At 37.1% G+C, this 114812-nt stretch overlaps 2 protein-coding genes across 2 annotated transcripts; one reads left to right on the top strand and one right to left on the bottom strand.

Annotated features, from left to right (window-relative positions):
* Window positions 1-31576: 31576 nt before the first annotated feature.
* FAM98B (family with sequence similarity 98 member B) lies at window positions 31577-40864 on the top strand. Its single transcript, XM_070931349.1, has 8 exons — window positions 31577-31649; window positions 33309-33457; window positions 34739-34873; window positions 35694-35884; window positions 36760-36840; window positions 37164-37280; window positions 38602-38769; window positions 39183-40864. The coding sequence occupies exons 1-8, from the start codon at window positions 31612-31614 to the stop codon at window positions 39510-39512; spliced, it is 1209 nt and encodes a 402-aa protein (XP_070787450.1). The 5' UTR covers window positions 31577-31611; the 3' UTR covers window positions 39513-40864.
* Window positions 40865-48541: 7677 nt separating this feature from the next.
* On the bottom strand, window positions 48542-92791 carry RASGRP1 (RAS guanyl releasing protein 1). Its single transcript, XM_070931348.1, has 16 exons — window positions 92698-92791; window positions 77166-77271; window positions 75031-75090; window positions 71855-71986; window positions 70805-70958; window positions 67153-67326; window positions 66357-66473; window positions 65124-65399; window positions 62351-62431; window positions 60909-61013; window positions 59532-59641; window positions 58664-58808; window positions 54552-54588; window positions 53469-53615; window positions 50737-51107; window positions 48542-48673 (listed from the first exon to the last, which is right to left on the bottom strand). Exons 1-16 carry the CDS (start codon window positions 92768-92770, stop codon window positions 48542-48544), a joined length of 2220 nt encoding a protein of 739 aa, XP_070787449.1. The 5' UTR covers window positions 92771-92791.
* Between the last annotated feature and the right edge of the window lie 22021 nt (window positions 92792-114812).

Below are 114812 nucleotides of genomic sequence, written 5' to 3'. Positions count from 1 at the left end.
AAATGAGATATTTAGAATTTAGGACTAAAGCAAAATCCTTTCTTAGAATAACCATTAGATTTTAATTTAACAATCTACTGACTCCTATTTAATGAATTTATTTAATAGTGTTTAATAATACATTTTCAGTGGATGTTTATCCGTATATTGGATACATTTCTTGTTCCTGTTTTTTATTTTCATCCTGTTTTGTCCAGAAAAGTATGATGAAAAGCTGTATTTTATAAAACATCAATTCAGACGCTTTTTAATAGATAAAGTTGCCTATTTTGATAAATCTCTGAATGATATTTTTAGGCCTGGAAAAGTTCTTCCTAGGTTATTTTACATGAAAATAGCTCTGTTACTCGGGCACCACCTGCTGGACAGATATGATTTAGAAATTGTGACGAGTCATACAGCCTTTCAAGCATTAATTTAGTATAATCTTCCACCAGGTAGGCAAAAGTATACCAGGATCTGCTCATAAACATGCAGGTAATATGCAGCAGATCAGCAAGAATTTATGGTTTCAAAAAAAGAAAAGGACTACGGGAGATATGATAGCAGTGTTCCAATATCTCAGGGGCTGCCACAAAGAAGAGGGAGTCAAGCTATTCTCCAAAGCACTTGAGGACAGTACAAGAAGCAATGGGTGGAAACTAATCAAGCAACCTAGAACTAAGGAGAAATTTCCTGACAGTTAAAACATTTAATCAGTGGAACAGCTTGCCTGTAGAAGTTGTGAATGCTCCAACACTGGAAGTTCTTAAGAAGATATTGGATAACCATTTGTCTGAAGTGTAGGGTTTCCTGCCTAAGCAGGGGGTTGGACTAGAAGACCTCCAAGGTTCCTTCCAATTCTGTTACTCTGTTAATTCAACAATCGTGACAAAACTCTCCCTCCCTGCTAAATTAGGATATTGAAAGAAAGAAACTGTAACAAGAGTGGGAGGGAGCGAAACAGTAGCTTTATGAGTCATACAGTTTGCTTGCAAGCTCCAGCTGGTTTACTTGGAAGACCTTGGGGGTTCTAGAGAAATGAAATAAGTAATATAATGTAATGTACCTACTCACAAACCAGACCGTGTGTGTATAGAAGTTATTTTCTGGCATTTGGCTCTATGGCGCAGGCAATTTCTCCTATTTAGCATTTGCAATTTCATTCTTTCTAATTCAATGTAAACGTCATTTCTGAAAGGATAATAAACGCGTAATTGCAGATTTATCAAGTAGTAATACAGTTGTAATGCTTTCATGCAAAATCCATGTGCTTTAAGAAAAATAGTTATAGACTAACCTTAAAAAGTTAAGATTGTTTTTCTCTGGAAAAGTTCTCTAAGACTAAATATATTCTTTAATTGACTTTATTCCCATTTTTCCAAAAATCAGATCTGTGTTGATGGAGAAGAGTTTGGGAAGAAACTAGGAAGCCTTTTTGGAGAATGTTCCCCAAAGAATAGCTTTGAACACCCACAATATTTCATATCATTTAAAAATAAGTAGCTCAGAACATTATATTCTTTGACATGGATCACAGAAAGCTTGTCCTATTTCTCCTTTAAAGCCAAGGATGACTTTTCATACACCTCCAGCTTGTAAAGGTTTAATGTCTGAATCAATGTTTCTGCAAAGTTGGCAGCTGGAATATGAGGTAAAAACAACTGACAAACATCTCAAATGTCCTTCCCTAATCCAATGTCCTACAAAGACTTATGCTCGTAAATCCTATACATCTGGAGAAGGTCGAACCTGGAGAAAGCTACCATTAAAACAAGGATAAAACCATTCTTAACCAGCTTGGTTCCTAGCTCATCTTTATCCACCATAGCAATTTCAGAAGATGCGTGTATGTTGAGATAGTTCACTCTTTTTTTGTTCCTTCTCAATTTTTATACTCGTATTTTGCTTCTGCACAAGAAAATTTTAACTCATTTGAGTCGCGCATAATGTTTCTATTCATTCATTCTACATGAAACTACAATTCACAAATTTCACTTAAGTATTGTGATTACTACAAGTGGGTGGTTAAAATATCCATATGCATTTTAGTGCCACTAAATGCCACTTAAATAGCATTGGCACTAAATGCCATTTAAATCGCATTAAATGACATTTTGCCCCAAAGATGCTTAATTTCAATAATTGTCATTAGTTATGAGAATAGAAAAAGATCCAGTGGAAGAACTTTATTTTGGGAGCTGCAATGTAACCTATATATAAAGTTTTCCTCTTTTATTTGTGGATTTTATTTTGGTTAATGCAATTTGTTTTTCACTTCTCAGAAAGTCCCTCACTTGCTGATTATTTCCATTTAAAAATTGCTATATCTTTATACTAAACAATGTAGGTTTTAGTTTCAATTTCATGCCATATATGTACCAGTATTTCTTTTATGTATAAAAAATATAACTGACTATCCTTGAGTACAAAATGTAAATATATATGAGTTTTAACTGTTTTGTTACTACAGTACACCTGTTGGAAGTTGACATACTGGATAATAACATAAAACAGTTTTAAATGTTTTCTGCAATTATCTGAATAAAACTATCAGGACATTAAACAGAGTGAAGTCATGGTTATTGCATTTAATTTGAGGGACTATTCTGAGTAGGGTATCAGGAAAATACTGCAGAAAATTGTTAGCATTATGTAGCATTTCCATTAAATTAGCAAGATGAGTCTGTTATCTTCTGCAAGGCCTTGTATGATGCTTGTAGAACAAGTGCTGTGCTCACTTATATAGCAGGAACACAATGCTATAATTCATAAATCCAAACCATGATGAAAATCTGAAGCCATCATATAAAGACAGTTATATAAAGCCAAGCAAATAAAATACAGATTTTTTTTAAAGCTAAAGCCAGCCAGTGACAAACAAATTTGAAACTTCTGGAGAAATAAAAACATTCTAACTTGGTGATAAAAAGATAAGCAAATAAGTTCTTCATGGAGCAAGAATGTACTGCTAAAACTAATTCTCTAACAGTCCACGCTTAAGAATGACATAGCACATAGAGAAGGGCTTTGAAAATGACTTCTGTAGACAAATAGATGAAGTGAATAAATTCTGTTCCATTGGTACTGAGGTTCAGTGCATAAAAAGTACTGTAGTTCAAAGCTGATAACTCACATTTGTCTTGGAAATGAATGGGAAACTAGGTAGAATACATTTATATCTGCAAACTTCTATCTTGAGTTGTTATAGAGTTGTTTCAAAATAGACATAGAAGAGGGAAGAGGATCCAATGTAGAAGAAATCAGATTTAACTCTGAATGTAAAGGCATCAAGTTTATCTGATATGAAGTGTGGAAGAAGTTTGTCCATCTTTTAAAGCACAAGAACACCTTTGAAACATGAAGTGAAGCACCCCTGAATAAAATTATCTTTGCCTGCAGCAAAAGGATATCAGAAAGCTCACCAGATATTCTTTGGTAGCATACTCCAAAGGGTAGAAGAACCACCAAGAAAACCTTCATACAGTTCCCATTAACCATTCCTCTGATGGTAGTCAAAGGGAGAAAGAGCTTAAAGCCCAGATAAGCCTGGAAGAGAGACAAGGACAAACGGGTTTGCTACATGTTCTCACAGATTTCAACCTTTGCACTGATAATGGTGATGCTTCTCAAAGTCTACAATAAAATATTTTTGTTCTCTGCAGAACGCTGCAGTTCTTTGTCAAAAACCCTTATTGATTTAGGAGCTCTGCTGAGTTCAACTGGACTTACATCTCAGGAGACAGAAATGTGCAGAAAAGTTTTTCAGTTCTTTTAGTTTATTTCCAATAAAAGAATGGGATGCAGGTCAAAAGGCCCAAGGAAGAGATGTCTTTTCTGTGGATGAGTCACAGGAAAAGCTGAAAAAGAGCAGCATGAAGTTCAAGGATTTTTTTAATGCTGCCCTCTGGGGTCTGCGTGTTAATTGAGTAAGTCGTTTCAAAGCCACAGAGGCCATGCTTATCGGGAGAGGTTGCCAAATATTCAGCTTTCAGTTAACGTTTAAAAGCATAAAAAGCATGCGTTAGCAAACAACTGCAGCCATCGATTGATTGATTGATTGTTTGATTGATTGATTGATTGATTGATTGATTGATTAAGACTGCCTTTCTGCGGATGAAAGTATTATGTGTCTCAAGCATACAAAACGTAGTTTTTGGAAATTACATGTGTCTTTCAAGCATTTACAGTTCTTATATTAATGTATGAAAATTAATGTAATTAATCATGAAATGCACATTCCATTGAAATGTAAATTTCTTTGAAAAGAAATTAAAAGCTGTACTGGGGGAACAGCTGGCCTTTTTGAATCTGAAGACAGCCTGGCCTTCAAGAGAATCACCCGACCCTTGAAGGCCAATAAAAGGGGGGGGAAGGGCTTCTCAAGTTTGGGGTAGGAAGAGTTTTGGAGTTCTGTTGATGAGAAAGTTGGCTAGAATCCTGGATGAGAAGGTGGCCTCAGGTAAGGTGAAAACAATTTAGTACAATAAGTACAAGAGCACACCCAAAATTAGGAAACCTAATGACTCAGGATCCGTATTCAAAGAACAATCTCTATTCCTCAAAGAACTAATGCTTGATTCTCACCTAGGTTTTATATCTCATCCTAACTCATTTCACAAAACATCCCCAGAAGTTCATTTGGGGCTGCTCAATGAAACAAGTGAACAATCTTATTAAGCCATGTCCATTTCTTAAGAGGTGGCCCAGTCTCCAGAATTGGGTACCCAAATTGATGGTTAGACTTATCCTAATTCTATTCTATACTCTGCATCAAAGAAGAGGTAAAACTGTTAACTGTTAACATATTGTGTTGCTATAACAACAAAATGACACCGTTGGCTGTAGCCAGAAAAAGCCTCCTTTATTTATACAGTGCCATGTATTAACTGGTGTAGTTTTGCATGTTTCACATTTATTAATCTACTTATTTATTAATCAAATTTGTATAGATGCCCATGGTGGCACACAATAATTAGATAAAAACCACAAATACAAAAACATAAAATCTTGAAATCTGCTTTAAGAAATAAATAGCCTCTGTGTGTGTGTGTGTGTGTGTGTGTGTGTGTGTGTGTGTGTGTACACATACAAACAAAGCCTAGGTCAGGGGTGTCAAACCAGATGCGTCATGCACTGGCCATGCCCACTCCTATTTTAGTGAAGGGGCGAAGTCATGATATGTCACGTGATGACAACTTAACTACGTGAGTTTGACACCCCTAGGTGAAGAGAAGATGCTGAGCTAAAATAACTGGGAAGAGGCAGTCTCTCTGACAACCCAGTCCCATGCTATGAAGGACTTTTCAGATTAAATCCAACAATTTGAATTGGACCCAGAAGTAAACTGGCAACCAATGCAGCTCATAGAACAGAGGTGTAACTTGCACTATTCTAGGAGCACACATAACTGGCCATGCTACTGCATTCCATGCCAACTGAAGCTTCCAGATATTGTTCAATGTCCCATGTGCAGTGTATTGCTGTAGTCCAATCTGGAGGCCAGTAGGTTATGAGTGAATGTAAACTGGGCCTGCTGATCCAAGAAAGAGGGCCACCTGTGCATAAGATGGAGCTATAGAAAGGTCCTCCTAGCAACTGCTACCTGCTCATCAAACAGGAGTTCTGAGTCTAGGAGGATCCCCAGATTGGACACTGGATCTTTTTTTTTAGGGCAGTGTAATCCCATCAAACACCAAAGATGCATTCTCCTAGAACCAGTGGGCCTCAAAATCCAGAGCCACTCAGTCCTGCCAGGTTTTAATTGAATCCTGTTGTTCACCATCCAGACTCTCACAGCCTCCAGCCATTGTGAAAAGACGTACATAGCATTTGTTGCAATGTCTTAGGCTGCAAGATTTTAAAGACCATTATTTTCACAAGTGGATACAAATATTGTTTCTCCCATATAAATTATGCACATTCTGAATCAGCAATGACTCGTATTCCTATAATTAATTCAAGAGTTGTAATGGCAAAACCGGTTAATGTTGCCTAGTAATTTTCATTTTATTTGAACATTTCTGGTTCATGTGCATTCCCAGCAATGACAGGAATGGATTGATTTGATGGATACTTTGCCAATCTTTTAGCATGCATATTGATATTTCCTAGTCAACACTGTGGGAATAAATACAGCAAATACTGTAAAGTGCTTGCTAAAAAAAAAATTTAAGGAATAAATGTTCTTTCCAGTCCTAATTCTAATTTTTAGGTGAATTTATATTTAACATTTTAATCTACTAAATTTTGAAAACTCATTAACGGTAAGTTTTCTTTTTTTTCCTTCTCCTTTGTGCTCATAGTCTCTTTGTTTGTTTTAAAAGGGGGAAATGCTTTTGTATATTTTGAGATCAATTAACTGCATTAGCAATAACCTGTATCCTGAGGGTAATGGGAAATATGACAGCATGAGATATGACAGTTTGGTTCCTCTGCCAACAGCAAAAATGCCTGACTAAGACTGTGGTGAAATAGCGCTCACCAATTTGCCGTGTAAGTCTAATGTTCTCTTTCCATAATGACTACAGTTGGGTGCTTGCTTTCAATTAATCTAAGCCTTTGTTCCTCAACCAAGGCTATATTTCTACTCTTACCTATAGAACTTCTTTTATTTGGGGGGGGGGGGTCAGTGGTGGGATTCAATTTTTTTTACTACCAGTTCTGTGGGGGTGGCTTGGTGGGCATGATGTAGCTTGGTGGGCAGTGGCTTGGTGGGCGTGGCAGTGGAAGGATACTGCAAAATCTCCATTCCCTCCCCACCCCTGTGGGAAGGATATTACAAAATCTACATTCCCACCCCACTCTCGGGCCAGCCAGAGGTGGTATTTGCCGGTTCTCCGAGCTACTCAAAATTTCCACTACCAGTTCTCCAGAACCTGTCAGAACCTGCTAAATAGCACCTATGGGAGGGGATCCTAATAATGTTTCAAATGGAACATATATACTTTATTGAAATGGATGGCCTGATTACTTGGAGGAGCTAATGACAAATCTGGAACCAGTGTTTCTCAACTTGAGGTCTTCCATATAGTGTTGGGAATTCAGCAACCATGATTCTCATCCACTGAGCCTTGTTATCTGGAAATATGGGTACTACAATTGACGGGTTGTCACCTCAGAGAAGGCTGCCTATCAGTTTTGATGGGGGTGAACATTTACTACAAAATATCCTCATATTTATGATAGTTGCAGTGTCCCATGGTCATGTGATCACCTTTTGCGAACTTCTGACAAGCAAAGCCAACGGGGAAGCCAGATTTTCACTTAATAACGATGTTACTAACTTAACAACTGCAGTGATTCATTTAACCCCCAGGGATACGACTGATCCCGGACCTCCGGACCTTCCGCCGGGCCCTGAAGACTTTTTTATTTCAGCAAGCTGGGCTGGGTTAAAAATCTTTTAATTGGGGAATTTTATGGGTAAGGGGTTTTAAATTGGGGAAGCCAAAGATAAATTTAATTTCATTTTTATAGTATTTAAATGTTTGTATTGTGTGTTTTTTAATTTTGGCTATTCACCACCCCGAGTCCTTCGGGAGAGGGGGCGGTATAAAAATTTAATAAATAAATAAATAAATAAATAAATAAATAAATAACAAATATGGCAAGAAATGTTGTAAAATAGGGCAAAACGTTCTTAACAAATGTCTCACTTAGCAAGAGAAATTTTGGTCTCAATTATTTTGGTCGTAAGTCGAGGACAACTTACATTTTTTGAATTCCAAATGCTATCAGTCAGTATTCAAGGACGGTGTTAACTGCAGTTTAACTCTTCAGGAATAGAATCTCTGTTTACTGGCTTTACTATTCCCATTCATTTATTTTACAAGTTCTTCTAGCGGTACTTATTGCATTCACAGTTTTCGCCTCCTATTCCTTGAAAGAGAATAGCTTGTTGCATTATTTTTTCCTTGTCTCTGAAACATCTCCAAGTTAATGTAATACAATAAATTAATAAAAAACCACTGAGTGCTAAAACAAGAAGTATATGGAAACTTTCTTTTCCCTAGTGTTGTGACCCCGGCCCCGGAGGCTGATTTATCTTCGCATGCTGAGTCGGAGGATGATATGGAGGAGGAGGAAGCTGTCACGAGCTATGTGCCAGAGGGGCCATCTTCACTGGTGAGTCAGCAAGAACTGACAGTTGATGACGTGCCTCTGGACCCCAGCCAAAGTGAGGAGGAAACAGAGGCCAGTAACGAGGAGGGGGAGCCCTTATTGGATGCAAGAGAGAGATGTAGGAGACATCGTAGAGAACAGCTATTGGCACGTTCCAAGAGGTGTGGTCAGGAAATGTAGGGCCACACCCTACAAAGTATTAAAGGGGTGTGACTGGGCTGGAAAGGCGTGGTGAACAATTTGTTGGCATTTTGGATGTAGTGGATTTACAACTGTTAGTCTGGAGTTTTTTGACAACAGTCTGCATTCCTGCAGTAGCCTGCTGGCCATCTGCCAAGACCTTTGGCACATTGCTCGATAACTATTGGACTGATAAACGCTTTGGAAGAGAACTATTTATTAAAGGGCCAGCTTCAGTCTATCTAGTCTACGTTTGTTACTGCCGGGCTATTTGAGCCTCTGCAAGGCCACTCATGGGAGGGGACAGAACCCCTTGCTTTTCCATTTAACTTCCTTCTTTCCTAGATTGTTTATATAATATTTCAATAAGACTGGAAAACCGTTTCTGAAACCATAGACTGTGGCCAATGAGATAAGATTTATTAACTATATAAATTTAGCAGCTCTATTTATTTTATCAAGTTTTTAATTTTATATTACATATACATATCAATGTGTCATATGTATACGTAATCAGTGTGACATCTGGGTGCCATACATTTCAGTACAGATAGAATAATATTATTGATCATAGTTATCACATTCATCCAGCTTATATATTTCTAGCAGTAATACACATATCAAATTATAATCTTTCATTATTTCATATTGTTTAAATATACATAATACTACTGCTGTTCAGTTTCTAAATCTCCCTCTTATCATTGCACTTGTCTTATTTTATAAAAATGTGTCTACTAATATTCCCCCTTTCTCTTATTTCTGTCGTTATTCTAACTTTTATTCATGACACCATTATATTAAAAGAAGTTCCCTTTGTGTTACAATACTATCCTTCATTATTTCATTGTTCAATATTTAAATATACAATTCTAATACCAATCACAATATTATTTAAACATGCAAATTAATTCTATTCATATTCTTTACATTCTTCCAATCTATATGATTTCACTATTAATACACCTGTTTATATTAAAATATGTTCTTTCATCACTTTATTACTCATTATTTCCCTTTATTATTCCACTGCAAATCATAATATTATTTAAACAAACTCAAAATTCCCATATTTAATCTCTAATTTTCCCATTTTTAATACTTAGTTCTTATTCATATTTCCCATATTTCACTCTTCAAATCTATTTATATTAAAATACTATCCTTCATCGGTTCATTATTCAATGTTTCAATATACTATTCTAACGCCAATTACGATATTATTTATTTATTTATTTTTATTTTTATTTAATTTGTATACCGCCCTTCTCCCAAAAGGGACTCAGGGCAGTGAACAGCCAAAATTAAAATACATACAATACAAAAGTTAAGATAATTAAAAGAGATTAAATCAATCGGCATCCCAATTTAAAACCCCAAGTCTATAAAATTTAAAAATCCCATTAAAAACCATTTAGGCTAGGCCAGCTTGCTGGAATAAATAAGTCTTCAGGGCCTTACAGAAGTTCCGGAGGTCCAGAATCAGTCGTATTCCAGGAGGCAGCTCATTCCACAGGGCGGGTGCCTCCACAGAGAAGGCTCTCCCCTTGGGGGCCGCCAGCCGACATTGCTTGACCGACGGCACCCTGAGGAGGCCCTCTCTGTGAGAGCATATTGGCCGGTGGGAGGTTGTTGGTTGTCAGTAGCAGCAGACGGTATTTAAATTTAAACAGGCGGTATTTGTATTTAAACATACAAAATACAGTAACTCTATTTATATTCTTTGCTTTCATCCAATCTATGTAATTCTAGTATTAATCACATGTTTATATTAAAATATGTTCTTTTTGTTACTTAATTGCTCAATGTTTACCAGTCACAATGTTATTTAAATTTAGTAATTCCATCATTCAATCTCTGATTTTCCCATTTTATTATTACTTTTGTTTCATCATGTAAAGATATATACAAGTAATCCCTCAATCTCTTATTTGAACACATTCCTATCTCTGTTCTAATTTCTCCTCTTGCCACCATTATTAAAAAAGGAAAGAAAAAAAGGGGGGGTTCTTTCTTCTTTTTCCTATCCACCTTCTATCCATCATCTCTTGCCCGCATCAATTCTTTAATTCTTATTCTTTTTTTAATTTGCCTCCCATATTCTTCTCTTAAATCTTTATCTCTGTCTGTATTTGTGTCTATATCCTGCCTAGTCAATCTACGTGTTTCTCCCATCCCTACCCTCTTCCACTGTCTAGCTTTGAAATTATCAGCCTAGACCCGTCTCCCTTCCCCAAGTGTCTTCCTGCTCCTCCCGTTGTCTTTTCAGCAGATCTATTTATTAGTAAACAACTCCTGTGGAAGTTCAAGACAGTATACCAGTGATGGATTGCTCCTGGTTCTGTCCGGTTCTTTAGAACCGGTAGTAAAAGCAGTGGGAGGCTCTGCCCACCGGCCCGGATGTCATAATTGAAGATCTGCGCATGCGCAGAAGTGCATACATGCACTCCCATTGCGAACCAGTAGTAAATGTAAATAGAACCCACTCCTGCAGTATACATAGGAATTCTAATTTTTATTTGAACAACAGCCCTGTAACAGAGGTCAGGCAGATATATAATTGGTCCATGATCACCCAGGGAACTTTCATTACAAACAGATTCAAACTTACATTTTTGCTAACATGTTTGGCAACTACTCCAAAAGGCAATTTACTCTCGAAGAGAATAAGTAGGTGGATCTATGATTCAGATGTCAAACATGTCTCAAAACCCATTTCCATGTTGACAAATACTGCTGGTGCTTACTCAATGGTGAGTAGTCAACATGTTTCCAGAGCACAGCTATATTTACCAAATGGAAATACATGTATCTCATCTTGATCTCATTCAGTTGTCTATGGCATCTAATTATAACAATAAATAATATAAAAACAAAATCATAAAATGTCACATAAGTAACATACCCTAGAAAAACAGAATACTTTACTTTACTTTACTTTACTTTACTTTACTTTACTTTACCTTACCTTACCTTACCTTACCTTACCTTACCTTACCTTACCTTACTTTACTTTACTTTATTGTTATTGCACATGGTACAACAAAATTAAATGCCGTCTTCAGTGTACATTATAACTATAAAAATAAAAACACAAACATGCATCCTTTACATTCTATATAATTGAAATTGAAAACCCAATATTGCACTATACCATAGAATTCAATATGGTTATTGGCCTAGGATAGAAGCTGTTTTTCAGCCTATTTGTCCTTGTTTTTATTATCCTGTACCCTCTGCCAGATAGTAATAGTTCAAAAAAAGTATGAGATGGGCACCCACATCTTTAAGAATGTTTTGAACTTTTTTAAGGCAGTGGGAGCTATAAAGCTTTTCCAAAGAGGGGAGAGGGCAGCCAATGATCCTCTGGGCAATGACGTTGACCCTCTGGAGTGCTGTCCTATCTGCCACTGTGCAATTGGCAAACCATACACAGATGCAGTGAGTTAAAATACTCTCTATGGTGCAGTGGTAGAAGGCCACCAGCAGTTTTTCATTAAGTTGTTGTTTCCTGAGAACAAGGCTCACAAACATGAAACTTCATTACTATACATTCTCTACATCAGGGGTGTCCAACCATGAAACTTACAAATGAAACTTCTGAGGGAGCAACTTCATGAATCTCAGTCTGAGCATGAGCAGACTTTTGAGATAAATTGGGGGGCCTTCCTGCATATTGGATTATTTCAGTATATTGATGTCATGATTGGAAAAATATAAACTATGGTAGAAACTTCAGGTCTTTCTAGAAATATACACAGGTTAGGCATACATGGTGAGAATGGTTTATAGGTGTCTATATTTAATTATCTGAAAAGTGCTGGTAAAATCTGTGTATTTCTATGACATACAAACTGCTTTGCACTTTTGAGAATTTGTGGATGGAATCTTCAATGTATATGTACTTAATCCCATCTGAAACTCATATCCTCTTTAGGTTTGTTCACATATAAACAACCTTTTGAAGACAGACATATTGATAATTTATACAAACTTCAGCATGTTTTTTGTGTACTATTTTATTTTTATACTTAGTACTCTTTTTTTCATTGTTTATTCATAATTATGAAGTCCCAGTTTGTGGTTCGTTTATTTTTCTATCTTATAAATTGCTACATTTTTATTCAGGGACTTCAATTTTAATCTTAAACACAGAACTGGGCCTAGGACTTTTTCTCCCAAATATAACAAATTCATGCACTACAAAAGCTGAACTGAGAAACTTTGTTCAAGCACATAAACCTTTATTGGGACCATTTTTTCTTCTTATAGAAAGGCATTTCTTTGTAATAAAAGTACTTCAATCTCATTCCCAAGATAGTTTACCAAAAGAATAATTAAACATAAAAGGCAAAAATACAGTAAACTCAAACCATGCAGTCCTAGAACCAGCATAAAACAGTGGGACTTTTCCTGGCATAAAGACAATACTAAAGTAAAAACAAAACAAAACAGGTGAATATGAGCATGATTACAACTGGAGAAAACACCACCAAGATGATTTGCTTATCAAATTTAGACGGTAAAGCAGTTGCATTTGGCAGGACTTGGAAACCCTAATTAGCACAATTGTACTAATGCTTCTGGGTTACCATTCTCCCCAAGGTCCATTTGACCTGACTCTGCTATGCTTTAGAAGAGTTTTTAAAATGTGGCTTTTCAAAGATCCAGAAGTTTGTGGCTTAACGTGTTTGATGCTAATTATTAGGAAGGGCTATCCTCACCTCTTTGTCTCACTATAACATTTGGACTGAGTTGCCTCTTACTCCTCTGGAACAGGGGTGGGTTGTTGCCACCGGTTTGCCCCACGTGCGCACACCTTCCACACATGCACCCGGCCTTCTGCACGCTAGCTGTGCACTCGCTGTGCACGTGTGCACCTTCCATGCATGCACCTGGCCTCGAAATGTGACTAAATAGGACAGCATTACTTCCAGGTGGGTGGGCAGTTGCCGCTATCAATTTGCCCAAACCAGTCCAAACCGGCTGAATACTACCTCTGCTCTGGAATGCACTCCCTCCCTCCTAGGAATCTACCTCCTTACTACGGTACATTCCATCACAGATATTGAATAATTGGTAGTTAAACAAGATCTGCTTGTACTTATTTGATTGGTCATTACTAGAAGATAGCTCTGGGGAATATTACTCTGCCTAATCCTTCAAATTTGAAGGGGAAATTTTTTTTTCAAAATGCCCAGGACCATGCAAGTAAGCCCCTATTTGTAACTACTTAAATCACCCATGTCTTTCCCCGGGATCGTGTAACTACCCTCTGCAGCTTCCACAAGAAACTGGAAAATGAGGCATTAGTTTAAAACAGGGGTGTCCAATCTTAGCAACTTCAAGGTTTGTAGACTACAACTCCCAGAATTTCCCAGCCAGTCTGGCTGGAAAATTCTGAGACTTGAAGTCCACAGGTTTTAAAAGTTGCCAAAGTTGGAAACCCCTGCTTTAAAGAATTGCACGTAGGTGCTGTGTTCATGCCTAGTGTGTTATCAGCTGTTCAGATTTAAGTCTAATGTAAGCTCTACATAGCACTACAACATTCCAAACTAAAGAGGTCACTGAGGGTCTCAAGTCTCAGTTTTAATTCCCAATTTGTATAACATCTACCAGAGACAGGTGGAGAAGTTTTTTTAAGTTGAGTTCTCATGAACAAGCAAATGACTCCTCCTTTCCCTTCCTTTTCTCTTTCTCGAGATTTATTGCCTAGAATGAAGTTAGGGAGCCAAAGACCACTTATCAGATCATAGTTAGACCCAAACAGACCCAAATCCCTCTTAATATAAAGAACATTTAGCATTGTTTGCTAAAGCCCCTGGGCTCTTAATAAGAAAGGCCTAGTAAGTTATGATGCTCAGCAATCCATGCTCCAGACATTTAATATGACAATGATTTAGCCCATCACAAATCTGAAAAATAATGTGCCTTTCTCCTATTTGTCCATTGGTGAGCTAATAGATAACAAGAAAGGGAATTGAAATGGAGAAGAAAGGGGGAAAGATTTGAAGCTACTAGGAGATAGATACAGGTAGTCCTCAACGTACAACAGTTCATTTAGTGACCATTCAAAATCGCAATGGCACTGAAAAATGTGACTTATGGCTGTTTTTCACAGATTCAACCTCTGCAGCATCCCCATAATCATGTGATCAAAATTCAGAGGCTTGGCAACTGGTTCATATTTTATGAGCACTGCTGCCTCCCAAGGTCATGTGATCTCCTTTTGCAATCTTCTGACAAGCTAAATCAATAGGGAAACCAGATTCACTTAACAACCAGGTTACTAACTTATAAGTTGTGACATTTGTTAAGGTCGTAAAATGGGACAAAACTCACTAAACACATGTCTCACTTAACAACAGAAATTTTGGGGTCAAATGTGGTCATAAGTTGAGGACTACCTGTATGAAAACTTTTGGAATGGGCCACAAGTCCCAAGTTTCACAGACCCATGCTGCAACCATCATAATTAGTTGAAGAACGTTTTCCAATTCTGAAATAACAATCCTATTCCAAATCTAGATTCCAGCATGTTTCACTGGAACATGTGGGTGTTCTCGTTGCAGGGAAATGAATGACCACAGTTTGAGTTTTATGTTAAAGGAAACTGCAAAGGTTAGAAGGAAATCCTGATGAGTATTTCTTGCTATATAAAAAGCCTCTTGATTCATCCCCACTGAGAATTTATTTTAGCACATAATGATTCTCAATACATCATCCGAATTCAATGGAATTTAGCTTGTTCTTAATGTCCCAAAAGGAAATGTCACTCGCTATGATTAAAAAAAAAAAAAAATCTGTATCTACGAAGAATCCAGCCATTGGAATTCCATTTAGTTTGGCAGAGAAAAACATTCTCAAGTTGCACAATGTTGTACAACTTTTCTCTTCCCCTCCCCACTCCCAGCCCCAGTGGACTGCCTGGCCTGCAAACATAAATATGTGAGAATGTTCTCTTGTAGAAAATCCTTTTCATTAGGAATTTCAATGCGGCCTATCAAAGTAACATACTGCTCAGTTTATTATTTCTATCTCATCTGTCTCCTAGACATTTAACACAGTTGTCCTGGGCAGAGGAAAATGATCAGACTGCTACTGGGTCATAACTTGTAAAACAAAATCAAAATTATGTTATAGTGATGCTTATTATAAGAGTGCTTTTCCTCCCACGATATTTTTTTTCTTAGTAATGATACTACTCAGTTTCTACAGGGAGAACAAAATTAAAACTAGCAGTATCCTATAGCGAGGATGGTCACAGCTCAGTGTCAAGCATGTGCTTTGTATAAGGAGAACATTTTGTTTCACTCGTCATGAAAAATTCCTGCTTAAAACATTTGAGGAAGTGCTATCAATCATTGAAGGCAGCAGAATAACAGAGTTGGAAGAGACTTTGGAGGTCTTCTAGTCCAACCCTCTGCTCAGACAGGAAACCCTAATAATTTTTACCATGTGACATATCCTTGCCAGCATCATTTCTAACTTCTATGTTTCCAAGAAGTTGCTAAGTTTTCTGGGAGATGCAAGTATCGGAAGGTTAAGTTAGAGAGTTAACATTATTAACAGAGTTAGAGGGCTTCTAGTTCAATCCCATGCTCGAGCAGGAAATTCTATATCATTTCAGACAAATGGGTGTTCAATCTCTTCTTGAAAACTTCCAGTGTTGGAACTTCTGGAGGCAAGCTGTTCCACTGGTTAATTGTTCTAACTGTCAGGAAATTTCTCCTTAGTTCTAGGTTGCTTCTCTCCTTGATTAGTTTTCATCCATTGCTTCTTCTGTCTTCAAGTGCTTTGAAGAAAAGTTTGATCCCCCTTTTTTTTGTGGCAGGCCCTTAGATATTGGAACCCTGCTATCATGTCACCCCCTAGTCCTTTTTTTCATTAAATGAGACATACCTAATTCTGGCAATCATACTTCTTCTGTTTTCGCCTCCAGTCCCCCAATCATCTTTGTTGCTCTTCTCTGCACTCTTTCTAGAGTCTCAACATCTTTTTTACAGTGTGGCGACCAAAACTGGATGCAGAATTCCAAATGTGTTCTTACCAAGGCATTATAAAGTGGTATTAACACTTCACGTGTTAATTCCACTGGATTCAACAGACCAATGGTTTGACTCAGTAACTTCTTCTGTTCTGGTTAGCTAATTTCTTCCTGAATACATACAAATATTTACAGCTGTACTATGCAACAACTTTCTCCAAACTGGATACCATCTAGATGAGTCAGGATTGCAACACTCAGAATTCCCTGTAGATTGAGGAAAGCTAGTGCTCAAACAAGCTCATCACATGCGCCAGAACCCCAGATAGAGGGAGTTTCCTCTCTCACAATTCAGATGAACAACCTTCACTGCGAATAGAATAGAATAGAATAGAATAGAATAGAATAGAATAGAATAGAATAGAATAGAATAGAATAGAATAGAATAGAATAGAATAGAATAGTTCTTTATTAGCCAAGTGTGATTGGACACACAATGAATTTGTCTTTGGTGCATATGTTCTCAGTCAGTGGTGAAATCTAAAATTTGTTACTACCGGTTCTGTTGGGGTGGCTTGGTGGTGGGGGTAAAGTGACTGGGTGGGCGTGGCCAATTTTTTTTTTTAACTTTTAAAACGATTTTTTCTACAACCTCTTCAGCGAAGAGGTTGTAAAAAAATGCTTTCAAAAGGCTCTGACGATCCCAGCTGAGTTGCCTGATCGGCAGACGCTTTTTTTCTTTTAAATGCCTCTGACCATCAGGCAACTCAGTTTGGATCGTCAGAGGTTTTTTCAAAGAAAAAAAGCCTCTGCCGATCAGGCAACGCAGCTTGGATCATCAGAGGCATTTAAAAGAAAAAAAGGGTTTTTTTCTTTTAAATGCCTCTGACGATCCAAGCTGAGTTGCCTGATCAGCAGAGGCTTTTTTTCTTTTAAAAGACTTTGACGATCCCAGCTGAGCTGCCCGATCATCAGAGGCTTTTTTTTTTACTTTTAAAAGCATTTTTTCGGCCAAATAGGTTGTCGAAAAAATGCTTTTAAAAGTAAAAAAAAAGCCTCTGATGATTGTGCGGCTCAGCTGGGCATGGGGGGGCAGGGATTTTTGCTACCGGTTCTCCGAACCACCCGTCTCCATCGCTACCAGATCAGGCGATCCAGTCCAAACCGGGAGCATTTTACCCCTGCTCTCAGTGTACATAAAAGACAAGATACATTCATCAAGAATCATAAGGTACAACACTTAATGATAATCATAGGGTACAAATAAGCAATCAAATCATACTAGGAAACAATATCAATATAAATTGTAAGGATACAAGCAACAAAGTTACAGTCATGCAGTCATAAGTGGCAGGAGATGGGTGATAGGAACAATGAGAAGACTAATAGTAATAGTAATGCAGACTTAGTGAATAGTTTAACAGTGTTGAGGAAATTACTTGTTTAGCAGAGTGATGGCGTTCGGGAAAAAACTGTTCTTGTGTCTAGTTGTTTTGGTGTGCAGTGTTCTATAGTGTCGTTTTGAGGGTAGGAATTGAAACAATTTATGTCCAGGATGCAAGGGGTCTATAAATATTTTCACAGCCCTCTTTTTGAATTGTGCAGTATCTCAATAGGAAAACTTGTAGCTGTATCAAGGACTACCTGTATGAGACACAGCTATAAGTTTTCCTATTCTTAAGAAATTATGGACTTATGACTACAATTGAGCTCAAAATTTTCTTTGCTATGCAAGACAATTGTTAAGTGAATTTTGTCCCATTTTATTATCTTTCTTGTCAGAGTTGTTAAGTGAATCACTGCAGTTGTTAAGTTAACAACATGATTGTGAAATGAATGTCTTCCCCATTGACTTTGCTTGTCAGAAGATTGCAAAAGGTGATCACATGACTTTGAGACACGGCAACCTTCATAAATGCATGTCAGGCATCCAAATTTTGATCATGTGACCATGCAGAGGGTGCAACGGTTGTAAGTATGAAAAACGGTCATAACTCACTTTTTTCAGTGCCATTGTAACTTCAAATGGTTACTAAACAAATGGTTGTAAACTGAGGTTTACCTGCATTGCAACATATTAAGTCTCCTAAGAGTCCTGATTTGAATTGTAATCCAAAAGAACTTTAGGAAGGACAGCGGCTCAAGACTATCTATCCCTGCACTGAACAGAATGACGAAAAGAATGCTAATCTCCATGGAAAATTTAGTATCAAAACCAAAATAAACACAATACATTATATGACTTATGGAGTCTATGGAGAGTCTCAGCCATCCAGGTCATGGTTGTCCCACAGGTGCTTTTTCAAGAGGCAACTGGACTTTCTTGTTTTTCTTTGAAGATGTTTCGCTTCTCATCCAAGAAGCTTCTTCAACTCTGACTGGATGGTGGGAAATGGAAGGATTTATATTCCTTGTAGACAGCTGGTCATTTGTATTCTTTTAGAGAGTTGTTAAGGCCACCTGGAGCTTTATCACTGTGACCCTGAAGCCACTTGGAGGTTTGTGCCTGTGACCCTGAGGACACAGACAAACTCTACAATTCTCTAAAAGAATACAAATGATCAGCTGTCTGCAAGGAATATAAATCATTCCATTCCCTACCATCCAGTCAGAGCTGAAGAAGCTTTCTTGGATGAGAAACGAAATGTCTTCAAAGAAAAACAAGAAAGTCCAGTTGCCTCTTGAAAAAGCACCTTTGGAACAATACATTATTATATAACAATAATATGAGTAATATTTAACGTGCCATATAATGACCATAATAATAAACCCAAATAAAATAAAATAAGAGCAAAACCATCGGAACGTTATAGGAGAGGTTTATGAGTGCCCATGCTGAAACATTTTCTTTTGTATCTAATTTTTATTTAAGAATTTTTTTCCCAACAATAAAAACAATACAAATTTTAAGTTAAAGATAAAAGAAATAGAGAAAAGTAATTGAAAAGTGATAAAGAAATAAAAAGGAGATAGAAAAGGAGAAAAAAACTAAAGAATAATAAAGAACTGACTTCCAATCTACTTAACAAGAGTTATAAGTAGACATATAGTTTACTCTCTCACTCAAAATTTCCTTCTTTCCATGATCTACCCTTTTGAATCATCACATCCATAAATCATCAAATCTATAAATCATCAGTTCATTTTTTTTTCCTTTTTTCAGCAATAAGTCCTTAAGGAGGTTCCAGTCAGTAATAAGGCTGATAATTGGGCAATTAAGAAGAGAAGGATGGAATACCTGAGCAAAGGCTTTGACAGGTGAGCATAGGGAGGTATCTCTTTGAAAGCAGCCTCACGCTTTACCTCTCCTCTATCATCATCATCATCTTTTAAAGACCCCATAATTCCTTGCAGGGTAGAGTCTGGGCAACTGAATGGAGCTAGCAGAGTGTTTAATGGCCAGATGCCTTTCCTATCGCCAATGCGGAGTTTTATTCAGCAGATATATTCTCACAGAGAGAGAAATATCTGCCTCTACCTAGAATCGAACTCACAGCCTCCTGATTGTAAGGTGAGAGCTCCATCACACCACTCCGCTTTACCTCTCCTCTATGCAAATACCAAAACTACCACTTTCCTTCCCAACAGCAAATGATGGCCTTATGATAATCACTGATCTACAGAGGACTGAACAATTTTCAAAGAATTGTTTGACTAAATTTACCATTCTTTCCACACACCTCAAATCAGCTTTGAGATCAAGTCTCTCCATCATCTGTTGCTTTCCTCAGTTTGCAACATCCCACAATTTATAAGAAACCACAATTTATTGGTTCGATTTCGATTTATTTATTGGTTTGATTTATATGCCGCCCTTCTCCGAAGACTCAGGGCGGCTTACAATGTGCTCAGCAATAGCCTTCATCCTTTTGTATATTTATACAAAGTCAGCTTATTGCCCCCACAACTGGGTCCTCAATTTACCTACCTTAGAAAGGATGGAAGGCTGAGTCAACCTTGAGCCTTGGCGAGATTCGAACCCTGCAGTAATTGCAGGCAGCTGGTCTTAATAACCAGCTTAATAACAGGGTGCCTTAAACCCCTGTACTACCAAGGCTTTTGTATATACCTGCTTAGTAGGGCTTTCGCCCCCCTCCCAAAGCGGTGTTCTTTTTTATACAAAGTCAGCTTATTGCCTCCACAAACTGGGTCTTCATTTCACCTACCTCGAAAGGATGGAAGGCTGAGTCAACCTTGAGCCTGGTGAGATTTGAACTTGCAGTAATTGCAGGCAGCTGGTGTTACTTAACAGTGCTTTAGTCTGCTGTGCCACAAAGGCTCTTCAATGGATATTATATGGAGGTTTCCTTAAGAAATGTCAATATAAACATGCGATGTTTGGCCCCAAGAATGAATGTAAATCCTCTGAAGCAATTTCAGATTGTGGTTTTGAAAATTCTTGTTGACAATTCCTTAAAACATCAAGTCTCATCTTACCAAGGAATTTGTTGACATCACAGATGGGAATTCCAAAAACAATAACAGCAACACACTCCCGCCACCCCCACCAAATAAAGGCTGCAATCCACTTTGCAGGAAATTACAAAGCATGTGTCCCGAGTCAAGCCCCACTGGAAAGGGTGTTTCACATATCTTGCTTCAAACAAAAATATTTTCTTAGCAAAATAGTTTTAAATTTATATCAGTGCTTTTTAAAATTCCCTTTCTCAGGGATCCTCCCCAAGATTTATTTCTCTGGCAAGCAAGCCTTGCAAATCTGCCACAGATACCCACTGTGTTGCAAAGTATGCTGGGTGGACCAGAATGAATTTATATGGATGTAAGGTAGTCCTCGACTTACAACAGTTCATTTAATGACCATTCAAAGTTACAATGGCACTGAAAAAAGTGATTTAGAACTATTTTTCACATATATGACCATTGCAGGATCCCCATGATCACGTGATCAAAATTCAGATGCTTGGCAACTGACTCGTATTTATGACGGTTGCAGTGTCCTGGGATCATGTGATCACCTTTTGTGACCTTCTGACAAGCAAAGTCAATGGGGAAGCCAGCTTCATTAAACAACCATCTTACTTACTTAACAACTGCAGTGATTCACTTAACAACTGTGGCAAGAAAGGTCATAAAATGGGGCAAAACTCCCTTAACAAATGTTAGCAACAGAAATTTTGGGCTCAATTATGGTCGTAAATCGAGGACTACCTGGAGATGTGATGGTGTGCTGCATCACTGATATTGTGTGCCTGCACATTTCTGCTCAAGCTTCCTTTAGCTGATGGAAATGGCTTATTGGAACAAAATCTGTTCTCTGGTGCTTGGAGTTACTGAAAGTGATGAAACAATTTGGATACATGAAGGATTTAAAAGAGACTGATGAATATGACTTGGAATTCACTTTCAAACTTTATGACCACAGAGAAAACAAAAACATCATGCTTTTCCATTACCACCGTAGAACAATTTTGCACAGATGGAACTTTTTTTTTTCCAGAAAGCCAACAGCAGTTTTCCCCACTTCCAGATCTGTTGTTTTCAATTCCTAGAATCCTTAGAAATGGCTGCTTAGAAATTCAGAGCTGAAGTCCATATATCTGAAAGTTGCCCAATTTGGGAATCACTAGATGAGAGATTTTGACTCGGAATATGGCAATTCAATTTTAGATTTATTGTTCAACATTTTTCAGAGTTGAAATCCCTTGTCCCAGTTTCAATATCATGATTTGTAAAGTCCAGCCAGCTTGTTTACATGTGATTTACAATCTGTACAGCAGCAGAATGTCTATCTATTTGGCAGGCTGAGACCTGTCAATTCTTGTCATTCCTAATTTATAAAAGGTTTTCAAGATACTGATTAGGATAAAGACACATGTCTGCAAAACGTTATGGTGCCACCATTTCTAAAAAAGATGATGCTGGAACTAATTGCATTATATAATTTCCAGCTGGTCCTGACTAGTCCACGCTTTAGCCAAGATGCTCATGAAAAAACTGCCCTAGGAATTCTGGCTGAAGCAGTTTGCTTAAGTCTATTTCAATCTCAATTCAAGCTTGGTCAGAGGTCAGAGGCACATTTGGTTGACTCAGTGCAGGTTTCCATTATGATTTAAGTGTGACAAGAATTGTAGGCAGTCAGCCATCTTACTCTTTGATAGCCAAAATTAGGAGTTCTGGTAACAGCTTTTCAGACTAACAACATTTATTAAAAGGCATACGCTTCCACGAGCTACAACCTCACTTCTTCAGATGCATAGCCCATATGAGTAAAAGGTATGCATATTTAAGATTAGGAAATCATCAGAAGCTGGGACATGATAATGCACTTCTTTAAAGCAGTTGTTTCTTCTTTGGGAGAGGTTGCAGAAGATAGTATTAAGAATATTTTGATTGATAAACTATATTAGGGACCAGGAAAAATTTCAAACTCTTCTTCAAGAAATCTCATGAGTGGGTAAGGAATCCTCCATCTTAAATTTGATGCCAGTGACCCTGCCAAAAGCTTATGTGTGTTGATGTCAGATTTATTTTGTCGTCTGGAGGAGGACTTTCTCACAAATGGAGCCATTGACAAAAGCAGCAGTTTCGAATTACAATTATATTTTTCCCTGGAGATGCTGGCATCTGAACTAGCTTCATTAAAAACACCATGAAGTTAGTTTTGTCTTAAGGTGATTCACTGCAGATATAATATTTCATTCTCCAGAAAAGCTGTTTAATATTTCAGTGTCAAAATAATCTCATATTACTCGAGGCTCGGGTAAGTTGCAGTTCTACTTGTCCCTCTCTTGAATTATCCCACGTTGAATTGTTCCTTGATATGTTGTCCCTTGACGAATTGGCCTGTGGCAAATTGGCCAGGGTGAGTTGTCCAATTCTGTCTGCCAGTATAGTGACCTCGTCAAAAGAGAACATGAACAAGCAACGTGAAAACTCAGAAATTCCTCACAATGTATGGAGTTCAACACCCAGAGATTATACACCAGGCAGAAAGAGGACAGGCAGGGTCTGGTGAGTGTCAAAGCCACTATCCTGGACAAACTCAGAGCATTCAGAAGTATTTCAATAAGATGGCACCAAAGATGAACTGCTGAGAGAAATGCCTGAGGCATCAGTAGACATGATGATCAAGTAGAGGAAATGCCACAGCAAGACAAGACTCTACAGGGAAGGTACCATTCACAGATAACTGAGATGGCTAACATTAGAAATCCTACAAGTGGCTAAAAAGAACTGTATTAAAAGAAGCACTGAGGCACTAATCATAGCAGTAAAAGAATAGGCACTAAGCAACAAATCCATAGACGCAAGGCTCTACCACACTAGATAGGATCTGAGATGCTGACTATGTAGAGAGGCCTCATTAACAGTCCACCACACAGTGGTAGGGTTTGAGATGCAGACGGGAACAGCATACACTGAAAAGCCCAACCAAGTAGCTGGCATTGTTTATAGGAACATCTGCACAATGTACCCTCCCAAGTTCAAATGGGAAATTCCACAGAATGTCATGGAGAATATAATATGGTTTAAGATCATGTGGGGCTTCCAGATCCAGGCACACAGGCAAATCCTGACCAATAAACCAATCATTGTGGAAGAAGATAAGGACCAGAAAAAAGCAATAGTGATGGATAATGGTGCCAAGTGACAGCAACATCAAGAAAGAATATGAGAAGCTGGAGAAATACCAGGGCCTGAAGGAGTAACTAGAGAGGGCATACAAAAGTCCCAGTAGTGGTAGGACCATTCAGGCCTATGGTTTCTAAGATGGGAGAGTGGCTCCAATATGTTTCAGGAACAACATCAGAGCTCTCTGTCCCTAGGGCCACATAGGAATGAATTTTGTAATACTTGCACATACCTAGAAGCCATATTAAGCCAACAGTCCAAAAGACTGAAATGCTAGGAATGGCAAAGCTACTGGGCCAAACCTTCAAACTCCAGGCTTCTGGTAGAGGATCCAGGTTTGAGGAAGATACCTACTGCACTTAAGAGTGAGAAGGGAACTTTTGTTACATTTATATAGTTACATAATTATTGCCATTCTTTTTGCCTCAAATAGTTTCAGGATAACTAGAGCATTCCTCTGAGCCAATGGTGATATGTGGGCCAGGTATGGGACTCTATGTCCTGATGAATGAAAGATAACTCCCAAGTAGTTAAACCATTGACTCCCTCCAGGGTTAGGGTTAATTAACAGGTCAGTTATGAATGTTAAGTGTTTTTTCAAAGATTGGGGGAGGGGTAATTTATCATCTTTTTCCCTCCTTTAACATTCCTACTACAGATAGTGACATAATAACCATATTGTCAGCATACAGGAAAACTGAAAGGTGTCTACTGGTTAGTTTTGGATGGTGAAAGTTATTTTTATGGAGGTATTATGTAACTCAATTTATGTAAATGTTAGCAGTAACAGAGCAAGAATACATCCTTGCTTTACTTCCTCTACTGTAATGATTGACTAAGTTAACAGTCCTTGGGGATCACATCTTACCTTCAAGTTGCTATTAGTGTACAGTTTATGTATTAATAAAAGTAATTGTTTTTCTACATTGGTAGATTGCAGATTCTTCCACAATACTTTTCTTGATATGGAATCAAGGGCAGATTTGAATCCTACAAATGCTGCACAAAGACACCTTGCAAGACAATTCTGCTGCTACTATTGCTAGTTTGAAACCCAGCAGAATTTTGTTTACAGTCATTTTTATTTCTGTGTGCTACCTACTTTTTCCCTGTGTTTTTTTTTAAAAATAACTCTGGCAGTGCATTGTTTTACATGTACTGTGCAATGTGCATTGTTGGACTTTATATCCACATATAATGAACTAGATCTGGGGGAAAAAAGCCCCACTGAATTAGATTTGGATAGTGCCATAAGTTTATTTTTGGCAGTTCCTAGTTGGTGAGTAATTGCATGCTCATTAGCTACATCCATTAAATCAGTAATAACTGCATACTAAGAGAAGAGTCAGCAGGAAGAATTAGTTTCTCAATGAGTAACTAATGAATAAGGAGTCCACCACAGTGATCTTCCTCCATCTTAAATAAGAGTTGCTTAGTTCATATCTTACTCTACACATGAATAACTACATATCATTCAGTCTAAGCCATATGTTCACAGGGATAAAACTTGCCTGTCTGTTTTTCACTATAAATGCAGAAAATGGTCCAGCCAAGTCTTAGTTTTCACAGAACTTTTAAACATAGCCATAGTGGTTGGATAATTCAGTGGGCTGAAATGCAGACCTCTAGAAGTTGCCCAAATTTGGGAAAACATTGTTTTTAAAACACTTGTATAAATCTGTGTTTTACTGTAAAACGAGATGTTTTTAATATAAAAAAAAACTAAATAGATAAATGGAGAGCATTATTACTTTTTGGTTTTGCCAGCTGCAATTCTTGTGATGATGAGAACTAGGGAAAAAGTGATTATTCATGGGAATTGTTGCCCTTGTTCTCAGCAAGGGATAGCATTTAGTCAATCTTGTCTGGAGATCAGAAGCCAAGCAAAGTTGAGTCAAGTTAACATGCAAGTCCTTAAGGGTAGCAATTCGGACTGGAATTTCTGTCAGTGAGCAATGCAGTCATAAAGTCATGTGACCACATTGCTTAGTGATGGCCATTCTGGCAGTCTCCAGTCGCCGTTGTTAAGCAAACCATCAAGAGCCATTAAGCAATTTCATGTGATCATGATTTCTGACTTCCTGCTACCTTCTCATTAACTTTGCTTGTACAAAACTAACAGGGAAGGCTAGAAATCATAGGGATGCTGCAATAGTTGTAAATCTGGGCTACTTATGTGACCACAGGAGGACTTCAAGGACAGCATTGTATTCAGCGCTGTCTTTGAACGGTTGCTGAATGAGTGATTGTTAAGTGAAGATTATCTGTAGGGAATTGGCAGAAAACTCTAGAGCTGTAAGCTATTCAGAAAAGTAAAAAAAAAACATCCCAGAGGAAAGCAATGTAAATCACTTCTACACAGTTGCTAAGAAACTGCAAGGTTGTGTTAGCAGAAATCTATATTGATATGGAGATGTTTTTACTTTTTAACCTAGGTTCAAACCTAAAGCAAAACAAGGCCACTGCAATTCATTTGTCCCTCTCTTGAGTTAGCCTGCATTGAATTGTCCCATGACAAATTGTCCCACGAGAAGTTGACCACAGTGAGTCTGCTGGGGCAAGTAGGCCGGGGAGAGACAGCCAGGTGAGTTGGTCGGAATTAGTACTAAGCTGGCAGGAATAACCAACACCCTAGAAGACAAGCTCAGGATCCAAAAAGATCCTTGACAGACTTGAACAATGGGCCCTGCATCCAATTTTGGTCATATTACAAAAAAGATATTGAATCTTTGGAAAAAGTGCAAAGAAGAGCAACAAAAATGATTAAAGGTCTGGTGACTAAAACATATGAAGAACGGTTGAAGGATTTGGGTTTGACTAGTCTAGAGAAAAGAAGGACTGGGGGGACATGATAGCAGTATTCCAATATTTAAGAGGCTGCCACAAAGAGGAGGGGGTCAACTTGTTTTCCAAAGAACCAGAGGACAGGAAAAGAAATAATGGTAATGGATGGAAATTAATCAAGGAGAGAAGCAACCTGGAATGAAGAAAAAACTTCCTAACAATGAGAACAATTAACCAGTGGAACAGCTTGCCTTCAGATGTTGTAGTTGCTTCATCACTGGAGGTTTTTAAGAGACTGGACAGTCACTTGTCTGAAATGGTATAGGGTCTCCTGCTTGAGGAGGGGATAGGGTTAGAAGACGTCCAAGTCCCTTTCAGCTTTATTCTGTTGGACTGAAGTTGTCCTAGTCCCACCGGCAGGTAACTGATTACTGGCAGGGCATACATTTTCATGGTGTAGAAGAACCATTGAACTGGTTCTTCAGAACCTGTCTTATACTTTGGTGGTACTTGGCTGTTGCTGACTCCTTGCCTTCTCACTGTGATGCCCATGTGTCTGTGGGATACAGAGGTACATGTGTGTGTATGTCATGTATGCCATAACTATATGGGTTTCAACTGGAATTTTACATTAATCCAGATGACAGAAGAGTTTTATTTGCTGCAGTTTTTAACCAAAGTAAAGAATATTTTATTGATTTGATGCAAGTCACTCACAGACCCACCAGAAAATTGCAGCCTACCACTTTTCTACAATAGCCATCAAAGTCTATTATATATGCATACCTGATACAATTTTGAATCCAATCACTCAGCCTGATACCTGTTGATACAAGTTACAGAAACAAAAAGGAAATGTGTTTGAGTGAGAATATGCTTGAAATATATCATTCCTTTGCTGTTCACCTAATTTGTTTCCTAATGCCGGTCCATCAGCTTGCCACTGGCCTTAAAGTGAGACTCTGGCCAAGACATCTCCCAGAACAGATTGGTTGAAAAATTCTCTTTTTATAACATAGGCAATGATTTGAAGGCTTGTTTCAAGATGGAATGTGGAAGAAGGGCTTCTTAATCATTTTCTTATAACATCTTTCCCTATCTGGTGTTCTTCAAATGTAATGGACTACAGCCTCCATTATCCCTTTCTTCAGGTCAGTGGGACAGTCTAGTTTAAAACATTTCAACTTACCATATTTTTCGGACCATAAGTCACTCCAGACTATAAAACACACCTAGCTTTTGGGAGGAAAACAAGAAAAAAAAATCTGCCTCTGCCTCCCAGCAATTTGCCTCCTTGCAGCAAACAGCAAACAGCCTGGTCAGCTTCAGCATAGCCTGATTTAGCACGAGCAGCTGATTGGTGGTTGAATCGGCCTCCCGGAACACCGCCTATCAGCTGTTCCAGGTTGCGGGGATCGCCACCGCCCATCACTGCCACCACCTATCGCCATCTCCGCATGCCCCATTTTCGGCCTCCATGCATCCCGTTTTCGGCCTCTGCACGCTCCATTTTCGGCCCATGATAAATCAGGCTGTGCTAAAGCTGACCAGGCTGTTTGCTGTTTGTTGCAAGGAGGCAAATTGCTGGGAGGCAGAGGCTGAAGGGTGGGGGCTGGCGGGTAGGCGGGGCTGGTGCACTCTATAAGACACACAGACATTTTCACCCACTTTTTTTTGCGGGGGGGGAAGAGTGCCTTATACATTGAAAAATACAGTAATTCATTAGGAAGGTTGGCCCATTGGGGATATTGTTGCTGGGTTTTTCCCTCCTCCTGTTAAAAATAATTCTATACTGAATGTTTACCTACACAAGAATAAAGATACAGGCATTCCTTTATTTTATTCTTAGTAAAGATAAAAATTTAGGGAAAGTTTAGAAAAATCTTTTAAAATTGATTTTAATCAGAATATTAAAAATAATATACTTATTTAGAGATAAATTAATAATTAAAATTGTTTTTTTTATGTTTTTAGTTTCCATCTAAAGTTATGATTTTCTCCAGTGGTAACATTTTTATCTTAATACAAAAAATATTTTGATCTGGATAAATATTCAGAACCAGTCATTTTATCATCTCTTTCATTCAGTAATATAGTAAACATATTAATTACTTTACACATATTAACATATAAAATATTGTAAATAATGGAAAACAACTCCCATTTGCAGAATAGAAAGGTAATGCTCTATTGCTCTGCCCTGCATTCCAAAAACTATTAAACTAATCAAAGTTCAGAAGCAAAACATATCTATTAATCAATCTTGTGACAAGCCATTTTCTTGTGATAATTCAGTAGATAACACAATATAACACCAAATACTGTTTGTAACAGTACCTTTTACAGTTTGTAAGGTACATATACAGTACCTTAGCTTTTCACTGTAACCTGAAATTTGTCATAGCATCTTTTAAAGTCACTCGAATAATGTCTCTTCATGTGTATTAAAATCTTGCTTATATATAAAAAGTTCTTATATATACGGATACTCAGTGAGAGTACCCAGTGTATTCAGTGGATAGATAACTGGAGTTAATTTCTACACAAAAATGTACAGTATTATTAGCTTTCACAGAATGTAGAAAAGAACTTCCAAAAACTTGGAACTATTTTTCCAAGATTATATAATATAGTAACCACAGGTAAAATTGTTGAAATTTAAGTACATTTTAAAATAATTGAATTTGAAGCCCTCAGGTTTCAACCTTGCAGTTTCAATGCTGTTACAACCACTCCAGAAACATCAGCTTCTATTTGAACTCAAAATATCATTTTGACAGAGCTTGGAATGCTTTCAGAATAGTGTTTTGATCACTGTTGATCAAACATCACAGCATGATGTTTGAAAGCATCTGAAAGGCTCCCTCCCCGCAATTTTTTTTACTAATATAGAAATGTGAAATAGAATTATATGAGTGTTGAAGTGTCTAGTTGTTGCTCTGTTTTGGTTTCAAGTTACCCTGCAAGAGAACACAGTTCTGGAGAGAAATACAAAGAACATGTTCATGTGACGATAAAATAATATTCCTAGTTTATCCTTTTATGAAAAGCTTTCAATTCTTGATGCTAAGGAATGGATTCCGTATTTGTTATCTATTTTTGAAATGTCTTTGTATTGTAAAAATACAATGAAGCAGTATGTTTCTATTTAGTCTAGATTACATATTAAATTTAAGGATTAATTTAATCCATATTGATGCTTCTTGTTATTTTTGTTTTGTTTTTGGTGCCTTTAAGCCAGCCACTACAGTTGTTGTGGCAAGATTTTTGGAAGTGGTTTCCCATTGCCTCTTTCCTAAGGCTGAGACAGTGACCGGCTCAAGGCATTGTGTCTAAGGCATGAGTAGAACTCATGGTTTCCAGTTCATAGGCTTGTGCCTTAACCAAGTCTCCAAACTGTTGTTTGGTTTATTTTAATTCCTATAACGTATAGTGCTTTTTATATTGTTTAATCAGTAGTGTGTTTTGTAGTGGCTGGTTTTCTTAAAATTCAACAATAAACATTTTGATTTCTTCTTACTGTTGAAATGTACTTTAATTATAAATTCAAGTAAATTCAACAGTAAGAAGAAATGTCTATGGAGATTCTCACTCAATCCAGGTCATGGTTGTCCCAAAGGTGCTTTTTCAAGAGGCAACTGGACCTTCTGGTTTTTCTTTGAAGACGTTTCTCTTCTCATCCAAGAAGCTTCTTCAGCTCTGACTGGATGGTAAAATGAAATCCTTCCCCACCATCCAGTCAGAGCTGAAGAAGCTTCTTGGATGAGAAGCGAAAGGTCTTCAAAGAAAAACCAGAAAGTCCAGTTGCCTCTTGAAAAAAACACCTTTGGGACAGTAAGAAGAAATCAAAATGTTTATTGTGCCCAGGGGCTTCCCATCTCTGTTTTTGGTTCTCTTCTTCCCATGATGTCACACAGAAGAGTTTCACACGATGGTTTACAATAGATAGGGGCAAACCATTGTCAGTTCAGTTCATCTCAATTTTGAGCTCAAAGCGGATTTACTGATCTCAGTCTCCTAGCATAAGACACGAGGCTACAGATCCGAGGGCAGCGTTATCGTTACGATTTTTCTTCCTCACCCAGGATTTATCAACTCATCCTGGCTGAGATTCTCACGTAGGTTGGGTTCGTATTGGTAAACAGCCTTCGCGTCGCCCTGCAATCCGAAAGCTGAAAAGCCAAACGAGCCGAGGGGCCGCCTGAATCTTTCCAGCCTCCCGGAAAGCGAGACGAAGCCGCTGGCCGCCGAGATTGAAGAAGTGAACCAACGCAGCCCGGTCCGAAGATGCAGGTCGCCTTTTCGAACGAGCAACAAAGACGCGGATCCGCAACCGCGTCGCTCGGACTTCGCCAGAGTCACTTTCAAGCCCCACCGGCGGCCGGACGGAGAATTGAAACCCGCCGAAGTGAAGGCTGGCTGGGAGACCTCGAAAAAGGTTCCCTTGATTGTTGTCATGGCTTGAGTAAAGGGCGCGAAGCGAGTAAGACGGCACGTCCTTTCACACGATCCTCTCGTCTATGGACTCGGGTGGAAAGCGAAAAGTTCGGGGGAAAAGCTCCTTCTAGCGAAATTCACCAGAGGCGGATTTCCAACAAGGCGAGTTAGATGCTCCGTGGAGCATTAACCCACGAGCGAGCTTTTTTTTTTTGAGAAAAGCCGGAGCAAAAGACCGGCTTCCAACAATTTCATGCGTGTTCAAGTGAGACCGGAGGGAAGGGAGTTCAAGGCGCCAAGGAAACACAGCAACACTCGAGGAGAGAGACAGAGACAAACACAGACACCCGACGGCGGCCCTCCGGTACCCACGGAGTGGTGAACAAAGTACCGGAACCAAAAGGTCTGGCCCACGGAGCTCGACGAGCTCGTTTGAATGCAACACCGGGCTTTTTGTACCGGGAGGCGGGACTGAGAGCGCTGCAGTCGCGGGAATGAAGGCGGCGCTGGCGGCATAAGAGCCCAACATGGAGTGCGTGATTCTGGATGCGCTCGAGGCTTTAGGGTGAGATGAGATGGAGGAGGGTCGCCCACGGGGGTGGGGTTCTCGCTTGGACGCCGATGGCGCATTCAATCCGGCGGCTAGATAAAAGGAGCTCTCTTGGAGGTGCAGAAAGGAAGGCTCGATCGGGCTGGTTGAAAAGTCCTCGCCTCCCTCCAGATCTGCCGCTCATCGCCTCGGTTCTCCCACCGGAGAATCCAAGTGCCTCGCCGTGATTCATTTTAAAAGCCACGGGGAGGGGAGAGAGAGAGAGAGAGAGAGATTGTTCCCGCAGTTTTGTTGGGAGGCGTTTTTGTTGTGCGCGTGCCCAAGTAGATGAAAACATCTCTCCCCGCTTCTGCGAATCAAAGACTGGTGGAGAAATGTTTTCAAAATTCGTTGTCGTGATGAAGGTTCTTCTTTTATGTTCTGGGTTCAGTCAGTCCGTCCTCTTCATGGATGCCCAGAGCTTTAATTTTTCTGTAGTTGCTGCTACAGGCTTGCTTGATTGCTAATGTGTGTGTGTGTGTGTATATATATATATATATATGGCCTCCGAATATGCCAATGTGTCTGTTCAAATGCAATCTTTGCATTTTGCAAATATTTAAATTGCTAACAATTGCTAGAGAGAAGCGGATATTTTAAAAGAATTATCACCTGTGTGCTAGAGTCTTGGGGGAAATTATTTTTAAAAGTAGTATGTATTTTTTTTTCACAAAGATTTTATTTTAAAACATAAAAACATCATCATTCCCAAATAATTACAGACAGTGTATCGATCAGTTAGCATCCTTTTGTGCTCCCTCTTATCTTCAAAATATCACTATACATCCAAAGCTTATTTTCATAAGAAATATTCCACTAAAAGTAGTATGTATTTTTTTACTTATTGGTTGATGGTCAGTTGACAGTCTGATCCTAAGGAAGTATACATGGAAATACGGCAGGTTGGATCCAGTTCAATAACTTCCAAATAATGTGCATTGTAACACATCATAAGAGATCCAGTTTGGAGTAGTGGTTAGGCACTATGCTAGAAACTGGGAGACTGCAAGTCCAGTCCTCTTTTAGGCATAAAGCCAGATGGTGACCTTGGGCCAGTCACACTGTCAGCCCTAGGAAGGAGGCAGTGGCAAACCAATTTCAAGAATCTTGCCAAGAAAACTGCCTGGACTAATCCAGCTAGTCACCAGAGGTCAATATTTGAGTGAACATACAGATAAATAAAAATGAATAAATATACCACAACCATATTTTAGACTTTGCTGATTTTGAAAAAGTTAAGTTGAATTGGATTTCATTAGTACTTGGATGGGAAATTCCAGCCCTGTAGACTGTAAAAAAAAATATCCTAGCAGCTGGTCTATATATGGACTTGTCTGAACCTTGGCCTACAAGGTCCCTTTCAGCTCTATTCTGATTGATTGATTGATTGATTGATTGATTGATTGATTGGTCTTCAGGGTTTAAGTCAAGAGAGACCAATTTTTCATAGGCATTAGGATGTGAAACCACATCTTCAAGTTTCTTGTATTTATATCATTCTCTTATGAGAAGTTGTAATAAGACAAAATAAACCTGCTATTGATTCCAAGAGTTGAATATGCATCTCTCTCTCTCCCTCCCCCCTCTGTGTGTGTGTGTGTTTGATATATATATTTTGAATTTTATATTTTCTAGATACAAAGGCCCTCTTCTGGATGAAGATGCTCTTAATAAAGCAGCAGAATGTGGGCTGGCTTCCCAAGATTTCTGTGAGCTTTGTGTTTGGCTAAGTTCCAGAATACAGCCATTGTGTAACCTGGAAGAAAGCATCTCCTCAACAGCTGGTATTTCTTACCTGATTTTTATTTGAGACTGTTGGAAATACATGTATGGGAAATAAAGAGTCATAAATTGAAATTAAGCCATTGTAATGTCATTACACTCACTTCCATGTTTTAAAATAACTGCAATGCAATGCATGTTTGACATTCAGCTTTACCTTTAACATGACACTGAATTGTTGAGCAACCCACTTGTTCTTGCAAACAAAATAATGATGGCTTCCTTGTGCAAATCTAGGAGTACTTTTTTATTGTTGCATTTACCTTCTACTGATTTGTGGATTAGTTAGCAACTTTAATTGGTCACATATGTAAATTAGTAGTAAACCAGGAACCCATAATCAACAATTCATTCCTATTTTTATAGCTTACTTTAGTTGCAACCAATATGTCAACTGCAAACCAGTTCCCAACTGATTTCATGAACTAAAAACAAATCATGGTTTATTCCACTAATATGTTACTTTATTCATTCATTATATTTAGCTCAAAGAAATATCAATATGATTTAATATATAATGTGAATCCAATTAATGAGATACCAAGTAGAGAGATGATGGCCTTTGTTGCTAACATCTGTAGATATTTTTTGTTAGTTCAGTTTTTTAACATTTCAAGTACACAGAGGAAAGGATTGCCAGTTGATTATTTCCTTGTTGTTCTAAAGACTAAAACTAAGCAGCAATATGGTTGAGTAATTTCCTCCAAATGCTTATCAGTTCCAAAATAGGTGATGCCTGTCACTGGAACTCTCTGTTATGCAAATACAATTTATAACTATTTACATGTTGATTATTATTGATATTCTCTAGAAATGCCCTTGTGTGATTCTAATTTTTTAGCTCTTTTTATGGTTTATAATTTGTGACTAGTTCTAGTTCTTTTCTCAATATTCTTAGAACTGTTCCATGAGTTTAAATTACAGGATATTCTCTTTGTTGTCATGAAAGACAAATATATTTATTTGTGTAGAGTACAATCCAGTATAAACATGATTGCATAAGATTAATATTATTTACGTATTTTTTGTAGATTTACTTTTTTAGAGGATGAAGGTTTAAAGCATATTAATAGGATACACATAAACATACACAAGTTGTACTTTAATATGTTCCATCGCAAATAAAGCAAATAATTCATTACTATGAAAAGGACATAGTTGCAGAATGACGCTTGCTCAAAGCCCTTAAAAGACTACTGATTCTGGACTTTTTTTTATACGTGTGCCTAAAGATAACGAAGTTGAACATGTCTAATTCTCTCTTAACTTGACTTTTTTTTTAGGTGGTGACGATGTTGAAAGTTTACAACTAGAAATGAGTGGCTTTTTAAAAGAACTGGCTTGTCCATATTCCACACTTGTGTCTGGAGAAATTAAAGATCGGTTAAAAAAGAAAGAAGATTGTCTTAAAGTCTTGTGTAAGTTAGTAAGTTCCTTGCTGCAATATTATATCTGCTTGCTTTGTTTCCTGAATTTTTCCAGAAAAGAAAGAACTAGTTTTTCTGAAAGTTGCTTCATGGAAGATTTGACACCAAGTGTACAGAATAAAGAGACATAAGGCAGGAGATAGAATTTTTGTTTACTTTTTAATTGTCTTATATAGCTGCAATCTCAACATGACTCTGAGCAACTCACATTATTAAAAAAGTAAATAATTTTTTAAAATATTTCAATACCCAGCAGTTGAGAAAACAGTAGTGATTAGTATACTTAGGACACAGCCACTTTATACTCTTGTAGGTCTAGATCCAAGCCAAGAACCAACAGGTATGGGGCCAATCTGATCTTGGGGGGTGGGGGTAGGTACTATGCCAGAAAAGGTTTGTCTTCTGAGTCCTGCCAGCTACCCTTCCCTAGGTAATGAGATCTGGAACATACCCATCATGGGTATGTCTGCCTACTATGTTATTAGTATTTGATTAGTAGTATGTTCATTCCTATTGCTAAATTCCGCTAAGCAAGAACAGTCTGATTCATGATAACCAAGTGATGGTGGATGAGAGTATTGGTATTAATCCATTAACATTTTTTCTATAAATAATGGTTGGTCTATTATAAAATATACTTTTAATCTAGTTTTTATTTGTTTCAAGCCTTAATTTTTATTTTAATTACTTTTATATTGATATCCCACTCATTATTATTATTATTATTATTATTATTATTATTATTATTATTATTATTATTGCTGAAACACAAACACCAAGTTAACATAACTCTTTCTTCCTCATTTTATAGTATTTTTAAGCACAGAACTTCAGGCTTTGCAGATACTACAGTTTAAACAATGTAAAGGTTCTCATTTGGCAAAGAATGATGAAGTTCATCAGGAAATCCAGATGATCTGTGATGTTTTAGGGGTACCAAAATCATCAGCATCTTCTGAGTTATATTCTCTCCCTGTCTCATTAAACAATATAGAGTCAAAGGTATAGTATATTTTGTACATTTGAATGCCTTATAATTAGCTTCAATCTATTGTGAAGAAAATACAAAACAATAGTCAAGGAACCACCAAAGAGGAAACCAAAGTCCCACTAAAATGGCAAGACAAGTTACGGTATATAAACAGGCAGCAAACTACACATAGACACACACACACACACACAGAGATGATGTTACATAGTTAGGCAGTGAAATCTCTCTAAGGAAACAGTCAAGCTTGGAGAGAACCAAGAACTTTACAATTCAGCCCATATTTATTTATTCATTTAATTTCTATGCTTCCCATCATGCCACAATATATGTATAAAAACAATCTTGTAATGGAATTAAAGTCATTGAATACAAATCTATAAAACTAGAAAAAGAGGAATGTTGTGGTCTGCCACCCAGGCGGGGGTCAGGCGCGTAACTTTTGGAAAGGTATTTCACAATGATCCCACAGCTAAAAAGGCTTTTGGGCAATTTACCTCACTTCATTTGGTAGAGGAACCCAAAGAGGATATATAAGGGAGGTGGCATTTAACATGCAACAAAGAAAATATAGAGTTCTTTGGGTGAGCCAGTTACTTATTACTCCATATAATTTCTTCATAATTGGGAAATGGTGGAAGATTGTATTTACCCTCTCTGAGAAATTATTTATTTCTCCATCCTTGTAAAAAGGGGAGAGAAATAGGTAAAAGGCATCTTGTCTGCATTTGAAAAGACTGTATTGGCTGCAGTACGTTCGCTTGAAATCATTGCATCCAATTTCTGATGATGGATATTTTATGCTTTAATATAATTAGATATTATATTATTATATTATTATTTTTTGGAAGTCATGAAGGTAAAGAGATGTCTTTTCTACTTTTTTCAGCTTAAGGATGTTTTGTCAAAAGTTCCAAAAGCATACCTGGAGAAACCTCTGCTAAAAACTCCTTTGAATACAAAGCAAATGGTAACATCTTTTTAAAAAATTTGCACATGTAGTGGGGCATACAAATTAATTATTGGATATATTATATGCTGTAGGGTTTGTCTGTGTTTATTTGAATATAGCAATTTATGTTTATTGATGTTGGATTTGACTGATTGTATCATCGAGTCAGTATCGATTCTTAGCAGCCACCCAGAGACAGATTTTCTCAGTGATGTGTCCCCATCCTTGTGCTTCCCATCTTGTTGGATTTAAACATAAGTAAATTTCTACAAAAGGATTACTTTAATCTATTATATTCTATAATTCTATATTCTATAATCTATTTATTCTATTTCCTGTAGAAGCAGTTGGAAAAAATCAATGAGGCTCTTCTCACCGAATATGAATGCCGCAGGCGGATGTTAATGAAGCGTTTAGATGTAACTGTACAGTCCTTTGGGTGGTCTGATAGAGCTAAGGTGAGTATGTGCTATTTTTTAAGTTCTTGTTGATTGAGTAGAATCCTGGTGTGGAAGATGTAAAGACAAGTTTTTCTGTTATACAGAAAAAAAGAGAATACCAGTTATTGGTTTCTCATTTATTCATATACATTTCAGCAGATGAAGCCCTTGGCCAAATTAGAAGAGGCATAGAAGCTAAAAAAGGCCTTAGGTGGGAAACCATGAGGGAGCAACAGTGCTGCAAGCTTGACTCTGTAGTTGCAAATCACTCTCAAAGATGAAGAAGAAATGGCAAACCACTTCTATGTTACAGCTAGTGAAAGTGGATGGATCTGTAACCATAACTTTCCTTGGCCAGAGTACGTCTTCAAAGCATACATTAAAATTTTTCAGGCAAAAAACAATGTAATCTTGCAATATATACAGGTAGTCCTCAATTTACAACAGTTTGCTTAGTGATCGTTCGAAGTTACAACAGCACTGAAAGAATTGACTTATGACCGTTTTCCACCCATGACCATTGCAGCATCTGCATGGTTATGTGATTTACATTTGGATGTTTGACAACTGACTCACATTTATGACGATTGCTATGTCCCAGGGTCATGTGATCCCCTTTTGCAACCTTCTAACAAGCAAAGTCAATGGGAAAACCAGATTCATTTAGCAAGCAAGTTACTAACTTATCAACTGCAGTGATTCACTTAAGTGTGGCAAGAAAAGTTGTAAAATGGGGCAAAATCAACTTAACAAATTTCTCACTTAGCAACAAATTTTGAGCTCAATTGTGGTCGTACATTGAGGACAATCTGTATTGATACTGTAAAATTATTTTGGGGTTTTTTTCCCTGAAAAATTTCAGTATATTTACTGATTTTGAATTATATTAAAAATATTGAATATTAATTCAGTTGCATATTCAATTACTATTACACACACACACACACACACACACACACACACACACACATCTAATCTTGATTTTGATAGAAGTAATTTCTGCATGAACTTTGGCATCGGAAGATGAAAGCTATGACATCAGAACAATATAAACTTTAATTAAAATAATAACCTATAGGTTCTCATTAATTGAACAATCTATTTTATCTAATATAGTTTAACTGCATTATGGCATTCTTTAAACAATCAAGTGTTATTCCTTTTAGCAGCTTTTTCTTTGTCATTAGGAATTTACTTGAAATTAAACTGTAAAGTGGAAGCTAATAATATACATGACATAAATAACTACCGGTAGTACATAGTACAGTAAAATTAAACTTCCTAATGTCACTTTGTGATAGTTTTTGTAGCTACTGCAAATGTCTATCCATTTTCCTAGGTGAAAACAGATGATATTGCAAGGATTTATCAACCCAAACGTTACGGACTCACTTCTAAATCAACAATTTCAGTAGCTCATCTTCTAGCTGCTCGTGAAGATTTGTCAAAGATTATAAGAACAAGCAGTGGATCTACGCGGGAAAAGACTATTTGTGCAATCAATAAGGTATACTTTTTGTTAATGCAGCAGCTATAGATTTCTTTTACTATTGAACTTTTAAGAATTTGTGCTAGTTCTCAGAAATTTTAATATTTTTGGTAATTTGCAAAATCTCAGGAATCCCTTGCTCACTGTTGCACTACATAAAATATAGTAATGTATACTTAATACAGATTAGCCTTGTATTTTATACTCCGTGCCATTTAGAATCTAAAGAATTGTGTTAACTGTTTTTACTGGTATGAAATTTAATCATAGATTATTTATACTCTTAGAATAATGCAGTAATGGGTGAAACCCTAGTGGTTTTAATCACAGAGATATGTACATACATACATAAACATGCTTTCTCTCAATAATTTGAAATTCTAAAGTCAAGGAAATATGGTCTTACTGGGCTGTATATGTTTTCTGAACAGGTCTTGATGGGAAGAGTACCAGATCGCGGTGGAAGACCAACAGAAATTGATCCACCACCTCCTGAAATGCCCCCATGGCAGAAGAGACAGGATGGAGGAGGAAGGGGAGGAAGAGGAGGTTGGGGAGGAGATGGTGGAAGAGGAAGAGGTGGAGGAAATAGAGGTGGCGGTGGATGGGGTGGAGGGGGTGGATGGGGTGGTAGTGGTAGAGGAGGGGGTGGGGGTGGCTGGAGGGGAGGGAGTGGATATCAAGGAAGGGGTGATTATAGTGGGAGAGGAGGATATGGTGATTCATATGGTAGAAGGGGAGTTGGCTATAGAAAATACTAACATCTTAATGTTGACCGACATGCATACTCTTGAGAGCAGGGTCTCGGAATACATTATTGCTGATGGGCAAATGTGATGCTTGAACTGCATTGATCTTCCTTACTGATGAATCCTGGTTGTTCCATTCATTTAAAACCACCTTATACAAAATTAATTTTCACTACAGAGATGACTTCTGTCTATCCAAGCATATGTACTCACACATTTGTCATTACCAGCAACATATACATGAATGGAAGCAATGACCTATGGAAAACCTTCGGGTTGCAAATACACAACAAAATTGTTATGTACAAGTTTGATGTACAAATTTGATGCTAAACATGCAGGGTATGTGGTGTTTTCTGTGCAGAACCCATCTATCTCTTAAAAGTGTGTGAAGTGTCCCTAATTATTTTTGGCTTGGGTTTTTTAGTTTCTTTGTTTCACATTATTGTTCATCTGGATGTTTATTTATTTAACAAGGCTGCTGAAAAAGATACGACCCAGAAATTGATATTTGCCCCATCCAGCCTTTCTGCCATTTGCCCCATCCAACCTTTCTGTTGGCAAAATACCAAGCAAAGAAAGACACATTGGATTTAGCTTAGTGAAGGTACATGAGGTACTTCAATCAATATAGTCTGCTAGGAGATGTACTCAGATCACTACTGGTGTTCTGATAGGAATGTTCAGGCGATAATACTCTGATTTCGTGCCTGAGGACACATAGAACATTTAAAGTTTCATAGAATGTATTCTGCATCCTATCTCCACTAATTTTTTCTAAAAGAAAGGCCAAAGCAGTCTTTATTGAACAAAAGTATTTTCTGTAGTTCTTGGTTTGGCCAAAGATCATGGTACATGTGTCTTTTGAAGTATAAGCAGCAGAAACAAGAATCTTTTGACTGATTAATGGAGCACAATTTTTCCTGATTTTAGTTGACTGCCATGTCTCTTATAATTCTGTTAATTTTTCTTTAGATTTCAAATTCATTGTTCTCATGTTCCAATTATGTGCGCCTGTGTTTCTCAACTTTGACAACTTTAAGAAGTTGGATCTCAAATCCCATGCATACTATGGTATTCTGAGAGTTGATGTCTACGCATCTTAAAGTTGCCAAGGTTAAGAAATACTGATGTACACTAAGGTATTATTCCAGAAATTATATAATATTTTAACTGATAAAAATGAAAAGCAAGACATACTGTTCTTCTGAGCCAAAAGTGAAGAGAGATTATTTTTAACTAGTTAAACCTGTAATTGTTTAACATTTCGTGATCTTCCCAAATCAGAAAACATTTCAAAGTTAAGGATGAATAATAATTTCTGGTAATTGCTTGTAATTTTGACAACCTCTAACAATGCAATAAAAATCCAATACCTTTTATATGTTTAAATCTGAATAGTGTATTTTATAGAACGTAATGTTCTTATATAAATAGTTTGTATTAACAGTAATCCAGTGTTGTGTTTCTGTTCATATACATGGAACATCTATTGAAAAAAAATATTTTAATAGCTACCTAGAGAACGGTTTAAGTAATAGATCATTTACAATTGTGAACACTAAGAAATAAAATATAGTAGTTGTTGCTGTAGCATTTTTACACATTAGTAGAGATGTAATAGAAACTGATTCCTTCAAAAGAATCTTTTGTTAAAAATGCTCAAATATATTTGCTACTTATATGTATTTCATATATATCTAAAAACACATTTAATTTTGGAAGACATACCCATTTTGCTAATAGCAAGGTGGTATTAAGTGGCTAATAAATGGTTGGATATATGTGGCAATCTATGAACAAATGCATTTGAAAAATTGCAGGTTTTCTTAAAATAGCAAATTTTGAAATGGGTATTTTTAGAATACTTTTATTAAGATTTGACCACATTCAAATGTAAAGTAATTATTTTCAGTTTGGATTGTTTTGCTCACCTCTTGAAAATGGAAGTGTCTATACCTACCTTTGCTGTCATTGAAAATCAACAGTTCATTTTCTTTTACTGATTGAGCAATATTTGCAGAGGTAATCATTTATTTTATTAACCATTGGTTACAGAGAAAAGAAAAATATCCAAATCAACTCAAAACCTAGTAGGGGTTTTACAGAGTGCAGATATACTTTCATATTATCAGTTGTACAGTGTTTGGCACTGCAGGAGAGAGGGGACGGAAGAGAGATGACAGCCATAGTATTGGATAAACTAACTTTCTGCTGGAATTCAGCAGATGTCCAGTTTTAATTCTGAATGTGTTTGCATGTCTGCAGCTAGTAGTCAGTAGACATTTCTGATTATTGATTTTCTTTAACTGGCTGATATAAATACTAGCCATCACCACATGGGGGCACCTCCTTTAAGCAATATGCTCTGTTGAGCTAGGAAAATCTTGATACAATAGTCAAAACTAAAGTGACCAGATATAGTTCTACAAGCCATCACTTAACATGATTTCTTTAACCAATGCAACCATAGTAATTCCTCACCATCATATCTACTTAATTGTAACGTAAGGGAAAATTATACTTTTATCATATTCAGATACAGTGCATTTTAAATGACAGTTTTTGTAATAATTCTATTTATAGGTGATGAAGTGGACTAAAAAAGTCTTACTGTAGTTTTAAGTTCAGAACACTTGCTAACATAACATAATGACTTGAACTATAGCAAATAGTCCTAATACGATTTCAGTGGCAGTAAAATTTCTTCATGAAATGTATATAATTAGCTTGGAAAGAGGAATTGCAAATGATCATTTAATCATTTTAGTAAATCCTGATTGTCACAGAATCTACTCCCCATAAGCATGACATGGTTAAGGTAATTGCAAAAGACAGAACTAGGCTCAATATATGATATGCTTGGCTTAGTTTGCCAGTTCTGTCTTCCTCAGGATAAATAAATAACTTACATAGAAATGGAGTCACAAATGATCAATAAAATCTGTTGTATTGGTAAAATACAGTATATTTTAAACTATTCCAATTTTCCTTGAAGAGGCTGACTATATATCTATAGTTGAGTTGGAACATATGCCCCTCCTGATTTGGCTAATCAAGGCTTCAATTAATATCTGTATCTAAATGAAACTGCCAGCTGAAGTCATTCAGTGGCAAGGGTGGAGTATCAACAGTATGATATTGATGCTAGTTATACATCTTTACCTCTAGCCAGGCAGTTGCTGCTGCTGAGGTGCTGGCCCAGCAGCTGGAGGCTGTGAGGATCTGGGTGGGGAGGAATCGGCTCCAATTCTACTTTAGCAAGACAGCGGCTTTGGGGCTTTTGCCCCCCCAAGATCTAGCATTGTGTCATGAGGTTGCACTTCTCTGGACAAAGTCAATGCACAATTTTGGAATTGTAGTTAATTACAAGCTGATAGGACACAAGGTTTTCTAAAAGGTGTGTGTTTATCATGGAAGGAAATTCTTCCACTACATTCCATATTTCTTAGGCCCTACTTCAATAGATGCCTAACCTAGTACTGCATGCCATAAGATGTAGAAAAACTTAAAGCAGGTGAAAGGGCGAATGTTGTGGCCCGCCAGCGGCCTGTGCGGATTGTGGCTGATCCTGACAAGGAGGCTGGTGTGGTGTCGCGCCAGCAGCCTGTGCAGCCGGGGCTCGAGTTGGACAGCGAGAAGGCTGAAGATGTGCCAGAGGCAGAGATTCAGCCAGGGCCTTCAGATCCTCCAGAGGCTCCTTCAAGTGAAGTGGAGGAGCCTCTTCTCAATGCACGAGCACGCAGAGCTGCCAAAAGGCAGGAGTGGTTACTCAGGAGGAGGTCTCCTCAGGAGTGGTTACTCAGGAGGAGGTCTCCTCAGGAGTGGTTACTCAGGAGGAGGTCTCCTCGAGAATAAGGCTTGGGGCTAATTGGCCACTCCCTTAGCCTATTTAAGTTTGCACACAGCTGGCAAACGTTGCAAGAAACATTTCAACAGTCATCCGTTGAGCATTTGAGTGTGAATTTTCCTTGCAAACCTGGTTTCTGGGCTAATTGCCAACTCTTGTAAGCCTTTATCTAATCTTTGGAATTTCTGGCAGGCTGTTAAGGACATTTTTAGTAATAGCCTGCATTTGAAAAAGACTGTGTTTGTAGTAAACGGAGTTGTTCGGAATTTTGTGTGTGCTACATTTCTTGGGTTCCGTAGCTGGGGCAGAATGGCGAAGAGCTTGATGAGAAAATTGAAAAATAAACCTTTGAGCCAAGAGATCTTGGATGTTTAGCCTTAAATGGTAGAACTTCCCAATTGTTGACAATTGAACCATTTACTTTGGCCCTTACACTGGCTGTGTTCAAGCAGAAATCGGACAAGCCAACTTTTAATTTGAATTCATCCATTAATCAGAAGGTTGGATTCAGACAGTCAAAAGACCCCTTACACACAGAATTCTAATACACTACTTATTACTACAAAAATGCATTGTTATCCATGATTATCTAGGGAGAGAAGCACCACTAAATCGTATAAAAACTCATTCTGGAAAATATAAGAGTCTATATAAATCTTATCAGTCCATCTTTTACTACTCTTTTGTCAGCATGTAACAGAATCACCTTGTGTAGAGATAGTCCTTGAGTTATGACTAGTTGTTTAACAGCCATTTGAAATTATAACAGCCTTCGGAAAGGGAATTTTACAATCTCTAAAACACTTTCAACCATTATAAAATGTTGCCTCCTCCCCACCCCCCACCCCCATGGTCAGAAGCACATTCTGGGCACTTGGCAATGGGCATGCATTTGTGATCAATTATAGTATCCCATGTCACATAACTGACTTGCAATGCTTTTTCCTGGTTTCTGGCAAAAAAATGCCCACTCCCTTGAGAATGGATTCACTTAACGACTATGTGATTTACTGAAAGACCAATATAAAAATGGTAAAAAAAAAATCATCTCTGGTCACATGAGTGCCATGACTTACAATCACAATGATTTATGATCAAAATTATGTTCATAAGTTGAGGACATGAAACACGGTACATATGAAACATGGTACATATGTATGTGTGCACACACACACAAAAACACTTGCACAGGCTGGGAGGAAAAAAAGGTAATTCAATGTGAACAGACATACACATCACAACTGTCAGCTTCCCCTTAAAGGGGCATCCTATGCTGGCTTATACATGACTGCTAAAGGTAAGCAAATATTGGAAAAGAATACAAACAATTATCAAATGCCATCAAGCGATTTTCATTGCTTCAGTTCACATTTAGTGTATAACTTCTAGTTTTCAGTTCAACCTTAAAAAAACAAGCATTGATCCTTTTTATTATACAATAATTTACATTAAATAATCAGACTTACCTAACATCAATTGGAGATGTTTCTGAAAAATATTTAAATTACAAAAGCTACTTATTTAAAGAATCTAACAGATTAAGTTGAGCCTTACAAGGAAATGTACAAATGTAATAGTACCATGACATTACTCAAAAAAAGAGTAACTATATATTACATACAAAGTACAAATACCATTTTAGCTGGGGAAATACATCGTTACAAAAAATAAATTACATTTGGAACAAAGCCTTAAAATAAGGTTGTAAATAAATAGAACAAAAGTTACATGAAAATCAACAGTGTGCTACACAATATTTTATAGTGTACTACTGATTTGTCAGTTCTAGAATCATTATGGAATGCAAATGTATACATTTCCAGAGAAGAACTCAAGACAGTTCCATGAAAAGCAGAGCCAATAACCATGGCAGAATGAAGAGACAACTTAACCAAGCTGTTTGTAATTCCCCTCCAGACAAGAACACTTGAGATCACCCACAAGTGTTCCAGACAATTCCATCTTGTGAGAGGACTACAAGACAGCAGTCACCAGTGGCTTTAGAGCTCTGGCAGATGAGGGAATAGCCAACTTGCTCAAATCGTAGTCGGTGCCTTTAAAAGAACACTAGCTTTGCATACTTTTCTTTTGTAATCACCTTCAGAAATTGTAAAGAATGACATGGAAAATGATGTTATGTTAAAAATACAATAAAACCCAGCTCATTTCTTAACAATTAAAAGGGATGTACAAATAACAAATCAATAGAGTGAGCTGGATAATTTTCCCATTTTGGATTTACAAAAGAGACTTGTTAAAGCTTTGAAGAATTTTGTGACAGGAGAAAAAAGTGAAAAGAAAGCAAGTTCTAGGACATTATTTGAAGGGACTAAAGATCAACATTAGAAGTAAAACAAAGGAATATAAATTTGCTTTATTTGATCTAGGTTAAAATAGATACGTTATCTCTGGTAATCCTTAATTGACTTTTGCTAACACGAGGGCTTAAATGATGAGGTTTTATTTATTTGTTTCTAGATAATAGATAGGATACGGGAAGAAGTCATAGTTATTTTTTAAGGGTAATATGTTACTATAATTGTTTATATTTGTTGTGTTGAAGAGGGGAGTCATTTCTTTATATATTTTCTTTTTCTTTCTTTATTTTCTTTTCTATTTTTTTCTTTAATTGTATTTTTATTGTTGCAATTTTAATTGCAATTTTTAATAAAATTACTATTAAAAAAGAAATGTAGACATGAGACATGAAAGTGGCTTTTAGCATCGCTTGTGCTTATCAGGTGGTTCTTGAATTATGGTCAGAGATATACACAAGAGGTACTCTGCAGGTCAAGGAAGGTACACAGATATTTGTAAGTGATTGGGTTGGCAAAAGTGCAGAAGGACTGGGGAATCTTGCACACTTGATTTGGCAAGTGAGAGAATATTTTCTTTCACAATGGTCGAAAAAGAAGTATAGCACCTTTCACTAGGAATCAAATAAATATTGTATTTATAAGCATAAATACGTACTGTACATACCCAACATGCTATTTCTTTTTGCTATTCCTTTTCAGTGCAAGCCAAATGTTATGCAAAGCACAGAAGTGGTGTGCAAAAAGAGAAAAGAAATCCAATTAAATCAGTTTGCACAATCACAATTTGCTATAACTCTCCATTCTTTTCTATTCTTGCAAACCATCTTAGTTTCTACCACATTGGTACACATTGAATTTACACATTATTTCTTCTCATTTTGCATTCTAACTGTATCAATACATTGCATGTATGGCTACTTGACTTATGACTATAATGGAGCCTGCCCATCATGGTTATAACTAATGATGATCGTAAAATGGCTCATCCACATGATTGACCTAATTTTATGAGCTTTTTGTGGCAGCTGTATAACAACCATTGTGATCATAAAGCAGTTACCTTGGCCACTAAGCAAATTCTGAGGCTTTTAGGGAAAGCAATGGTTTGCTATAGATTTTTTTGTGTGTGTGCTGAAAACATGAAGTAAATGGCATTTTCAGCAAAACCATTCTAAAACATGGTCAGGTGATCACAGGGTGCTACAAATGTCTGTAAATACGCAGGGAGAGGTGGTCATCAGAATTTTGGAACTGAGTAATAAGTATTCCCAGGGGAGATGCATTGTATCTTTCAACAGTCAAGTCAACAATTATCTACAACTTCCAGCTTGGGGGGGGGGGGGGGGGGGCAAATGTGGCTTTTACAACCTGTGGACTTCAACTCCCAGAATTCTGGGAGTTGAAGTCCACAGGTTGTAAAAGAGCCACATTTTCCCACCCGATAGGAAAAAAAAGCAATAAGATTATAGCTAAGTTACCTTGTAACATATGGCCATAACAGACCAAAACTGACCAGCATTGACTTGACTGTCAGCGGGAAATAATCTATGTGGCACAGTAAAAAAATAATGCTGCTAATCTGGTTCATTCCTTCTCATTAAAAGGTATTCTATGAAAGCCTGAACTGATTAAAGATTTTCAAGCAAAAGGAATCTGGTCTATTGACTACAATAGAAACTAAATCAAAACCATCAGTATCAGGAGTCTTTTTCTGGGGATATTTTTTAAAAAAGGTATTTTTTAAAGCTGGATCATGCAAATCTATAGCCAGTGAAATTGCTCATTTTGACTTTGTTTTAGAATGTCAGTGCCAAAATCCAAGTTGAAAATCTTTTCGCATAGTGAGACTGGAGGGTGTAGTGCCAAGGCCATCACAGTTCTGTCAGTTTGGTTTGTATGTGTGTGTGTGTGTATGGAAAAGGAGTCCCTGTGGGGTTTACTTGTAGCCATCTTGGGGGGGTGGGGCTCATTTCCGTTTCTTTAAGCCATTGAGCCAGCACTATCCGAAGACATTTCTGCAGTTATATGGACAGCATGACATCATGCTTCAGCACAAAGTGTTTGATGAACCACAGAATACTGTTACCTTCCCATGAAGTGGTACCTATTTATCTACTTACATTTACATGGTTTTGAACTGCTAGGCTGGCAGGAGCTGAGGCAAGTGACAGGAGCTCACTCTGTCACACAGTGATAGGACTTGAACTGCTGGAATACAGACTTTCTCCAATATCTTTTAAGTCATTGAGCTACCATGCCACAGTGTGTATGTGTGTGTGTGTGTGTGTGTGTGTGTGTGTGTGCAATGTACATAAAAAACAAATGAAACTTTGATTGTACCTTTGTGGCTAGCATCTTTATATTTTTGCCCATATTCTGTGCACCGCTGCCAAGAGGAAGCTTTTGGAACTGCCTATCTGAAATGTGCATCCTTAGAAAAAGAGACTAACCAATTCAAAAAGAATATGTAAATGGCTGTTTGACTCATATGCCCATTCAAGCAGCAACATTTGTGGTTAAGTTTCAAATAAAAAACCATACCCATTTTCAAGTTTGCATTGCCAAAATTAGCAACAATTAGCCCAAGGTACACATTCCTATTTGATAATGCAGTTTGGTTACTTTGGCAACAGGTGTGTTCCTTGTTCTAAAAATAACAGGAACTCCAAACGACGCAGTTTCAGCCAAACAGAAGGTAAACTAGTTAAACTGATAGCACAAAATATATACATCCACAAGTACTAACAGCAATCAAAATAAGACAACCTTACTTTAAATTCCTGCCATGCTGCACACATTTAATTGCATACACTTAAATACACTCAGAAAACCCACTGGCTTTATCCTTTTCCTTACTATGTCTTTCTTCTAAGCTACAAGCAATCTCCATGTTCCCTAGTGTCCAGTATGTGATTTCGTTGAATGCTGAGGAATTCAATCTTCTTATGAGCTTGTTTAAGGCGCAGCTTGAGAGCTTCATTCTCTGCAGTCAGAACATTTCTTTCCTAAACAAAAATATACCATCAGAACAGAATAGTTTTGAATGTTTAGTTTTGTTAGTAGGAACACTTGCCTGAATGGCATGTTAGTTTAAGAATTATGTGACTTGAGCAGTAAATGGAGTGAAAAATACACAGTTGTTTGCCCAAAAGGAGAGCAATTATCACAATTGACTCTGAGAAAAGAGAGCTTGGTGAACACATCTTTCATTTGCAAACAGCATCTTCTAAGTAACTGGAAGAAAATATTTTAACTGATGAATCTTCTGCCTACCCAAGTTTTCCATTCCGCAGGAAAGGAGGAAGGCGGTGATGGATAATGGCTCTCCACGTAACTCAAGTTGCATGGGTTATTAAGCGGAGATGGGGGAAGCCTTGGGCGCCTGGAGCAGGTCCAGTTTCGTATTGCATCATCTCCCCAGCCCACATGTAGCCTGCCCCAGGCCTCCTCCAGCTCCTGAGGCACCCTCTACTTCACTTCTGTTGTGGCCTGCCGGCGGCCAGCAGAGCTGGCAGCAGAGTTGGACCATGAGGAGGTTGGGGAGGAACTTGGGTCAGGCCTGGGGGCTGGGGAAAGCTCGGATGAGGGCTCTGCATCAGAGGCAGAGAGGGGACCAAGGCCATCTGATAATTATGTGCTGCCTCCGAAGTCTGACATCAGTGAGGCAGAAGAACAGCGGGAGCCTGTTCCCAGTGTGCACATGCGCAGAGCTGCCAGAAGACAAGAACAATTATGAAAACAGGGTCAACTTGGGAGTAAGGCTTGGAGATGTTTGGCCCCTCCCATAAGACATAAAAGAGGAGCGAACGGGATGTGAGCTTTTGCAGGAAGCAATTAGTTCATCTGGTAGGTTCAAGCTTTGAAAAGTTCTGTATGACTCTGTGCCAAGTTTGGCCTTGCCCTGCATTTGGCAATTAGTTCTCTGGCAGCATTCCAAGGGAGATAAGGTGGGTGTTTATAAACATTCTCCTGAAAGACTCTTTGTGAAGCCTTGTGAATGACAATAATTCACAGCCATGTAAATAAAAGAGGTTTTGCTGGGACTAAGATTGTGCTTTATACTTTCTAAGGAAGCCTAGGTCAGAACAACTTCCCACCCCTTGGGGTCGCCTTGGGTCTTGGACCTGTTTCCCTGCCTACCTGGATCCCATACCCTCCTCCCCACCCCACACAAAGCAGTTTGTCTTGCGGCTGCCATTTTGTCCCCACCAGTTTGTGGGTGTGGGGACAAAATGGCAGCCACATTCAGGTTGCTGCCACAAGACCTAGGTCTGCACAGTGGTGTTCAGAAGCTTCTGAAGCACTGTACAGACCTCTCTAAGGCAGCAAAATGAAGCAGTTTGTCTGGCCTACAAGCAGAGAGAACAAAATGGTGGCCACATTTGGATCACATCCTGGGGATGCACAGTCTGCTCTCCTTCCACAATATGAGGTAGGGAGCTTTAAAAGGTAAGCATTGTGTGAGCATATGTGGGTGGGGGAGGGGTGCCAAGAATTGCTGGGTTCTGGTGGGGGGGGATGTGGGATGTGGGGAGAGAAGTGAAGGGGTGCTGCAGCAACCTTGTGGTGGGTGATAAGGGCAAATGACTGCTGGGCCGCTGCATCTGCTGTAACTTTGAAATGGGGTCATATGTACCCTGTTTTCCCCCAAAATAAGACATCCCCTGATAATAAGCCCATGGGCTTTTGAGCACATGGCAATAAGGCCAAGCACTGATTTTAGGGTTCAAAAAAATATAAGACAGGATCGTATTTTCGGGGAAACACGGTAGTTTGGAGGAGGAGTCTTTAAATGCTTGTTAGTAGCTTGATGGCTACCTGTATTAATTTTGGAAATATCCTTTTTAATTCAAATGGTCATTTTAAAACCAGAAATTCAAGGAGCCTAGCCACAGGATCTTTGCACTTATTTCACTTATTCTTAGTGTCATAAAGGGCTGTTGGTGTACCTGAAAATTTCTATTTAAAAAAAGTACTCGTTTATATACTTCAAACTCAGAGCAAGAGAGTTTACATGGTTTCCGCATAGTCTCAATTATTCTGTGCAGTTTTCAAAGCTATTTCATACCTTTTCTAGTTCTTGATATGTGGGTTTTAGTGTTTGTGGATCTTCCTTCACTTTTTGACTGCAATCCTTATTTTCCCATTTCACATACGCCTTTTTCCGGGCAAGAAGTGGACTTGGACATGGAAACATAGGAGACGGCTGGAGAAAACTACTTTCAGATGATGTTCCAGACTCTCTTTGTAGATTAGACACTTCATTACCAAGCGCCATCATTATATCAGTTTGTATACCCTTGTGTACCACAGATGGCTTTAGCCTTACTGAGATTTTCTGGGCTGATGCTCCCATGAGCATAATAGTTCTATCTTTGCTGCCTTCATTATGTTCAACCACCTCACCATTAGGAAATGGATATCCTCCTTCCTCCAGCCCTAAAGTGGGGGAAAACGTAGAACACAAGCATTGAGCACTGGGGATCATAATGTGTTACACAATATTCTGGAGTGAAAATAATAAAGGCAATATCTAAAGACCATTATTTATTTTACTTCCTTAACTTTATTTCTAGCATTACTATACATTTCATCATGTAATTTGTCCATTAGATTAACAATATTGGCCTTACAACTTAATGCTTTCTGGTGAGAAACATTTATATCCTACTAGTGATGGTTTAAGAGTATGCAAGATTTACAATAGAAAAAAATAACGGATATAATGACATGCTCATAATGATCACTGCTAAATAAAGGCTACTCAATCAGATCTCATACATGACATTAAGCTATGGCTTGTTTTCACCCTTATTTCTTAATGAACAACTGTGGTTAGATAACACATCTTATCATATTATCTATGGTTTACAAACAACAATAACTTGGGTTCATATATACACATGCTAAAAATCATATTAAATTTCTGAAATCTCCAGGAAGAACTGAAAAACATTCCTGCCTGACACTCCAATTTCCTGCACTGAATTGGATCAGCCCACTCAAAGTTGAATAGAGACTTCAGCCCCAGATCTGTGATTCCAGGCTATGTCTGAGAATTCTGGAAGCAAAAGTTTACCCTTATAGAGGATACTTGGGTCAGAAAGCCTGAACTAACAAATCAAAGGTCTATGTCAGTATAAGGCATCTTCTTCTCTCTGATCATGCTCCATTACTCATTACCAATACTCGCTCACAATATTAAGCAAGAATATAATCTCTTATTTGTAAAGTAACAACTCAAAAAATTCAGCAGTAGCTTTCATTTAACTGTTCTTCAGGTATACTGGACTTCTCCAAACACCCCCAAAACACAACAGAGAATACCAGCCTGGGAAAGGTAGTTCTATAGTCTAGAAAAGGAGTCAAAGTCAAGGTCAGAAAGTAAGTTTGAGGCATCTAAAGAAAAATTGGACACAGGGATAGACAAACTCCTTAAACAGAAATTGTAGTTTGGATAAAAAGTGCATGAGACTTAGAAGGAACTACTGTCTAAAATATATGTATCATAAATACCTTCTAATAAAGTGTTGGCAAAATAAGCTGCGTGTCCAAAACGTTTTTTCATTATATCTCCATCCATCAATGGTACTATGAAACTCTAAAGAATTTATCTCTGAGCTAGGGTATATGAATAGAACAGGAATACGAATAGAATAGGAAATAGAAATAGAATAATAGCAAACAGAACAGAATCTTTATTGGCCAAGTGAATTTGGCACAAGGAATTTCCGGTGCATAAGCTCTCAGTGTATATATAAACAAAAAGGTAATATAATCATAAGATACTAATAGTAGAAGGCAAAAGAAGAGAAGGATAATAGTAATATAGCCCTACTACATGGGCAAATATCCTTAGACATAAGAGAGTGCTGTAGAAATGAGATGTTCAGCAGAGTGATGGCAGGAGGTTAAAGCTGTCTTTGTATCTAGTTGTTTTGGTATGCAATGCCTATAGCAGCATCCTAAGGGGAAGAACTGAAACAATTGTGTCCAGTTTATTTTCTCAGCCCTCTTTCTGGTTCATGCAGTATACAGGTCTTCTGTGGAAAGCAGGCTAGTTTCAATAGTTTTTTCTGCAGTCCTAACTATCTGTTGAACTCTGTACCTATAACCTATTCTGTTATAGAAGTACAGATGATAGATTCCAAAAATTCATCTGTAGAACTGTATCAGCAGCTCCTTGGACAGTCTGAGCTTTCTGAGTTGATACAGGAAGAACACATTCTTTGTTGTGCCTTTTTAATGATGGTTCTAATGTTAGATGTCCATTTCAAGTCCTGGGAGATTATAGAACCCAGAAACCTGAAGGTTTACCTATTATACATAAAATGCAAAAAAAAACAAACAAAAAAAAACACCTCAATGATACATATCTTTGTAAATCTGTGTGAATTCTAGCTAGAATTCAGACATTAATTACAAATAATATATTTTAATTACTATCATTGTCTTTATGCTGAAACATTGAAAGGAGCATCTCCCTGCCCTGTAATACAGTTCTACTTATTGCTTACTTGGTTTAGTACCGATAATTAGTTGTGTTGGCTTCAAAAACAAAAATATTGCATAGAAAGGGTGATCATCCACTATCCAAGGTTACACATAACATTTGTTTCCTAAGTAGATATGTCTTCGGAAGCCCTGATCAATTTTTGCAGAGTGGATGGAATTTGCTGATGTATTAACAATGGAACACCATTTTGAAAATCACTACCTATTAGCTATTATTATTCTTAAAAAATAGACAAACTGTTGAGTAACAAACAATACCAGAATGTTTCATTAAACTGAACTTACCATGCATATGCTCTTTAAGTCCCATGGGACAGAGGCTAGATGCAAGAGCTGATGTTGGACTGTTATCCACAGTGGTCATTTTGGGTCTTCTTTTGCATTCAAATACAACTAGATCCTTGCATTGCTTATGACAGTTCATTCCACAATCTTGAAACAAGTAAAAACAAAGTCAGTTTACTAGATTAGTGGCAAAAAATAAAATACTAATTCCACATATTAATTCCTCTTCTATCTCAATTCCTTTCCTACTTCCTAAATTAAAGCAGTTAGTTTAATGAAAAGAAAGACTAGGGGTGACATGATTGCAGTGTTCCAGTATCTCAGGGGTTGTCACAAGGAATAGGGAGCCAAGCTATTCTCCAAAGCACCTGAGGGCAGGACAAGAAGCAATGGATAGAAACCAATCAAGGAGAGAAGCAACCTTAGAACTAAGGAGAAATTTCCTGACAGAACAATTAATCAGTGGAACAACTTGCCTGCAGAAGTTGTGAATGCCCCAACACTAGAAGACAAGATTGGACAACCATTTGTATGAAATGGTATAGGCTTATTCTACCTGAGCAGGAGGTTGGACTAGAAGACCACCAAGGTCCCTTCTAACTCTGTTATTCTGTCTGTTCTTTCCAAATTTTCTAAAGACCAAGAAAACGCTACATGAACTGTAATTCAGGTCTATGTAGGTTTTACCAGAGATAAGCCTTTTTCATACCTTTAATGCATTTAAAGTATACTTTTAAATATAGAACAGTATTATATGGCATTGCTACTTAACTAAAAGTCAAATTACACCTTTCAATAAAATCACCTGCCAGTTAATAATCTAAGATGAACATGAACTGATGAAACAATCTCTGCATATTTTCCCGATGGTTTGTTCCCAGATTTTGCAGTTACCCAGGAAACGAACAAAGCAATGGAATAATATAGATATAGATAGGGAAAATTTTAGGTTCTAGGTTATTTATGCTAAAAATCCCATTCCTAAAATAATTTAAAATCTGTTATTCAAATGGAAAAAATTGTCCATACCACAATGGACAATTTGCCATCAAAAGATTATTTAATTCAAACAAAGTTATTTACCTTTGCACCTATATCCTTGTTTAATAACACCCCAAAGCTAAAAAAAAATAAGGAAAAACACATTATAATATTGCATTCAAGTTAAACAATACATTTAAGCTGCATTTCAACTCTTATTTCAAAGTTTAGTTTCATTAAATCATCAAAAATGTAAGACGTATTGGCTATTTCTATTTCAAAGCAGTATTTTTCCTCAATATAAGTAGGCAAAATGCCATGCAGAAAAGCAATGAAAGAAGAAATTATCTTCCCCGCCCCCCCCCGCCCCCCTGGAATAACGGTACAATACAACAGACACAACCTAAAATATTCTGATTCTGTATTTATCTTAGTTAATTATTAACCATTCTCTACAATTTTCATAGCATTTAGAATATTTTAAAATAATTCCAACTTTATTTTGATTTGTGAACTGCATTTAAAATGATCAAGAGAAGATGCAATTTATACAAGTTTAATTTATACAAGTTTAAGAACAGTTAGTTACTGGTTTGTGGATCATTATGAAGATTTAAATACTAATCATTTTTCCTGACTCACATTATAGCTACTTTCAGTGCAAGGAATTCAAAAAGCTGTTTTTCAGAGAAAATTCAATAGTATTAGAATAATACTATTAAATAATCCCTGAGATTAAAAGTAGAAATGGGTAGCCTTCCATGCCTTCATATTCATGTTCAGAATATGCTAAATAACCAAAAAGAGTTTGCGATTGTAGTACAGAAGAAAATATATGATTTAACAGGTATAATGAATCATCTGAAGAGACTGTCAAGGATTGGAATATAGCAGGGGTGTGAAACACGTGTCATCACGGCGTCATGTGACATATAGTGACTTTTTTCCCCTTCGCTAAACCAGGCGTGGGCGTGGCCAACATGTGATGCATCTGGCCCATGGGCCGTGAGTTTGACAGCTCTGGAATATAGCAAATGAAACATATACTTTATTCCATGAACTGAAGCAACAGAAAGGAAGTTATGTAACTCTAATACATACATATACTGCATGTATTAGAGTTACACTGTATGCATTCCTGTTTAGAAGTCTAAGTGAATTAATTTGGCAATGCTGTAAAAAGCATCTGGATTTTAAATTAGTGGAGGAGGAAATAAAAACTATTGGAATCTATTGTCCTAACCAAGAAGGACAAAACTATCCAGAAGCAAATACCACATCTTTGAAAGTGAAGTTGTAGTGAGGGAGGACTTTAATTATCTGCTATCAGTTGGGAGGAAATTCTGGACTTGTCTTTATGACTATTTTCTCATATATAAGGTTGGGGAAAGCATAAGAAGATTCTTGACTTCACGCTAATCTTTGCGGGGGCTTAGAAAAGAAACTAAAAGGAACAGGTGGAAATCATGTAATTCTGAAGTCCTTACTATTAAGACAAACTAAAACTGAGCATTCTCAAATATTCATTTTGGACTTCAAAAAACAAATGTTAATAAACTTAAAGCAATGATAATAGGATCCCACCCTAGGTGAAGTTAAGAAGAAAAAAACTCAAGATGGATGCAAATTTCTAAAGTAGATGTCAAAAGCACAACTGCAAAAAATTCCAATGAAAAGCATCAATGTAGCTATGAAAAAAAATTATGAAATTTAGGGGGGGAAGATACATACAGAAAATTGAAGGGTCAAATTACAAAAAAATCATATAAACAGAAAACTCTAGAACTGTGTCAGGAAAGGGAAAATGCAGAATGCACTGAAGCTAATAAATAATGGTAATAACAAAAAGGTTTCAGATATGTACACTGGAAAACAAAAGATCAACTGCTTTGTAAAGAACACAAAGGTGTAGCAGGAAACAAAGGAAACATAGAACTACTGAATTCCTGTTTGGTTCAGTATTCTTCAACAAAATATATATTCTATTAAGAAATAGTGAAGCACAAAATGAAGGACTAAACTTTGAGTCTGATAGAAACACGATAAGGAATATTACTTTATTTTGAATGAGTGTAAATCTCTAAGACAAAATGAATCACTTCCTAAAATACTGAAGTAATATTTATGCATTACCTTTGAAATATTCCCAAAGAACAATGAAGGACAAGATGACTGAAAGAATAAAAATCTGATCTTTTCTACAAAAAACAAATAGGAGAGAGGAAGAACCAGGAGACTACAGATCTGTGGCATCAATATTTGAGAAGATTTTAGAAATAGTAAAAGCATAAGTCTACAAACATTGCAAAAATTACAAAATGCAGTAAATTATCAGAAGTCATCATGAATTTGTTAATATAGCCAGACTAATAAATCTAGCCAGACCTCGTCACTTTCTTGATTAGGTAATTTCCTTCATAAATTGCAGGAATACTATAGGTATATTTTGACTTCAGCAAAGAATTTGTCAAAGTACCTATAATACGCTGATTATTTAAATGTGGAATGGATGGCATGGCAAATTAAATAGCTTGTAAACCATACTCAAAGAGCGCTCATCAATGGTTCAGCATCAAATTGAAAAAAGATATTAAGTGGGGTTTCCACAAATATCAATCCTGGAATTTTACTACTCTTTTTTTATTATTATTTTGAATGGTGAAGTGAAGTGGAAGAAATGCTTATCAAATTTTCAGAATAACAAAAATTGGGGGATAGGTAATATACCACTTGAGAGAAATGAAATGAAAAACAATAATCAAGTAGGTTTGAGAAATACCGGTATACTGTAAGTAACAGAATGAAATTTAACAAATATAATTACAAAGTTTTTCAGTTAGAAAATCAAAATCAAATGCACAGTTATAATAAGGGAGACAGGGAGATTTGCTATCTAATTTAGCTAAAATACTTTCAAAAAAGGTCTCAGAATAGCAGTTGTTTGAAAAGTGAATGATATAGTTGCAAAGAAGACAAAGGATTTGACTATAATGAAGGCAAATTACATTTTAGATTGCATCAAAAAAAGGCATGATTTCCAAATCACAAGTAGTAATAATTCCATTTTATTCTGCTTTGATCAGTCTCCTACCCCAACTACTGTAACCAATTCTGGACACTACACTTTAACAAGGATTCAGACAAATAGAAACAGATTCAGAGAAGGACATAAGAAACTAAAAACTATGAAGAGAGATCAAAGGAGGTAGGTATATTTAGCTATGAGTAAACATTATTTTGTGGGATGAGGATATGAAAGCACTCCTCAAATACTTGAAAGGGTATCACATCAAAGAAAGTCATATTTTTCCTGTCTCATTCCAAAGTGCAGGACACGCAATAAAAGATTTAAGTTAAAGGAAGGCAAAGTACTGACTGTTAAATATAATCCTTAAGAGTAACAGCGGTTCCACAGTGATAGAACAATTAACAATTAAGTGATGGTGATTTTATTAATGTGTTGAAGGGGAGGTTAGGTAGCACCTGGTTGCTTTAATTTGGATTCCTATGCATAGCAAAAGTTAAACCAGATGGCTTAAATGGTTCCTATCAAGTATTATAGTCAGAGACGGTTAAATCTTTTCCTCATGAAACTATAAGGAACTGGTGCCATAAATTATAACTGAAGGCTATGAAACAAAAAGTCAACCAGAAATGTCTGGAGATTAGTAAGAGCTCTGAGATATAGTAAGGTTCTTTTGGTAAGAATACAGATGTTTCAATAATGAAATATATTTTTAAAGCTTAAGGACACATGATGCAGCCATTTGATAGAAGGTGAGACGGTTAGAAGGCCTAGTCATTGCCTTCAAAGGACATCTACTGGTTGACATCTACTATTTACATTCAATACTATTGAATTCCATGATGGAACAATGCCTCCATTGAATCAGATCAATGGTTAATATGGTGTGGAAGCAGCAACTTTTCAGGATTTACATCAGAGAACTCAGAGCTCTACAGCTAAAACTGAAAATCTCTAAAACTTGACCTAAAACCTTAATTATGCAAACCATGCACCTCATAATGAAGGTATGGCCCATTCTGATTAACAGTAATTAAAGTATTAAAGGCACAAAAATGAAACGAAACAAATTCCATAGTAACAAAAAGCTGGAGTTACTACTGCAACCGAACAATTCCTGATAACAATTTGTTACACACATCATGAGATATAATTTTACTTTTCAAATACCCCCTATCCCCAAACTTACAAATCCAGCACAGTTGTCACAGAATGTCGGCTTTAGGTAAGTGGTCTCCTGGAAATTGTGGGCAAAGCCAAGGCCTAATTTTGAATAGATTGAACTGGCCCTCATGAAATAAGCTGTAATTTCATCTCTGCTAATCAGACCTTCCCTGCAAACAAACAAACAAAAAGGTCAATTGGGGCTTAATGCATCTAAAGCAGAAGGAGTTAATAGTGTCTCCCCCCCTTCATTTCAATTCAGCCACACATTTGCCAGCTCATTTAATATAAAAGCACTAATTCATTTTCACAGCAAAGAATATCTAGAAGTACATGAAACACACAAGCACACACCCTACACGATCCTGCCAAGGAGATCACAAGGGCTCCTTAATAGTTCTTCAAAACCAGCTTGAGAAGCAGCCTTCACAAAAAATCCTGAACATGCTGTACAATTATCAAAACAAAGAAGCAGGCTGGGGGATAATTACCAGCACTGTACCTTCAAATTGCATTATATGAATTCTAATTCTGAGAGAATAAACACGCTTAAAGGGAAAGGGAATATGTACACTAGGCATCCTTTAAATATAAAATATTTATTGCTCTAAGGTCAGTTATTTGAGACCAAGCATGATAAGTAAGCTTTTCGCTGACATTATCCAACAACCATACAAAGAGAGTGGACAAGCCTTGTCAACTGGTCAAAAGCTCAAGGAATGATCTTGAAAATCCTATCCTCGGTGAGAATCAAACTTAAGGATTCAAAGAAGGTAAGAATAAGGGGGCAATATAAGTACGTACAATTCTGTGACATATTATACAAGTCCAATACTTTCTTTGAATAATGATACACATATAAAGATAATCAGAGAACATTTATTAGTAAATACCTGTCCTTGTCCATTATGCAAAAGGAGAAAGGAAAGCTTGCAGCAATCTTCTCAAATTCTTCTTGAGAAATATATCCATCCTGATCATGATCATAATTTTTAAAAACAGACTGCAATGAAGTAATAGGAAAATAAGAAAAGCTGTAGTTGAAATAAACCATTTGCAGTTCCCTTAATTGACTAGGAAATTGTATTATATTGCCTACATTGTTCCTTCCAGTTCTATGAAATAGCATTTAATGTACAAATAGCTATATAAATTTGGTATGTTTATATGGTTTAATTTTAAAATACTTTTTAAAATGGTATCATATAATGAAAAAAATCAATTTCTCCTTTTCTCTAAATTCATTAAAAATTATGTGGCATTTAAAAGTGTTTCATTTATATGCAGTACTTAGCTTCTGTACTCTCTATATATAGGGTCTACATGTAATCCTCTGCATAATATATAATGCACAACATGTAGCTTAGTCAAGTACTTATTTAAAAATTTCAAATAAATTTCTTAACTTGGCAAATAATTTAGTTCTAACATCAAATGGTACAATGCCTTTTTCTGCAGTGCTATTCCTTCTTTCCCTTCAATTGTTAAACTGCTGTTTTATTTATCTGTATTCCACCTTTATTATTTTTACAAACAACTCATGGCAGCGAACGTATCCAACAACAACCCTATGAGGTGGGTTAGGCTGAGAGAGAGGAAATGGCCCAAAGACACGCAGTCGCTTTTATGGCTAAGGCGCGACTAGAAACATGAAATATAAATAAATATAAAACTCAGAACCTCCTTCTTTCTAGTCTGGTGTCTTAACCATTTACTCTCAGAGTTTATGCACCATGATTTTCAAGCTACACTTTTCGAAGTTTTGTAGCCAGGTCTCAGATTTGTAATCATGTGGGGGGGAAAAGTGTTAATTCTGGTTACTCTGAAACTCATTTCTATGGATTTGTGTCATGGGAAGCTGCTAGCAGAAATGTTCCTTCACATCAGGAATTGGGACAAAGGGTTAAACTAGACAGCAAACAACATCTTATCATGAAGTTCAATGCCTAGATTTTATTTATTGTAAGTACATAATGGCCTAGTTCCCATGGGGATGGTGGTATATGGATAGGTGGTAGCCATATATTTCTTTCCAGCCTCTTTATTTGAAAAAGTGCTTTTACAGGGGTTTCTAAACAAAGGACTGGAATGAAATAAACTAAATGAAAAAGAAGTTATTAAGATCTAGAAGCACAGCAGTAGTATAAACATATCTTCTAGTAATATCCAAATGGAAATGGGAATGCAATGGACCCCATAACCAATATACCATTAATCAAGACTCAGAAGACTACACAAAACGTTTATAATAAATAAAATAGCATACTTACATCTACCATTCTCTGGACATGCTTACTAATTATCTTTGGATCAGGTTTGGGGGCAATTCCAGATGCCCAATCTGCTACAACTGGTGGTTTACAAGGTGTCAAGGGCTAAAAATGTAAAATGTATTTGGATATTTATTGAGGAAAAGCATTCATAAATGTTTAAAAGCAGTTATATGTTTATAATATTTCAATATTTAGTATGGTACTTCTAAGCATTAATAAAGCAAAACTGCCAGATAGTTTGGGTAACTCTACTTTATGTAATATTTCCTTTTACATATTTTATGTAGAGTTGCTGAGAGTTGGGTGGCACATAAATTTAATTAATTTCCCATATTATCAGCACTTCTATTAATACTCTGTGTCTGAAAATCTCAATCCAGAACAACATTGGATAACATCATTAGCCACTACCATAGAGCAAAGTACCTCTTATGAAGCAGATTGCCTTTGAAAAAGGCAAAAAGGGGGTTGCAAATTAGTGGATCATAATCTATCCTCCTTTTTCAGCCACTTGTGAACTCTGCACACTAGGAGACTGCCCTTCATTTTTTTAAAAAAAATATTGTTTCTGAGGGGGCATATAACTAATGTCAGCAGAAATGGAGGCATTACTGGGGAAAGCAACAGACCGAAAGTCACAAAAGCAAATTGGGAGTTGCCCAATCCTGTAATACAAAGAAGACATTCATTATTAATTATTATTATTTAAGACCTTCTGCTTTAGAAGATCTCTTAAGGATATATTCACAACCATCATCCCCTGCCATTATTACTGATGGTGTGAAGTTTGGACTGGCCTTTTCCAAGATATTGCTGATCTTGTGAAAAAGAAACTGTGGTTCAGAAGTTTCTAAACTTAGATATTTTGTGATTCGGGGATATTTCATATTTATGATTCCACTAGCACATGCAGCTCTTATAGCCCTCACAGACAATTCTGGTCAGGACTGTTGAAAATGATGGCACAGTTAAAGATTATTGTGTAACTACTAAAATATTTCACTAGTAGGGCAATATTTTTGGTTTGTATGTATTATATCTTCTGATTGTCATACTTAACAAATAAATCATAATTTAAAAAATGCCTTGAAACTCTACTTTCACATGCCTCTTCCTCTCAAAAAAGTTAAGTGAAGTCTTTGGTCAGTGGAAGATTCCCTGCTCTAGCAGACTGATTGGCTATGAAAAGGTTTTGTTGTTATTGTTGTACTTGGATACTGAATTGCTTTTTCCTGCCTATTAAATTTTGCCCTCAGCATATCTTAGTAGCTAATACTGCTATTGCAACATATAAATTTATGTTTGCAATATATAAGTGTATTTGCATTGCACTTACTGTATTTAATAATTACTATTATAGTCTATATTAAATTATTATAATTGTTGTTGTAATATAATTAAATTATCTCTACATCCTGCTTTGGAGTAAAATTTCTTACTGCAGCCCGGTGACTTCTTGGCTCTCGAGCATATGAAAGTTCATAAATTTCATCTTCTGTATAGTAAAGGTCAAGTGACAACTGGAAATAAATACAAAAACAGTTTTACTTTCAAAATGCCATAGTGTTCTCCAAAAATGTGTTTTTCTGAATCTGAGGTCTCTAATATAGGACAAACACCTAGATATCATGAGCCTAGACATTACAAACAAAAAATGAACACATTTTTCCAGCTGATATGATATCAGCAATTGACCTTACTCCAAAAGCATTTTATTCATGTACTCTCATTTTAAATATATTTTTCTGGAAACAAAAAATTCTGGAAATGTAAGCAGTGGCAAAATAGTCCAGATCTCTTTTGAGGGAAAGTTACCCACTTTCAAATCTTAATAGATTACGTATGAGGATTTCAGGTTCATGGATGTAAACTTTCCAATTCAGTTAAATAACCTCCTGTCAGGCCTTATTCTGTGACATCTGCTCACATTTACTAGTTGTGATATCAGGAAAGACAACTATATAGTTCTCTCCCTTTCCCTGATTCCAATGTTTTCTAGAAACTATGACAATGAGACAGGAAAGGATCATGAGCAAATTAATATATAATCTTCATTGTTCCTACAATCTTCCCCTTTGACTGCTCAAGATGATCCAAAAAGAGGTACCGTATTTTTCGGACTATAAGACACATTCCCCCCCCCCAAAAAAAGTGGGTGGAAATGTCTGTACGTCTTATACAGCAAATATTGCAGGGGTGGAGGGGCGTTGGTGCAGCATCGATCAGCTGTTCTAGGTGGCGGGGATTGCCGCCACTGCCTATTGCTGCTGCCCATTTACAGCAATTGGTGGCAAACGGGCCACGGCAAACGGGCCACAGCAGCGGCAAACGGCCATGGTGAACGGGCTGTGGTGGTGGCGAACGGGCGGCAGAGGCAGATTTTTTTTCTTGTTTTCTTCCTCTAAAGCTAATGTGTGTCTTATAGTCTGAAGCGTCTTATAGTCCAAAAAATACGGTAACTATATTTGTCTGTGAGCGAGAGTGTGTGTGTGTGTGTGTGTGTGTGTGTGTGTGTGTGTGAGAGAGAGAGAGAGAGAGAGAGAGAAAGAGAGAGAGAGAGAGAGAGAGAGAGGGAGAGAGAGGGGGGAGAGAGAGAGAGAGAGAGAGAGAGAGAGAGAGGAGAGAGAGAGAGAGAGAGAGAGAGAGAGAGATACGGTGGGCGGGGAGGAGGAGGATTTGAGTCAGTTAAATAAAAGAATAAGATACTATATGTAGTATAGTCAATTTAAAACTGTAATAGAGTCTGCCTATTACAGTCGTAAGTCATGACAATCATAAAATGGGCTGGTTACATGATCGACTTGACTTTACACCTTTTTTATAGTGATTGTTAAGCAAATCCACAGTTGTGAAGTGAACATCCTAATCATTAAGCAAACCAACTGTTCCCCAAAGGCATGGGTTTTTTTTTTTACCAAAACCGTAATAAAATGGTAATCGGGATGCTGAAAATCATCATACTGCCAAGTGCCTGAAGTTTGATCACATGATTATTGGGAGATGGGCATCTGTTGGAACTTTAAATGCAAGTCATAAATAGCCTCAAGGCAGGTCTCTTGTATCTTTGAACAGTTGCTAAGCAACCAAACGTAAGTCCAGGGCTACCTGTACAAATCATAATATAAAGTCTCTAATCAATTTCTCCTCAAGGAGCACGGTATGATTCCACTCACTATTGTTAAGTTTAACCATAAGTGAAGTTCAAATGAAACCAGAAGCTTGTCATAGCTGCACTGAAACAGGAATGGGGCTGCAGAAGTCAGGACAGGCTAGACCATTTCTCCCCAATCTGTTGAATTCTAGGAGTTCTGGTCACAATACACCTGAAGAATACCAAGCTAGGAAAGGCTAGAGTAATAATAATACTGAAAGTTCAGTCAGCATTATCTCTGGCCTAACCCAGAAATGTCCTGATTTCACATATGTTAACTATTGCGTGGATTCATTTCAATCACTGAATTGAGCTTTAAAAAATATTGACAGTATTTTTAGAGGAGCAATATTAGCAATTAAAATCCTATTTCATTTTTCACAACAAAGCGTTGGTATTTATACTCTTTCTTAGCTTTACACTAGCTTTGTAGAAGATTACAATCTATTAATTCTGAGCAGGTATCATTTTGCTGAAATATAATTAGAAAAATGTTTTTAGGATTAAGGTCTTAGAGCCAATTCAGATCTTAGTACCAGGGTGTTATGCTGTCAAAATCTTTGTCAAAATCAAAGGCTCAAAGCACCAAGAAATTGTACTAATAATGTTGAACCAGCTTCTTACATAGCTGGTTATATAAGCTTCATTATCTGTTATACAGCTACTATCCATTCAACATTCACAGTGAGGGACCACTGACATGGATGTTAAGCAATGTAGTTTAGGACTTTTCTATAATTCTAAACATTCAGAAATCCAAAATAAATGAAAGCCATTTCTGGCACTAACTAAAATATTCTACAGAAATATGTGTTACAGTACTAAGCAACTAAAGTAGCAGCTGACTCTTTAGTGGAACTAAAGAGTATGGAGAAAACAAATTAACTTTTTTTTTGGAAATGAAAGAAACTGTTTTCCTATCAGTTAAATATTTGCATTATATAGAGTTGAGCAGAGACTTTCAAAGGGTCTGAGCTATTTAAAATATCTCAGGCTGGTTTAACTTTAAAAAAAGTGAAAGCAGATTACATAAAATACAATCTATAAATATAGAAACTTACTGTAAGGAGATGGACAAGATCCTTGTTAGCTTCCAGAGGAGGGCCTATCTCTTGCAGCTGTATCAATTCATTGACATGATTGTACAAAGAATACAATTTGTGCATATTAACTCTTTTATCTTCCAAGTAATCTGGCATAGCTTCATAAAGTGAAATTAAATCTTTCAGGTGTACTCCAAGTATAGGGATTTTAAAGTTACTGCATTCATTATAAGCACGTCTGTAATTATCATAGTTCCTACCAGATGAGAGCAATTCAGTCATTTCATTGAATATCTAAAGGCAAACCAACAAAAGCAAATTCAGTCAGTTTTGTTCATAATTTGGGATCACTTTAGTATAATATAATAAATAGATGTAGCAAGTTTGCAATGAAACACAAGTATAACATCTAAGTTTTGATATAATGCGCAGTAATAATTAAGCATAATAAGAATAAATTCATAAACTCCCCTCCTTGGACATAACTGCAAGGAAGTGATTAAAAATCTCTGCTTCCAATTTAAATTAAGCACTGCTATTGTCCATTGAAAGTCAGCCGCACAAATTAGAATTTCAGTCATCAAATTTTAGATTAAACTCATTTATCCAGATTCAGTTAATCTAAAATTTGCAATTCCTCTTTGCAGAGAGTCATTGTGACATGTTCTGATATTATTAAATTATGGCTTAGCATTATAGCCATTTGAGACATATATTTAAGCATTTTGCAATCATATACTAGAATCCTATATAAATGATCTCTTTTTGAAAATACAATTTCAATGGCAAACTTTGACCAGAACAACTTAATCATTATTTCCAAACTGCTAAATAGAATAATAATTTTTAAATATTTATGAACTTCATCATCTTTACCATGTATTCATCTTTGAAACACATTGGTGAATTGTTTTCAATGGTCTTATAGTTGAAAGATGGTGTATTAATTAAAACTCTGCAAATCATTCACAGGAATGCATAACAAAATGGCAGAGATGTTGTCCAATCTTTGGCTCAAGGTGTGAAATGACAAGATACCATCTCAGCATGTGTGCATATATAACAAAGACGCTTCCTGTGGAATTGCCACCAAAATGAAGTAACTTCGTAAGAGGATACAGTACCTAAACATTTGAAACAGCACGTTCAGAAAATTGGGGCTCACTTTGCCCAGTGTCTTTCTAAATTGCTTGCACAACTTTAACAGGGATATTGTGAAATAAACAAAAACCAGGAAAAAGTACAACTAACCTTATGGATATCATGAGGAACATGAGAACTTGTTTCTTTAAGTCTAGAAATGGAACTGTGGCAAAGACCTCCTATCACAGCCATTAATGTGTTGAAATTTTGCAACTGATGAAGTTTCTGTATTAAAAAAAAAGGCAGTACAATTATTTGATGAAAAATATAGTATTTTTGATTAATATAATTGAACTGGATGTTATCTCAATAATATTTAAAGGAACTTTTTCCTAATACAGGTTTAAATACATTTTATTCAGTGTTATTAACAAAATTTTGCTCTGTAGTTATCTAACCCACTAGCTTTGAGTTAGATAAATGCTTTTTTTTAGTTTACAAATTTAGTTTTAGTTTACAAATCTTTTAATGTTGAACCGCCCCCCCCATAGAAAACATGATCTGATAAAAGAACCAGACCTAGCATGGGTATCTAATATAAACAGATGGATACCAAGCCACATGCTGTAAGAGATTCCTGCATATGTTTATCTTGCCCATTTCCTTTTCCCATATTCTATGGACAGTGGTACCAACGTTCTTGGCAGCTTTTGTGCATTTCTCACAATACAATACTCAGTATCAATCCATTCAGCCCCCATCCCAACAATGCTGGCAATGTCAGCTAAGCCAGTTGAAAAAGGGAAATGACTGATCACTGCAGCACTTCTAAAGACCCCATTTAGCAGCAAGCACTGATAGCCTTGAGGGGTATGCTGATGATGGTGAATTGAATGTAACACTAATTATTAAATAAACAAATAAAGACTACAACAAATTGAAAACAATTCATAACAGAGCTGACCTGGGCCACATGAATGAACTTGATGAATACTTCAGCTCGAAGCTGTGGTGTTGGTCTATTTAATACCATTAGTTGTACCCACTGTGAAATACCGTTACAAAGTGTGATTGAGCGTTCCATTGTCGGATTGTCCTTCACACATCCATTTATGATGTAGTTTTGATAATCTGGAAACTTCAGGTAAAATAAGCATTAATTGACAGCTTAAACAAATATAGTTTTCTGTTAAATTATTCTATGTAACCTCTGCAGATAGTCCTCAACTTACAACAGTTCGTTTAATGATCGTTTGAAGTTATAACAGCACTGAAAAAAGTGACTTATGACCGTTTTTCACACTTATGATCGTTGTAGCAACCCATGGTCACATAACCAAAATTCAGATGCTTGGCAACTGACTCATATTTATGATGGTTGCAGTGTACCGAAGTAATGTGATCCCCTTTTGTGACCTGATAAGCAAAGTCAACAGGGAAGCCAGATTCACTTAACAACCATGTTACTAATTAAGCCAGATTCACTTAACAACCATGTTTACTAATTTAATAACTGCAGTGATTCACTTAACCGCCTACCGCCTACTGCCTACTTAACCGCCTACTGCCACTGACGACCTCCCACCGACCCGTGCGCTCCCACAGAGAGGGCCTCCTCGGGGTGCCATCAGCCAAACAATGCAGGCTGGTGACCCCCAGGGGGAGGGCCTTCTCTGTGGGGGCACCCACCCTCTGGAATCAGTTGCCCCCTGAGATAAGGAGAATCCATGACCTCAGTGCCTTCCGCCGTGCCCTTAAAACTTTCTTTTTTCAACAAGCCGGGCTGGCTTAATTTCTTTTTAAGGGTTTTTTAATTGTTTTGTTTTGTTTATCGTTTTAATTAATGGGGCCAAATCTATATATATATTTTAACTGTGTTTTAATATTTGTATTTGATGATTTTATTTGGCTGTTCACCGCCCTGAGTCCTCAGGGAGAAGGGCGGTATACAAATTCAAAAATAAAATAAAATAATAAAATAAACAACTGTGTCGAGAAAAATTGTAAAATGGGGCAAAATTCACTTAGCAAATGTCTCAGTTAGCAACAGAAATTTTGGGCTCCATTGTAGTCATAAGTGGAAAACTGCCTGTACTTAGCTTACGGAAATCGAAACAGGGTTATTAAAATATAATCTCAAGCTAGTTAGCCAGGATTAAACAACAATAGTCTAGAAAACTGCTTGGAAAATCTCTTAATGCTATGTCAATGCTGTAAACCCTTAAAGGTGTTTATGGCGGACAAAGAATGGTTCCAGTAGAACACAGTATTTTCACAGAAAATTCCTACATTAAGAATCTCCATGCTGAAACTTGCTTCAAAAAAAATCATCTACTAAAATAAGATACTTGTTTTAGTTATCAATTTCTATACAGAGATTTTCCCTCTATTTTTACATCAAGATCCACACTGAGATATATTGCCTCATTTAAAATGTCCTCCCCTGGCTTTTATAACATTTGACAGAGTTATTATAGGAATGAGGACCTGAGCAACAAAACCCAACGATGCCCTTGAAGTGATGTCCCAGTGCCTGGAGGCTGTGCGGATCTGGATGGGGAGGAACAGGCTCAGGCTCAACCCTTCCAAGACTGAGTGGCTGTGGCTCCCGGCATCCCGATATAGTCAGTTGACTCCATCACTGACTATTGGGGGTGAGTCGTTGGCCCCCACTGAGAGGGCTCGCAATCTGGGAGTCCTCCTGGATACGCAGCTGTCCTTGGAGGAACATCTGACGGCTGTAACCAGGGGGACCTTTTGTCAGGTTCGCCTGATTCGCCAGTTGCGGCCCTTTCTTGATCGGGATTCCCTGTGCACAGTCACAGATGCCCTCGTCACCTCTCGCCTTGACTACTGCAACGCTCTCTACATGGGGCTCCCCTTGAAGAGCACCCAGAGGCTCCAACTGGTCCAGAACGTAGCAGCGCGGGTAGTGACGGGAGCAGCATGGCGCTCCCATGTAACACCGCTCCTGCGCGAGCTGCACTGGCTCCCAGTGGTCTTCCGGGTGCGCTTCAAGGTGTTGGTTATCACCTTTAAAGCGCTCCATGGCATAGGGCCTAGCTATCTTCGAGACCGCCTGCTACCACCGACGACCTCCCATTGACCCGTGCGCTCCCACAGAGAGGGCCTCCTCGGGGTGCCATCAGCCAAACAGTGCAGGCTGGTGACCCCCAGGGGGAGGGCCTTCTCTGTGGGGGCACCTACCCTCTGGAATCAATTGCCTCCAGAGATAAGGAGAATCCAAGACCTCAGTGCCTTCCGCCGTGCCCTTAAAACCTTCTTTTTCCAGTAAGCCGGGCTCGCCTAATTTTTTAAGTGTTTTTAAGTGTTTTGTTTATTGTTTTTATTTAATCGGGCCAAATTTATATATATATATTTTTAACTGTATTTTAATATTTGTACTTGATGTTTTTACTTGGCTGTTCACCGCCCTGAGTCCTCAGGGAGAAGGGCGGTATACAAATTCAAAATAAAATAAAAATAAAATAAAAACAAAAGAAAGCGACAGAACATAGACACTACTTTGAAATATGCTCTTCCAAAAGCAAATGCTTATTTATTTTACATCAGTGCATAAAATAGTTCTTTCATTTGTACATAAACAAAATTATCTTAGCATTCATTTATCATCAACTCTGTTATGCAACCGAGTGGCCTGTTCAATGCAATCAAAACTGATTTTTTTTACAAATACAATATGTTTCCTTCCTTCCTTATTATCAACCATCTATTCCATTTATTCAATCACAGTTTAACAAGACTCTTGGCAGCCATATGCATAACATCTAAAACATCCCAAGTGTGTGTGTGTGTGTGTGTGTGTGTGTGTGTATTCCAAATTAAATCATTAGAAATTTTTAATTAGAAATTAGAAATGGAAGAAAACCAGTCATGCCAAACAATAATTTCAGTTAATTGTACTTAAGCACACAGACATAGCAAAAGTGTCATTTGTCTTTAGAAAGATTTATTTCCAACATTATCTTGAATGATAATCAGGGAGAGGGCCAGTCAAGTTTCAACCAACTAAAGTTTAAGGCGCACAACTGAAAGGTGCACTTTCTAACTTTGCCCACACCACCACCTGTTGTTCCCTATATCACTGCTTTTTTGAACCACTTTTAATTCAAGACCAAATGGGAAGGAGATACTTCCAACACCTTCAACATTTTGATTAACAAATGGACTCTAAAAATAGTGTGTTTGTCTAGACTCTATATTCTAAACAAAATATTTAAGAAGTGTGCTTGTTAAAAGAAAACCTTTCCTTATAATTTCCATATCTTCCATAATAAAACTTCGAGCTTATTTGAATTTTAATTATTTGAATTAATTACCTTTGCATTCTATTGAAAATGTGTCAGTTATACAACAGATCATTGGATACTATTAAGCATGTAGCAATTTACACTCACCATGATCTCTTTCCTTGCTCTCAGAAATTTAAAACTAGATGGAAAATGTATTCCGCTTCGGCACCATTACTTCATTACCTTCATCTTTCTATACCGAACTTATCTCACTACATGCATTATTCAAAGGAACTGCATAATTTATAAGTTATTTATAAATTATAATAAATTATAATTGAAATTATAAAGTCATTGACTCACTGATATTCGTCGGAAGGACTTGAATTCAAGGTAGGTGAGGTGATCTGACAACTCCTCTGGTTCCAGATGATCAAAGAGCAGTGAAACTTTTCGTTTCTTACTGCTGTTAGATTTTATTCTCTGGGTTATCTTTCTCGACCAATCTCGAGCATTTCTTTACAAAGAAGGAAAAAGAAAATCAAATTTTACCCACAAGAATATTTACTAGCATATTCCTTTGTCTCAAAATCATGCAAAGAGCAGCAATGAAAAGAAGTGCTGCTGTAATGTTGAATAACTTCTAGCAGGTCTATCTTATATCTCTATAGTAGATGAATCTAAAATGGCGAAATTATGTGTACTTGAAAGTTAAGAAGTTTAGAAATGGTTTCTTTTTATCTAATAAGGTATCATCATCTGACTGAATTAGCAAATGAATGTTATATTATTGGTAGAAAATAGATTTGAATTCATAGCATGAATTTCTGTAATTAGCTAAAATCAAGCTAAAATCATACAATATGTAACTCTTGTGGGGTTTTCTGATTTTATCCATATAGAGGTTGCTTTGTATTTTCAACACACTGAAAAAATATTTGTCTGTGTGGATTAATATTTATTCATTATACTGATATGCTTCCACATCTTACTATCCAAGTAACTCTGGATGGCTTACAACAAAAGTGTAAAAATATACTACTTATTTTAGTAATAAAAAGTATCCCTAGTTATATTGGAAACATCCTAAACTATTTTGAATACATGACCATGAGGATGCTGCAATAGTTTTAAGTTTGAAAAATGGTCATAAGTTACTTTTTTCAGTACTATTGTAGCATCAAATGGACTAAATGCATGGTTATAAGTCAAGGACTACCTGTAATTACCACAGATATACAGTACAAAATTTTTAAAAAGGTATGGTTTTAATCACTGCCATTTAATAATATGAAGAAGTCATTTCATACAAAAAAAGCCAACTCCTCCCCCTCCCTCTTTCTGACACACATACACCTCAATGGCCATATAAATTATTTATTGGGGATTCTATACTAAGGCATTGACACTCACATTTGAGATGTGTCAATTAGGCGGCAGTGTAACTCCTCACCATTAGCTTTCACCAATTCCTGAAATTCTTCCATAGTATTTGTAAGATTGGTATCTGTTTTAAACATGATCCAGAATTCTCTTATCCAATATCTGTGTACAAAAAAGAAAGAAATTTGCAATTATATACCATACATAATTGTACTTGCTATTATATACCATATATAATTGTAAATTGTACTTGCAATTATATACCATATATAATTGTAAATTGCAGCTCTTTATTTCAAGAAACAATATATTCCAGATTTTTTTTCAGAACCTTGCTATCATTTCTTCCAAAATTGGTAATATACTTGTGAATGCAGTTTTATAGTTAGCTGAAGGATCTCAAAAATTGCCTAAACATCACCTTATGCAGACTGTAGACTTAGAATCCACATCTTCACAAGGGAGAGAGGCTCTTTGTTATGTAGGCATAAAGTGATACTCTGGCCTCTCCCTGAAGATTTAAATGCTTGCTGGGTGGATTGGAAAAATAAGATTAATATTGTTCTCCAGAACTTCATATTAAAGGTACAATTTCCAGAAAAAAGGAAGGTAAAAGAAAAGAGTGGGTCTTTCTTTAAAAAAATGTAGCTACTTTGGTGGAAAGAGACATATATAATCTAGCCAGAATTTGTGTTACACTATTTTTTAAAAAAATATTCTGTTTTATTGTTTTTCTGTACAATTTTATTTATTTATTTTTCAAATGTATATGACTGCCCATGTCATGGAAAGTGACTTTGGGCAGCATACAATAATCCAATAACACAATAAATATAAAACAATCATTACCCAAAACCATTATATAAAAATTATTAAAATATTAGAAACTATTAAAGTGGAAATAAAAAAGTAAAAAAAAAAAATAGATGGAAGGATGTTAATAATGGAGCCATATCACAAATTCAGTCTGTTTTGTCTAATTAAAGCTTTCATCAATTATTCTGGCTGAGCATAAGGATACTATTTGTATTTATACAAATAAGAATATTATCTTATATATTTCATATATGTGCTTCCTTAAGGCATTGCAAAATGAATGTAGCATAAAAAATTAATAGGTAATGGCAGAGTTAATTTAACTTAATTAATTAGATATCTTTCAAATACCTGGGCAAAAAATAGATTTGATTACTACTTATGACTAAAACAAACTGCATGTGCTGGGGGGGGTGCGCGAAGGGAGGCTCAGCCAATCTCTTAATACACATGTTGTACTCTGACAATAAAGGTTTGAATTAATACCTCGCATTTTCACTTTTAGCAGTGTGTTCCTCAAATTCCTTCTTCATTTATGGTGGCTTCAGACTTTTGAGTTCTACTTCTACTTATTTCTGGGAAATATTCCCTTTTGAAGTTAAATATATGACTGTATTGCACTTTCTGAGCATTTTTCTATTTTTATATATATTTAATTTAAAAATGCTGTGATTTCAAAAGAATTAACAACTAAAATATGGTTATATATTAGGTTAAGGTTATAATATGACTGCTTTCCATTTCTTACGGTATTATCTTATGGAGGTTTTCTTAAAATTTATCTCTATCAATTTTCTATCTGGCTCATTCCCAGTACCAGTTAAGTATGCTTAAAATTATATTTGTAACAATCTAAAGCATAATGTGTATGGCCAAGACTATCAGTACATCCAACTATATACGGAGAAACAAAAAAATGAAAGGTGGCTCTGGGATATTCACAAGAAGGATTCACAAACTAGCAAATTATATGTCTATTTATTTATTTATTTATTTATTAGTTCAATATTTATTTATTTATTTATTTATTTATTTATTTATTTATTTATGAATGAATGAATGAATGAATGAATGAATGAATGAGATTTTTATACCGCCCCCTCTCCCGAAGGACTCAGGGCGGTGAACAGCCAAAATTAAAAACATACAATATAAACATTAAAATACGTTTAAAACAGAATTAAATCCAAAATGGCTCCCCAATTTAAAACGCCTTACCCATGACCCTATAAATAAGACAAATTTAAAATTTAAAATTTCCACATTTAAAATTTCCACATTTAAAAAGGGGGAAGATTTAGGCCAGGCCAGCTTGATGAAATAGAAAAGTCTTAAGCGCACGGCGGAAGGTGTGCAGATCCGGGATCCTACGTACCTCCGGGGGGAGCTCATTCCAGATCGTAGGTGCCCCCACAGAGAAGGCTCTCCCCCTAGGGGCCGACAGCCAACATTGTTTGGCCGACGGCACCCAGAGGAGCCCCTCTCTATGGGAGCGTACTGGCCGGTGGGAGGCTATTGGCGGTAGCAGGCGGTCCCGTAAATAACCAGGTCCTAAGCCATGGAGCGCTTTAAAGGTGATGACCAAAACCTTGAAGCGCACTCGGAAGACCACCGGGAGCCAGTGCAGCTCGCACAGGAGAGGTGTTACATGGGAACTCCATGTCGCTCCCATCACCACCCGCGCAGCCGCACTCTGCGCCAGTTGGAGCCTCCGAGTGCACCTCAAGGGGAGCCCCGTGTAGAGAGCATTGCAATAGTCCAGACGAGAGGTAACGAGGGCATGAGTGACTGTGTGTAGTTCAATTGCTATTGCTGAGCACATTGTAAGCCGCCCTGAGTCTTCGGAGAAGGGCGGCATATAAATCAAATTAAAAAAAAAAAAATTATATACTCAGGGCGGCTTACAATGCACTTATAGCAATAGCCTTCATTCTTTTATATATACCTGCTTATTAGGGCTTTTGGCCCCCCATAAGTGGTGTTTCTACAAAGTCAGCTTATTGCCCCCACAATCCGGGTCCTCAATTTACATACCTCGGAAGGATGGAAGGCTGAGTCAACCTTGAGCTTGGTGAGATTTGAATTTGCACTAATTGCAGGCAGCTGGCAGCTAAGTGCTACATAACAGCACTTAGTCCGCTGTACCACCAAGGCTCTAAGCATGTCATTGTAGAAATTTTGTTCATTTGCACAAAAATGTCAATACACAAACCTGCAAGATGAAACAAAATGATATACATTACCTGATTTTTGATTTGCAAACTGATGGAATTATGTAAATTATACGAATTGCCACAGATATCTGGTCCATTGCATGCAAAAGCTATTGCACTGAGGTCTAATAAAGTGAGATTTTGCAGGTTAATTCTTATAAATAAACGTGTTCTCACCTCACAAGGTAACATATCTTACAGCAGAGCAAAGAATTATTTTCCAAGGCACCCATATATGTAGGTATATGCTAAGGAAAATATGTTAAAACACACGAAAAATAAGAAATTAAATGCCATATTAACAATGAAAATATACCATTTTAATTAGAACAGAAAATGTTTTTTATATTAGGAGCTTATTCACAAATATCTGTCAAATGTGGAAGTATATAATTTGCAGTGATTTATATAATTTGCATCATTATATCATTATGCAAGCTATGCGTATTGCATCATTTTTACCATGATATTACTACAAAAATTAAGTAAAGTCTTTCGGAACTTTAGTTCCCGGAATGCAAATTCCAGAAGAAAATTGTACAAAGGAATTTCAACTATCAAATAGAAAAGAAAGACCAATTAAAAATCAGATATGGGGGGGGGAATAATCATAGGGATATATGCCACTGGCACAGCAACTCAGCCTTCTAAGTGTCTGAAGAGCTATAATTCATCAAAAGAAACATAAGCCATTTTTTCATTCCTTTTCTTGGCCAGGGGTATTGGCTTGAAAAGGTTAGATGGGAAAAGAAGAATATCCACAGGCAAACTCTTCCCACTTCCATCTTCAAAGCTAACCAAAAATTTGAAAAAGACCTCAAATCATGTTGCTAAAATTTGGCAATTCTGCCACCAACTTAAATGATACAATCAGGAAGGTACAATATAGTCCTGATGGTCACATATGAACTCCAAGGGCTTATTTCTGTTTAGATAAACATGACCTATTCCTCTAATTTAGATATGTTTTACATGTTTATTTAGAGTGGGGGTGCCCCTCCAGATAAGTAGTTTTTTTTAATCTAATCTTTTTTTGCAGATTAGGACCATTTCTCTTTATACTTTAAAAACAACAAGATATACATTCACAATCATGTAAGAAAAATGGAAAAGCTTACAAGAGCCCTACAGCAGACCAGGTAATTAAAATCCAGAAATAAATAAGGGCCTAGTTATACAGACTGAATCGTATCAGGTACATGCAGGGGTGAAATCCAGCAGGTTCTGACAAGTTCTGGAGAACCGGTAGCGGAAATTTTGAGCAGTTCGGAGAACTGGTAGCAGAAATTTTGAGTAGTTTGGAGAACTGGCAAATACCATCTCTGGCTGGCCCCAGAGTGGGGTGGGAATGGGGATTTCGCAGAATCCTTCCCCTGGAGTGGGGTGGGAATGGAGACTTTGCAGTATCCTTCCCCTGCCATACCCACCACGCCATGCCCACCACGCCAGGCCCACAGAAGCAATAGTAAAAAAATTTGGATTTCACCACTGGGTACATGTACTGTTAGCTTGCACCAAGGGTTCTCAATATACCTGTTAGGAAAATAAATAGAATAATCAGTCTTCTATTTCTAATTCAGCTGTGTAGGTCATTTTTTTTTACTTTTGCATTTTGATAAAGAGTTCCCTTGTTATGTGGTCCTACCTAACCCAACATTCATTTTTTTGTAGCTTAAATATATTTTTATTTTGATTGAAAATAGCTTGTATTTAACATCTACTTTAATTTCAAAAGTATGACAAAGGACTAACTGCTTGATATATTAAAACCCTACATGAGGAATAATCTGATCAAATATATTATCACAAAGTTGAAATTAAATAAAGTTTGTGAATAAAATCCACAACAAATTCTGTGGGGCAAATTAATATAAACAGAAACTGAAAACAATACAAACTAGTTTGGCAAATGTAAAAGGAATAGTAACTTTTCATTTTGAAACAGACAAAATCTGTTTGGAAAATATTTTCCAAGGAGGATACATTTCCAAGTAATACAAGGTTGGGAAGGGGGGGGGGATAGAAGTAGAAACACATACATACAACCATTACAATATTTTTATGATATGAAGATTTAGTGTATATAGCCATTACTGTTCTTAAAGTTCAGATTTTTCAAAATCATAGATTGAAATAAGATCAAGAATATTTGAGACACGATTTAATTAAATATATAAAAATTATAGCGATTTACATACTATTTCTAATCCAAAGAAAAAATATTTTGTTGGAATATTATTTTCAAATCATTGTGTTGTCATAGCTTTAGATCAGCAATTAAGGCATTAATTTAAAAAAATATAAAAGGATATAGATCTATTAGTTTTCGTAGTATCTCAGATGAGGAGATGATAAGTCGATGCATGGTTAAAATTACTGTCAGGAGCTGGTAATTTTTACACAGGTTTCCATCTGCATCTGAAAACATTAAGCAGCTCAGTGTTAGTTGGAATATTGAGCTTTAACATAAAATGGAGCCAAACAAAAATGGAATCAAGTATATTTTCTGATGTCTGCATAAACACCCTAAGAAATGTTATGGATTTCCTCTACTGCTTTGTGGGATTTTTTCTTTACTTTTCAATCTAACCCAAAACCATAAAATCTTCAGGAAATTTCTGATCCAAATACCAACCAATTCTGACTTTACTTAGCTTAAGAAATTAGCCCATATTGGCTGAACGTTGCTTGTTCCTAAGGCAACTCTTTATTAAATATCCCCTCTTCTAATTTGCTTTGCTCATGGGTGTGTGTGTGTTTGTGTGCATGTAATTTCTTTTCTTGGCTAAGGTAGATCTGCAAGAATACACACAATAACTTAGCAAGAATATATTGCGGGAAAAGAAATTGAAAGAATATAAGGACTCTGTTAATTAGAGATTAATTATATTGTGTGATTTTTTAAAAAAAAGATATTTATTGGGAAATTGTTTCATAAAATCTAAATTGTGTGACAATATAGAACTATATATGTATGCCATGCTTTGAAATCCATGTAATAACATAATTAATTAAGAAGTAAAGAATAATCAACAACTCTCTGATGAAGGCACTGATGTTACATAGTTGGGTAATGAAACATCTGTAAACAAACAACCAAGTTCAGAAAGCATTAAGAATTCAATCAATTCAACCCTGAGTTACATATATTATCTTCTACTGCAACAACTCTCTTTCAACATTCAACTGTGGGCAGTCACAAGGCAGAGAAACCATTCCTTGACTTTTTTATACTTGTCCCAATCATTTATTTTCAAGAGTCTCCATTCATATGCTAATCAAATAAACAGCAATGGTTTTAAGAAGAGGACATTTGTCGTCATAGTTATTATTCACTCAGTTGAACAACCCCTTCAAGAAAATTTAGGTAGTTTCTAAAATTATTTGAAAAAAGACATAACACCTCCTATCCCACAAAACACCTAAGTACTAAAAAAAGATACAAATTTCTTTACAAGATGCATCAACAGGAATATTTTTTTTTAGTATTACCACTAAAAGCAAGACTTACATGTAAGTATTAATGACCACTTATTATTCTAGTTTGCAGATAAAGAATGCAATTCATATAGTGCTTAAGATAGATTTTTGCTTTGGAGTAAAATTAGAAATTTCTTCAATAGAAATACCAATAAAACTGGATAAAATAAATGTGACCACTACATGATATTCTTCCAATAAAACAATTATTAGTATAAAATAATAAAATATAGCCTCTGTGTGGAGACACCTAACTGTATGCTAAATAAATCAAGGGAGTCTAACATATTCTTGTACTTTGGATGAAGAGTATTGAACTTAGGCTTGCTTTCTATAGCCAATCAATCACTAGGTATATTGGATAATGCATCTCTTAGTTTAATCTATTTCACAAAAATGAAACAACACAATTACATCTTACTCAATATCTTGGAAGAGGTACAAATAATACCAAAGAAAAATCTGTATAATTAACAAAAGTCATCATAAGATATCCTAAGTGAAACTACAACTGTATTTATATTGTTACTTCAGTTTTCCTTTGTTTTATAGACAGGGTGGATTTGATTTAAATCGAGTTGATTTAAATCATGATTTAAATCGCTAGTAAAAAGACTTGATTTAGATCAACTCGATTTAAATCATAATTTTTAAAGAGCAACTGTCATCTCTGCTACTCCTTTGACCCGCTGTTGACTCACCGATAGTCCCAGTGTTGCAGAATATACAGCCTTGTGCTACATAACTAAGCTCCATTTCATGCTGAATAAACTAAATTATTTATGTATCTTAAATAGAAAACTACCTTACGATAGATTTTTACCCCAAAAGTTTTTTATTAAAATAAATTCAATAAAAATCAAAAAAATCTGATTTAAATCGATTTAAATAAAAAAAAATCCGATTTAAATAAAAAAATCTGATTTTTTTTTAATTTTTTTTAAAAAAATCATTGATTTTTATCCACCCTGTTTATAGACCTGCAAAAGTAATAATGCACAAATTGGTTGTAAAGTTACTTTTTCATTATTATTGTAATTATGTTAATTAAACAAGGCAGTATTAAATGAATACAACTTCACTTGTAAAGGTCCTTTTTCAAGAGGCAACTGGACTTTCTGGTTTCTCAAACCAGAAAGTCCAGTTGCCTCTTGAAAAAGCACCTTTGGGACTACCATGACCTGAATGACTGAAAATCTCCATAACCAACTTCACTTGTAACTTGCAACGTCAAGAATAGCTTTAATAAACTTAGAGTTGACAATTTAAAGGATTTCAAGCTTTCTAAAAATTCAGATTTTGATTCAAGGGAGAAGCTAACAAATTGACTATGAAGACATTGCAAGCTGCAAAGATAAAGTGAGCTCCCTTTCTCGGGATAGCTAAAAAACTATACTGAGCAATAGTTGCTACATACAAATGATCTATGAATTAAAGACAAAGGAAAAATTGGGCAAGGGGAAAAGAGCAACATGCTCCCTCCTTATGCCAGATGGTTCTGATCTAGACTAATCAGTTCACTCTTAATATATATTATGCATCTTTAGGAAAACACAACACAAAATCAATTCAATAAAATTTCAGAACACAACAAACGAATAGTACCATCCAAACAATCGGTGTAATATATTAAAACAATATGACCACTAAAACAACTAATACAATACCAATACATTTCAAATAATGCTCTGAGATAAAAATGTCTGTGTAGGGAATGGGGTAAATAGATAATCATTTGAAACAGTGGTTATTAATAAGCAACTAAAGAATGAAACAACCAGATCTCACATTAACTCACAGAGAAACTAAAACCGTGCCGAAGCCTCTTTAAAAGCCATCACATTTATAAGGTAATATAAGGACAAACCTTGTTTTAGAGCTGTAGGACTTTTTCCCTGGAGACGGCAACCTTTACCAAAGATATGAATATTGCAAGGAAAAATAAGGGCAGAGAGACATTGAAAAGTCTGAGGGAATGTCCTTGACTTATGTTCATCTTCCCTTGGATAAATACATTGATAAACAAGTACTGCTGAGATCCCTAGCTCCTATTGATACTATTCAGCAACAGAGTGACCCGCGCCCTGCTCCATCTGGGAGTGCGGGAGGATCCCTTAGAAGGCAGGGCGGAGGATTTCGGACAATACCTGTATGACAAAATCGCTCAGATCCGGGGGGATTTGGACTCTGACTGGGTAGATCGGGGCAGGGTGACGAGGAACAGTCTTGAGAATGTTATCTGGGAGGAGTTTGATGCTGTGACTCCCGATGATGTGGACAGGATTTTGGGGAGACTTAGTGCGGCCACATGTTTACTGGACCCGTGTCCCTCCTGGTTGGTACTGGCTTCCCGGGAGGTTACACGAGGCTGGCTCCAGGGCGTCATTAATGCTTCGTTGAGTGAGGGTCACTTCCCCGCTGCCCTGAAAGAGGCGGTGGTGAGGCCTCTCCTCAAGAAGCCGTCCCTGGATCCAGCAATATTGGCTAACTATCGTCCTGTCTCCAACCTTCGCTTCATTGCGAAGGTTGTTGAGAGTGTGGTCGCGCAACAGTTTCCACAATTCCTGGAGGAAACATCCTATCTAGACCCGTTCCAGTCGGGTTTCAGGTCTGGGCACAGCACGGAAACGGCATTGGTCGCGTTGGTGGATGATCTCTGGAGGGCTCGGGACAGGGGTTATTCCTCTGTTCTGGTCCTATTAGATCTCTCAGCGGCTTTTGATACCATCGACCATGGTATCATGCTGCACCGGCTGGAAGAGTTGGGGGTGGGAGGCACTGTGTTGCAGTGGTTCTCCTCCTTTCTCTCCGACCGGTCGCAGTTTGTGTTGGCAGGGGGGCAGAGGTCGACCTCGAGGCCTCTCATTTGTGGAGTGCCGCAGGGATCGGTCCTCTCGCCCCTTCTGTTCAACATTTATGTGAAGCCGCTGGGCGAGATCATCCGTGGCTTTGGGGTGAGTTACCACCAGTACGCTGATGACACCCAGCTGTACATCTCCACCCCAGGCCACCCCAACGATGCCCTTGAAGTGATGTCCCAGTGCCTGGAGGCTGTGCGGATCTGGATGGGGAGGAACAGGCTCAGGCTCAACCCTTCCAAGACTGAGTGGCTGTGGCTCCCGGCATCCCGATATAGTCAGTTGACTCCATCACTGACTATTGGGGGCGAGTCTTTGGCCCCCACTGAAAGGGCTCGCAATCTGGGAGTCCTCCTGGATAGACAGCTGTCTTTGGAGGAACATCTGACGGCTGTTACCAGGGGGACCTTTTATCAGGTTCGCCTGATTCGCCAGTTGCGGCCCTTTCTTGATCGGGATTCCTTGTGCACAGTCACTCACGCCCTCGTCACCTCTCGCCTTGACTACTGCAACGCTCTCTACATGGGGCTCCCCTTGAAGAGCACCCGGAGGCTCCAGCTGGTCCAGAATGCAGCAGTGCGGGTAGTGATGGGAGCAACATGGCGCTCCCATGTAACACCGCTCCTGCGCGAGCTGCACTGGCTCCCGGTGGTCTTCCGGGTGCGCTTCAAGGTGTTGGTTATCACCTTTAAAGCGCTCCATGGCATAGGGCCTAGCTATCTCCGAGACCGCCTGCTGCTACCGATGACCTCCCATCGACCCGTGCGCTCCCACAGAGAGGGCCTCCTCAGGGTGCCATCAGCCAAACAATGTAGGCTGGTGGCCCCCAGGGGGAGGGCCTTCTCTGTGGGGGCTCCCACCCTCTGGAATCAGTTGCCCCCGGAGATAAGAAGAATCCAGGACCTCAATGCCTTCCATCGTTCCCTGAAAACCTATCTTTTTCAGCAAGCCGGGTTGGCTTAAGAAGAAATTTTTAAAATTTTTAAATTCTTTTAATTAGTCTGTGATTCTTAACTTTCGGGCCAAAATTTATATATATTTTTAAATGTTTTAATATTTGTATTCTATGTTTTTTATCTTGGCTGTACACCGCCCTGAGTCCTCAGGGAGAAGGGCGGTATATAAATTGGAAATTAAATTAAATTAAATTTTGGGAAAGTAGATTATAAGGCTTTCATCTAAATCTTCATCAAGGTGTTTGCAAAGCAACTGGGAAACATTTGATAACGAGAAAGAGATGGAGATGAAATATATTTAGCATCCAAAACTATCTAATGAATAATAAATCCTTTATTATATCATCAACTATATTCCTAATTATTCCTAATTATAAATCCAATTTATCCATAAATTTTCATGTAGAAGTTACATCTGTATCCATGGAAACATTGGAACAATACTACCAACATTTTATTTTATTTTTTCATTATTAAAAGTACTACATGGTAATTTGTTTCAATATTCATTTGAACTGAGCTCAGTCTTAGCAAGCAAAGTCAGTACCACTATATATCCCACTGAGTGAGATCCCCACTGAGGGACAAGATAGAATAGAATTCTATATTCAGGGCTACCTTTGGTTTGTTTTCTGCAAGTCCTTCAAGTTTTCTTGGCAAGATTTTTGGAAGTGGCTTGCCATTGCCACCTTCCTAGGGCTGAGTGAGAATGACTGGTCCAAGCCACCCAACTAGCTTTATGCCAAAAATGGGACTAGAAATCATGCATTTCAAGCCTGATGTCTTAACCACTATGCCAAAGTGGCTCTCTACTCTTGGATACATCCACATAATTTTCCTAGAATGTATGTATTGACTGAACAATTTATTAACCACTGGCAACATAAAATGCGTCAGACCAGTTTATAAATGTTTAGCAGACTGCTAAAGTTTTAGCAAGGCCTGCCAAGACTTTGGACTAACAATCAGCCTGAAAAAAACACAATTCATGGGTCAGGACGTGGATTCACCTCCCTGTATTACAATCTCTGCACAAGAACTGAAGGTCGTCCATGACTTTGTATACCTCGGCTCGACTATCTCTGACACTCTCTCTTTAGATACGGAACTGAATAAACGTATTGGTAAAGTGGCCACCACATTTTCCAGACTTACAAAGAGAGTATGGCTTAATAAGAAGCTGACGGAACATACAAAGATCCAGGTCTATAGACCCTGCATCCTAAGCACACTCTTGTACTGCAGTGAGTCTTGGACCCTTTATGCACGGCAGGAAAGAAAGTTGAACACCTTTCATATGTGCTGTCTCCGACGTATTCTTGGCATCACCTGGCAGGACAAAGTTCCAAATAGCGCAGTCTTGGAACATGCTGGAATTTCTAGCATGTATACACTATTGAAACAGCGGCGTCTATGCTGGCTTGGGCATGTCATGAGAATGGCTGATGGTCAGATTCCGAAAGATCTCCTGTATGGAGAATTAGTGCAGGGAAAGCACCTCAGAGGGAGACCACAACTGCAATATAAGGATATCTGCAAGAGGGACCTAAAGGCCCTGGGAATGGACATTAACAATTGGGAAACCTTGACCTCCGATTGTTCAGCTTGGAGGCTAAAGACGCAGCACGGCCTTCTCCAATTCAAACAGACACTTGTTCGGCAGGCTGAGGCAAAAAGGCAGTCCCGGTACCAGCGAAATCGGGGGATTGGGTAGGGGACAGAATGTATCTGCCCTCAGTGTGGAAGCGATTGCCACTCTCGAATTGGCCTTTTTAGTCACACTAGATGCTGTTTTAGGACCTCTTTCCAGAACACGATACCAGAGTCTTTTGATACTGAAGGATGCCAATGAATGAGCAGACTGCAGTTTAGAAGCCCTCCTTCATCTTTAGTTTGACTGCGGAATCATTCTGCAATCAATGCTCTGAACTAGCTATTTGGTTTAGTATCATCCTTATACTTCAGTACCATCATCTATTTTTCATTTTTATTCTTATTACTAGAAGAAATGAGACATTAGTACTTGAAGTCTCAGGTGAAGGAGATAGGGCGTTGTTTTACCTGAACGCCCGTTCTGCTGAGCAGAAGGAGATGTATAAGATCTGCAGATGTAGAAATACATACTTGATACCCAATTTAAAAATAGTACTTTATGGATACACAATTAAATAACATAAACTTTACAAGCTGGTAAACTATGTTTCCAAACAATACTTTGCAGCTAATTTCTTTCCTTGGAAATACAGTTTTTGGTGGCAAGATGCATAGCCTCTTACACTCGAGCAGGGATGTCAAACTCGATTTCATTGAGGGCTGCATCAGGGTTGTATTTGATGTCGGGGATATGTGGCTAGGGTGGGCATGGCCAGCTCAACATCACTCATGTCAGGGGCGCCTGTGGTGGCCTGAGTGTTCTGCCAGCAAAAACAGGCTTCCGAGTTCCATTTTCGGCTGCGATGGTCTCCTGCAACCCTCTGCCAGGGAAAAGGAACTCGGGAGGGTCACACATAGGCCTCCTGAACTCCGTTTTTGTGCTGGTAGAGGCACCTGGACTGATCCTTCGCTGTTTGTAGGGCAGCCCCACGGGCCAGATCTAAGCACCCATGGGCGGTATCCAGCCTGCAGGCCTTGAGTTTGACACCCCTGCACTAGAGGATCCTCCATTATTTCATTCAATACTCCAATGCCTGAAATTGCCCTAGCTATATATTTTAAATGACATTTATTAGACTTCTAAATTGATGTAAATAAAAAAAAACTCTCATTCTAGTAATCAGGCCCACACCTATTTAACTTCAATAGTGAACAGCACAAGGTTATTTTCTGGAAAATTCTGTGTTTTATATGGCACTTTCTTAATGAAGGAATTAAAATGTGGATTACAAAATATTCCAATACACAGATAATCCTATATCTGTATCATGCCAATATCTGTCATAATGTTTGTAGTGGTTAATACTGGTACAATGACCTATGGTGGTCCCCAAGTCCCTCAGGGGTCTGTGAAATCAAAATTATTTGCCAAATATTAAAGATATTTGCAAAACGATGTCACTGTTCTCATTATTAGTTTTTTTTAAAATGTAGACTTTTTCATGAAATGTATTTTATCAATGTTACTATCTCGTGGACATTATATTGCTGTTTTTACATATTCAATAAATATCCTACAAATGTGTAATTTTGAAGTTTGAATGTGGTAAGGTAAAGGTAAAGGTTCCCCTCACACATATGTGCTAGTCGTTCCTGACTCTAGGGGGCAGTGCTCATCTCCGTTTCTAAGCCAAAGAGCCAGTGCTGTCTGATGACAATTCTGTGGTTATGTGGCCGGCATGACTAAACGCCGAAGGTGCACGGAACACTGTTACCTTTCTACCAAGATGGTCCTTATTTTTCTACTTGCATTTTTACATGCTTTCAAACTGGTAGGTTGGCAGAAGCTGGAGCAAGTAACGGGAGCTCACTCCGTTATGCGGCACTAGGGATTCAAACTGCCAACTTTTCTGATCGACAAGCTCAGCGTCTTAGCCACTGAGCCACCGCATCCTACCTTGAATATGGTAGATATAAATATAACCTTATGAATAAAAGCCCTTTTGAGATTCTGCATAATTTTTAAAAGTGGAATAGGTGCCCTGAGACCAAAAAGTTTAATAAACATTGATTTTAGACCAATTCATTCCAAAACTCAAGTGGAAATGTCCACTTAACAGTTTGACATTTCCAGTACATCACCAATATCAGGTGACAGAAACAAAACTAGGTTTGAATATCATAATTCCAATAAGAATATTCTCAACATCCACTCCAAATCTCAACATCTACTCCTGGAAACTTCATATAGGTAATAAAGAATATTTCATATTAAAGATGCCATAGGATATAACTTCTCTTCTTTTATCACCTATAGACAGAATATATGTGTCCATGCCTGTGTGGGTACACACACTACACATACACACACACTACACATACACACACAAACACGGGAACAGAGTGGCAGTGTTCTGACCTAGGCTTCCCGATATAGTAAAAAGCACACAATTAGTCCCAACCCCCCCCCTTTTTTTATTTTAATGGTTGTGAATTCCTTTCATTCACAGCATGTGCTGAATCACCAAGAGTTTACAAATAGTCCAACAGAAGTTTGCCACAGTCCTTCGGATAAGGCTGGTAAACACCCACCTTTATCTTCTTTGACACGCTGCCAAAGACCTAATTGGCAATTATCTTGGCAAGGCCACATGGAAACAGAGTCAAAAATGGAGCTTCAAAATACAAACCAACACCATCCACAACGTTGCTTCCTGCAAAGGGCCATGTGCCTTTTCTCTTCTGTTATGTCTTATGGGAGGGGCCAATCATCTCCAAGCCTTACTCCCGAGTCATCCCTTTTGTTTTAACTGTTCTTGTCTTCTGGCAGTTCTGCGCATGCGCGCACTAGAAAAAGGCTCCCCCTGTTCCTCTGCCTCTCTGATTTCCGACTCTGGAGGCTCCGGAATCCACATATAACTCCCAGACGGCCCTGGCTCCATCTCTGCCTCCAACGCAGAGCCCTCGTCCAAGCCTTCCCCAAACTCCAGGACTGGCCCATGTTCCTCCCCAGCCTCCTCATTGTCCAACTCTGCTGCCAACTCCTCAGGCTGCTGGAAGACCACAATAGGCAACTCCCTTGAAGTCCTTTGTGAAACCATAAAAGATCCATCTATATGAAGATATGCAGAGGATACAATGATGCAATATTAAGGTTGCTAATTAACAAAGCTACACTATCATTCTTTTACAAGAAAAACTATTTACTAAGATAACATTAAGTGTTAAATATTATCCCAATGTGCATTCCACACAAGTTTACTTTTCACTAAAAGTTGAGCTAAACTCAACTTATTAAAAAACAAATTTATGCAATTCATATGTTCCTGAATCTTTTTAGAATTTACCAACACTCCTTGTTTTCTGGCCTCATTATTAATGAAGTCCTTGGGGGAAAAGATTTAAGAATATTTCTGTAGAAAAGGAACCTAAATAACATTAACAACCTTTTAATATATAAAATAGGATTTCAGTCATAGAATTCCAAACATTAGAATTACAATTTTAATCTCAACAGGTTTCATGATATTATAAAATATTAAATACATTTTAAATAAATGCTCCTGTAGCTCATTAACAGTCAGTGAATCTGTCTCTAATTTTGAACTTTTTAAAAAAATAATTGACACTGAATTTTCATTTAATTGTTTCTATAGTAAATGTTAATTTATTGATAGCTGCTTTATGAGTTAAACACAATCAGCTCTTGTTAACTAAATTAGCATTCTAAGAGTTCTAAACAAGTTCTGTATTCCCATAATATGATTAGTTTTCCATTAACTTCATTTCAGTTGCCAAGCAACATTAAGGCTTTTATGCCATTTTTGACAAAATTACAGTACAATGAGCTAAAAGCACAAGATTATCTCATTTAAACATAGTAATAAGTCTTCAAACTGGGCAGTTTGCTGAGAACAGAACCTTAAAGCTCATGGACCAATATTTTAATATACATTAACATTTTAAAAACATAAAAGGACTAAAATAAAAACAAATTTGTTTCAGTGTTTAAGGCACACAGAGAAAACATAAAATATATTAAGTGTCACATAACTTACAATTACAATTTATCAGAATTTCTATGAACCAAATTAAATTTCATACTGTAACATACTGTATAGTGGGTGAAAAACTGATTGACTTTCACACTTGCAAATATTTTGGAATCCAACTATATATTACACAGATATGATTGAGTTCAATGAAGTTGACTAAGTGCATGTGAGATGCCTCAGTTAATTTGGTTTCTGAATATTCATGCTTAATAATTTGATAAATAAATAGATAAGTACAGCATGCGCTATTTAAAAAGGTATTATGACCTTATCTGTTCTTGAAATACCAAACATACAGTAAATCTTTTTCTGGGAAGGAAGAAAAGTTTCATATATCATCTCATAAGAATTCTGAGACTCTGCTTCCTTGTTCCACTTCCTGCAAAAACATCACAGGAACCAACTTCAGTATTTATCTGAAAAGGTTAGAAAATTGCTTCAAAATGACTAACTTTTAAAATTCACAGACTATTAATAACAGTGGAAGATAAGCTTTTTTATTGGAGGGAAGGAAGATCTAAAACTTGGGACTTTCAAAGTTTGGGACAAACTTTTCCTTTTGACTATATAGTATATGGATTCAGTTTGCCTTGGCTTCATGCAGTTTCCATTTCTATAAAAATCCACAATGCTTATAAGCAATTCATAATGCTTTTTTTTTTTTGCAATGAAATTCTACAGAGTGTGTTCTTACATCTTCAAAAAAAAAGCTACTAAGCTGCACATCTTCTCATTAACCTGTTAATAGTCTATTGTGTTTTTATGCTGCCTGTGAACCAAGGGAAGTTTTCTCTTCTTTCTTCAAAATAGAAATTTAGAAGAATATTAGGACTCTTTAGATATGAAGACAGATATAATTCTTCAGTCAGCATTCCTCCCTTCATGCTTGAGGGAAAAACATGGACTATCCATCTTCCAGTAGGTCAGTCACACTTATTCATGAAACCCATTGTCTCCTATGATACCAGAAGAGCTGTTCAATACATACTAGGAGAAGACAAGTAGATTCTGACTATTAAGTATTTAAGGTAAAAATCCAATGCAGATACATACGGTATATGGAGCACTTCCTCTACCTAACCCAGAAATGCCAGTTACCTTGGGAAGCACAGATTCTTATTAAAAAATTAAGAATTGGTTTATTTACCTTCTGCCAAATTCTTGCTCTTCCCCCAGTTACGAAGTTATTATGTAACTTTCCATTTGCTAAAAAAGCACTAGAGCAGTAATGCCACATAAGCTTTCATTCACCATGGATATTTGAATATCTTATTAAATATCATAATTGAGCTATTTAAATTATGTAACTTTGTAAAAAAAAATTGTAAAGTGTGCTGTTAAGAGAACTAGACATTTTCCTCCATGAGAATTAAACTCATAGTTAATCCAGGGGTGAAATCCAGCAGATTCTGAAAGAACTGGTAGCGGAAATTTTGAGTAGTTCGGAGAACCAGCAAATACCACCTCTGGCTGGCCCCAGAGTGGGGTGGGAATGGAGATTTTGCAATATCTTTCCCCCAGGAGTGGGGAGGGAATGCAGATTTTGCAGGATCCTTTCCCTGCCATGCCCACCAAGCCAAGCCCACCAAGCCACACCCACAGAACCGGTGGTAAAAAAAATTGTATTTCATCACTGAGTTATTCGTACTACAACCAAAAGACATGCAACTCATTTTTCATCCCTTAGCAGATTTGTGTACAGGTAGCCCTCAAATTATGACTGTAATGGAGCTTGCCCATCACTGTATATAACTCCTGTCAGTTCTAAAATAAGTCAGTCATGTGACAGACCCAATTTTCGACCTTTTTTGTGGCAGAGTTAAGTGAATCACTGCAGTCATTTACCGAATCCACAATTACTAAATGAACCAATGGCTCACTATGGGCACAGTTTTGCTAAAAACCAGAAGTAAATACAGGTTTCCAACAAAAGTGTCATAAACACAGTCTCATGACCATGGGACACTGCAAACACCTGTAAATGCGGCCCTGTTGCCAAGCACCTGAACTGAAGTCATGTGACCACAGAGGAGGCAACCATCAGAACTTTGAATCTGAGTTGTAAGTGCTCCTTAGATAGGTCTGCAGAAGTTTGGCCAGTCACTAAATGAATGGTAGTTAGTTGTGGAGACATCAAGTTGTTAATGGAAAGCAACAGTAAGATCTCCTATAAAGAACACAATGGGTATTTATACAATTAAAATATTGCCTAGTAGCAGGGTCAAGCACAAGTCTAATATAATAATTATAATTTAATGGAAGTGAAATTTCTGTAGTATGTTCAACACACACAGTGTGCTCCTCCAGACAATGTTGGATTGTATTATCCATCATTCCTTAACATCTGAAGAATTACATATTGTCCATTCCTGACATATATTTCTAAACTATGTTCAGACCCTCTCTAAAAAAACATCCAGCCAAATACAGATTTGTAAATCTATTCAGGAATATAAATGCATGTGTATTGGACTTAAAACTCATTTTAATTCCAAGTAAGAAATGTATGAACCATCTCTTCCAAAAGTAATCTATCCTACATAATCAACAATTTGTGGTGGTCACATTTTGACCTAAATGGCATTATCTGAGTTTAAAATCCTAAGGATTTATCCTTCATGACACAGTTTAATTAATTTAAAATTAGTGAAACAAAATAATTTTGAATAATACTGAATTTAAACTGTGTACCTTTTGAACTGCAAAAACTTCATTGATAGCAATTCCAATGTATCAACTACTGACTATTGCTATTATTAATTGAACATGAAGTGTTTTGCATTTGAAATATTATAACAGACTAGCCACCAATGTATTACTTATAGTTTCCAAAATTACCATAATTGAGAAACTTCTTTGAAACTTCACTGGTTTATTATACTCAGTTCTTCATTGTACAGAACTATTGGGAAGTCCCAGCATATTCAACACAATGCACAAGTATATCAATACAATTATAGGTGTTTCATTTCAAAACCCACTTTTTTAATGTCTAATGCAAGCTATTCTTGAGCTTTGAAAAACTGAAACAACACAAGAACACTTCAGAAACAATAAAAGCTGAAACACAATATTTGAACATACTGTACTATATAGTGATTTAATACACAGTTAATTATTCTTTTTTCACAACTAATTTACAGGAATATAATAGATAAATCAACTCAGAAACTCAACCAAATCTATGAATCTTTTAAGTTTCCAGTAGCATTCCCCTCATGTCAATTTGGCCAGCAATAGTCTCATGATGCAATCTTTATCATATTTTGAAAAAAGCTTCATTTAATTACTAAATAATTAACATTAAATGAGAGATAAGAGCCAGTTTGATCTAGAGATTAAGGCACTAGGCTAAATGTCAGGAGACTGTAAATTCTAGTCCTGCCTTAAGCATGAAACAAGGCTGGGTGACTTTGGACCAGTCACTCTCCCACCCAATCCTCTTCTCAGGATTATTGTGGGGAAAATAGGAGGAAAAAGGATTAATATGTATGCCCATTGCTTTGAGTTACTTATAAAGTAATAAAAGGTGGGATTTTAAAAAAAAAAATCAAAAAAGTAAATAATATACATAGAAAGTTTCCTTTCAATTCAATTGTTTAACACATCACTAAAAAGGGTACTGTGTTCTTTAGTTCATTTAATTTGTTTCAAACAGAAGTAGGAATAATATATATTACTTTAATAATTGTGTAAGTATAGATTTAACTTCTTTATTGCACTGTAATAAAGCATAACCATTACATGAATTAGATATGATACGGAAACAAACAATGGAAAACAAATGTTTTTGGAAATTCCACTAAGCGAATATTTGTTATAAATAAATAATGTGCATACTTTCCTCTGGAATTAAGAAGGTTTGGTGTTAACTGCTAAGCCTATTCACTGCTCTAAATTGTTCACAGGGACAAAAAAGCTATCAAAGTGTATTATTTTACATGCACATGAATGAACTATAATTCAAATGGATTAACTATCTTTACTTGTTGTGATTGTATGTAGGTAGAAGGAATAAACAAGGACAAAAAGCAGCTTATTCACCTGCACCTAGAATAATATACCTTCAGTTATATATTGAACACAAACAAATACAATCTAAAACACATAGCAAATGAAAATGTAAAAATTGACATAGATATTATAAAATATAAGCTTGCAAAAAACAAAATTCCAGCATTTCTCAATATTTTATTGCATTTATGTGCATTTCATGAACAAAATAAATAGCAATTTATAAACTAAAGGAAACTGATAAACATGGTAAAAAGATTAAAAACATTTACAAATCCAACTGAACCAGGAACTAAGCCCCATTCAACCCACTGGGACATATTCCAAAGCATGCATTGGATTGGCTGTATACTGTTATCTCTATTCAAAGTTATTCTGTCAATAAAGTAGTAGAAACATGAATAATTCATATGGCAACTAAAAGCTTAACAACTAAGTTTTATAAATTATAGTCTTTTCTACAAGGCTAAAATATTGTTTTTATGGTAGAATAAGTACTTTCCTTCAAATTAGCTATCAATTTAGTTGTGAGCTATGTTTTAAAAGTGGAAAATAAAAAAAAATCCTTATCTAACTGATACTTAGTTCAATTGTACAAAATACAGTCTACATTTTTTACTTATTCATATGCCTGTTATTCAGAGCTATACAGAGATTGATTGCATGGAATAGCACCTGTGATATTTCTGATGGACTGGTTAATTTTTGCAAAGGCAGCATTTGCATCGTCAATATTGCTAAAACAGCCAATGATTTATACTTATAAGAGTAATATTAAATGTAAAGTCACACACAATTATATATCAAGCACTACGAAGTAAATTGCACAAATGCTAAAAAAAAACCTACTCAAAAATAGTAAAAATGGTTAAAATACAATCAGCTCACCAAAAGAATCAATACAGGTATCAATAAGTTCATCTAGGCTGACTCCCTTGCTTAAGTATCCCAACGACATCATTATGCAGAATTCAGTAGTTTCAGCAAGATCTGGAGATCAGTAGCTGCCTTTGGATCAATGCTGCATCTTTGAAGCGTTCCTAAAGAAAGAACAGGGAGAGAACTCCAGTCACATGATAGAATAACATTTCACAAAAGCCTCTGCAGCAGGTTGAAAAATAAATCAGTTGCCAGGATCACAGGAATTGGGTTACTGAAACAGTCCCCTCCCACTTAGAAAATGCATCAAAGGTTCCCCCTTCTGTGGACGATATTTCCTTCCATAAATGTACTCATTAGTCCACGTTTTCTAAAGAGCCACATGTGGTTCTTAAGGCACACAAAGCTCTCTATTACTATACAACCTTCAGTAATCTTTATCCATTTTCTTTAAGTCTTTAAGCATATACAAGAAACTGTAAGAAAATGAAGAAGCATTAAGTAACCAAAATCATAGCTTCCATATATTAGAATGCATACATTGCGCTTAGTCACAGTCCCCTTACCTATGAACAAATTTTTAAAAATCACATTTAAATAATATACTAAAGCATAACCTATCATAATAGCGAAGTTCACACATGATATGCTAAAACTAAACCAAGCACCTTATGATTTAATATACTGTATGAACTAATCATACAGAATCATAGAACTGGAGCAACTTCATTTACAGGTAGCCCTTGATTTATGACTGTAATGGAGCCTGCAATTTTGGTCATAAGTTGTAACGGGGCTGTCACATGATCACACCCGATTTTACAACTTTTGCAGCAGTCCTTAAGCAAACATAGTGGTTGTAAAGCAAATGCATGATATCATTAAACAAATTCTCTATGGGGCATTTTTTCCAGAAATCGGAAATAAACAGTTCTCTGGGAAAACATCATAAATTGTAAGCACATGACTGTGGGATGCTGCAAATGGCCATAAACGTAGGCTAGTTGCCAAGTGGACATTGGGAACTTCAAATTCAGATCATAAGTTCCTTTTTCAAAATACATTGTAACTTTGAATGGTCGCTAAGTGAATAGTCATAAATTGAGGATTACCTGTACTGTAGTTCAACTTTTTGCCATTAAAACAGACCACTAGTATATAATCCTTGAGAGGTAACCATCAATTTTCTGCTTAAAAACTTCCAGTAATGAAAAAACCATCTCTATCTGCTTCTTTTTTTAAAAAATTTTTTATAATTTTTATTATGGTTCAAAAAAACAAAAACAAATGTATAATTGTTTTTCTATCACGGTGTAACATCACCAAAATATCCATGTATATATACGCCAATAATCAGAAAGTAAAAATAGAAATTATTTACATATTCTTATATACAAATTTACATTTCCAATGTTTATTGATTACCATAATTATACCATCATCTATAATCTATCTGCTTCTTAATAACTTGTATTGTACTACCAACCCCCTCTTTTAACATCTGATTCTGTTGGATCAGATTTCATGTTTCATATTAAAAGAAAAGATCCAAGTTATCTAAATAAATTAATGTGTAAAATATGGATTGGGATTGTGTGGTCTGAATGCTTCTCAACATTGTAATCTACTTAATACTTCTGCGGAAATACTAGTACAGGTTTCACACAAACAAAAATTTGGGTATCTGACAAAAACTGAAATAGCTTTTGGTAAGATATTATTCTGTCTTGCCAATACAGTGTAAAACAGTCATAAATCATGTAGACATCTACTTATCTTTACTTCCTTATGTCTAGTAACCATAAAGATATAGTAAGTCAAATGTATGTATGAGCAGGAAGCTCAGGTGAGACTCAGCTACGTTGGCAAGATTCAGAGTCTCAGAGATGGGACACTGTCCTTGATGGATCTCCCAAAAGGTGCCCTTTCCAAAAGGAAATGAGCTTTCTTGGGGTTTTTTTTCCAAAATGTTTCACTTCTGAAGAAATTTTTTGGATGAGAAGCAAAATATTTTGAAAGAAAAAAAACAAAAACAGTTATCTTTTGGAAAAAGCACCTTTGGACAAACATGACCTAATTAATTGAGACTATCCATATACATTGTCCTTGATGGGGAAAAATGAAAGTCAGTGTTGTCCAAAAAGCCTGGCTTTCTTCACAAGTACTGAATAAGGTCCAGATGATCTCTTTATGCAATGTACTTTCATTGTATGCTAAATGTATGCTAAAACCTAAGGGCTCATTTAAACAGGTAGTAAGTAATTGATAACTTACCATGTGCAAAACATATGGTTGCACAGTTACCCTAGGTATTTCAGGACTGGCACCAGATTTATTCAATTCTGTATTTCTCAGTTTTCGGCAGAAAAATCCAAATCATTTTTCTTTCTATGAACTGAGCTGAAGGGAAAATATCTTGATGAAAGTGTTAAAGAACCCCCACCCAGAAATGTTGATAAGACATCCTGAATTAGAACTCAACTCTTAGTGACATCCATACAATTTTTTTGGCAATGTCACAGACTTTTTTTTTTTTTTTTGCTATTGTCTTCTTCAAGGTTGCTTATGTACTTCCCAGAATACCTATATTAATCAATCATCTATTCCAGGTTTGATCGTGTTTAGCTTCTAAGATCAGCAAAAGTCAGCTATGCCATCTTCTACCGGGAAAGCTTTGAAAGAAAGTATATTCTAGCAAGATTCTAAACATTCTTTCTAGTTTGTAGCATAATAATTTGAGGAATGCTCATTTAGTGAGTTCTTATCTGCTTTTTACAAGGACTATTATTATCTATTATCTTACTGCCTTTTGAAATGCTGCTGGTTTATTGTTTATGTCATTTACTATGTACTGTACTTTTAGTAACTTCATTCTATTGTATTTTACATACATTATTCTGTTTTAATATAGAACCATTACCTAGAAGGCTATTATTAGTTTTCAAAGAATAATTAATAATTGAGCAAATCACCAGGCACTGATAGGAATTGCTTTTCATTTTATCCTCATGAAAAGTGTAAATTGATTTGATAGAAAGTGATTAGCCCAAAGCTCAAAATGCATTTCCACGAGTAAGGATAGACTGAAGTCTGGATTATCCCAATTCCTGTGTTAGTTTATGCAATAGTAATTACCCTAATTTGGCAACTACTGTACCAAATATGTAGACAATTTTTTAAAATAAAAGATAGATTCAGTTATCAATTATAGAAAGAGCTGGGATACTGAGTGTAGAGGAGAGGAGCTCATAAACTCTACAGAGTTATTTATTACACTGTTTTTGGTGGAAGCCAAGTCAATGTTTATGTTAATGTGCCCTTCTGAGTGGAAAATTTGCACACAAAGAACAACCAAATTTTTAGACACATGCTTAGAAATTCTAGGTTTTGCATGGCTAATTAAGAGTGAGTGTGCAAAAACATCCAAGATAATACACATTAGCCTCTGTTCTAAAATGCTGGGAACTGAGCTTGGTGTATGTGCATCCATGTGTGTTCACAAAGTGTAAATTTAGTAGCATTTCTTCTCCATATTTTGTAAGGTTCAAACAAGTTTCTCCTAAAATCTGAGAACATTTCTAAAGCACCTTGAAAAGCTAGCTTCTCACAGGTAGCTCCGATGTGTCTATCAAGGAAAGCATTTTCTCCATTTCCTACCTTAAACTCCTATTGGGGGAAAAAAACTGAAGAACTCATTGGCAAACATTGTTCAGGGATGTCTTCAAAGGGACTCAAAAGTTCAAAATGACAGATGCAACTGTGTCATCAAAGCTCCGGCCCTTTTAACATGCATTGCATAGATAAAAAGGGGTGGTGGGACTTTGATCAGCCCACCTGCTTCTAGGTTTTAATATTGTTGAATCTCCCCTCCCACGACACCCCTGATGCTTTTTTAGTATTTCTAGTCTCACATGGGAATTATGGATAGCTTACCCAGACTCCTTCCTCCCTCCCTTTTTCCAGGGAAATAAAAATGTTAACTTCCTAAAAACAAAAAAGAATAAAAACTGGTAAAACATTGCTGTACATGAGCTGACCTGGCAGAGTCACCTGACAAAATATTTCATGCATCACTATAATGAAATAAAAAACAAGTAGACATATCTGATTATGTCTGCATGTTTATTTTGTTAGTTACATTACTGCAGATAGATTGCAGAGAACTGCCTAGTTAGAAAAAGAAAGACAATCCCAGCTTAAAAATAGGTAACAAATTTTGTCTTCCACTCATTTCAAGTCAAATGTGCTTGATTTCAACCCAATGTCTGTTTAGATGTAAACCCACACAGTGAAGGATACATTCTATAGCAGGGGTGTCAAACTTGTGTCGTCACGGCGGCGTTAGCTGATGTATCGGGATTTTTTCCCCTTCGCTAAATTAGGCGTGGGCATGGACAGCACGTGATGCCTCTGGCCTGCGGGCTGCAAGTTTGACAGCCCTATTCTATAGGATACAGCAGAGCAGTGTTTCTCATCTGTAGCAATTTTAAAATATGTGGACCTCAGTTCCCAGAATTTCCCTGTCAACATGTTTTAGCCCTTTCCCCCTCTTGTCACTGGGCTCCTTTCTTCAATATTATGGCTTATTTATCCCGTCTCCTGTACTACTGTCTTTTGTTCTCTTCAAAAAGAATATCATAGCCAGTCTGTGGGATTTAGCTCATTAACAAGCCCTTAGCAACCCTTAAACCTACCCTTTCTTGACTCATCTGCCCATTGCTTTTCATCCTCTGAATCTTCATGAGTGCAACATATTACCTGCTAAAAGCTATCCTTCCGGCAATCATTGCCAGGAGACATTAACATTTGAACACACTAAACAAGCAGACAAGCACATTATGGGAACCCAGCACAAATGGTTTATGCAAGCTTGGATAATTGGTTAACTGAGTAAGCCATAATCAAGTTAATCATGGGTACCACTTGTGTTGTGTGAACTCAGTTACTGGATCATAATTCAACTGGCATAGCGTCTCCCAGAAAGGCAACATTCCTTAAGGAAATGTTTTAAAAAGTGATACACAGCAATAATTGTTTCTACATTTCATAAAAACCATCTACATCTACATTTTGGCACCTGCAAAAATAGGAAAAAAAATTACCTTAAAAAGGATTACTTTTCCATTAAGTATTGAGGAGTCTTTTACAACTAGGTCCCTAAATAATATTCAGAACTTTTAAACCTGTTTTAAAGTAATGAGTACAGAACTTTATTACAGATGTATCTCCATGACAAGTTAGCACAGCAGTGCAGACATTTTCCAGTGGGTTTTTATTGTCCCAGATGTGTTGAGCAGCAGCTATTATTGCTTCCTGTCAATACAGCCATACTAGCGAGTTAGATTCTTGCAGTCCTAGAATCAGAAAGTCTCCTTTAAAGCAGTTCCAAAGAGGCAGCCTAACAGTATAAACCATTCTTCCCATTTCGTTTTTTTTTTTAAATTACAATATTAAAAATTCTACCCTACAAAGCACATTCACTACCACCCGTTCAAAAACAGTGGGAACAGAGAAAGATGAATCTTGCTTGATGACTGCTTGCTCCCGGATCAGAGTTCCCATCGGCTACCAAACCACCATCTGGTTGTGTTAAAAGACGCCCCAGTCCCAAAACCAGATGGGAAGAACCGCGCTGACCAATGAAGGGAAAGGAACAAGTCCCGAAACGACGGGGAGAGACAGTGCGGGAAACTTTAAGGCAGACAAAACTTACCGGCTCCGACTCCTTTCGTCTCAGCCTCGTTGGTTCGGCCGAAGAACCATGCCGAGCGCAGCACATCCGAAGCCAGGATGGAGTTGCCGGTGCATTCCTGCCTCTCACCGCCGAAGCGAGGAGAGGCGAGCTCGTCAGGCGGACCGCCGAGGGGGGCGGAACCGACGAAAACTTTGCAGGCACGAGGAAGTAGCGGAGCGGCTCGACCCTGGCCGACGTCTCAGATTTTCCTCGTGCGCGCGGCTCTCCCAACTGCTCGGGGCGGAAGCGCCCACCACGTGTCTCTGCCGCCTGGCTTTCTTGAGCGTCGCCAGGTGCCCCTTCAGCCTGAAAGGCGCTCGCGCTCGGCCCGGGAGGAGAAGGGCGCTTTGCCCGCCGAGCGGCGAGGCTGCAGCAACGGGGTCTATGCCTGCCGACTGGGTTCCCCCCCCCCCCGAGCCATTGTTAGAAGGTGGAAAATAGGAATGCTTGCGGAGATACAGATGTTGGCATACCGGTTCTCCACGTCACGCCTTCTGTACTCTAAAACAAAAGCAGTACCAAATAATCTTCCCGTTCTTACATATCCGGGGGGAGAAAAAAAAACGCGTGTAATGTAATCTTGGAGAAGCCAAGGCCTCAGCCCAGCAACCCGTATTTTTCTAAGTTCCTCCCCCTTTCAGTGTTATGTTACTTTATAATGGTGTATTTTAGCTACTTTTGTTTCTCATTTAGCTCATTCTTAGTTATAAATAAGTATGCTAGGTTTCAGGAACTTTATTATAGACTTTTATTTTGCTTATTAGCTATTTTTAAATATGGTCGCTCAAGTGAGGTAAAATGGTGCAGGCAAAGATTCTGAATGGGTTTGAACAACATGGGAAAAAGAAACATCCTGGCATCAGTCTGGGATCCTTTTTCATCAAATCTGCTAAACGGCCAAAGATAGAAGAATATGTTTTACAAAAAGAATCTGTAATAAAAACAAAAAAAAATTCCTCTCACCTTTAACAAGTTTGCAGCCCTTGAATCACTTGAATGGGACCTTCAAACAGAACTGAAAAACAACAGCTGCTAGATATTTCATTACCTGGCAGGCAAGAGCTAAATTAGAATCAGGATTCTCTCCCCATTTCTCACTCTGTTTATAACTTGCTAATTCACCTGCTAACCTCAAGGGACCTTAAAAAAATAAAAGTAAGATACAAAAGCAGACTACAGAAAGACTCCCACCAGAAAATTCAATGGAGTTTAAACCCAAGCTGTTCTCTCATTATTTGAGCAGCTCTCAGCTATAAAATATGATCTGGAATTCCTGAAAAAAGACTTTTGATGCTTTTGTTTAAAAAAATGATGCTGGATCTACCACTTCCATTAAGACTCTGCAGACTCCCAGCGACATATTTCTGACATCCCAAAGATGCTTTTTCAGGAGGCAACTGTACTTTATTGGGGTTCTTTTGAAGATATTTCACTTCTCATCCAAGAAGCTTCTTCAGCTCTGACTGGATGGTGGGGAATGAAAGGATTTAAGTGAAATTTATTTATTTATTTATTTATTTATTTATTTATTTATTTATTTATTTATTTTGATTTGTATGCCGCCCTATCTCCATAGGACTCAGGGCGGCTCACAACAATTAAAATCAAACCAGATAAAAACATATTAAAATACAAATTAAACATATTTTAAAACTCATTAAAATAATCAAACCGTATCAGTCCAGGCTGGGCGATTTAAACAGCCATGTCTTTAGTTCGCGGCGGAAAGTGCGAAGGTCAGGGGCCAACCGGAGACCCAGTTGCCCAGTTGCCTGCTGAAAAAGCACCTTTGGGACAAACATGACCTGGATGACAGAATCTCTTCTCAGCTATGCGATTTGGGATGAACACCCTTTGAATGGTGTGGCAGTATGAACGGGTTTCCAGAAAAATTGCAGACTACAGGAACCATTAGCACTACTCAGGTGACCCTGAAGACACAGATAAACCTCCAAGAGCTTCAACAACCCTGTAAAAGGATGCAAGTGACCAGCTGTCTGCAAGGAATATAAAACCTTCCTTTTCCCACTATCTAGTCAACTGAAGAAGCTTGGATTAGAAATGAAACGTCTTCAAAGAAAAAACAAAGTCCAAATGCCTTCTGAAAAAGCACCTTTGGGACAACCATAACCTGGATGACTGAGAATCTCTACAGACTATTTCTGACATGTTCTCTGATAAAGGTCAAGTTGTTAAAATAAAACCAACAAAACTGCAGTTAAATGACTATTAATAAATCCTTACTCCTTGACAAGGCAAAGAGTGGAGATTCATACATACTAAACCAGAGGTGGGCAATTAATTTTCCCAAAGGGTCACATGAGAACTTGGGACTGTTGTGGAGAGCTGCTGCCCCAATGTTGCACCACTGCTGCCCTGCCCATTGCTGTTGCCCCAGGGCTGGATGTGGCTTTGGGTCATAAAGTGGCCAGCTCTGTAGTAAACCTTCTTTCGATATTCCCTGGAAATTAAATTGTTCGCTTTAGATGCAACAAATTTCTCTCCATATCAGAACAGTCTCCATATTGGATGCTAGGATTCTAGGACATCAATTATAACTTTCCAGGGACTATTTCAGGGCTGTCAAACTCACATTGTCACTGTGGCATCATGTGATGTATCAGAACTTTTTCCCGCTTTGCTAAACTGGGCATGGACATGGCCAGCACATGACACATCTGGCCCTGGGCTGTGAGTTTGACAGCCCTAGACTACTACACAACACAGACAGATACCTCCTATGGCTGGATCCAACTAATCTCCCTATTGACTTGGAATATTGCTAGCTGGTCAGGACCGTCAAAAGAACAACCTTTGAATATCTAAACCTAGGCCGCCACATCAGAGATGGAGTTGGGGTAGTTACTGAGTCAATTCATTCTAGGCTATCCATGTAAAATAGGAGGATGATCCAAGAGAGTTAATGTAATTTTACGATTGAAATGTGTTCCTCTGCCTTCTTTAAACCCAGGGGTATCTGTCTTCCTGCTGTCCCTCAAACAAACTGAAATCATATTCCTTAACATTACTGATTAACATCCTCCTCCTAAAAAAAAACATGTCCAGACACCCAATATTGAAAATTTTATTCTCACTTGCTTAGATACACACCCTGCAGCGAGGGGTCCTTCATGTTCTCTGAGCTTGGTTGTTTTCTTGCAGATGTTTTATTACCCAAACTAACATCATCAGTGCTAGTGATGGTACATAGTACATCAGTGCTAGTTATTCGTACATCCTGCACCAATCAGCAATAATTGACAGGAATTTAAATGCCTGGATTGGGACAAATCAGTGGTGACATCCCCCCCCCGGTTCTATCCGGTTCGCCAAACTGGTAGTGCTGGCAGCAGGAGGCTCTGCCCATCCGCCGGGATGTCATTACATGCCATTTTTTTACCATCTGTGCATGTGTAGAAGAGGTGCGTGCACGTTCCCTCGTGCTCCTGTTCTTGAACCGATAGCGAAGGTAAGTGGATTTCACCACTGAGAAAAATGATTTCAGTTCAAGACCTTTCATGAAGAGGATATACCAGAAGGACCCTTAATACCTAGATAATTTAAGAAACTAAAATCTAATTGGGCAGGATTATGTGCTAGGCAGGTGACTCCCTCCTTTGGAGCTTTGCTTACTCAGTGAGTCTCAAGATGAGGCTCATCCAGCAAAACATACTGGGAGGGAAGGAGAAGATTAATAATTTGTTACTGGATCACATTGCATAATCTCCTGAATGATGTACAATGTATGGATTCATAGATTCAGAATTAGAAAACAATCATCACCCCCAATATTAACTATGACTGCCTCTTCCAATGCGGGAAAATAACACAGAGGGTGTAAATTAGATGGAATGAAAGTAGTGCAAAACCAATTGCTAAATGGCTGGCAGCATCAGAAACGTTAGAAATTCATGCACACCTGCCAGGCAAATCTCAAAAACCATACTTAGTCTTGTATTTTAATCTCAAAATAGTTTTTGTCAAAGAAATAAAAGTCCAGTAATTGGGGTGTACAACATAAAAAACTCTTCGATAAGGATTGTGCACAGCTGATAAAGTTATATCATATGGCATATAGAAAAACTAAATATTTTTGTTATATATATATATATATATATATATATATATATATATATATATATATATATATATATATATATATGCTATATATATATAGCTTAGGACCCTATGTGCTCTCTTAGCTTGGTTATATGTTTACCCAACTGGGTGACATAATAGGCACTAGTAAATGTGGTGTTTACGTACAGTAGCTTGCCCTGTCAGTGTTGGTGGTGGTGTGGTTTCCTCCTTGGTGGTTCCTTGATTAGGGTATTGTTTCTGCTTGATTGTTTGTCTGGTGATATTTCCTGATTATCAGGGTGTTGCTTGATTATCTGGATGTTTGGTCACCATGATATAAAAAAGATATTGAGACTCTAGAAAGGGTGCAGAGAAGAGTGTATGTCTAATTTAATGAAAAGAAGGACTAGAGATGATATGATAGCAGTGTTCCAATATCTAAGGGGCTGCCACAAAAAAGAGGGGGACAAAGCACCTGAAGGCAGGACAAGAAGCAAAAGATGGAAACTAATCAAGGAGAAAACCAGCCTAGCACTAAAGAGAAATTTCCTGACAATTAGAACAATTAATCAGTGGAATGACTTGCCTCTAGAAGCTGTGGATGCTCCAACACTGGAGGTTTTAAGAAAAGATTGGACAATCATTTATCTAAAATGGTAGAGTTTTCTGCTTGAGCAGAGGGTTGGACTAGAATACCTCCAAGGTCCGTTCCAACTCTGTTATTATTCTGAAGAATAAAAAGTTTAATAAAGTTGTATAAGTATTTGTTTTGTTGGAAGGTGTTGCATATATGTTCTGTTTCATTTTTTCTGGTGTTATAGGTTGCTGCAGTGCATTTGCACTTGTCTGAATAATATTTTTACACAGCTCTTCTTGAGCAGGATTGAGTTGTTACTTTGATAATAGGCACTTGGTCAGTGTCTATTGTTGGGGTGTTTGACCTGTGTTTCTAATTTGCCACCAGCTCCTCTATTGAGGAGGATATACAGAAAGGGTAGTATGTTGTTGTTTTCTTTTTCTCTTGTGAATTTTATTACTTTGAATATATTATGAATTGTTTCATGTATCTTCTCCAGTTGTTCCTTTTTTATTACAGCAAAAGTATTGCCTACATACCAGGTCACTTAGTTCACTTAGTGGAACTTCCAGTAATCTTTTAAGGTTTTGGACCAGTAATATTTATTGTTATTAAGAAAAAACAAGCTGGTGTAATGAAACTGAAAATCTAGTTTGTCAGCCATCATTTTAAAACCACAAGAGATATATTTAGTCCTACCATACTAAACTTCTCCACTCTCCATCTAGCTCACCATATACTAAAAGTTCCTATCTTGACTCATGATGAAAAATTTCATCAGGTGTTTTAACTTACTTCATTTTTCTAATGTTAAGCTTAACATTAATAAATTGTTCCTTGAAATATTTAAGCTGATGCTTATTGATATTTGCTCTTTGCATAACTCCATTGCCAAATAATAGGTTTTTACAGTTCAGATATGGTAACTTGTTTTTCATTAAGTATTTATTTATTTATTTAATAATTATATATTATACCTATAATTATATATAATAAATTATTATATAAATATAAGTATTTACAGTTATAAAATAGTAAGAAAAAATTATGAACCCTGAATTTACAATTTACAGTAACTTAAATGTAAAAGTATAAATTTCAATTATACCTGATCTCTCATACGTATAATATGTATAAAGCAAACCATATGAGAATTAGAAATAAAAATGTAGAATGCACATTTGTGAATAATTTTCATATTTTAAAATATGAAGAAGTTTACAAATACAGGTAGTCCTTGACTTACAACAGTTCCTTTAGTGACCATTCAAAGTTACAACAGCACTGAAAAAAGTGACTTATGACCATTTTCACAGTTACGACCTTTTCAGCATCCCCATGATCATGTGAACAAAATTCAGACGTTTGGCAACTGGTTCATATTTATGACTGTTACTATGTCCCAAGGTCATCTGATCCCCTTTTGCGACCTATTATTATATTGACTGTTTCCCTATGACTATCATTAAGTGTTGTACCTTATGATTCTTGATGAATGTACCTTTTCTTTTATGTACACTGAGAGCGTATGCACCAAGACAAATTCCTTGTGTGTCCACTTGGCCAATAAAGAATTCTATTCTATTCTATTCTGACATGCAAGGTCAATGGGGAAGCCGGATTCACTTAACAGCCAGCTTACTGACTAATCAACTGCAGTGATTCACTTAACAACTGTAGCAAGAAAGGTTGTAAAATGGGGCAAAACTCACTTAACAAATGCTTCACTTAACATAAATTTTGGGCTCAATTATGGTCGTAAGTCGAGGACTACCTGTAATGCAACATTATCAGGTGATAGTAATAACCAAAACTATATTAGTGGAATTGTATTGTTGTTTTATTAAGTTAGTTACAGAAGGATTCTTTTGTTGGTAATCCCCTTATATTAGTTTTTTTTAAAAAAAAAACTTAAGGTATCATTTGTTCTAATAAAGATTACAGATGAGTTTGAATACAGAGATCACTATAACTATTTCTACTTAAATAATGTATCAGTTCAAAAGACTACTCATGGGAACAAGAAACAATATGCTGTTATAACTTTGGGGGGATGCTTTCAAAGCCTGCTGCTGCAAGATCCTGGTTAGGAAGTCTTTGAGATAAAAATAGTTTTTAAAAAGACAAGTCCTTAACAACTTTTTAACAACTAAACAGACTAAATTTTGTTTTATTCAGTCTTTCAAGACAAGCAATTTTTATGAATTTGAGACAGCATCTGCAACTTGCTAGTAGTACTGTAATCTTTGGACTCTTGCTTCTTTTTTAAATATAAAGTTCAAAATTCTACAAATATTTTGTTAGGTTTTTTTTTAAAAAAACTTATCAGTCTCTATATAGGATTTGCCCAAGTAATTTTTCTGGCAACCATACAGAAGTGGTTTAAGTAATGTCTTCTAATAAGGAAATCATTTATTTATCTTATGATAACTGAAACACAATGAGTTCTTTTATATTTATAAGTTTTCAGTTGGATTCTGTTTAGGGTGAGTCAGATTTAAAATTTACAACACTAGAATTTACATTCCATTTCCCTTTCACAGTCATATCTTACATTCTCAAATCTGCACAGGTTAGTGCCAAATATACATCTTAATATAAGTAGTCCTTGTCTTACATCATCTTCTTTTAACAACGCCATAATCCCTTGCGGAGTATGGGCAACTGAATGGAGCTAGCCATTGCGGAGTTTTGTTCACCAGATATATTCTCATTGTGTCCAGAGAGAGAAATATCTGCCTCTACTTAGGATCGAACTCACACCTTTCTGATTGTGAGATGAGAGCTCCACCTCTAGGCCACCACACCACTCTTAGCCCTTGTCTTACCATGACACCAAATTTCTGTTGCTAATCAAGGCAGTTGTTAAGTGCCTCATTTAACAACCTTTTTTGCCACAGTTGTTAAGTGAATCATGTGGTTATGAAGCAGATCTAGCTTTCCCCACTAAGTTTGCTTGTTGGAAACTGGCTGTGAAGATTACAGGTGGTAATCACATGACTCCAGGACAGTTGTTGGAAGAAAAAATCCAGGTCCAGGTCCAAGCCGGGAATAAAACGGAGGCTGATTGGAAAGAAATGTGGTTTATTGATGAGCACCACCAGAATCACCAACAGCATGTGATTCTGGGACAGCTGACAAAATGGAATTGAGAATGGATGGGTTTTATACAGAGGTGGGATCTACTTACCTTTACTACCAATTCGCAACGGCATTTTGATGATGTTGGGGTCGGTGGGCAGAGCCTCTTGCCGGTTTTACTACCTGTTCTATAGAACCAGGGGCAACCCACCACTGGTTTTATACCTTTTGGGTCCCTATGGGGTCATGTAGGGGTCATGGTTGGCTCTATAGGCAAAAGGGAAATGCAAATCCTAGGTGATTGTCTGAGTTAATCTTGTCAACCTTTCGCTTGTTTTGCTTATCTAAAGTTTCTGTCTGACCCAGTCTTTCTGAATGGATTACCAAATCTGCATTTCTAAAAGCTGGCCTCCTCAGTTTCTACTTGGGGCAGGGAAACTGGTGCTGGTTTCTGCCTCCCTTAAGATTTTTTTCCCATTTCTCCTTTAAGAGAAATATTCTATCCTGCCTTTTTTAATATTCTCCAAAATTTTTCATTCTCTAGGAAGGTGGGTGGGTGCTGACTTTCTACACAGTGCAACTGTTGTAAATACATTCCAGTTGCAAAGCACCCAAATTTTGATCACATGATCATGAGGATGCTGCAACTGTGTGTGAAAACTGGTCATAAGTCACTTTTTTCAGTGCTATTGTAACTTTGAATGGTCACTAAATGAATGGCTGTAAGTCAAGAACTATCTTACAATATATGTAAAATAGCATAGCACAGATGATACATTCATGTTAGCTGTTAATGGAAGGAGAGATTATTTACACACAGTAAGAAGCAAAAGTAAAAAGCAAAAACCTCTACTACACAACATAAAACCTGCTAAACAAAAGATTTATCACACTGCAAGCTGCCATGTAACCAAAATACTGTTTTGCACTTGTTATCTGACCACTGATCACAACCATCCTTACAACCAATGCTTACATCTCTTTTTGGAAGCAGCTGAGCAACTTCCAGCTGGAAAAGGATGGATTACAGTTCCCTTTTATTTTTATTTTATTTTTCTTAGAATCCAGAGCAGGGGTGAAATGTTCCCGGTTCGGACCGGCTCGGGTGAGTAGGTAGCAATGGCGGCCAGCAGTTCGGAGAACCGGTAGCAAAAATCCCTGCCCCCGCCCCCCATGCCCAGCTGAGCCACGCGATCATCAGAGGCTTTTTTTTCTTTTAAATGCCTCTGACGAGCCAAGCTCTGACGATCCCAGCTCTGACGATCCCAGCTGAGTTGCCTGCCGATCAGGCAACTCAGCTGGGATCGTCAGAGCCATTTAAAAGAAAAAAATTTTTTTTCTTTTAAATGGCTCTGACGATTCAAGCTCTGATGATCCCAGCTGACTTGTCTGATTGGCAGAGGGTTTTTTAAAAACCCTCTGATGATCAGGCAACTCAGCTGGGATTGTCAGAGCTTTTGAAAGCATTTTTTACATGGTTTTATATGTAAAAAATGGTTTTAAAAGTAAAAAGAAAATTGGCCACGCCCACCCAGTCACATTACCCCCCCCCCCACCAAGCCACGCCCACAGAACCCTGTAAAACAAGGTTGAAATGTAAGAAGTCAGAAGGGTCAGGGAATCTGACAGGCACAGAGGGAGGTGAACTGTATTTGAATATTAGTAGCTGAGGTTGGTAGTTGGGCTGTTGGTTTGAGTTCTGAGTTTGGCAATTTTGTTGCAAATGTTTCATCACCATTCGAGGAGACATTGTCAGTGCGCTCTGAATTGTGCTCATCAGAGGGAAGTCTGAGGGAAATCTCCTTGGGCATTTGCAGAGGGAAGACAGAGGGAAGTCTCCTTGGGCATTTGCATGCCCACACTGTGGAAGCTAGGGCTAGCTCATAGCTACTAAACTCTGCTAGAAATGCACCCCATGACATGGAAGATTTTATATGTATTTCCAGTCATTCTGATTGTGTAGCAATTCCATCTTTTTTTCCATAATTGGTGTATATGCATATCTGTGTGGAAAAATAAAATAATGGGAGAACAATGTAAAAAATAAAGAATTGCAAATAAAAGGCAAGATCTGTAAAACTCAATGAATAAGGCAGGGTTAGTATATTTTGAAGAGACTCCAAGAGGCAAACTTTCTTCCTTAATTTCTTTTTTAAAAAATGAGTATTTCTCTGCATATGTCTGTGAAATAAATAATACATTTAAAAGTCTTTTGTTTCCTTGCTGAACAGAATAAACTAGAACAATGAAATCAGGAAACAGAGGTTCAGGTAGTCCTTGACTTATGACCATAATTGGGCCTAAAATTTCTATTGCTAAGTGAGACATTTATTAAGTACGTTTTGCCCCATTTTACGAGCCTTCTTGCCACATTTGTTAAGTGAATCACTGCAGTTAAGTTAAACTGGCTTTCTCATTGATTTTGCTTCGTCACAGAAGCTGATCACATGAGCCGGGATACTGCAACCATCATAGTGTAGATATGAGTCAACTGCCAAGCATCTGAATTTTAATCATGTGACCATGGGGATGCTGCAACAGTTGTGTGAAAAATGATCATTTCACTTTTCTCAGTGCCATTGTAACTTTAAACAATCACTAAATGAATTGTTGCAAGTCCACTACCTTTAATCAATATTTTTTTTCCAATAGGAAATTGGAATCAGCTATTGCTGGGGAAGGATTGACTACTATTTCCCATTGGTCTTACTTTAGCTTATAAAATAATTTACCTGACTTTAATAGTATTTTTTTTTTTTGCAATAACATTCTGTATCAACCTTCAATTGTAATATGATAAGTGGAAATTTTAGACTTTGAAGTCTAATATGTCTCAAGAGCAATAGGCTGGAAGGGCTAATCTATCTATACATTTCAATCATTTCAATGTATCTACCATAACCCTCTAAAAGTTGGAAATTGGATTACAATTGTTCAGGACTATCATTTGTAAGCCTGTTATGATGCCAACTTAAAAGGTAGTAAAATTTGGTTAATAACAATGAAAAGATCTGAAAGGATTCTTCAAGATATAGTCTAAAGACATTTTAGGTATGCTTAACAGCTTAGACTGGAGATAACAAAGTAGAATCTTTGCTGGGGGTCTTTGTTTGTTTGTTTGTTTGAAAAGGAGATTTCATATCATTTCATCAATTTCCTAAAAAGCAGTTCATCAGATTTTTTTAAAAAAAACTTTGAAAGTCATTGTCTTAAGGTGAAGAGCATAAAAGAAATGAGAGAAAATTTCTTTCCTGAGGACTAAATAAATGGAAAAATCTTTGCTCTGTGCATGAACTAATCACATGTACATGCCAGGTGAAGATGAAACAGAAAAAATGCATATATGTATCTATTTTCTGGATTTATACTTTGCACCCTTAGAATGAGGACAGAACGTAAGTATGTGTGCCACATAATCGTTCTTCGTATATAGTTTTTTAAAAATTTCTAAAGAACCATCCAACTAAAAGAATACTTATGAAAGCACAAAGGGGTTGGGGGTTCATTTTCTACAAGAGAAATTCTTGTAAGAATAATGTACCACACACATTAAAATTCACATCTCACCATTTTTCTTCTGCAGTGACTCATGCACTTAATGTTTTAACAATTTTCTGGTTGCTAGGGTACATGTAATCAAGGTGACATGTAAAGTTCCTGTTAAAAAGAATTTTAGGTTTTCAAATGAAAGGAACAAAGCTTCACATTTATTACCTTCATAAATACCTTCTCTTAGTGTTTAATTATGCAAAATAGCTTGACATTTAAAAAAATGTTCAAGAAAATTCAGTCTTTAGATTGTGCAAACTCCATCTGATAACTTATATACATTTGCTATTTTTGACAATGATCCTCAGTATTTCTTATGTGTAATATGAATTTTTTTTTCTGGTTTTCATAAACTTGAGTTGGGGCAGGGGTTAAATTTTGAGTATAGGTCATAAGAGGCTATTTCTTGCTTTCATAACGTGACTACTCAATAGGGATTGAGAGAAGACCTAAATTAAGCAAATTTCTATAAGAGAGAATCAAACAGGTATATTTAGCCTCATACTGGATTGATAAATTGAATTCAGTATGTAAATTGCAATTTGAAAAAGCTAAAGGAGTTAGGATTTTCATATCGGCAGAGTATTTTTCTACCTTCCAGTTCTCACAATATATTCTCTATATTCTATCTACCACCATCAGACAATGGGCTAACAAGTATACAGGACAAAGGCCTTCATACTGTATTAGTACCCATGGTTTCTGGATGCTTTACCTAGAAACATGCACACTGCTTTTTAATGACATTTTATTGATACATAAAAATGTCTTCTTTTGAAGAGTTTATGGTCTTACAAAGACAAACAATCATCTTAAGTGTGAGGGGAGGAAATCATAAATCCATACTGAAATAATATTAGGCCAACAAATAAAGTTTACAAACCAACTGCAATATTTCGGTTCCCATGAACTTTTTATTAGGTAAGAATAAGCAGAGTAGAGGCAGACTGTGCTTGAATTTAGATGGTATTTACGCCAAGTCATTGTCCTGGATTGTGTATTGGAGAAATACTCAAGCATTTCTCAGGAAGTGAAGATAGGTTGCTTTCAAAGCTACATTGGTAACCTGGAAAAGACAAGATTAGGAGAAATATGTTTGACAGCTCAGTTATCTGCATGATTATCAGAGAGGGACTAAGCTGATTTCTTTCTCTTCCCTTCTCTTTTAGATAACGGGATAGAAACAAAACAGAAATCACAAGAAAACAGAATCTGCTATTGATCGCAGAATGGCTGGGTTCACCCATTTTGCTAAACACAATATAGTTTGCTGTTTGGGTTTTAAAAATGTCTGAATCAGTTAATAAACTATGGCTTATAAATATGTATTAACAAATTCATTATAGCACTTTTGATAAAGTGTTCATCATTGTCAATATTTAAATATTTCTATCAGAGATACTGAAGTTGCAATATCCAGTTGGGACTGACTGACTGACTAGTCTCCATATTCACCAGTTCCATGATTTTGTTAGTCTTCTGTAAAATGAATTTGTAAGAATCCATCAGATGCAAGGTTAAAGAAATCTTGAAAAGATAATAAATTGTTTCTTTACGTAAGTAAATATTACTTGGTTTATTAAAACCAAACAATTGGTTAAATAGTAGATGGTTTATTGAGTTTTTAAATATCTTCTTTCTCTTAGGTGCTTAGGATTACCATTGTTAGTAATAATGTAATCCTCTCATAGTACAATGTTACAAAATATATTGTGTATAAACCAGCAAGTTTAAAAGGATTAAAAATTAATTGCAGTTAAAAATTAACCATTCATGCATAGAACATACAACCAATGTCAGCATATTCTGGGGAAACCAAGGATATGCATCAGTACTAAATATCTTTAAGGTCCGTTAATCTGAGACTCTTTTAGCCCATAGAAAACAATAAATTCCTTTCACTGGAAGTGAAAGATTGTTCAATTAATTATAATAAGTCATAGCAGAGAATGTTATTTTTTTAGTAAACTTGGATAAATTCGTTTTGGAAACACAAGCAATTATGTGCAAACTCTTTTCCAGGGACAGTTATGCTATATAGACATTTTGTAGAATTTAACTCACCAGGAAAAAATAAGTAAACTTTAAATAGGTGTGATTTGGATGTACTTCTGAATTAGAGCTAAATATTTCTTCTTTTCCATATAATTATTTAAAATAAGGATATTTATCTGAGAGTAAATTTCATTGAATTCAATGGAATTCCTTATGAATAAACATAAAATAATAGTTATACTATAGATCTATGTACTCTGAGATTGATATTTATGATGTTATGTTTTGTTATGTGTTGTTATATGTTGTTACCATTTCCCTGAAAATAAGACCTATCCCAAAAATAAGCCCTCCCATTCCATCTGTTGCTTGAGATGCCATGGCCACAGGGCGGGGTGGTGGGGCTGCCCTATGTACCCTGCACCGGCTTACCTCAGGGGCCCTGAAGCCAAGCCATCCATGTCCCAGCACCTGCCTTGCAGCGACAGCACCAATATCCATGTGCAGCAGGAATCCACATGGCCGCTGGCCCACTTCTGCTTGCTCACGGCTACCATGGAGCAGGAGGCTGAGTGGTGTGTTGGTGCCACGGCTGTGAGGCGAGGCAGGTGTTGGGGCGTGGATGGCCTGGCTGCGCGGGCCCTGAGGTTAGCTGGTGTGGGGTGCATGGGGCAGGTCCACCCCCCCCACCTTGCCTCGTAGCCATGGCATCGCTCAGCCTCCTCCGTTGTGACCATGAGCAAGCAGAAGTGGGCTGCGGGCCATGTAAGGTCCTGCTGGATGAGTTTGCCAGAGCTGCTGCCATGAGGCGAGGCAGGTGTCAGGCGTGGGTGGCCTGGCTGCCCTGAGGTAAGCCTGTGCGGGGCACAAGGGGCAGCTCCACCCTTCCCTGCCTTGCAGCGGCAACACTGGCACGTGGTGTGGCCTTCTGCCCCACCACGAGCAAGCAGAAGTGGGCCTCCAATACATGGAAAAAAAATAAGACACTGCCCCACCATGAGCAAGAAGTGGGCCTCCCATACATGGGGAAAAAAATAAGACATTGCCCAAAAATAAGTCCTAGTACTTATTTTGGGCCCCCCAAAAAATAAGACGCAGTCTTATTTTCGGGAAAACATGGTTGTGTTGTGTTGTGTTGTGTTGTGTTGTGTTGTGTTGTGTTATGTTATGTTATGTTATGTTATGTTATGTTATGTTATGTTATGTTATGTTATGTTATGTTATGTTATGTTATGTTATGTTATGTTATGTTATGCTATGCTATTTTATGGCTATTCTGGAAATAGCTGTGCTGGATCAGACCAAGCTCTGAACTAATATCCTCTTACCTTCAAACCAGATGGTGATGAAAAGATCACAGCAAGGCAGCTATCTCCCAGTTATTTTCCTTCATTTGGCATTCAGAGGTGAGATTCCTTTGATAGTATAGTGCTATTAATATAGGATGAATTGCATTTCCTTACCCAGAGATATAGATGTACTTAATTCATCCTGTAATTGTTGTCCCATGTGTTCAGCATTTTTCTTACTAGGAGACTGAATGAAATGCTGCATCCCGAGTTACTATGAACAGAACAGAATGTTTCTCGCTGGAGGAAGGCAGGAGGAGGAGGAGGGTATGTTTAAGGATTCCTTTCTCCCTACTCTTCTCTGTTTTTTTCTTGAAGCAGGCAGTGTGGGGGTTGTAGGGAAAGGCAAGACCTTGCCCCAGCATAGGTTTTCACTGGTTTGTGTTCCATTTATGGATGCAATTCTTTCATTCCTTTAGATTGGGTTAATAATATATTTGTTAGTCAAGGAGGGACAAATTGTACCCCAGCTACAAATTTCATGTGTTTAATATTGCAAGATGCATCACCAATTGGAAAACAAGGGAGTAAAGAGCAGATGTATTAAAAAAATAGAAGGAAACTCTGCCTTTCAGATGCCAGATACTTGGATTGTATGACAAATGTTACACTATCTTCTGACAGTGCACTTTGGTCTGTTTGCTATAGAAAGACCAGCAAATCCCCATGTAGGTTTCTTCAGCAGTAAGCATCATTAAATCAAATAGGATTTATTTCTGATAAACATACAGAGATGGATAGACATTCCACACTATATCATAGACGTAGAAGGAGTAATTTAGACATCGGATGAATCGTCTGCTTAGTGAAGGAATCCAGATTCAAGATCTAGATGGAAAAACTCTATCCATACAATTTTTTGACCTACGCTGTTTCCCCGAAAATAAGACATCCCCTGATAATAAGCCCAATCGGGCTTTTGAGCACATGCGCTAAAAATAAACACCTCCTGAAAATAAGCCCTCCCTAAAATATTTAAACACATGTGCAGCTGGTCCCCACCATTTCCTCTGGTTTCCTCCATGCGCCCCCAAATAATAAGACTTCCCCAAAAATAAGGCCAAGCACTTATTTCGGGGTTCAAAAAATATAAGACAGAGTCTTATTTTCAGGGAAACACAGTAGATATTGGTTACCAATATCGACAATGGATGAGTCTCTGTTTGTGAATATCCTTTTATCTAACTTTTTTTAAGGATCTCCTATCACTCCAGAGAGGCTTATTAATAAATATACTGTAGAAGAGTCTGCAGAAAGAAAGAAAACTAACAAGAAATAGACTTTATACTTTCTGCATTCAGAAGATCCTCAAAGTAATATTTAGCTGAAGCTTAGGAAGTGATCTTACCCACAAGATGAGGTTTCAATCTAGGCTACAATCTCAGCATGGTTATCAGGCAAATTGTTATTGATACATATGCTCCTACATACTGTACTGTAAATTCAAACAAATAATGAAGCTTTCAAAAGGTTCCTTAAACAGAAACTGAAAAGTACGTGATCAAATATGTAGAACAGATGCATGCCTACACTATTTATGAGACACTCATTTAAACAAGGAAAAGGACTTTGTAAAATATTTTTAAAATATGAGAAAAGATCAGTTAAGGCTGAAAATCTAAATTATAAAGACATACAATGTATTTTCAGGCTGAATATAGGTGTATTTTCAGGTGGGCTTTCTGAAAAATGATACTGTAACTGTTTGAGTCCTCAAAATTTTTAAATGGGGCCAATTCACAATCCCTCACATTGTTGG

Source organism: Pituophis catenifer, unplaced genomic scaffold, assembly GCF_029215685.1.
Source record: "Pituophis catenifer annectens isolate HBS135680 unplaced genomic scaffold, rPitCat1.0.hap2 SCAF_1, whole genome shotgun sequence".
Lineage (NCBI taxonomy): Eukaryota > Metazoa > Chordata > Lepidosauria > Squamata > Colubridae > Pituophis > Pituophis catenifer.
Note: the sequence above shows the minus strand (reverse complement) of the source record. Positions and strands in the feature narration are given on the sequence as shown.

What these genes read in the sequence shown, in the direction of transcription:
- FAM98B (XM_070931349.1), top strand. Translation starts at nt 31,612, where the DNA reads ATGGAGTGCGTGATTCTGGATGCGCTCGAGGCTTTAGG. An exon ending in CTTTGAATACAAAGCAAATG is followed by an intron (nt 36,841 to 37,163) that starts GTAACATCTTTT and finishes TATTTCCTGTAG; the next exon opens with AAGCAGTTGGAAAAAATCAA. An exon ending in GGTGGTCTGATAGAGCTAAG is followed by an intron (nt 37,281 to 38,601) that starts GTGAGTATGTGC and finishes CCATTTTCCTAG; the next exon opens with GTGAAAACAGATGATATTGC.
- RASGRP1 (XM_070931348.1), bottom strand. Translation starts at nt 92,770, where the DNA reads ATGATGTCGTTGGGATACTTAAGCAAGGGAGTCAGCCTAGATGAACTT. An exon ending in TTCCTCATGATATCCATAAG is followed by an intron (nt 65,400 to 66,356) that starts GTTAGTTGTACT and finishes GTTTGCCTTTAG; the next exon opens with ATATTCAATGAAATGACTGA. An exon ending in ATCTTGTCCATCTCCTTACA is followed by an intron (nt 62,432 to 65,123) that starts GTAAGTTTCTAT and finishes ATTTATTTCCAG; the next exon opens with TTGTCACTTGACCTTTACTA.